This window comes from Rhineura floridana, chromosome 2, assembly GCF_030035675.1.
Source record: "Rhineura floridana isolate rRhiFlo1 chromosome 2, rRhiFlo1.hap2, whole genome shotgun sequence".
NCBI classification, from domain to species: Eukaryota; Metazoa; Chordata; class Lepidosauria; order Squamata; family Rhineuridae; genus Rhineura; species Rhineura floridana.
Window position 1 is genome coordinate 111,380,090 of NC_084481.1, and position 144,179 is coordinate 111,524,268.

General features: G+C 41.8%; 1 long non-coding RNA gene across 1 annotated transcript; it reads left to right on the forward strand.

Annotated features, from left to right (window-relative positions):
* Positions 1–21,528: 21,528 nt before the first annotated feature.
* On the forward strand, positions 21,529–67,847 carry LOC133378275 (uncharacterized). Its single transcript, XR_009760926.1, has 3 exons — positions 21,529–21,617; positions 42,467–42,491; positions 65,189–67,847. It is a non-coding gene; the product is annotated as an uncharacterized LOC133378275 (long non-coding RNA).
* Positions 67,848–144,179: the final 76,332 nt, after the last annotated feature.

The following is a 144,179-nucleotide window of genomic DNA, read 5'->3' on the forward strand; positions in this document are numbered from 1 at the left end:
TGTCCCGCCTGCAGCTTTGAGAGCTCAGTAAATATGTCAGTTGTTCAAGCTGTTGCTCCAAAATCATGTGGCCCCCTAAATTGTTTCCTTGATCTGTTCTGAGGGATATTACCAAGGCAAGTGGTGGTATCATGCTCACATTTCCTCCTTGTAATGGAGAGACAAACCACAGTAAGACATGTTTTTAATAACCAATTGTTATTCAACATGCAATAATAATTTGAGTCAGAACACCTAATAAGACTGGGCTTGTAGTATTTTTTGCTGTTGTAAAAAAACCCTGTTAAAGTAACAACTGAGAATTCAGTAAAAATGCATTATCTATGTATGTGTGAAATGTTCAAATGTATATTACAAAACTTAGGGAACATACAGTCTGCACTGGATGTAAGCAAACACAGAATTATACTATAGCCAGCGTGGATTTTTCACATTCTGCAATGTTAAATTGAAAATACCCCCCATGCCATTCTACTGCTTCCCATAAGCTCATTTCAAAACAAAAGCACAAAATGTATAGTCCAGAACTCAGAAATGCTTGCTTAATAACCCTGTAAATTTTCATGGCGATACACAAAACAGTCAGAGAGAAAAGAGAGTTCAAAGTCTAAAAAGAGAGACAAAAACCCGAGCCCTTTTGGACTTTTTTCTCTGAGTTCTCATAATCTGTTGAAATTCATTAAAAACCAGCCATATTCACAGAGTACCTGGAATCTTTTTACTGATCTTGCCCCACACTCTGACCTTCATCTTCTGCAGTTTAAAAGTTAAAAAAATGCCTGGCTGATTTTTAATTAATTTTAGACATTTTAGCTGAAACTCAATGATAACGCGGGGCATGCTCAGTAAGAACCAACTGTCAGTGTTCTAAAAGCCTCATAGTTTCCCCTGCTTTTTAAAGTTGGATAGAAATATCTGTGGGCTATAGGTATGTTTTTAAACTGCAAGGTTTTTTGCCTATTAGGTCTTAAACTTGAAATGTAAAATCCATGATAGTTTTGCCATTGACATCAATGGGACGTAGACTGAGCACCCAGTCCTGAACACACTTGTCTTCTTGCTTTTATTGTATATTCTGCATTTAATTTTGATAATGTGTAAACTGCTATAAATAACAGTGCATTTATGGGCCAGGAAGCAGGGTAGAAATTGTAGAATAAATAAAATATATGTGAACTCCATTGATTTCAATAGAATGTCGTTCTGAGTGAGCTCGTGATCATAGCATATGATCACTGCAAAGAGCCAAATTCAAAAGACTTTAGTTCCCCTCTGTTCGGCACTGGTTGATCTCATCTTGAGTTATGGACACCACACTTTAAGAAGGATGCAGACAAAATGGAATGGGTTCAGAGGAGGGCAACGAGGTTGATCAGGGGACTGGAAACAAAGCCTTATGAGGAGACAGAGACTGAAAGAACTGGGCATGTTTAACCATAAGAAGAGAAGACTGAGGGGAGGCATGATAGCACTCTTCAAGTACTTGAAAGCCTGTCACACAGAGGAGGGCCAGGATCTCTTCTTGATCATCCCAGAGTGCAGGACACAGAATAATGGGCTCAAGTTACAGGAAGCCAGATTTTGACTAAACATCAGGAAAAACTTTCTAACTGTTAGAGTGATACAACAATGGAACCATTTACCTAGGCAGGTGGTGGGCTCTCCAGTACTGGAGGTATTAAAGAGGCAGCTGGACAGGCACCTGTCAGGTATGCTTTAATTTGGATTTCTGCATTGAGTAGGGGTTGGACTTGATGGCGTTATAGGCCCCTTCCAACTCTACTATTCTATGACTACATTAATGTAAATGCATCTTTCATTTTCATTTCTCAGCGATTACTAAGGTGATCCCATGGTTGTTGTTCCCTTACATGGCCTTACACTGTTGCGTTAGGCATGCAGCTTTTCCTGATATTATGTTCTTAACAACATGCATGTAAGTTTTAGATGCCTGTCACTATAACTTCTGAGTGTTTAGTTTAGGACTGTGCTGAATGTTTGCTCTTTTTGATTTTCAGGCTTAAAGTCTTGGAGCAAGAGTTAAATGTTCCCTGAAAACTCTTTAATTTTCTGTCTTGTTCTGCTGCCATTGGTTTTCTCTTTATGCTATTGCCTTAGCTCTTTTTTTCTTTGCTAGGGATTTTTTCTTATAACAACCCAGCCAATCAGAGATTATATAGTGAATGTGATGCTGTTATGCCAGTCCAGCTCTGCCATGCAGCTGGGTGAAGCAACTTGATGAGGTGGCCAGGGTGGTGTGTGTGTGCATGTGTAGAATAGATGAAGGCAGGAACTGATGGCTGGTTGGTGCAGCAAGACTGTTTATAGTGTTCACCCTGGTGAGGGGGACACCATTTGGGCAGCAAAATATCTTAGTCTGGCTCTGCTGTTATGATGAGACTATGGGGCCAATTAGATTTGGTGGTGTGCTGGTATCACTCTAAAGCCAATTTAGAGTGAAGGTAATACTCCATTGATTAGTTACATGGGTGAAACTACCAACCTGGGATCACATAATGCACATGAGGAGAACCCTGAGGGAATACTAATCCTATTCAGAACATTGGTTCTTGAAAAGGTAAATGTTCCCATCCCAAAAAGTCACAAAAGAGGGAGAGGCATTTTTTGATGTGAATTAATATGCACATGAAAATCACTCTCCTTTCTGCCTGGCTGTTATTGTGTAAGTTCTGTGTACATTTCATGGGCCCATTGAGAAGGGATAAGAATGACTGAGGATATGTCCCAACCAGTTGTTTGCTATTGATCACTGTGCAAGAAGGTTTATCAGTCACACCACATCCTGTGATCTGTCACTACAGCCTTATTAAGGCATAAATTCAGATTGCATTCTTATGGCACTATCCCCTCTTTGTGCCTGGGATATCATTTCCTTCCCTCTTCCAGCTTCATCTAACCAAGCTAAGTATGTGGAGTAGCCAGACAACAGAGGGCCTCCCTTTGTGGCTAAATCTGGCAATGGAAAAGGATTCCTGAACATTATTGAATAAATGTCCCTGTGAGCTTCACAAATTCTGATCATTTTTCTTGCATTTAGCAGTGGTATTTTTTTCTCCATTCTCCAGCCACCTTTGTGATCACTGAGAACCACAGTGTTATGAAAACTGAGCAAGTGGTGGAATTGAAGGCTTGCTCGCCTGGCAGACCAAGGACAACTCTGAATCATTATTTTTTCCTACTCACACAAAATAGGGAAGGGAGAAAATGAAAAATCCCTCTGCATCCATGGGAATGTTGATTAAGTCTGAAGGATCACTTGCAAATCTGATATCCAGATCTTGCAGGGTTAATTCAAGAGGTCTAAATTAAACGTTAAATAGAAGAGAGTCAAAGGAAGGAATCCATATGCTCTTTAGACAGAATGGTGATGAACGGGCACAACCTATGCAAAGAGCAGAAATTGGAGGCTCAAGTAATTCTCCCTCCCTCCCTCCCTCCCTCCCTCCTTCCCTCTCTCTCTCTCTCTCTCTCTCTCTCACACACACACACACACACATACAACCCAGCCCAGCCCAGCCCATTTTGGTGTACAAGGCAGAAAATGGTGTCATCCAGTGTAAACATTTATAAATACACTAAATGTAAATGTACTGCCTTCAAGTCGATTCTGACTTATGGTGACCCTATGAATACGGTTTTCATGAGTCTGAGAGGCAGTGACTGGCCCAAGGTCACCCAGTGAGCTTCATGGCTATGTGGAGATTCGAACCATGGTCTCCCAGGTCCTAGTCCAACACCTTAACCACTACACCACAAATACACTACATATTGATAAAACCTGCTTCCTGAGATGGGGCATTTCTAATGGTGGAAGCTGGCACTGCTAGGCAGTGACCTGGAGTTCCTTGGGTGGAAAAGAAAAAATAATTGGAGTCTTTAAATTTTAAAATGAATTATAGAGCCCTGTTGGATCAGACCAAAGGCCCATCTAGTCCAGGATCCTATTCTCACAGTGGCTGACCAGATGCCTATGGAATACCCACAATTAATAGATAATAAAGGATAGATCTTCCCATTATTTTACTGGCTTTTTCCATGTTATGGCTCATCCTGTCTGTGAACCCTTGACCTTGGTGGCCTTCTATTTCTCTTCCCTGCCCCCCACCCTTTTCCCAGCTAGGAAAGTCTCATGTTTCTTGAAATTTGGCAGTGTGAGACTTTTTAAAATTGTTTGGTATAAACAATCTGAAAGGTCGTGTTTTCCCCCCTGCAATTGGGAAGGGGGAATACAAGGCTTCTCTCAAATTAACGACCGCAGTAATGTAAATATAGAAGCCACTGGCCAGGCAATTCTAAATCTGCCCAAGAGGATATGAAGAGTCCTGCTGGATCAGACTTAATGCCATGCAGTACAGCATGCTTTGTACCATTGTGGCCAACCAGGTGCCTCTGGAAGGCCCACAGGCAGGACATGAGGACAATAGCCCTCTCCCACTGTTTTCCCCCAGTGACTAGTATTCAGAAGCATAGTGCCTCTCATCCTAGAAGTGGTATATAGTGCAAGTGTGCACAGGCCCCATGATTCTTTTTGCATCCATATCTGCGCATTTTGAAAAATTCCGTTCCGTTTGAGTCACTGTGTGCTCTCTCTGTTTGTTCTGTGGTCTGCATTTCAAGCCTGTCTGTATAAAATAAAGCACTGTGTTTTCCCATTCACTATAATGGGGAATATAAACATGTATATAACTTCCCCCCCTTTGGGCTGAAGTGGTCTTCCAAACTGCAGACAAAAATGTCCAGGAGCTTTCGTAGGGGAAGTAACAGGGATTCACTTTCCTCCATAATCCCTTGGAGGGGGCAGTGGGTGTTGACGCTTTCTTACCTTAAAATAATTAAGAGGTGGTCAAATAGTAATAGTGGTCATTTTTAAAAAAAAAAACCTGCAGCTTCACACTGGCCTTTCTTCCTGGTAGTTGTTTGTGTCCTCTGACAGGTTTTACAGGCAGAGTCTCAACAGGCCTTTACAGGTCTCCGATACGTTTTACAATGTGAGGGTGTCCAGAATGCTGCCTGCAGAGCTCTGAAATTTTCTCTGTGTTAAAGCAGAACAAGGTAGGATTTTTTAAAAAAAACTTAAATGAAGCTTTTAACTTTTTTAAAAAAATCCTCCACAGCTGCACTTTAACAAAAAGATCATCAGTGCTCCACAGGCAGAAATTTGCATATGTATTCATGCAGACACACAAAAATATATATTACTGAAATATGGCACAGAAAATGAGGGAGCACTTATTATCTTTGTGGAAGCCACTCTGATTTTGTTTAGCAACACTTGTTCTTCTATAAGCTTGGCAATTTTATCTTTGGTGATGCTTTCCAACAATTTATCAGGAACAGACATTAAGCTAACTAGCCTGTAATTTCATTCCCCTCCCAAGAAACCTAGTGTTACATTGCTACACTGACCCTTTCCCAGTCTTCTGGTACGGAGGCTGATCTTAGGGACAAGTTACATCATTGTTGTGGAAGGGCGGCAATTTCAAATCTGAGTTATTTAAGAACTCTTGAGGGGACACCATCTAGATCTGGTTAATGTTTAATTTTTCAGTAAGACCTAGAGCTTCATCTTTTGTCACCACTATTTGCCTCAGTTCCTTAGACTCCCTTCCTGAAAATGTCAGTTCAGGCATGGGCATCTGCCCTTCAACTTCTCCAGTGTAGACAGTCATAAAGAATTAATTCACCCTCTGTGAAATCTCTGTATCCTTCTCTAGCACACTTTCAACTCTCATGTCATCCAGTGATCTGACTGCCTCCTATCATCATAATGCAACTGGTGGTGTGTAAGTTGTCCATGCAATGGTAACCTTGAGGCTTGATTACTGTGATATGCTCTATGTGGGGCTGCCCTTGAGGTTGTTCCGGAAGCTGCAGCTGGTACAAAATGCAGCAGTGTGACTTCTCACTGGGGCAGGGTATCGCTAATATGTTGCCCCACTGCTGAAAGAATTGCACTGGCTACCTATTAGCTACTGGCCCAAGTTCAAGGTCCTAGTTTTGGTGTACAAAAGCCCTATGCAGTTTGGGACCAGGATACTTAAAACATTGTCTTACCCCTTTTATACCCAGTTGATCACTGCACTCTACAGGTGAGGGCCTCCTGCAGATACCTTCTTATCAGGAGGTCCATTTTGCACAACATAGAAAGTGGACCTTTAGTGTTATAGCAGAGACACTTTGGAAATTCCTCCCTTTAAATATGAGACAGGCACCATCTCTGTAATCTTTTTGGTGCCTACCGAAGACCTTCCTCTTTCAACAAGCCTTTTAAGAAGAGACCGTATCCCAGTCTGCATCTGTGTTGGAATTGCTTTTTAAAATGTTTTTAAAGTTGTTTTTTAAAAGATGTTTTAAGATGTTTTGTTTTAATAAGTTTTTAAAGCTGTTTTGTCTTAAAATGTTTTTAAAGCTGTTTTGTTTTAAATGTTTTAAAGGCTCTTGTTTTTAAGACATTTTAGATTGCTTTTAGTGTTTTTGTTTGCCACCCTGGGCTTCTTCTGGGAGGAAGGACAGGATATAAATTAATTAAATAAATAATATTAAGTCCACATCATAGGATTCCATGGCAGGTAGTCTACCAATAAAAGCAAGCATGTGGGGAAAGGTGAAACGACATATTTATTGACATTTAGCACCCGAAAGGCATCCTGCTTCCTGGACACATCCTGTTGCCTGGTCATAGGGTGGAAAACCAGTGGTCCTTGAGAGCGCTCCTTGGCCTTCAGCTTCTTTTAGTGTCCGCAGTCTGCCAGTTCTTGGAGGGATTGCCAGTTGTAGAAACACAGCCTTGCAGGGTAGGCCTTGACTTTGACACCTTTTCTTCCTCTCCTTTCCCTCTCTCTGACGCAAGTCCTTGGTGCTAAGACTTCCTGGTTCTTCATCACTTTCACCCTAGCCCCTCTCCCTTTCCTCTCCCCCATCCCGAAGAAAAACTAGGGCTTTGTTCCTATGGCTGAGCCCTGCCCTGTTAGGTCCCATTGGCCCAGTTAACCCCTGAGCTTCCTGTCCATCACTGTCCTCATTAGCTGTTCCTTTACTTTATAATTACAATGAACACTGAAAGACAGAATAGGGAGTAGCTTAAAATTTAAACTGCTTAGCAATTTAGTTGCTAAATGCATTTCAACCATGCAGTCTTCTGCATACTGAAAAGTAAATTCACGGCTTCAGAGCAGATCCATAATACACAGTTTCAGGCTTGTTTTTACTAGTGCATGTGCTCTTCAGAAATAGTTATGAAGTTATGCTACATTTGCACCCTGTTTGCATCTCCCCCTTTAAAAAGATATATCAGTCATACTGCAGATGGAACTCACTATATAATTAAGTTTTGTATATCTGCAATACGCTCTTAAGTTACTCTCTCTTCTATCAATCATTTCAAGTGGAAAGCTGGAGTCCTCCATCCTAGTGATCTACAGAGCCAGTGTGTGAGTGGAAAGAACCTTGTTATATCAACCTGGGACACACAACTGGATAGAAATCAACCTAATAATGGTACTTGCAAAGAAGACTGATGAATGGTTTCTGCCTCATGCATGCAAAGTTTTCACAAAGTTCACATATTGTTGTCAGCATCAAAATACCAGCTTGTATCTCCTGTCAGCTTCAGGGCTGGGGGCTGGGCAGTAACGAAGCAGCCGGCAGTTAGCTGGGCAATAAATCAGTCAAGGCCAGGCAGATAACGGAAGCTGGCCGGCAGAAGAAAGGCTTGACAAACTAACCAGTAGCAGTGTCCAAAAGCGTTGTCCAGGTAGGGAAGCAGAGTTCAGAAAGCCAGGGGTCCAGTCCAAAGGTCTAGAGCAGCCTTTCCCAACCAGTGTGCCTCCAGATGTTGTTGGACCACAACTCCCATCAGCCTCAGCCAGCATGGCCAATGGTCAGGAAAGATGGGAATTGTGGTCCAACAACATCTGGAGGCACACTGGTTGGGAAAGGCTGGTCTAGAGGCTAGCAACGGCATTACATGTGAGGGGTCACAACTGACGTTGTAGTCAGCAGTCTGCTGCAGCCATGAACTGCCTTTTATAACAGACTCCCTAAGCCAGGTTCCCCTTGATTAGTCTCCCAGCTGCTCAGAGCTGCTTGTTCTTAAACGACCCGACCTCTTCCTTCGTTGCTGTGCTACTCGCTGGCGTCTCCTTTCTGCAGGGGGGAGGGGAGCCTCCTGTTCATGCCCAGAATCCGATTGAGGGGCTTCAGCCAGGTCCTGGACATTCTTCAGCTGGGGAAGAGTCAGAATGGTGTCCTCAGGGGTTCCACTAGTTCCTTCTCCTGGGTCTGCCAACTCTGCTGCTTCCTCTTCCTCCAAGTCCTCTGAAGGGGCCATGACACTCCCCACCCCCATTAAATCTGGATCTAAACTTTCTAGGAAAAATCTGATAAATTAAAAAACATACAGACCCTGCTACCAGCAACAAATTTCTGATATCTAAATGACCCATTTGCCCACTAAGCCTCTGTCTAGAAGCACCCTAGATTCTAGAAAGCAATTCCTGTGCAGCTTTCTCTTGTCTAGAGCTGTGTACACACTATCCCATTTGTAGCACAAAAAATGTAGCTTTTCTTCATCTGGAATCATTCATGCTCATCCTCAACATACAGCTTTCAATCTAGATTGATTCTACATCCTGTCGTCTACAAGGCTGGGTACAGTTACCTGATAGGTGTTTGAAAAACCTCCCCTTGACTAGGTTATCCACATCTTTTCCACCCTGCACATACTCCAGTTAAATGAAGAAGGAAGGGGTGATTGTGTTCTTGGTATAAGCCCACCCACAACATCACTGGGCAGGTGTGGAGACACCCCCCCCCACTGTTAGAGCCACCTAACATCTGTTTTCATCTGTTTTCAAATGGACACACTATGGGGTAATGCAGAATCAATTTGCAATGCACTTTTATTTGGGGAATGAAAGTAGTTTCTCAATAAGCTCTTTTCAGGGGCAAAAAATATGCAGTAGCTCTAGACTGTGGGTGGACTATGTAGAAAAAAAGTACTCAGTTTCCATTGTTTCTAGAATAAAAACCTATGGGTATGCAGCTAGATCACAAGGAGCAGTAGTGGAATCTACCAGGAGAAAAAGGGAGAGCATTTGCCTCTCTTTACCTTTGAAATCATTTCAAGAGGACGAGGCGATGTGGACACAGCCTCAATGAAGCACATGCACTTGTTCTTGTTTGTCTGATGCTGCAAGGTATGAGATTGTCTGCCATTACGAGTAATGTGGCTTTCAGTTATTTGATTTGTTATTGTATTAGGAACATGCCTTATACCAAGTCATACCATTGGTCCATCTAATTCCATATTGGCAGTGGTTTCAGACAGATGTCTGAAAGAGGTTCATCCCAGCATAGAGGCTCAGTCTGAGGAAAACAAGTACTTCTCATTTTAAGAGGAAGCTTTCCAAATATTTGAAAAAAACTGCTTTTTACCAAACCGAGACCATCAACATTGCTAATTAAATCCATGCCCAAGAGACCAGGAGACCAAAGATCCATTCCATTCTTACTCAAAGAATGCACAATTGGCAACTGGTTTGTACACTAATGTTTTATGCCTTTTTCTTCTTCTATAAATGCCAAAGAGCCTTGATCCTCTGTTCTTTGAAACATTTATTTAATTTTTTAAAATTGACACAGGGTTTATTCAGGGGCAATACAAGCACAGGTAAACTTATTTTGTGTTCTCTTTCTTTCGAAATGCTGCTTCATGCTTTTAACTTTCTGGCCGGAAAGTAGCTGGAGAAGCCTGCATTCATGAACGTGTATGTCAGTCAGAGGCATCTCACTCAGGGAAAAGTGCAAATCCACAGGATGCAAACTTGAACCTGCCCACTTCCCCATTCCACAGATTCTCTTCCACAAACCATACCTCCCCCGTGTCCCAACAGGACTTGGTTAGGCTCTGAATTCCATCCTGTCCCTCTGCTTCCTGTCCTTTCACCCGCAATCAAAATGATAAAATAACATCAACCCTAAGGCTACTTATCAAAATAAAAAAATATTGTTCTGGATGTTGTTACTTTGTTTTTTGAGTTTTCTGTTTTCTGTCAATAAGCCAGTCTTTTCTGATCTGTCATTGTAAGGAAAGATAGCCCTGACTTTATAAAGTTCAGGTCAAGAAGCCATTCTGAATTTTCACAAAGGGAGGGAGGGTGTTGGGTTCTGAATGACAGGGTGGTTTAAAGAACCCAAGGGGGATGTAATGGGATTTTAGTGTATACAAATTTAGGGCACTTTAATTACTGGGGATTAGAAAGCGATAGCAGTGCTGTCTAGATAAACAAAAAGACCCCTAAAAATCCTTGAAGAAGCAGGGAAGCATGTAGGAAGAAAAGCCCGGATAGATTTCAGTATATCTGCAGGAGCTACGTGTGATAAAAAATATTTTGAGAAAGAGGCATAACTAAATCAGTAACGGACAATCTTTTTGACAAGTGTGTCACAGGTCAAATCCTGAACATGAGACAGTGTCATTCCAGTGTGCAATATAATACGCAACCTCCAGTGCTTTCCCTGTAGTCTCCTAAGGAAGGAATATAGGCCTGAGTCAAATCCAGGCTAATGGCTCCTCCTTTTCCTGTCTAAGAAACTCTTGTGCCACTTATGTCACCTGTGCCACAGGTTGGCTACCCATAACTAACCCCACCCCCAGCAAATCATGTTTGTGCTGCAAAATATTCCAGGTGGGATTTTGTGCAACACTTTTTGGCTTGCACATACGTAGCACATTTCTGCAAACAGTGGGACATCTGCTCCTCCTTCATATTATGGCAGAGTTCCAGAGGCTATTGTGGAACTTCTATCCACATGCAATTTATTTCTTGCACTCTAAATTGAAGCAGAGTAGCTTGACTCATTGTAGCCTTGGGAAAGTTTGTAAGTGTGAAAGTTTGGAGGTAACACCAAACTGCTGCTGTGCCACATATAAGCACTGCAGTTAAGATGTCCAATCCCAAAATGTTGTGGTCACTTCCACCCAAGGTTCTCATATTTTTGCCTTATCAACCAGTTTCCTCTATTGGTAAGGAGCAGGTGTAGCATAACTGAGCCTCTTGTTTCTCCTTCCACTTTCTGGAAGATGAAATGTTCAGCAGGCTTCATTAATGCATCAGATCTTTCATTCGTAGCTACATTTGACTTGTAACAGAAGAAAGTTACTTTTTCTTACTCTGTCTCTCTTTGAAAGTTTGGTAATCTGATATAGGAAGGCATCATCCATCTTCTGCTAGGCTTGGCTGTCTGCAGCAACCTCCCACAATGATTTAACTATTACTCCATACCAATCGGGTTTCAGGACTGGTCACGGAACTGAAACAGCCTTGGTCGCTCTGGTAGATGATATGAGGAGGGCATTAGATAGGGGAGAATTCACCTTTCTTGTCCTCCTCGATCTCTCAGCGGCTTTTGATACTGTCGACCACAGTATCCTTTTACAGCGCCTGGAGCGATTGGGAATTGGAGGCACTGTATTACAGTGGTTCCGTTCCTTTCTCTCCGATAGGTACCAACAGGTAGCACTGGGGGAGGAGGTTTCAGACCCTTGGCCTCTCAATTGTGGTGTGCCACAGGGCTCTATCCTCTCTCCCATGCTATTTAACATTTATATGAAGCCGCTGGGGACAATCATTAGGAGATTTGGGCTGCAGTGCCACCAATATGCGGATGACACTCAGCTCTATCTCTCGTTTAAATCTTCACCAGAGTTGGCTGTGGAGACCTTGTCCAAGTGCCTGGAATCCGTGAGTGGATGGATGGGAAGGAACAAGCTGAAGTTGAACCCCGATAAGACTGAGGTGCTACTCGGGGGGACAAGAGAAGGTTGGGAGATGTTGACCTGAAGTTCAATGGGGTGAGTCTACCCCTGAAGGACCAGGTCTGCAGCCTTGGGGTTGTGCTTGATTCCAGGCTGTCCATGGAGGCTCAGATTTCGGCAGTGAGCCGGGCAGCCTGGTATCAACTACACCTCATACGAAGGCTGCAACCCTACCTTCCTGTTCATCAGCTCCCACTGGTAGTACACGCCCTGGTCACCTCTCAATTGGATTACTGTAATGCGCTCTACGTGGGGTTACCCTTGAAAACGGTCTGGAAACTACAACTTATACAAAACACGGCGGCTCGACTACTTACGAACAGTCGCCGCCGGGATCACATCACACCAGTGTTGTTCGATCTACACTGGCTTCCAGTTGTCTTCCGGGCCCAATTCAAGGTGTTGGTATTAACCTTTAAATCCCTATACGGTCTCGGCCCAGTTTATCTAAAGGAGCGCCTTCAACGCCACCAATTATGCCGCCCGACAAGATCAGCCGCACAGGGCCTTCTCTCAATCCCGTTTATAAAAACAGCTAGATTGGCGGGAACTAGAGAGAGGGCATTCTCAGTGGCGGCCCCCACCCTTTGGAACTCCCTCCCACAAGATCTACGGCACGCCTCTTCCCTAAATGTATTTCGTAAAGCCTTAAAGACCTGGCTCTTTCAACAGGACTTTGGGATTTCCGGGGAGGGTTAACTTTTATGACTGAAATGCCTCTTACCCTGCACTAATATTGTTGTTGCTGCTGTATTGTTTATATATTGTATTAATGTATTTTATCACATTGTGTTTTAACTGTTTACATGTAAGTTGCCTAGAGTGGCCATCAGCCAGATAGGCGACACATAAATTAAATTTTATTATTATTATTATTATTACTTCCTTCTCTTTTTATTTTTACCCAAATGCTCAACCAACATTCCATGCTCATTTTCATGGATTTCTTCACAAGTTTATGCATCCATTACTTTATGCATCCGTAGCTTCGGTTTTGGGGCAGTATAAAAATGCAATAAATAAATAAATAAATAAATAAAATGCTACTCCTCTTTCCTTATTATTTTATCTATTCCCTTTGAATAAATTACATCTTTCAATTTTATACATTCCAGTCATGAGTCTCATCCCATCAAGTTTCCCTAGTGTCTATTGCAAGTGCTGAACCAGTGTCTAGAGGCAGTGATGGGTTGGATGAGGACCAATGAATTGAGACTGAATGTGTGAACAAGATGGAGGTGCTTCATCACTGTTCTTGTGTCCAGGAATTTGTAGGCAATTCTCGTGCCTGGCAACTGGGCATTCCCACGTCCAGGTAGAATGTGTCTGTGTCTAGTAACTGGGAAGACAAATTGTTCTGGATGGGGTTGGAACCCCCTAAAGGAGCAAGTAGCTTGGGGGTACTCCTGGATCTACCAATCCAGGAGCAGTCATGGGGGCCCAGGTGGCCTCAGTGGCTAGGAGTGCTTCTTTCCAGCTATGGCTTGTTCAGTAGCTATGACTGTTTCTGGACTAGGATAGCTGCAGTAACCTGTGCTGTACTGACATGACAATTGACTATCACAATTTGCTCTATCTAGGGCTATGTTTGAAGACACTCTGAAAGCTACAGCTGGTACAGTATGTGGCTGCCAAGCTTTTAAGTAGGGCAACAAAATGGGGTAATGTGTCACCACTCCTTAAAGAGCTGCACTGTGTGCCTGTTACCAGACCTAATTCAACATGTACTTAAAGGAGTACTACTATTATCTGCTGACCTGTGACTTGAGATCTGTGGGTGAGGTCCTGTTTGTAGTCCCGTTAATGGGCTTAGCTCATTGAGCAGTGACTGTTAGGGCCTTCTCAGTTGTTGAGGTGCAACAGTCAGTTTTCTAGCATCAGTTGAAGACACATCTCTTTCTTTGGGATTCTGGAAGATAAACATGTGGAGCCTAACAGTTATTTTGTCTGCTGCTATACAGAAATTGTTTATGATTATAATGTGCTTGGATAAGAAGATTTTGAATTGTTTTAAATATTGTCCTGTGATGTTATTTTTTATCTGACTATGTTGTAAACCTACAGGATGAAGGGTGAAATGAAACAATAATACTGAGGAGCTGATTGAGGAACACCTTTGGTGACTTTAGAGTCACATTGGAGGAAATCAATTGTGAAACAGTGTGAGAGGAAACAACTGCTTTGTTTTTTGTGAATGTGAGTTAAATAACATTTTCTTATTTGCCCGGAGAAATGTGAACTTGACTGATAATGTCTTTTTAACATAGATGATCAAAGCCATGAGGGCAAATGCATAAGTAAGTAGCCTGAAAAAAGATGATTTGGTAGAGCAATGGGAGCAACTTTCCATCTGGCTGAGATTTAGAAAGATAATGGCCACTGAAGCAAAGGTGATGAACAAGTTAGGAGGAGATGTCCCATCTGGGGAGAGCTGCTTCTCAAGGCAGAAAATGGTCAGAAGGCACACTGGTGAACCTAAGCAGATTTGGCCCTATAGGCTTCCTGGATGGGACACTGCTTGGAAACTATATGTATAGTTTTGAGCTCCTCAGAGGAAGAGCATGGAAGTATAATAAATAAAAACATGTGGCAGGCTCAGGAATTGTAAAATGATATACTCTTTGGAGTTTAGGAGGAGTTGTAGCCAAGCCCATACAAGTTTGTACACATTTACCATTTATTTTTTCTGGAGATTTAGACTTAACACTGGATAAAAGCTCCTGTGAAACTGTCCACAGTCCAGAAATAGTCCTACTCCCTGTGAAATTTATACAACAACTGGTTCATACATGCACATACATCATTTAATATATCACTCTTAAGAATTTTACCCTGTGGATTTCAGCTTAATGTGTGAACTGATTTCATTTAAAAGTTGTGTGTTTGCTTGTCTGATGATAACTGATATGACACTTATCTGAAGTGTTTGATCTGTTGGGACAGTTTCATAATACAGTACATATGATTACTTAATGAATATGTTAAAGTGAACTCACTCTCATTCCAATTAGTATCAGGTAATATACCAATTTTCTGGTTTCTGCTGAAACTGAATTTCAAAGCTTATGAAATGTGGGAACTATTAGGAAGGATTCTTGAGAAAGATCCTAGCTTGGACTATAAGTTCCCAGTCTTGTCATAATGCAGGGGTGGGGAACTTTTTTGGTGCTGTGGACCAGATCCTTATCAGGAAATAGCCTCATAGGCCAAATGTGACAGGTCAGTGGGTCTCCCACCTGTCAGTTGATGTTATTCACTTATAGGCAAAAAAACCTTGCAGTGTAAGAACATACTTATAGCCAACAGATATTTCTCGCAAACTTTAAAAAGCAGGGAAATTGGGCAGCTATAGTGAATGCACCAGAGGAGCAGGAGACCTGATCTCTCTGAGAGATTGTACTGCCCTACAAGGTTGTCAAAATGCAAACACAATTTGGGTTGGTCTTTCACAGTCCAATCCACTTCCTGTATAACTTAGAAGAATGTGGTAACATATGCCTCTGAGCATCTCCACCTGCCATCTCCAAAGATGGAGAATTACATTTTTGTATGTTTGTTGGTGTTCTTACTTGGTTTCTTTTCTGTGTTACTACTGTTTCTACAGAGAATCTAACCTAGAAAATTATATTTCTCTCATTATTCATCCTAGAAATCTGTGTCAAATTCATTTTTATTAATTTCAAAGCCTTTTCATTGGCAAATGTCATATGATGGTGAAGACAGCCTTTTGTATTTCAAACTGGAGGTTATGCTCTGTTTCTCTTTTAGGTGCATTAACAGTTGAATCTGAAACTGCAGTCTGATGTAAAATCAGACTTATAATATGTTGCTACTTAAGCAATGACTCTAGCTGTTGGAAAAAAACAAACTTGGCCTGACCAAGATGCATGTTTTCAGCCTGTTATGCTTAAACTACTCCACTTAAGGAAAGATGGGCATGGTCAATTAAAAACATAGAGCACACCTAGAATTTTGCTAGAATATATTTCACCTCCCACAGTTTTATCTTGTGCAAACTGAGACACTCCTCATGTCCACTGGAGACTATTCTGCAGAATAGTCAGTGCCGTTATTCCACAATTGTTTTTGGAGTATTTTTAGCATAAATCTTGCAAAGTGTTACTGTACTTCACGTATTTACAGAAACAGAAGCAAAAGAAAATGATTTACTACAGGAAACTTCACTAAAATGGCAAAGTAAATCAAACATATGTAAAGTGACTATCTAAACTATATCAACTGTTTTAATATTGTTGCTTCCTCCCTGCTAAACAAGATCAGCACAGCACACATCTTGTTTCTATTATTTGGGCTGACTGCAGGTGTTGCCACCACTCACCATATGCTCAGAGGCACATGTTACCAAATTCTTCCAAGCTACACAGGAGGTGGATCGGACTGTAAAAGACCAACCCAAATTGTGTTTGCATTTTGACAAATTTGTAGGGCAGTCCAATCTCTCAGAGAGGAGGTCAGGTCTCCTGCTCCCCTGGTGCATTCACTATAGCTGCCCAATTTCCCTGATTTTCAAAGTTTGATAAAAATATCTGTTGGCTGTAGATACATTCTTAAACCTCAAGGCTTTTTGCCTGTTAGTGAATTTCTCTGCTTTTTAATCCAGCAGGTAAGAAATGGGTTCCTGTGCAAGTTTGCTGAGAATGGATTGGTCATTTGCATGCTTATTGAGTTCAGTGGGATTTACTTCCGTGCAATCATGCAGGATAGGTAAAGTTGACCATGGGGGGGAGGAGGAGGGGAAGGGAGGAGGGGAGGGAGGAGGGGGGGAAGGGGGATGGAAGGGGATGGGAGGGGGGAAGGGAGGGGTGTAGGAAGGGGGAGAGAAGGGCAAGAGGGAGGGGATAAGGGGAAGGAGGGGAGAGGGCAGGTTTGATCATTTGCATGCTTTTTGAGTTCAGTGGGATTTACCCCTGTGCAATCATGCTTAGGATAGGTGAAACTGACCCAGGGGAGGGGCAGGGAGGATAGGAGGAGGGCAGGAAGGGGAGGGGATAGGGAGGGAGAAAAGGGGAGGGGATGGGGAAGGGAGGTGATTGGGTGGGTGGGTGCTGGACAGAGGGGAAGCTCCTTTCCTTTCCAAAAGGAAAACATTGTGAACAGTATCATTCTCTTTCAGGGTTTTCCTCACCTTTTTATTCTACAGCAGGCACATGTAGCCTCCCACCCAAATTTAAACCAAAGCTGTCCCTGGCCACATCCACACCAGGCCTTTATTTCACTTTAGACGGCCATGGCTTCCCCCAAAGAATCCTGGGAAGTGTAGTTATTGAAGGGTGCTGAGAGTTGCTAGGAGATGCCCTGTTCCCCTCATAGAGGTTCAATCAGAGTGGCTGACTGTTAAATCACTCTGGCCACTGGAGTTCTGTCAGGGAAATAGGAGTTTCCTCTCAGCACCCTTCACAAACTACACTGCCCAGGATTCTTTGGGGGAAGCCATGACTGCCTAAAGTGAAATCAAGGTCTGGTGTGGGTGTGGCCTCCTGATTAGGCAAGCCCAACAGCTGAGAGTCTGGCTTTTAGCACACTGACAGTTGGTTCTTACTGAGCATGCCTGGCCTTATCATTGAGTTCAATGGTAAATTTCTTAAATTAATTAAAAATCAGCCAGGCATTTTTTAAACCTTTAAACTGCAGAAGATGAAGGCGAAAGTGTGGGGCAAGGTCAGTAACAGGATTACAGCTACTCTGTGAACATGGCTAATTTTTAATTAATTTCAACATATTATGAGAACTCTGAGAGAAAAAAGTCCAAAAGGGGTCTGGTTTCTTTCTTTTTTTACAATTTGAATTCTCAATTCTCTCTGACTGTTTTGTGTATTGCCATGAAATTTTAGAGGGTTGTTAAGCAAGCATTTCTGATTTCAGGACTATACATTTTGTAAGGTTTTGTTTTGAAATGAGCTTATGGGAAACATCAGAATGGCATGGGGGTTATTTTCAATTTAACATTGTGGAATTCAAAAAATCCATGCTGACTGTAGTACATTAGGGCCCCACTCATACAGCAGGTTATGTTCTGGACCCCCACTGAAAAGCGAAAACTGCTGAAAAGCAGAACTCATTGAATAGAATGGCACACAACCCCCCAAAAAGCCATAAAAGTGGAACAAGTGCTGTATGAGTGAGGCTTTTGTCTAATTGCATCTAATTGAGACCGCCACATTAGCGAAGCGCCATAAAGCGAAGCGCCATAAAGCGAAGATACTGTTAACAATGTTTTCCTTTTGGAAGCGCCATAAAGCGAAGAGCTTGTGGCTGTATAATAATAATGTCAGGGGATTATGCACTTTAAAGTCCTGAAGTGAGGACTTCAAAGCACAACATGCAGCCAATCCAGCAGGCTTTGGCTCTACCACTGATTGGGTGATGGGCAGTAGAGCCAAAGTCTGCTTTCTGCAGGCAATGGGTATGTGAGGGAGTTCTCCACAGGAAACTCCCTCATACACCTGATCCAGCAGACTTTGACTGTTCCATCCATCAGCTGACATAATGAGGCTTTTCAAATCAGGAAACAAACATGTTTGCCTCCTTATGTATGATAAGGTATGTGAAGCAGTTTGAACTGAGCTCTGAATTGTGCTGTCTGAATGTGTATTATGAGTGACAAATCAAGGCAACAACAGAACTCACTCTTGTTGCGCACATGGAGACAGGTGGGCTCATGTATAAAGAGGAAGCAAGTCACACATACCAACGCTGTACTTCCAGGTTCCCAGGTGAAGAAATTGCTTCACTGAGTTTCAGTCACATCAAATTAGAAGTCACACAATTTCTCATGCAAATAGGTTCTAGGGATAATAGATTGACATGCTACCTCTTGGTTAAATTAAAACACACAAATTGGTTTTTGAGTTCAACTCACCTGTCTTGGTAGAAGGGCAGGCAGAACTGTTTAGTTGTAATAGATCAATTACTCTTCCTGGCCTAGGAGCCACAGAGAGTTCTCATTAGCTCATATTTCCTGCCTTAAATGCAACTCTAGTGCTGTTCCAAAATCTCTCATCCATTTCCCCAAAAGTTTTGTTCCCTTACAAAAGAGGTTTCACTTTTTCTGTCTCATTACAAAATCTACAGGACAGACCAGTTTGCTCACTCTTTCCTAATAGAGGCCTGTGTATCTTTAATGAGGCTTCCTCACAACTTGACAACCTTGGCCCATGACTAATGAGCCTTCTCATGGAAATCCAAGAAAGACGCCATCCATCTTTGTACCAAGCTGTTCTTTCATATCCACACAACTTCTCTCTTCACCCACACAGCAAAACCCCAAACCATCTCATTATGGCTAGCACTTGTCATGTATGTGGGAAAATTACAATAACAGCTTAGTCCTGCAGAACTCTTTTGAAGTTGTTATGGCAGCCGCTAGTTTTTTAAAAAAAATTACAATCCATAATGTATCTCTCATGATTCAGGAGCCTTTTAATTTTGATCTCTTAATGTACAAGTATGGAAATGACAGGGTTTCATTTATATGTATGACTAGATAGAGAACTTCTGGACAAGAAGCTGAACCAGATGATTTGTCGGCTTTCCAGAAAGCTAAAACTATTTACATTTGATTTTATTATAACCCAAGTTACTAGTAATGTTAAGCTTTTCTTCTTCTTTTTTGTCAAGAAATGACTAAGTCTGAAAGATTTGTTATTGTCATAGTCATGTTTGCAGTTGGCCAGACTATACATCCTGCCTATTTCATGACATACATCCAACAAAATAAATATTAATTGATTAATGTTGACATTTAGAGCCTGATCTAACTTTTGTTAAAAGTCAACGGAAATATTCGAATTGTCTTCAATGGGAAGTTAGATAATGACCATAAAAAAGAAAGGAAAAGTATATCATAAGGGAGTCAGTGCTATTATGAGAAGCACATCTTATTCACATCCTGACTTCTTACAATTTTTGTTTGAAAACTTGATGCTTTCTTGTAAAAACTGGGCAGAAATTATAGTGACATTAGACTGAGGTGATTATAAAAGCCATTAGTTGCTCTGATGGTATTTGGCAACTCAGTGGGTGGAAGTGGCTTCTAAAACATATGTTATTACAATGTAAGGAACAATTATGTAAACAGAAAATGCCCATCTGAAGGGCTGCTGCTGGTTTAAATGTCACCGTTATTTATTTACATGTGTAGTTACACAATTAATGGGCCACCCTATTACCGAAATACTCTGGCATGCTTTCAGGGATTAAGACAAACAAAATTAAAATAGAACAAAATACAACAACATTCTAAAATTACAAATCACTTTAAAATAGAAAACAGAGGAAAAACAGCAAAACAATTTAAAACTGACGGCAGCAGAATAAAACATACAGTCAAAACAGTATAAGACCATAACATAATTTAAAAGACCTGGGGGAGAGGAAAGGACCTTGTCTGGTGTAGGAAGATATTAAACAACGTGCCTGGGGGGCCTCCCCAGAGGGAGTATTCTTCAGCCAAGGAACCATTATTGAAAAGGTCCTTTTCATGTCAGGTGTACTAGGAGCTGTACAACATTGTCTCTTGACACTCACTATACTATTTATCTGTATTCCAGTTTCCTTTATCTTTTCCTCATCAAGTTCACAGTAGTGGTACCCACCATGTAGAACAGCCTCCCCTCAGGAATAAGACATATACTGATGGTATTATATTTCCAGTGGATGCTGAAAGCCTACCTGTTTAGCCAAGTGTTTCCTGGATGCTAATATTGGTTGGCGCATACAGCTAGCTTCTGTGGTTACTGCATTATTGTGAATTTTATATTATCGTGAATTATCAAATGTAATTCTCCCAAAAAACATATGTCCTATCTAGTGGGAGTTTAGGAACAGGTCTGAGTCTGGCAGACTGAAGTGAAGGCCATGATGGTCCTGTCCCCCCACCTCCATTCCACACAGCACTTGAATCTTACTTCGACACTAGTGGCTTCTAAAAGACACGCCATTATGATGTAAGGCTAGCTGTGGAACAATTATGTAAACTTGTTTCTTCCACTGCACTTGAGGGCCTCAGGCTGGTTTAGGCAGGGCAGGGCAGGATATGTGGCACACATAGCTCTGTCCTCTAACACCTCACTACCATGCCTCACCTTCCAGCATCTGCTCCCTAAGATAGCTGCCTCACTCTGCCTAATGACAGGGCTGGCCCTGTTTGGGAAGCTTTGCCATAGTTTGAGAAAATACACCACTAGGAATGGGTGGAAGCAGTCAAAAGAAATAAGATATGACTTGCAGGTTCTGGAAAGTTAGAGGCTTTCTTTGACATCACATACGTGTTTGTGAGCTCCACCCTTTGGAAAGTACTAGCTATAGCTTCCAGTCATCCAGTGCTTCAAGGACTAATATTTCCTGCAATACAATGGACTGCAAAGAGAACTCAGTGGATTGGGGTGGAGGGTGTTAGGATGGAAAGAAAGAGCATGCCTGTGCTTCTCACTCCCATGGAAAGATTGCTATACCACAGATGCCTCAAAAAAGAAAGGCTTGCAAATATTTCCTGTAGCCACACCATGGGTCTGCAGATGGCAGCCAACAATTTCAGCCTGCAATGATAATAAAATATTTCAAACAACAGTTGCAGGGTAATCCATGTAACTGGCTTTCCATGGTTGGCTCCCCTTTAAGTTCAGTAGCCACAAGAACAATAAAAAGAACTCCCCCTTCATAAAGCCAGAAGCAGCTGTTTATGATGAGTGCTTGCTTGGAGCCTTGAATGTTGTAAAACTAAAGCCACAGTAACCTGGAGATTTTACAGAACTAAAAGGTATATTTTTGTGTGTTTCCCTGATCTCTAATTGTTAGGGATGGCAGAGCAGAGCTCTCCTTATCAGTAGGTTAATGCGGTCTTTCCTCCCCATCTCGATATACATTAGTGCTGCCAGACTTAGTGGCCTGACCTCCTACTTAGCAAACTTTAGTCTTGTCACCTTGCTCTAGACTCATCTCTTCTTCTCTCAGTGAATTTGCAAGATCTGGTAATATTTATGGCATGTCTTGCTCTCTTGGAGGTCTTTATGTCAAAGTGCTGTAGCCATGGTCATTGCACTTTGATCATATGATTTGTCAGAAGCTCTCATAAAAGCAACAGGTGTGAGGGGAAACAAAGTAGTATTGGCCTTTGTGAGTAGTGTTCTGTTCTTGGGTTCATTTCATTTTCATGTCATTGCGGCATTTTAAAAATTGTTTCTACAGAGACAAAATATATAAAATAGTAGTTTTTATAATATACCACTCGTTCAACACATCTCAAATAAATGCAAATAATAATGACCCTGTTTGCAGTCCTAACCCCACCTGCCTGTAAGCCTCATTGAACTGTGTATTGTTGTACCATAAAGTCTTGCAATAGCTAAATCTGCTAACCAAATTGTAACAAAATTATTTCAAGACAAAATATTAAATATCAACCAATTTATTTTAAAATAAGGCATCTTAAAAGAACTTAAACCAATCTTGTAATGGAGAAAGATTGAATGGCATCATAAAATGTAATTCCAATATGGACTAAAAAGGCTCTATTTTCAATACATGTATCACTTTGATGTTTCCGTTCTGACTTTTATCAAGTTTGTGAGTTTAGTTGAGTAAGGCTGCAATCCAATACATGTTTACAATCCAATGCATGTCTCTACCCGTGCTATTATTTGTTAACCCATTTATCAATAATTTCCTGTGCTCTTTTAAGCTATGCTCTTCTCATACCTGCATATTTCTTAACCTGCTTTTCCCTTCCAGTTTTTCATTAAAATAAATTGCTTTAAACAGTGATAGGCTTGAATTTAGTTTGGTTTTAGACATATGCCAGATTCTGAATAGGTCATTTATACTTTGCTTTAATAACTTCCAAATCCTTTTTACTCCAATGCCAGAGAATGTTTTTCAATTGTGTTGTTAATTTTCATTGTTCTAACTTTGTTGCCATCAATTATAAAGCATGATTTTAAATGAAGTAGTGTGGCTGCATAATACTACTATATAAAACATGGGATGCCTTGCCCTCCCCCCCCCATTTTAAAATGGCTTGTATAATGTTTTGGCTCTAATCCTAACTTTCTTCCAAGCCCATAAAAAGTCAAATGCCAGTTTTTGGCACTTAGTTATAATTCCATGACTCATTTGTAATGGAATGTTTAAAAATAAAAAGTGTAGGAATCATGTTCATTTTAATAATGGGTATCCTTCCCATCCAGGAAAGCTTAATTTGTGACTACCTATCCAGGTCTGTTTTAAGTTTCTGGTACAGTTTCTTATGATTAAAATTTCAAGATCATGCATGTTTGAAATTATCCATAGTCCCAGATATCAAAGTGTCCTAGCAAGGAATTGAACAAACCTTAGTAGTTATATTCTTCCCTTTTCCCTAGGTTGAACCCCATCCATTTCAATTTAGTTAAATTAGTCTTATAACCAGACATTGCTCCAAAGTCTTTTAACAAATCAACTAGCATCCTAAATGCATTTTTGAGATCTTGTCATTACTATATCATCTGCCTATAAATTGATTTTACTTTACTTACCAACCCTTTTATTTGCAATCTTGCTCAGATTGCTTCCACTAAAGCAACGTTTCCCAACTAGTGGGCTACCAGATGTTGTTGGACCACAGTTTCCATCTTTCCTGACCATTGGCAATGCTGGCTGAGGCTGATGGGAGTTCTGGTCCAACAACAACTGGTGGTCCACTAGTTGGGAAAGGCTGCACTAGAGGCTCTATTGATAAGCCAAAGAGTAAAGCCCTGACAAGTATCTCTATAAAGACAAAAACATCAGAGCTTGCTCTGTTTGTTGAAACAAATGCTTTCATTAATTTACATCATTAAGATCCATTCAGCAAACTTTCCTCCTAAAACAAATTTGTGAAACACCTGATACAGATACTGCCACTCAATGACATCAAATACCTTTTCTGCATTCAGAAATAAAGTTACATATGGTCCGTTTGAACTTCTTTTTAATAGACGCAATGGGTGATATTCAGTGTTAGCCTGGAGTAGACCAGTGGTTCCCAACCTTTGTGAGTATGGGACCCCCTTTGTAAGCACAAAAAAGTTTGTGACCCCCCCATGCTAATTGTAATTTTAGTCTCTGTTAATTGAAAAAATGGTGCTTAGCAAAATCATATCTCTAAATATCCCTTTCCATTAAAAGATACCTGCAGACAGGGAGGTGTTGCTCTTTTCTTAATGCAAACATCCAATCAAATTGGTATCCCCCCAATCTGAAGATGTACAGTCCTGTCTCCTAACACCAGTGGTTTACAGTGATGGACTAAGATCCAGGTTCAAATCCCCACCCAGCCATGAAGCCCACTGGGTGACCTTGGACCAAACACAGTCTCTCTGCCTGATCTATCTCACAGGGTTGGTGTAAGGATAAAATGGAAAGGGGGGGGAACCATGTGCACCACCTTGAGCAACTTGGAGGAAAGGTGGGATATAAATGCAATAATAATTAAATAAATAAATACCTTTCTGCTGCGATACAGGATCCCAGCCTCAGCCAACCTACTGAGTTTTTTTTTCTTTTTTCTTTTTAATAATAATCAAGAAGTAGTAATGTGTTAGTGATGGGGATGCTAGAATGTGCACTGCAGACAACAAGGGGGGATAGTACTTTTAGGCACTTGGGATTATCATCAGAACTGATGATTTGTTTAGTGTGCACTTGGAGAATGAAAGTGGAGCAGAAGACAGATCAGCACACACACACCTGCCCTTCCTGCAAGCATCTGCAGGCGTGCATGCATTTGGGCACGTGGGAGGGGGGAAGCCCTCAACTGCTGCAGCATCTTGGAGAGAGAGTTTGGGGGGTGGAGTGTAGGTGGAAGAAAGGAGGGATGCTGGCACACTCACTTAGCTTCAGAAATGCAGGGTGAGCAAGTCTTGAACTTCCTCACTGCTTCTTGGCTCTGTCTGGGCTGAAGGCAAGATCTGGGCAGCCTCGCAAATAAGAATATTTTTTAAAAGAAGGTGGCAGCAAAGCAGGAGCCAAGAAAGGCAGGCAGGCTGGCTGCCAGGAGGAAGGAGGAAACAGCTTTTTCTTGCAGCCTTGCTTCTTTTTGCTTCACAAAAAGCCATCTCTCTTCTGAGCAAGGGCAGCGTCAGTGCGAAGAGACGGGAGTCAGCAATAGTAATTCCTTCTTCCTGGTACCTCCACCCTCAGCTTCCTTCAGCATCTGCCATGAAGGTCACAGCCCCCAGGTTGGGAACCGCTGGAAAAGACCCACTACAATACTTAGGTTACTGACTAATCTAGCTTACTCTCCAACGTATTAGTTTTCTATATTTTTCTAATTTTGCATTTAAACCTGAGGTATAGCAGCATTCCTTTTTATAAATTAAACTGATTGCTAATTGCATACTCATATACATGTCTCCTCAGAAGTAACTGAGTTACTTTCAGGCATGAGGGTATAGGATTGTAATTGAGTTATTTGAATGAGAAGTGCTCAAATAGTGTTTTCATCATATCCAGTTTTAGTAATCATGTCAAACCTTAACTCTTTGTGGATATGCATCCCAAGTAAAACAACAGGTTTTTGAATAGTTATCACAGATCAACACACAAAAAGAAAGAAAAAAGAAAACTGAAAATTGTTGCACATGGTGTACAATTAAGCCAAATAGATGGAATGAGGAAGAAAATACACTATAACTAGTGCTTGGATATATAATAGGTAAAAAGGTAAAGGTAAAGGTGTCCCCGCACTTATAGTACGAGTCGTTTCCGACTCTTAGGGTGACGTTTACTAGGCAGACCGTATATATGGGGTGGGATTGCCAATAGCTGGGCTTTAATTTAAATGGGGACCATTATGCACACTTGTTCGACTTGGCCCATGAACTTTAGCTTTGCCTAATTGTGGAACAATGTGCAGTGATTCAAGGAACAAAACATGTGAATTTGCATGTGGCATGGGGTGCACATGGGGGGAGGAAAGGAGGGAAAGTCCCATTGTGCAGCAGAAGTCATTCTGCTCGTGCAGTTATTTAGTTGAATACCACCCTATGATATTGAAATACATCGGTAGATTTATGAAGTGCATCAAAAGAAAGAGGCTCTTTTCCATTCATAGCACCATCAGAAAGTCCTTATGGCTAAAACAATTGTTACTTGAATTAAATAGCTTGTTTGGTGAAATACTCATACATCAGTTGAGGATGCTAAAAAATCAGTCTCTATATAAATTGCTAGTAATTTCGTGGAGTGAGGGAGAAAGTTTTACACCTTGGTAGAAAACAACACTTTTTGGGATGCAGTCAAACTAGTTTACCCCATATGAAAATGCAGTATTTTTCAAAACAGCACCTCAAAAAGATGCTTAGAAACCCCCTCCAGGTGAATGGATCAATTACTGTACATTGCATTTTTACTGTATTCCTTAACATAGCATTACAATGTGAACCTTGTATTAAGCTTTTAAAAACCTTCTCAGTTCCTCCCCAACCCACATCCTATTTCAAAATGTCTCCTTCAAAAACTTACATAGAAAATAGTTTCCAGATTTATAAGATACTAAGGGTACAATCCAACTTACCTTTCTGTCGGGCTGGGGCGAGTTGGATGCCATGGAGTCTGGGCTGCACTGGCAGACTCCCAGCTACACCGGTCTCTGCCAGCCTCTGCCAGCAGCAGCCGTCCACCACAGTGGATCCATGGGGCCCCCAGGAGCCTGCAGGCACTGCTGGGAGTCTGCTGGGGATGGCCAGCCCGATGGGTGGAGGGCTGGTGGAAGCTGGCAGAAACCCTGAAAATGGGGCATTCCAAGGGCATGGTGGGGGCCGAGCCATGGGGGGACTTATGCAAGATCCTCCTTGCATTCAGACCCCTCCCCCAGGTCCCAATCCCCCTGCAAACTCTGCGGACCACAAGGCTGGTACAGTAAAATAATTTTAAATAGTCCCCATTGTGGCCTATGGGGAGTGCTTACTTCCTGGGAGGCCTGTTTGTGGGAGCTGGCACTTCCCAGACAGCTTGTGTGTGCGGCTCCCTCTGGAGCCGGTGTTCAGCCAGGCCAGTGGCTCCCAAGGAGCTTTCTGCGGCCTCCTCCTGTGCCAGCCCCCCTTTTGCCAGCTCCCGGGCATTTGGATTGCTCTGTAAGGGTCCTCCAACAACTCTAGCAGGATAGGTAAAGTTGAAAAGTTATTTGAGGTCAAGGTCTTTCAGTGCAAATGTTTTATGTGTGTTTCTGAAACTCTTCGGATGCTCTCTAAATAATTCCAAATTTAAAGTAGCATAAAATGCTCCATCAAACATGTTTTATGTGTTTCAAATTATTTATTATAAGCCTATTAAATGTACTCCCAGTGGCTATTTCTGAGAGACTTTGAGCAATCCTTCTGAAAACTTTTCTTAGCACATAGCAAAATCTACTCAAAAAGTGAATCCTGGGGCTATTATTTTCTACTGACAGCAGGATTATGAGTGATAAGCCTTATGATATTATGATGATCACAAAAAAACCCAAAGATGGTGAACTCAACTACCATTTACTAGTTTAATCCCAGTTCCATTTGTGCAAGGATGACGACTATGATATTTCTGGAGCATTGCAACTTAGATTGGGTAGGTCCTGAAACCCTAAACAAATCTGGTTGCTACGTGGTGTCTCCCCCACTATGCATTGGCTGTAAATCTGCAACTATCGTGACAGTTTCCTCCCTATTATCATGTTATATATAATAGGCATATATGCTCTGTAAGTTTTAAAAAATTACATCTTGATCCTATTGCCTGTGCTTTTCAAAATCTCCATGAAAACATTTGAGAAAGGTTGTTTGAAGATTTGGGATGAAGTGTCATCAATATATACAGTTTGAAAAATGAATCTATATGTTTATGTTCCAGCAAAAGTTCAGAGTGTGAAGCACACCATTGTTTTTCAGTGAGTTGGGGATTATGGTATCTACTGCTCTGTTTTTGTGTTATAGTTATTAAGTGGGTTTTAATTATTAGCTTCATAGATTTATTATCATTTTTTTTGCCTTTAACCATTTTTTCTAATGATGGTATAAACCAGTTAGGGCTTAGTAAGTAGGATATAAATGAAATAAATAGTGAGTACTAAAATGGGAAGCACTCAGCCTCAAAGGAAACAAGAAAAATAGCAAGAAATAAACACAACTATAACATTTTTTAACAGTTTATAAAAAACATATGGGCATGAAGTGGGGGAGGGAGTTGCATTGCCCACCACTAGTGATAGCACCAGCAGTGAGCAACAGAAGCTCACAAGCAGCCACATTCCACACTAGATGTATAATTCTAATGCAGGGGGAGTCAGGTGATGACATTCTCCAGCTCCCAAAGTTTGCAGGTTGAATATCACTAAAATGTTATCTCTCCACAACAGAAGCACAATCTTCTAGATCCCCTGCAATAAAATATTAAGAACTGCATATTTATTGTGTGTTGGAGGGCAGGAGCCTTTCCTAAATAAAGGCCCTTGCTTGGATAAGTTATCTGTGGTTGCAAAATCATAACTTTGTATCAGAGAAATATGAAGCCTTCTCTGTTAACCATACAGTCAAAAGCTCCATGTGAACATTAGAGGAAATACAGGAGAACCTGGCAGGACAGCACTGGCTTCCTGGCAGCAGAATATCTGCCACTTACTGAGATGGAGCAGGGGGGGAGCAGGGAGGGCAGTAGGGATGGGTGCATTTGTTAATTTTGGTTTCTCTCAGTTTCTCATTTTTCCAATCTTAAGTTTGGTTCTCCACATTTCCATATCAGTTGGTGATTTTTTTTAAAAAAAAACCATCATGAAAATTCATCAGCATTTTAATGCAAAATTCTCCTAAAATACAAATTTTTGTATCCAATTTTTCCTAATATAGACATTTTTGGAAAGCAGTTTTCCCAATATAAGGCATTTTTATGCTATTTTCACTAATATGTGTATGTTATTTTCATTTATGTGCACACTTTACCTTAGTAAATGTATTTTTGTGCACAGTACTTGACTGGAGAACTTCATTACAAAATTCAGAGCTGTGCAAATTTCAAAGGATGGCTGTGTTTTGATTTGTGCATTGTGTATTGTTTCAGAATGTGTGGATTCTATAAGTTTGCCTTTAAATGCGAACTGAATCAAATGTCTCCCCCATGCTCAGATGGCAGTGAGGTTGGGTTGGCAAGGGCACACCAATGGTGACCAGTGTGGCTCTCCCACTGATGCTCCCATGCTGTCTCAGACTCACTACCTCTTAACTGCATTCCACATTCATGGACTGAGACAGGCCCTTTAGCCTGATCTATCTGGCTGTCGTTTAGAGTTTGTGTGAGATTCTGTATAACCCCCAATGCCTAGTGTACATATAGTGAACCTTTTTCAGCCTGAGAGCTGCATATCCTAAGCAACTTTCTGAGGGCCACATGCCACTGGAGGTGGACGGGCCAGCTGCAAAAGTGGGCAGAGCAATGGATATAAATTTTATCTTTGTAGAGTAGGCTAGTTTCTACACATTCTCTTGTACCCATCTCTATCCTCTATCCAGGGAAACAAGAAACATTTTCAGAGTTCACGGACATATTCCAGCCATGCAAAAAACACTCAAAAACGGTGTGAAGCACGGCCAGTATGGAGTGTGTCTGGGGAGGGACTGTAGCATGTGGAGAGTCCCAAGGGCTAGACAGAGAGGCTTGGATGCTGTGTTCAGCCTCCATCTTAAGGTTCCCACAGTTTTCCTTCCTTCCTTTCTTTCTGCTAATTGCCATTTCAACCAAAGCACTCCAGGTGATGCACAAAATGATTAGGTTTGTCTTCATGGGGTGGAGTTCACATATTTGTTTGTTTATTTATTTATTTATTGTATTTGTATACCGCCCCATAGTTGAAGCTCTCTGGGTGGTTTACAGTAACTAAAAACATTAAAACTAAAACTAAAAAAATTGAAAACACATCTTTTAAAAACAATTGAAAACACAATTGAAATTTTTTAAAACAATTTAAAAAACACGGGAGAGGAGTTCCATCAGGTATTGTGGTCCCAAGCCGTGTAAGGCTTTATAGGTTAAAACCAGCACCTTGAATCGAGCTCGGAAACATACAGGCAGCCAATGCAAGCGGGCCAGAATTGGCTTTATATGTTCAGACCGTCTGGTCCCTGTTACCAATCTGGCCGCTGCATTTTGCACAAGCTGCAGTTTCCGAACCGTCTTCAAAGGCAGCCCCATGTAGAGTGCATTGCAGTAATCTAACTTGGCGGTTACCAGAGCATGGACAACTGAAGCCAGGTTATCCCTGTCCAGATAGGGGCACAGCTGGACCACCAATCAAAGTTGGTAGAAGGCACTCCGTGCCACCGAGGCTACCTGAGCCTCAAGTGACAGAGATAGTTCTAGGAGAACCCCCAAGCTACGAACCTGCTCCTTCAGGGGGAGTGCAACCCCATCCAGGACAGGTTGGACATCCACCATCTGGTCAGAAGAACCATCCACTAGCAGCATCTCAGTCTTGTCTGGATTGACAATACATAAATCCCTCCACATGTTGAAAGGATATGTGGAGAGAGCCATGGGGCCATGGAGTCTAGCCCTGCCCATCACTTCACTCCTCTGATGTCTGCATGTTCAATGGACACTGGAATGAGTTGTATGCAAGGTGTATGCAAGTAGAGCTCCTATATATATGGAGGTACACTGCCCAATAAGCATTTCTTGTCATGTGGAGGAGCTCTACCTGCATACATCTGTATATGAGTAGGTCTCATTCTGACAATCATTGAACAGGCAGATGGTGTAGGAGCACGGTGGTTCAAGAAGGCCCAATCTCTGCAATGGTTGGTGGGGCTAGACTATATGGCCATGTGCCCCCCTCTGTATAAAGCATGGAGGGGACCAGGTGAACTACCCTACTGTTGCTGTGGATTCCCCCTTTGGCTCCTAGATCTAGGATGGGTCAGTTTCAATATTTGGCATAATTCTGGATTGTGATTTCGTGTAGTTATTCAGACTTGCAACCTGTTCACTGACACGCATTTGACTAAGCAAAGGATGGAAAATGTAGTGTGCATGCTATATCGCATGACTTCTAAAATCCATACATTTTATATATCCTATGTATGTTTCGTAGGTAAATATTGTTCTATACTATTTTAAAAACTTAGCTTCAGGCTTATCTGGAAAAAAAAGTTTATGATTGGTAAGAATGCCTGTAAATGAAATGGTACTGTGTTTAAGAGAAAACAGTTTGTTTTTAAAAAAAATCTGATTAGCACTAATCAGGCAGCACACTAACTCCTCAAGACATGCTGGCTGAGGGGATGAAAACAATCCAGAAGAGTTTGTGGACAAGCTTCTTTGTGCTAAAATAAACATGAGCTGAAATAAACAGTGGCACACAAATTTGCCCAAGTAGAATAAAGACACACAAACACATGCATATATACGTTTACTGCATATCAGAGATACATATTGCTGATATCTAGTTTCTCTCTAGTGTGGCTACAGAAACTCTCCCCCGCACACACACAGAGTTTTGGAACCGGTTCTCCCAATCAAGTTATTGCATTCATCGCTCCCCTCTCATCTCAACTGGATGAGACAGAAAGTGTGAATGGAAAGCCAAGGCAGAGCATAACCAAGGGACTGGCTTGGCTCTGGGAGCCAAAATGCAAGCTGAGCCATTGGAGCTGGTTGCACACAGAAGAGAAGGAAAATGCACAGTGATGATAAATAACTTCACTATGACCTCCAGGACAGGCTGCCAGAACATTCTCCTTTGGCTGTGCTCCTTAATGGATTGCTCTCCTCTCTCACACACCCCTGACCAGTAGACAAAGAGGCGTTACCATTTTCCACAAATAAGTATATATTTAGAGGCATTCTAAACTCCTGATCAATATTCAGATAGGTAGATGGCTGGGTTTAGATGTGCATTATATGAGCATATCAAGAAAGCTTGCATGTGGAAGTACCTTCAGATCAGCTGATTATCACATAAATGAAACAATCACGAGCACAATGTCATTGTGAAACTACAGGCCATAGGAATTAGATTATGAATCCATTTTTATATGCCACACATAGTACTATGGACTTATGCATATGTTGCCAGATGGCAGCTGGTTGCTGCAGGGTATGTAAATATAGTAACAATGAAAGTTGCTGCTGATTCCAACCACTGCTTAGAAAGGGCACTTTCAGTTGCCTCAATGTGTCAGCTATATCATGTTGTGTTATTGGTAAGTAATGTTCTATCTTACTATAAACTGTAAGTGTAATTAACAAAAAGTGGTACTGAGAATGGAAACAAGCTTCTATAGTAGTATGTAATTCCACATATAAATCATAATCTTTTCTGTGTTTTGATGTGAGAAATACTACTTCATTCACTTTAGTGAGTCCAATGGAGAAGGTCAAGAACTAAAAGAAATAACTTTTAGGCAGTTTTTGATGTCCATTGACCTACCCTTAAAACGGCATGTTTCCTTTTTTTTTTATCATTAATTTTTATTCAAATTTTCAAAGACAAAAAACAAAACAAAACAAAAATAATTAAACAATAAAATAAAATGTTGACTTCCGATTTGTCGCAGATCAGTTATAGGTCTACAATATATAACAATCCTGTCTCTTAAATTATATTATAAAATCACTTTCCTCCGGTAGTTATCTTAATTAATCATCAAATGTCATAAACATTACTTTATTCTTTCCACAAAAAGTCAAAGAGAGGTTTCAATTCCTTGAGAGATATATCTTTCAATTTTTCTCCAAATAAACATGTCGATTAATCCATCTCGTTCAAATCTATTAGGTCCAATAATTTCAATAGCCATTCTTCCATTATCAATGTTAATTCCATCTTCCATCTTCAATCATCCTGTTAAGTCCAGTAATTTCAGTAGCCATTCTTCCATTATCAGTATCCCATAATAATCTTGTTGTCATAGCCATAGTCCAAATAAACATATCGATTAATCCATCTCATCAAATCTGTTAGGTCCAATAATTTCAATAGCCATTCTTCCATTATCAATATTAATTCCATCTTCCATCTTCAATAGTCCTGTTCAGTCCAGTAATTTCAGTATCCATTCTTCCATTATCAGTATCCCATATTAATCTTGCTGTCATAGCCATAGTCATATAATAAGAGTCTGATGGGAATTTCCTTTATCACAAATATTTCCTTGCCATCAATTCTGAATATGTTGCTGAAATATTGTTGTAAAGTCATATCTCTGTTCTTCTTTTTTACAAAATGCACTGGCTCATCTCTTGAGAATTTTTCCATTGTCACATATCTGTAGTTAATTCCATAGATTTTTTCTATGTCAAGCTCCATCACATCATTCCAGTCCAGAAAATTATCCAAGACCTTGATAACTTTATTTCTAATATCTTCATTAATTTCTTCAGAGACAACGTTGAATTCCAAACAATAAACTTTGTTTCTAATATCCATAAACTCCAAATCTTTTTCCAATTCCACATTTATTTCAATCTCCAGGGCTTGTATCTTCCCTTTAATTTTTCTTTTCTCATCTCTAATCTCATCAATCTCCTCTCTCACAAGATCCCCTATTTCTTTAAACTCCTGCGTCATTTTGCCAAATTCAATTTTCATCTCCTGTCTACCCTGTCTCAGGGTTTGTTTCGTTATCTCATTCTCATCCATTATTTTCTGAAACATAATTTCTTCCATGGTCTCAGCCACTTTCCTGATTGCCATTCTTAAAACCACGAAAACAAAAATTATTTCAGCCACAATTGGGTTAATATTCCAGGCTTGATGACATCACAGTGTAGACAGTACAGCCTGCCTTATCTCTTATATGTTCAGGAATACAAAACAAATTTAGTTCCCAGCTTCAAAACAGTTAGTGGCGTCGTGAACAAGTAGATTCGTCAAAATGAAATAGACCAAAAAGAAAATAGTCCCGGACATATAATACTCCAAAGTTCATAAATCAAATTTATTTATTTTTTTTTCTCCTCGAAATAGAAATCTCTCTTCCGTTTGTATCTTTAGAATGCACTTCCAGGCCAGCTTTTTGCAATAGAAACAAAGATAAGCTTTTTCAATTTCTTTCCTCCTTAATTTCGTGAATAAAAGAGAAGAGTTATAACTCACCCAGAAATTCTTTATAGCTGATTCATTGACAAATCTCTTTTTGCTGCAATGATTTAAACCAAGTGAAAAAAAATAGAAAGAAGGATGCTTGCCTGTTAAAGTCCATTTTTCTTTGAAGAAAAGATAAACGTGTCACTTAATCAGTTAGAGCTTGTTGGAAGTCCGTCCGTCCGCTGCTGGCTGAACCTTCTCTCATAAATTAATGAAATCCAGTCCTCCCAACAAAAACAGGCTTTTGTGGTTAATCTCTACGTTTCTCCCTGCCTGGGAGAAAATCTTTACCAGTCAAAAAGAACGTTCTGACTGATTTTAAAACTGAAAAAGCTTCTTCTGAGACGAGAGCTCGTCTCAAAAAGCAGGCACAAGCGAAGTCACCCTTCCCGGAAGTAAAACGGCATGTTTCCATTATTATTGGTAATACTGGAATACTTAGCAAACATATTTAGGTAATTGTGTATTAGCTTTTTTCTGAGACAGTTTCTGTCAATGTAGGATATCGAAATATTTTAAAACACCACGTTCATCTTGATATTTAAAACTTAGAAATGTTTAACTATGGGTACATACAGACTTATCTACCTATAGAAGCCACTGTGGTCCCCCCCCCCACTAATGGCTCTCCAACACTGGAGGCAGCTGGACAGCCACCTGTTGGGTATGCTTTAAGATTCCTGCATTGAGCAGAGGGTTGGACTCGATGGTGTTGAAGGCTCCTTCCAACTCTACTGTTGTATGATTATATGATAATGGGGTAGCTCTGCTCCCCCCTGTTTTGCTCCTCTAATGACTCATTTATCTGGCCCCAAATCCAACAATGATTTCCCCTTTCTCTTTGTCCATCTCCCCAGGCAGACATTCATATTCAAAATAATACTTAACCTGACTTGTTCATCCAGTTAAACATTTTTAACACCTTTTTTTTAAAAGGAAAGAAAAGTTTTTGTTTTTGTTTTTGAAAAAGGAAAAAAATGCTTAAAACACTTCGGGCTAGGAGGCATAGCTTTATGATAGTCATAAGGGTTATCCAATCAGCACTCTGCACAACCAGATTCTGCTGAGGAACAGAAGAAATGGTTGCTCCTGAGTTCAGTTCAGTTCAGTGAGGAAGGTTGCAAATATGGCCAAAAGGGATGAGTGTGAGGTTTCAGTGTAGGAACTTTCAAAATAAACATTTTTTAAAGACTATCAATAGAACTGAAATATTTTGGAGGGCATTGGCAAGATACTTTCAGCTGTCTGGCCTTTCATATGTCCTCTCAACTCTTGTCCATGGTTCGAACATGCCGGGGAGGGGGGTTGACTGGGTGGGTCCAGGATGTGGGTAACACATCTTCACATGAGCAAGTGGTGCCTGTTTTTCTTAAAGAGGTGGCAGAGCAGTCATTCCTAAAAACCCCCCCTACTCTGGACCCTAAGATTTTTGACAACTACCACTTGATCACAAACATCTACTTTTAGTGATATATTCTTTCTGGTCTGAAATTGTTATCTATTTTAATTTTGTACTGGCAAAATCCTTGATGTTCATGAATTTTTAAATTATATTGCTGTAGTATGGGGAGCAACAGCAGGACAACAAAAGTGGGCTTTGCGAGCCCTTATGGTTGCTAAGAGACTTATACTTTGAGCCTGGAAAGATATATGCCCACTGTCCATTATGCAATGGACTGAAGACCTCACTGTCCTGGCAACATTTGAACATATTTCATATAGATGTCATTTTTGAGTGGATACCTATTTGGACAACTGAAAAGCTTTTATCAACTTATGTGCTTAACTCAAGATAGATGTACAGATGGGTACTGTATCCATAATGTAAGTGGATGGTGGCTTATTATTATTCGCAGCATTCATATTTTTTCTATAATGTATTCTATTTTGGTGCCTTTTTATTTTATTCCATTATTTTTCCTTTGTTTTCTTTTTATTTATTTTCATTCTTAAATTTGCAGATAAAAAATAAAGAACACCCCCTTTTGCAGGAAGGTGCTTGAGAGGTAGTGGTGGCACAGCTCCAGGCACTCTTGGAGAAAACCAGTTATCTACATCCATTCCAGTCTGGGTTCATTATGAGACTGAATTGGTTGTGGTCACCCTGATGGATGCCTTTTATCAGAAGCAGCAATGTAGTGGCGAATTCAGAAGTGCGGGGTCCCTTCATGACAGTCATACCACACCCCCTTCTCCACTTTCTCTTGTTTCCCTTGCTCTCCCTGTTGTCTCACGTGTCCACACTCCAGTACAACAAACGTCCCTAAAAAGCCAATCAGCATGAAAGAGCAGGCTGTGTGTTAGCTACTGAGAAGAGCGCTCTCAGTGGCTGACTCAGCTCCTTTCACTCTGATTGGCTCCAATCAGCATGAAAGGACAAGGACTCTTCCCAGTTGCTAACATGCTCCCTTTTCATGCTGATTGGCTCATACATAGGGACGTGGCTCGAATTCTGATCCCAAAAAAGTAAAGGGTCTGCAGCCTCCTGCAACCCTGGATGACAATACCTCTGATCAGGAGAGGGGCAGAGAGAGTGTGATCCTATTGCTCTTGCTCAATCTCTCAGCAGGTTTTGACACCATTGGCCATGGTATCTTACTGGATCAGCTTGATGGGTTGGGAATGGGGTCACTGTGATACAGTGCTTCCGCTCCTACCTATAGGCCAAAGCTGGCTCCAGAGAGTGGCACTAGGAGATTTCAGTCCTCTAGCACTTACACTGTAGGGTGCCACAGGGAATCATCTTGTCGCCAGTGCTGTTTAACATCTATATCAGGAGTGGGGAACCTTCAGCCTGCAGGCCAATCCTGATCTGCCAGAGGTCCAAGTTGACTCGCGTGGCCATTTTCCCCAAACCATGCCCAACTGCCCATCAGCTGACATCATTGGGTGACATCCGGGGTTCAATCCTGCTTGCTGTAGACCCCTGCAGGATTGAACCCTGCCCTCCTGCCCATCACCCAGTGATGTCAGCTGGTGCACCACCTATGACTGTTCCTGAACAAGGATAGCCTGGCTGCAGTTAGTCATGTGCTGGTAACCTCAAAACTAGATTCCTGTAATTTATTTCATTGCTAAGTTGCTGGTGTTTTTTTTTGGTAAGTTTACATTTTGTATTATTATTTTCTTTTTCCTGTGTTTTATGTATGTAAGCCACTTTGGGCAGGCATTGCCCTCAAAAGTGGCTTAACAATATTTTTAAATAAATAAATAACCTCCTTTATGTGGGCTGCTCTTTAGGCTGGCCCAGAAGCTGTAGCTAGCGGAGAATGCAGCAACTATGTTGTTAAGTGAAGCTACAAACCACTTATAACTCCACTCCTTAAAAAATCTGCACTGGCTGCCAATTTGCTATTGGACCAGTTTAAGTTTTGTTGATGATGCCTAAAGTCCTAAACAACAATACTAAGCTATCTGAGAGAGCGCTTTCATCCATACAGGCCTGCCCAGTCACTGAGATCAGACAGTGAGGCCCTCCTCCTGTTTATGCTGCAGTCTGCAGATGTCCATCTTGCAGTGACCAGGGGAAGGACCTTTTCTGTTGTGGCACCAACCCTTCCCCTCAGAAATTAGACACCCACCAACAGTGATACATCTCCAAAACTTGTTGAAAATTTACTTATTTACTCAAGCCTTTGTGACCCATTAGTTTACTTGCTGCATTTTAGCCAGTTTGAATTCTGCTGTATTCCTTGACAGTTGTTCAACATACTGATTTTAATGAACTTGCAAATGGCTTTAAAAATTGTAAATGAATGATAGGAGGTATATAAATAATTTATAGGAGGTATATAAATAGCCAGTGGTGGTGTAGGGAGGTGTTGGACTACAACCTGGGAGACCAGGATTCGAATCCCCACATAGCCATGAAGCTCACTGGGTGACCTTGGGCCAGTCACTGCCCCTCAGCTTCAGAGGAAGGCAATGGTAAACCACCTCTGAATACCGCTTACCACGAAAACCCTATTCATAGGGTTGCCATAAGTCGGAACTGACTTGAAGGCAGTACATTAAATATATATATATATAAATTAAAGTAACAAAAGTAAATATATACCATATTTTTAGGGGCATAGCAGAGCAGCATATGATCGGAGAGAAGCATCTCAAGATCCTTTGCAATGTCACCATGAATGGATGCCGGGTTGCAAACCTCAGATTGTGCAGAGTGACACATAGCCTAAGAATGGACCTTGGTCAACCTCTATAAGAATGGAAAGAATCTCAGGATATTTCCATATCGGGCATCCATATGGAGAGTTTAAAACCCTTTGTCTGGTTGTAGCTATCAGAAGTTGAGAAGCATGCTGGAAGTCTGCTAAGGAGAAAAAGAACTTTGGTATAGACTTGGTTTTGTTTGACTCTTAAAGTAAATTCAATCAAACTGAAGCAGTATGCCAGGTTTTTCCCTTCCCTTTCCTCCCAATCTTTTCCTAATGTCTTTAATACAACAATATAAAGATTTCTCTACACAAGTTTCAAAAAGTGGGAGGCATTTCCCCCCTCCGTGTTCCAAAAATAGTTCCAAAGCAGAACCACTATTCTCAGATGCTTTTTTTTTAAGTCCCAGGTTCCAGTCATGGACATCTAGTTATGTTTTTCAAAAGGTGGCAGCCCTAAGCATGAGTCTGGCCTGGTCCAACAGTCAAGAGTTGCCTGCTGGCTGACTCTTGCTTTCTCCAGGGAGGCAGCAAGCTCTACTCAGTGGTCTTTCTTGTCCTTCATCTGACAGTTCTTGGCAGCGCTGGCGCAGTGTGTTGTTAGCAGTGGTTTCTTCCTAATTAATGGAGAACATGTGTGCAAGTGTTCAGAAACCTTTTTTGTGTGCTGGAAATACCATAAAATGCTTTATATCCTCTGTAAAAAAGTATTTTTTTAAAAAAAACTTCCTATCCTAAAGGTTTCTGTTACATCAGATCTATTCACTTTGCACACATCAGGAGCACTCTCCAAAATAATTTTACTAATCAGCACACTAAGTAAACAGTTTTGATGGTTTGGTGGTCCCTCCATCTTGCTTCTCTTTCAAATCAATAGCTAATATTGATGGCTTGCATCCAGATGTAGTCATGCTTAGGGGAGACCCACTGAAATCTATGGTATGTAAGTTAGTTGTGAATCAAATTTATTTCAGTGGGCCTACTCTAAGTATGGCTACATGTGGATGTCACCCTATATCCATGTCTACATGCTTTAAACCAACATCATAACTAATTTTCTTCCACAACATTTATTTCTCCAGTAATAGGTGGAAAAGCAGAAGGATCTCCTATCAGTTGCTCTTTATTCAACTAGAATTCACATCCACTGCACTTCATCCATCATTGATAGTGTAGGGAAAACAAATTTGTGTGACTCTTTCAATGATGGTCCACAGATGAGGGCCAAATCTTGCCCTTGAAGCCATTTTATCAAACCCTGAGTGGTCCTTCTAAATTTTAATCAACATGTAATAAGCATGCCCAGTTTCACTTGTGTATGAAAGGCTTTGGAGACTATTTATTTTTCTAATTTCATAGAATCACAGAATCACAGAGTTGGAAGTGGGCTATAAGCCCATTGGGGCCAACCCCCTGCTCAATACAGGAATCCAAATTAAAGCATACCCGACAGGTGGCTGTCCAGCTGCCTCTTACCTCCATTGTTGGAGAGTCCACCACCTCCCTAGGTAGTTGGTTCCATTGTTGTACTGCTCTGTTAGGAGGTTTTTTCTGATATTCAGTTGAAATCTGGCTTCTTGCAACTTGAGCCTGTTATTCCATGCCCTGAACTATGGGATGATCAAGAACAGATCCTGGTCCTGCTCTGTGTGACAACCTTTCGAGTACTTGAAGAGTACGATCATATCTCCCCTCAGTCTTCTCAAGGTTAAACATGCCCAGTTCTTTCAGTCTCTCCTCAAAGTGCTTTGTTTCCAGTCCCCTGATCAGCCTTGTTGCCTTCCTCTGAACCGGTTCCATTTTGTCTGCATCCTTCTTAAAGAGAGGGGTCCAAAACTGGATGCAGTACTCAAGATGAGGCCTAATTAGTGCCAAATAGAGGGGAACTAATACTTCACGTGGTTTGGAAACTATACTTCTGTGAATGCAGCCTAAAATAGCATTTGCCTTTTTTGCAGTCACATTGCACCGTTTGTTCATATTCAGCTTGTGAACCACAACAATTCCAAGAACACAAGGGGGTTAATTTGTATGGCAACATGCATTTCCACCCCCTGGACCACTGTCTGTATAATAGAGAGCATGCAAGAATTGGCCGTCCCTGCTCTAAATATATATCCCAATTTAAGATTCTTCCCAAGAGACACTAGGCTAGTTGTCAAAAATCTTGTAGGCCAAGAAAGTTTCAGAAAGCAATGATATATAAGGTTCCAGTAAGTCTCACTCTTTGGGAACACAGATGACTATTTTCATCACCACAGCTCTTTAATCTGTCAATAAAGGGTTTCATAAAATGAAAGTGCCAACAACAAAATATCATAATAGGAACTAGCTCTGCAACTGCAAGCATTGCCTTGGATATCCTGATTATTGCATCAGCATTTTGGTAGGAATTCATGTGGGGTGACACCAGCTTGAAGCATGAACTGAATAGGAAAATAACAACAAAGGGCAGTAAGGATGAAATCAAAATTGCTTTTGGATTCTCAGAATATACACACCACCTGTATAACCAGAGAAAAACCTGTGCGTGCAATTGATATATGTGGCAGGCAATCTACAAGTTAGCTTGATATTAACTACCACACAGAAGTTCCTTTCATGTCAGAAGTTTGTAATTCTGTTTTGAAGTAGCACATGTGGTGCTCCAGGGCATATCATGTCTCTAATGCTGTTTTTTTATGTATAATATTTATTGATTTTGCAAACAACAGATTCCGTTACAAATATATCTGTTGAAATTTGGAAAAAAAGTAAGTAAAATATATCTCAAATTAAAAGGCGTATCCAACCCATTTCCTTTCAACTAAAGGAAACTACTACAAAAAACAAACTATAATAAGTTTGAAAATAAAAATAATATCATCAACACCCCCCCGTCCCACCCAACATGGCATTTTCCAAACATTAAATTTTAAGACAACCTTTGTCACTAACAATTATTTGCAATCATTAAAGTGTCTCTGACTGGAAGAATCCTTCACAAAATGAGAAAAAGGCAAAGTAAGAACCAAATATTAATAATAAAACAATAAATGTCAAAAGTGATCAAGAATACCATTGCAACTCTCAGATGTTCCAAATTTTAGCATAATGTGTGGGTGGTTTACTCCCATGTTCATTTTAATTAATATATGCTACAAATGGGTACCATGTATTTAAGAAGTTATCTGTTTTTGGAAGCCCTTGAACCAGTTGGAGTTTAGCTCTTAATTTTTCCATAAAGACTAGGTACCAGACCTTTTGATACCAATAATCCATCGTAGCTCCAACTAAATCTTTCCAGTGAGTCATGATTGTGATCCTGGCTGCCATCAGCACATAGCCTATAAGAGATTTATTTTTTAGATCTTTATTAGCCCCCTCGAAGAGATTCAGGATTGCAAGTTGAGGGGACCTTACTGGAGCCGAGGCTGTGATGCGTTGTATTTTCTCAAAGACTCGGGTCCAGAAAGGTTTCACCCGGGCACATTCCCACCATGTGTGGTGATAAGTCCCTAGTGAAGCACACCCCCTCCAACATATAGGAGTGTGCACTGGATTGATTCTGAAAAGGTGAACAGTAGTTAGATACCATCTATTGTATGTACCACTTTTAACATAGCCTCCCAAATTTTTGGAGATGTGCCCGTCAGTGGTTTATTCCATAACAATCTCCACTCCTGTTCATCAATTTCACCTCCCCAATCTCCCATGTCTTTCTAAAGCCGCTAACGACATCCCTGCCTAGTGAGAGCAGTACTCCATATGTTTGGAAAACTATCCCCTTGTCCCTATCTTTGGCTGCCAGAATAGTGTGTTCAAATGGGGAGAAGGCTGAAGTAGCTTGGGCTTTGATTTCAGGATGAGTTAGAAAGTCTAAAATCTCCAATGTAACCACTGAATACCTGGACCACCTACAGCTTTGTTGAACGCCTGCTGCATAATCAAAACCTTATTTATATAGAAATCTTCCCTCCAGCCTTGCCACAGTATCTGTTCCTGTTAAAAAAAATTTGATGAAAAAATATTGGTGCTAATGCTGACAGATTGGACAATAATTTCTTTCCCCAGCAGTGCCAGCTCTGAATCAGCATCCTGGTAAATGGATTTTTTTCTAATTCTTTCCATGTAGGTTTCAACATGTTCTGGAAAAATACCATTCCAAGAGGGACTCCCTGCAAGGATATATTCTCTAGTGCCACCCATCCCTTAATTTTACAGTCTAACATTAAATAAATTAAATTATACAATTGACTAGCATCATAATAATAATTTCAGGTGTGGGATACCCCCCCCTTTTGTAGAACAATACAACAGCGACTTTCTGATTTGGGCCTTTTTCTCATTGAATATAAATTTTTCTTCTTCTTTCTGCCATATCTTTAACTGCTTATCCAGGACGTGCACTGGAAGGGCGTAGAAGGTAAGTTTGTCATCTTAATTACTGCAATTCTGGCTGATGAAGATAATTTTAATTTTTTCAATCTGTTTAATTCAGCTCTAATTTTATACCAGATTGGTCTATAGTTAGCTAAAAATAATTTACAGTAGGGCCCCGCTTTTCAGTGGCCCGCTTTGCAGCATTCCGCTAATACGACGGCTTTCAATTAGAGTAAGGTCCCACTCAAATGCTGCTTGTTCCGCTTTTACAGCATTTTTCAGGTGTCGGGCGCCATTCTCTTGAATGATTTCCTCTTTTCGGTGGGTTTCGCTTTTAGGCAGGGGTCTGGAACGTAACTCGTCGTATGAGTGGGGCCCTACTGTATTAAAATTCCTATGCACTTGAATTCCTAGGTATCTCACCTGCCTTGGACACAAACATGTCCAAAGCAACTGAGAATTGTTTCTGTAGGTTAGGCAGCAAATGCACATAGCTTCAGATTTTTTCAAATTTACTTTTAATCCAGAAACATTGCTAAATTGCTGCAACTCATGTTTTATGTGCAAAACAGCCTCTGAAGGGTTAGTCACCAGAAGGACCATATCATCTGCATAAATACTAGAATATGAGATTCTTGTCCTATCTTGACTCCCTTTATATTGTTATTGCTGCGAAAAGAGATAGCCAGTGGTTCTATAGCTAGAAGGAAAAGAAGGGGAGAAAGGGGACACCCCATTTTGTGCCTCTAAAAATATTAAATTGTGGAGATTCCATGCCAATTACGTGTATTGTTGCTGTAGTTGGGAAATATATTTTGTGCAAAAGTTCAATAAATTGATTGCCAAAATTAATTTTATGTATCACTTCAATCAGAAAAAGCCAATGAATGCAATAAAATGCTTTATAAATATCTAAACTTAAAAGTACCAGTGGGGAGTTATTATTTTTGCTATAATAAATTAAATTCAAAATGCGTCTAATTGGGTCTGCAATTTGTCTTCGGGGAACAAAACCTGTTTGATCTGGATGAACTAATTTCTTTATCACCAATTTTAATCTACATGCAATAATTGAATTGAACATTTTATAATAATTATAATTATACAGCCACGAGAGTGGCTGTATACTATAGTCAGCAGGGATTTTTCGCATTCTACCATGTTAAATGAAAATACCCCCCACCCCTTTCTGGTGCTTTCTATAGTCCCAATTCAAAACAAAACGTACAAGTCTTATACTGTTGGATTCAGAATCGCTTGCTCTACAACTCTGGAAGTTTTCTTGGTGATACACAACCCCCCCACGGAGAATCCACAGGTTAAAGTGAAAAACGGGAGAGAGAAAAACTAGAAGACGTTTCGACTTTTTTCTTGAGAAATTGTCATAATCTGTTGTCACTGATTACAACTCAGAGATGACTGTAAGATATCCCTAATCAATTCCCTGAGCTTGCCCCATACACAGTACTTCATCTGAAGTAGGTTTAAATTAAAAAGAACGGCATGGTTTATTTTTAATTAATTTATTAAAAATGCATTGGAGTGGATTGTAACGTACCGCATGCACAGAAGAAAGACTTCTTTCAGTTTCACTCTCCCTCCCCCTCCCCTTCCAGTTACTTTGAGGAAGCAGGGGAAGTCTGCTCCTGTGATTGGTGGGCAACAGACATGTGACTCACACTGGCCTTCTGCTGAGCTTGCTCTGTGTGAGGAAGCAAAAGAGAGAGAGGAAGTCTGCTCCTGTGATTGGTGGGCAAGAGACATGTGACTCACACTGGCCTTCTGCTGAGCTTGCTCTGTGTAAGAAAGCAAGTGAGTGAGAGAGAGAAAATGGCAGATGGAGGGAGAAAGCAGCAGCAGAATGGAGGTGAGTGGGAAAGAGTCAAAAATGGGGGGGGACGTTGAAGGACTCTGCATTTTTTAAAAACTCTACTCGGAAGTAAGTCCCATTGAGTTCAGTGGGGCTTACTCCCAGGTAAGTGGAGCGGTGCTTTTGTGTGCTAGCAGTGAGCTTGAGGGAAGGCAGGTGGTAAAATGTCTACTCAGAAGTAAATCCCATTGAGTTCAGTGGGGCTTACTCCCAGGTAAGTGGAGCAGAGCATGTGTGTGCTAGCAATGAGCTTCAGGGAAGGAAGGAGGAAAATTGTCTACTCAGAAGTTAATCCCATTGAGTTCAGTGGGGCTTACTCACAGGTAAGTGGAGCAGAGCTTCTGAACAGACTTTTAAAAAATTGCCAAGGTCCTTCAAAGCTCAGAGGCACATGTTACCAAATTCTTCCAAGCTACACAGGAAGTGGATTGGACTGTGAAAGACCAACCCAAATGGTGTTTGCATTTTGACCAATTTGTAGGGCAGTACAATATCTCAGAGAGGAGTTCAGGTCTCCTGCTCCCCTGGTGCTTTCACTATAGCTGCCCAATTTCCCTGCTTTTTAAAATTTGATGGAAATATCTGTTGGCTATAGGTACATTCTTAAACCGCAAGGTTTTTTGCCTATTAGTGAATATAATTATTAAATGCTATAGGTCTACATTAAAGAGGAAAGCACAAAAGCAGGACTACAGCTGAACTAAGACTAAAGTAATGACAACAGAACATAAGAACATAAGAAGAGCCTGCTGGATCAGGCCAGTGGCCCATCTAGTCCAGCATCCTGTTCTCACACTGGCCAACCAGGTGCCTGGGGGAAGCCCGCAAGCAGGACCCGAGTGCAAGAACACTCTCCCCTCCTGAGGCTTCCAGCAACTGGTTTTCAGAAGCATGCTGCCTCTGACTAGAGTGGCAGAGCACAGCCATCACAGCTAGTAGCCATTGATAGCCCTGTCCTCCATGAATTTGTCTAATCTTTTAAAGCCATCCAAGCTGGTGGCCATTACTGCATCTTGTGGGAGCAAATTCCATAGTTTAACTATGTGCTGAGTAAAGAAGTACTTCCTTTTGTCTGTCCTGAATCTTCCAACATTCAGCTTCTTTGAATGTCCACGAGTTCTAGTATTATGAGATCCACTTTCTCAATGCCATGCATAATTTTATACACTTCTATCATGTCTCCTCTGACCCGCCTTTTCTCTAAACTAAAAAGCCCCAAATGCTGCAACCTTTCCTCGTAAGGGAGTCGCTCCATCCCCTTGATCATTCTGGTTGCCCTCTTCTGAACCTTTTCCAACTCTATAATATCCTTTTTGAGATGAGGCGACCAGAACTGTACATAGTATTCCAAATGCGGCCGCACCATAGATTTATACAACGGCATTATGATATCGGCTGTTTTATTTTCAATACCTTTCCTAATTATCGCTAGCATGGAATTTGCCTTTTTCACAGCTGCCGCACACTGGGTCGACATTTTCATCGTGCTGTCCACTACAACCCCGAGGTCTCTCTCCTGGTCGGTCACTGCCAGTTCAGACCCCATGAGCGTATATGTGAAATTAAGATTTTTTGCTCCAATATGCATAATTTTACACTTGTTTATATTGAATTGCATTTGGCCTTTTTCCGCCCATTCACTCAGTTTGGAGAGGTCTTTTTGGAGCTCTTCGCAATCCCTTTTTGTTTTAACAACCCTGAACAATTTAGTATCATCAGCAAACTTGGCCACTTCACTGCTCACTCCTAATTCTAGGTCATTAATGAACAAGTTGAAAAGTACAGGTCCCAATACCGATCCTTGAGGGACTCCACTTTCTACAGCCCTCCATTGGGAGAACTGTCCATTTATTCCTACTCTCTGCTTTCTGCTTCTTAACCAATTCCTTATCCACAAGAGGACCTCTCCTCTTATTCCATGACTGCTAAGCTTCCTCAGAAGCCTTTGGTGAGGTACCTTGTCAAATGCTTTTTGAAAGTCTAAGTACACTATGTCCACTGGATCACCTCTATCTATATGCTTGTTGACACTCTCAAAGAATTCTAATAGGTTACTGAGACAGGACTTTCCCTTGCAGAAGCCATGCTGGCTCTGCTTCAGCAAGGCTTGTTCTTCTATGTGCTTAGTTAATCTAGCTTTAATAATACTTTCTACCAGTTTTCCAGGGACAGAAGTTAAACTAACTGGCCTGTAATTTCCGGGATCCCCTCTGGATCCCTTTTTGAAGATTGGCGTTACATTTGCCACTTTCCAGTCCTCAGGCACGGAGGAGGACCCGAGGGACAAGTTACATATTTTAGTTAGCAGATCAGCAATTTCACCTTTGAGTTCTTTGAGAACTCTCGGGTGGATGCCATCCGTGCCCGGTGATTTGTCAGTTTTTATATTTTCCATTAAGCTTAGAACTTCCTCTCTCGTTACCACTATTTGTCTCAGTTCCTCAGAATCCCTTCCTGCAATTGTTAGTTCAGGTTCAGGGATCTGCCCTATATCTTCCACTGTGAAGACAGATGCAAAGAATTCATTTAGCTTCTCTGCAATCTCCTTATCGTTCTTTAGTACACCTTTGACTCCCTTATCATCCAAGGGTCCAATCGCCTCCCTAGATGGTCTCCTGCTTTGAATGTATTTATAGAATTTTTTGTTGTTGGTTTTTATGTTCTTAGCGATGTGCTCCTCAAATTCTTTTTTAGCATCCCTTATTGTCTTCTTGCATTTCTTTTGCCAGAGTTTGTGTTCTTTTTTATTTTCTTCATTCGGACAAGACTTCCATTTTTTGAAGGAAGACTTTTTGCCTCTAAGAGCTTCCTTGACTTTGCTCATTAACCATGCTGGCATCTTCTTGGCCCTGGCGGTACCTTTTCTGATCTGCGGTATGCACTCCAGTTGAGCTTCTAATATAGTTTTTTTAAACAACTTCCAAGCATTTTTGAGTGATGTGACCCTCTGGACTTTGTTTTTCAGCTTTCTTTTTACCAATCCCCTCATTTTTGTGAAGTTTCCTCTTTTGAAGTCAAATGTGACCGTGTTGGATTTTCTTGGCAATTGGCCAGTTACATGTATGTTTAATTTAATAGCACTGTGGTCACTGCTCCCAATCGGTTCAACAACACTTACATCTCGCACCAGGTGCCGGTCCCCACTGAGGATTAAGTCCAGGGTTGCCGTCCCTCTGGTCGGTTCCATGACCAACTGGTCTAGGGAATAGTCATTTAGAATATCTAGAAACTTTGCTTCTTTGTCATGACTGGAACACATATGCGGCCAGTCTATGTCCGGGTAGTTGAAGTCACCCATTACTACCACATTTCCTAGTTTGGATGCTTCCTCAATTTCATATCTCATCTCAAGGTCTCCCTGAGCATTTTGATCAGGGGGACGATAGATCGTTCCCAGTATTAAGTCCCTCCTGGGGCATGGTATCACCACCCACAATGATTCTGTGGAGGAGTCTGCCTCTTTTGGGGTTTCCAGCTTGCTGGATTCAATGCCTTCTTTCACGTATAGAGCGACTCCGCCACCAATACGTCCTTCCCTGTCCTTCTGATATAGTTTATATCCAGGGATAACCGTATCCCACTGGTTTTCTCCATTCCACCAGGTCTCCGTTATGCTCACTATATCAATGCTCTCCTCTAAGACCAAGCACTCCAGTCCTCCCATCTTGGTTCGCAGGCTCCTAGCATTATTGTACAGGCACTTGTAAGCAGTGTCTCTCTTCAAGTGTCTTTGGCACTTGTGGTTAGGCCTGTGGTAATTTTGCTCTTCTGAATTTATATCCTGTGCCCCTGCTCTCACAATGCCTACTTCTAGGCCTACCCCTTTTAAAATTTCATCATTTCTTTGGTTTTTATCCCAGGGGGGAGGTTTATTCCGAACCGGACCTTTCTCAGCTCCTGTCGGGTTTCCCCCCTCAGTCAGTTTAAAAGCTGCTCTGCCACCTTTTTAATTTTAAGTGCCAGCAGTCTGGTTCCATTCTGGTTCAAGTGGAGCCCGTCCCTTTTGTACAGGCCCGGCTTGTCCCAAAATGTTCCCCAGTGCCTAACAAATCCAAACCCTTCCACCCGACACCATCGTCTCATCCACGCATTGAGACTGCGAAGCTGGGCCTGTCTGGCTGGTCCTGCGCGTAGAACCGGTAGCATTTCAGAGAAAGCCACCTTGGAGGTCCTGGCTTTCAGCATCCTACCTAGCAACCTAAATTTTGCTTCCAGGACCTCACGGCTGCATTTCCCCATGTCGTTGGTGCCAACGTGCACCACGACCACTGACTCCTTCCCAGCACTGTCTACCAAACTATCTAAACGAAGATTTGTGCAACTTTACAGTTGACAATGAGAACATTGAACTTGTCAAGGATTATCAATACCTTGGCACAGTCATTAACCAAAATGGAGACAATAGTCAAGAAATCAGAAGAAGGCTAGGACTGGGGAGGGCAGCTGTGAGAGAACTAGAAAAGGTCCTCAAATGTAAAGATGTATCACTGAACACTAAAGTCAGGATAATTCAGATCATGGTATTTCACCCCCTCGCTGGATCGTTACCTTGCAGTGTTCCAATGAACTCTGTGAGCGATGCCGTTGGGAGTCATGTACTCCCAGCAGGGTCACCCATGGCGGTAAGGTCAAGGGAGAGGAACCAGACAAAGAATGATCCAAGAAAGTCCTCAACGGCAGAACAGGCGGAGGATAACAATGTGTATGTTACAACGGCTGTGAAGGCGGATGAAGGCTGCAGCAGATAAAAGACTTCCAATCATCATGGTATCCATGCCATTGGATCAAAGCCTTTTTCTGTCAAGATTCTGTGTTGATCGTCATGCACCGATCTCCCCACATAAAACTAATTCACACACAGGCGTCTTCCAACCAAACCAAACCAAAAAGTCCCATGGCGATTGGTGAACGGCAATGCGGGCAGGACTGTGAAATCCGGAAGCCCCTAGTCATGGACTGGCACATGGGCGGTGGATACAGACTCAGTCGTCCTGGCTCAAGGACCAAGGCAGTAGAGTTGTTTGGCAGCTGTATCCACGACTGAGCAGTCCTATTCAGGATCCACTCTGCTCACCCTGTATGGGGAAGGGGCTAGAAAAGGCGCCCTAAACATAATCTCCCTGACTGGATCACCGCGTCCAGTGGGGTCACCACTTAGCGGTTGCAAAAGACAAATGAACTTTGGAACATGGAATATACGGACATTGCTGGACAATACAGATAGTGAATGTCCTGAACGCAGGACTGCCATCATTGCAAGAGAGTTGAGACATTTTTATATTGATGTAGCAGCACTCCAAGAAACTCGAAGAGCAGGAGAGGGACAATTGAAGGAAGAAAAAGGAGGTTACACCTTCTTCTGGAAAGGACTGCCTGAACAAGAACGACAAATACATGGAGTAGGCTTTGCTATTAAAAATGATCTTGTGAAGCTCTTGTCAGAAGTTCCTACTGGCATTAATAAACGACTCTCAACTCTCCGATTAAAACTCACCAAAAACCAGCAGGCAACTATTGTAAGTGCTTATGCACCAACATTAGATGCTGATGAAGACATCAAGGAAAACATGTATACCCAGCTGGACACCATGTTATCAGAGATACCTAAGGAGGACAAAATTATCCTCCTGGGTGATTTCTTTTTTTTTTTAATAATTTTTTATTCAAATTTTTCAAAAGACAAACAAAACAAAATCAAACAACAAAAACATAAACATAACAATACAACAAAAGAAAATAAAATAAAATAGTTGACTTCCGATTTGTCGCAGATCAGCTATAAGTATATAATATATATCAAACCTGTCCCTTAATATATACATACAGGATCACTTTTCTCCATAGGCTATCTTAGTTAATCGTCAAATCCCAATATCATCATTTTATTTTGATCTTTCAACAAAAAGTCTAAGAGAGGCTTCCATTCCTTAAGAAATGTGTCTGTCGATTTTTCTCTAAGTAAGCATGTCAATTTATCCATCTCTACTAAGTCCATTAATTTCAATAGCCATTCTTCCGTTGTTGGTGTTGATTCCATTTTCCACTTTTGTGCATATAATAATCTTGCTGCCGTAATCATATATAATATTATTCTTCCATATTTCTTTTCTATTTGTTTATCCATAAAACCCAATAAAAAAAATTCTGGTTTTGACTGAATATTTATCTTTAGAATTTTTTGCATCATCCTACCTATCTGTGCCCAAAATGATTTTGCCTTTTTACACAGCCACCACATATGATAAAATGATCCTTCTTGTTGTTTACATTTCCAACAAACATTAGAAACATTACTATACATTTTTGACAACTTTTCTGGAGTCATGTACCAACGATACATCATTTTATAAAAATTTTCTTTAAGATTATAGCATAATGTAAATCTCAAGCCTTTTTTCCACATATTTTCCCATTGATCCATTTGTATGTTATAACCAAAATTTTTTGCCCACTTTACCATACACTCTTTTACTTGTTCTTCTTCCATATCCATTTTCAGCAAGAGTTTATACATTTTCGCAATTGTATTTTCATCATTTGTACACAAACCTATTTCAAAATCAGATTTACTTATTTCAAACCCGTACATTTTCTTGTCCATTTTATATCTTTCTAACAATTGTAAATAGGCAAACCATTGAGAACTATATCCTTCCTTTATCAGTTGTTCTATTTCTTTCATTATATATTCTCCATGTACATTTTCTAATAGTTCTTGATAAGTTAACCATTTCTCTTTTCCAGCCATTTCTCTTCTGTAGAACGCTTCTTGACTTGAAACACATAATGGTATTTTCGAATAGAACCTTGGTTTATATCTATTCCATATTTTCAACAGAGGACGTCTTATAAAATGATTATTAAAGTCTACATTTACTTTGTCATACCATAGATATCCATGCCATCCCCACTTCAGGTTATGGCCCTCCAAATCCAATAGTCTTTTATTCCTCAATAAAATCCATTCCTTTATCCAGACTAAACAGCAGGCAGCAAAATAAAGTCTCAGATTTGGTAATCCCAGTCCTCCTCTTTCTTTGGCGTCTTGTAGTAATGTAAATTTAACTCTTGGTTTTTTTCCTTGCCATACAAATTTAGAGATATCTTTTTGCCATTGTTTAAAAGGTAAATCAGAGGATATTACAGGTATTGTTTGAAACAAAAACATCATTCTCGGTAATACATTCATTTTTATCACAGATATTCTACCCATTAATGACAATTGTAGTTTATCCCATTTTAGCAGATCTTTCTTAATCTCTGTCCATAATTTTTCATAATTATTATGAAACAACTTTGAATTTTTATTTGTCATAATAATACCTAAATATTTCAACTTTTTCTCTATTGTAAAATCTGTCTTGTCCATTAACTCTTTCTGTTCCCTTAAAGTTAAATTTTTCACCAACATCTTTGTTTTTTGATTGTTGATCTTAAATCCTGCTAACGGTCCAAATTCTTTTAATTTGTCCATCAATACATTAATTCCTTCCAAAGGGTTTTCTAATACAATTATCAAATCATCAGCAAATGCTCTCAGTTTATATTCTTCTTTTTTTATCTTTAGTCCCGAAATCCTTTTATCTTGCCTTATATCTCTAAGCAGGACTTCCAAGACCAGAATAAATAGAAGGGGAGATAATGGACATTCCTGTCTTGTACCCTTTTGTATTTCACATGAATCCGTTAAATCTCCATTAACAATTATCTGAGCCTTCTGAGATGTATAAATCAATCTAATCCATTTTATAAAATTGTCTCCAAAATCCATTTGCTCCAAAACCTGAAACATAAATTTCCAATTCAAATTATCAAATGCTTTCTCAGCATCTAAGAAAATCAAAGCTGCTTGTTTATCATTTCGTTGTTCTAAATATTCCAACACATTCAAGACATTCCTAACGTTGTCACGTAATTGTCTTTTAGGTAAAAGCCCCGATTGATCTTCCTGGATAAATTGTTGCAATATTATTTTCATTCTTTCTGCCAAAATCATTGTAAAAATGTTATAGTCATTATTCAATAGAGATATCAGCCGATAATTTTTTGTTTTAGTTAAATCTTGCTCCTCTTTGGGTATTAATGTTATGTTAGCATTTTTCCAACTATCCGGTATTTTCCCCTCTTGCAAAATAGAATTCATTGTATACTGTAAAGGTAACAAAAGTTCTTCCTCCAAACATTTATAGTACACTGCAGATAACCCATCTGGTCCTGGCGCCTTTCCTGATTTAATTTTCCTTATAGCTTCAGATATCTCTCTTGACGTGATAGGGCCATTAATAGCTTGTCTCTGAAAGTCTGTAATTTTAGGCAAATTCTGTTTAGATATATACTCTTCTATTTTTTCAGATGGGATTTCCTGACACTTGTACAATGTTGAATAATATTGATGAAAAATCTTTTTGATTTTAACATTATCTGTCAGCATCTCATCTCCTTCTTGTATCTTTAAAATAATATTTTTTTTGGCGTTCTTTTCTTAATTTATATGCTAACCATTTCCCCGGTTTATTTGCAAATTCAAAAGTCCTTTGTTTAGCAAAATTTAGTTTCCTTTCAATTTCTCTAACTGTCAGCATTGATACTTGATTCTGTAACATTTTAATTTGATTTACAATAGAAACTTTAGTTGGATTCTTTTTCAATTCTTCCTCTTTTTGTTTTATTTCTTCCAAAATTAATTGCATTTTCTGTTGTTTCTTTTTTTTTAATTCAGAGTTACATTTAATAAAATATCCCCTCATAAATGCCTTACTTGTATCCCAGACAATATTTTCATTTGTTCCTTTATGTAAATTATGTTCAAAAAACTCTTTTAATTTCTTCTTACATTCTTGTACTATTTTATCATTCTGTAATAAGGATTCATTTAGTCTCCATCTAAATCCAAGATTTTTTTTTTTTAAAGTTAATATCACAGGATTGTGGTCCGAAAAAGTTTTTGGTAATATATCCATTTTAAAAATGTCTTTCACTAGATTTTTAGACATCCAAATCATATTAATCCTCGAGAATGTTTTATGTCTTTCTGAAAAATAAGTAAATTCCTTTGCGTTATCATTTATATATCTCCAGGTATCCACCAATTCTAAATTTTCCATCAATTCAAAGCAAATCTTCGGTAGTTTACCCTGTGTCTCTTTAATATTTTTTTTCAGAAAGTCTATCAATTTTTGGTGAGATTACCCCATTCCAATCACCCATGACACACCAATGATCATATGAAAACTCTGACAATTTTTCCATAAGTCCTGTGTAAAACCTTGTTTTATCTTCATTGGGGGCATAAATACCCACTATCAAAAATTTTATGTCCTGTAAAGTAATTTCAACCCCCACAAATCTACCACTATCATCCAGTAATATCAGTTTGGGAAGCAATTGTGGGTTAATGTAAAGAACAACTCGATTTTTTTTTTAATCCAGCCGAAATAAATTCTTCACCCAAATTTTTACAAATCAAATATTTGGAATCTTTCTTCTTAATATGAGTTTCTTGTAAACAAATTATATCCAATTTTAATTTTTTCAAATAATGAAACACTTTCTTTCTCTTCTGCGCCGTGTTGGCTCCATTTATATTCCAAGTTAGATATTTGTAATCCATCTTTAAGCGTGTATTTTAAAATGTACCTGATGCTCCCTTTAATCCATCATCTTCCTTCCCCTCCTCTGCATGTTCCTGTTGACTTTGTTTCCCAGGAATTATATCCATATCTTTGAGTTTATCTTCTTCCATGTCTTTTGAAGCTTTTCTCAAGAAATCCCTTGCTTTTTGAACAGTATTCAATCGATATTTCTGTTGTCTGAATGTAAAAATCACTCCTTCTGGAACATCCCATCTAAATTGAATTTTGCATTGCTTAAGTTTTTCTGTAAAGAAAGCATATTCTTTTCTCTTACGTAAAAGTCTAATAGGAATTTCTTTCATCACCAGTATTTCCTTACCATCAATTTTAAAGGTATTATTGAAGTGTTGTTGCAATACCATATCTCTGGTCGTCTTTTTTATAAAGTGAACAAGCACATCTCTTGGAATTTTTTTCATTGTTGCATATCTGGAATTAATTCTATAAACTTTATCTATTTCAAATTTCATCCGATCTTCATTCCAATCCAAACATTTTACTAAGGCATTAACAATTTTATCTCTGATATCTTCCCCTGTTTCCTCAGGGATTGCACGGAATCTCAAACAATGTTCTTTATTTCTCAATTCAATCACAGCCATGTAGTCCAAATTTTTTTCTAATTCCAGATTTAATATATCTGTTCTATTCTCCAAGATTTGTACCTTTTCTTTTGTATTTTTACATCCTCTATTATTTGCCCAATTGTCCCTTTAATCTCCTCCACTTGTGTTTTAATATGGTCTTTTATATCTTTCAATTCAATTTTCATTTCTTGTTTTAGATCACTAAACCCTTCCATTATTTTTTGAAACCTATCTGAGGGTATAACCCCTTCCTGTGGATCAATTGAACCACTTCACTCCTGAGCCTTAGCTGCTTTTCTGGTTGTCATTCTCAAAAGAAGCCTTTAATTTCTGATATTAACCACTGTTCCAAAACCTAGAGGCAGTCTATTTCTTTTTTTTTCCTCCACCAACAAAAGAGTTAATATTCCAGGCCTGTTATTATAGTCCGGCCAGCACAGCTCTTCTCTACGTCCAGGAATGCAAAACAATTCTGGTTCACAACACCAAGCAATCAGTAACATGTACGAACAGCAGATTCGTCCAAAAAGGAATAATCCAAGGAGAAAAATAGTCCCAAATATATTTCCATCAAATAATAATCAAGTTGCCTCTCATCTGTTTTTAAACTTTAAAACTCCAAATTCAGGCCAGCTTTTTGTCGTAAAAAAATATATAAGTTGTTTACATTTTCTTTCTTCCTTAATTATATTTAAAAGAGAGAAAGTATGACTCACCCAGATTTCTCAATTGCTGATTCGTAAACAAATCCCTTTTACTGTAGTAATTTAAGCCAAATGATAAGATTTAGACAGAAGGAGGCTCGCTGGTTAAGAACGTTTTTAAGAAGAAAAAAAAATGCCTCGCTTTTTTTCAGTACAGCTTGTTGGAAGTCCTGACCCTGTCTTCAGCCGATCGGTATGCCTTCTTATCTCAGGGAATTCCTGATCAATTCCAGCCACCGACAGCTCAACGAAGTCCTGTGAAAAATCTGATCGGTTCACCTTTACCTTGGAGAACATTTAAGCCAGTCAAAGTTTCCTCTTGACTGGTTTTTTAAACTGAAAAAAGCTTCCTCTGAGGCAGAGATCTCTCAGAGACAAGCACCAGCTGAGCACTCACTTCCGGGAAGTCCTCCTGGGTGATTTCAATGCAAGAGTTGGGCGTGATTTTGATTTATGGCCAGAAACCATTGGGAAAGAAGGAGTTGGCAATAGCAACCTGAACGGAATTCTACTTCTGACTAAATGTGCAGAGCATAATCTTGTTATTACAAACACACTCTTTCACCAGAAAGATAAATTTAAAACATCATGGAAGCACCCTCGGTCGAAGCACAGGCATCTCCTGGATTACGTCATTGTCCGTGCCAGAGATCGTGATGTACTCCTCACCAGGACCATGACGAGTGCCGATGACTGCCGGACAGATCACCGATTAATTCGATCTACTATGGCCATTAATATTGTTCCTCAACGTAGGCTCCAAGGAAGAAAACCAAGGTGTAAAATGAACATCCATGCCCTTCAAGATCCTATTAAGCGAGCTTGCTTTCAAACAACTCTCAAGAAACATCTACCTACGGAACTCCCTGAAAACGTTGAGGAACACGGGATTAAACTGAAGACATTGTTGCAGCATGTGAACAAGCTATTGGATACCAAACTAAGAAACATCAGGACTGGTTTGATGAGAATGATAGTGAGATTGAACATATCATTGTTAAGGAAAGTCTTCCAGATATGGCAAAAAGACATTAACTGTGCTGCTAAGAAAAAAAATCTATGCCAGTGCAAAGGCTGAGGTCCAAAGAAGAACTAGAGAACTTAAGAACGCCTGGTGGATAAAGAAAGCTCAAGAAATCCAGCATTTTGCAGATGCTCATGATGCATGGGGCTTTTTTAATGCCACAAAGGCCATCGATGGACCAACAAATTATGGTACAAATCCCTTACGTTCAATAGATGGTACCAAAATTCTAAAGGACAAAGAGTCTATTGCACTGTGTTGGAAAGACCATTACCATGACCTCGTTAATCATAACTCTATTGTGGCTGATGAGGTCTTCTCGCAAATCCCACAACAACAAATTAGAGATGAGTTTGCAGTATCCCCTAATTTGGATGAAGTCAGTAAAGCCATTAATCAAATGAAGAAAAACAATGGTAGTGGACCTGATGGGATTCCTGCTGAAGTCTTTAAAGAAGGTGGGCCTGAACTTACACAACAACTTCATAAGCTCATCGAAAAAATCTGGATGAGGAAGGAGATCCCGGAAGACTTTAGGGATGCCATAATTATCACTCTGTTCTATTGTGGGAACTACCGAGGCATCTCTCTTCTTGCTACTGCAGGTAAAATCCTTGCAAGGATCTTCGCAAATCGCCTCCTACCTATCTCAGAAGACATCCTCCCTGAATCCCAAAATGGTTTCCGCCCTTCCAGGGCGACAGTGGACATGATCTTCACTGCACGACAGCTTCAAGAAAAATGCAGGGAGAAAAACCGACCTCTGTATATGGCGTTTATTAATCTGACTAAGGCTTTTGATATTGTAAATCAAACTGCTCTCTGGACCATCCTTCTGAAAATTGGATGCCCTGATAAATTTGTGAACGTTTTGCGACTCCTCCCTGACAACATGACGGCAACAATTCTGGATAACAATGGCTCTCAGAGTGATCCATTCAAAGTGGGATCAGGCGTCAAAACAGGGATGTGTCATTGCTCCGACCTTATTTGCTATTTTTATCGCCATGATTCTACACCTTGTTGAGGGGAAACTTCCCACTGGTGTGGAAATCACATATCGAACAGATGGAAAGCTTTTTAATCTCAGTAGGCTGAAAGCAAAAAATAAGGTAATTACAACCTCTGTCATAGAACTTCAATATGCCGATGATAATGTAGTCTCCGCACATTCAGAGGAAGATCTTCAAACTATCCTAAATGTCTTTGCAGAAGCATATGAAAAGCTTGGCCTCTCGCTTAACATCAAAAAAACCAAAGTGCTTCATCAGCAAGTGCGAACCAATTCCTCTGTAGCACCATCAATCCAGCTTAATGGTGCGATGCTGGAGAATGTCAGTCACTTTTCTTATCTTGGCAGTCATCTCTCTGTAAAAGCTGACATCGACGCTGAAATTCAGCATCGTCTGAGCTCTGCAAGTGCCGCATTCTCCCGAATGAATCGTGGAGTGTTCGAGGATCGGGCTATTTGCAGGGAGACCAAAATGCTTATTTACAAAGCCATTGTACTACCAACCTTACTTTCTGAAACATGGACCATCTATAAACGCCACTCCCAACGTCTTGAAAGATTCCACCAACGCTGCCTCCAGAAAATTCTGCAAATTACTTTGGAAGATAAGCAGACTAATGTTAGCATATTGGAAGAAGCAAAGACCACCAGTGTTGAAACAATGATCCTCCAACATCAACTTCGCTGGACCGGCCATGTTGTTCGAATGCCTGATCACCGTCTTCCAAAGCATCTACTTTACTCCCAACTTAAGGATGGAAAACGGAATATCGGTGGACAGCAAAAGAGGTTTAAACATGTTCTCAAAGCTAATCTAAAAATATGTAACATAAGCATCGAGAACTGGGAAGCCTTGTACCATGAGCATCCCAATTGGAGGTCAGACGTTATCAAAGGTGCAATGGACTTTGAAGAAGCACGAGTACAGGGCAAAAAGGACAAACGAGCTAAGCAGAAGGTACGTCAAGCAAATCCTCATCGTGACCATCTTCAATCTGGAAACCTATGTCCTCACTGTGGAATGCTGTGTGGATCCAGAATTGGCCTCCACAGTCACTTACGGACCCACCATTAAAGACCTTATCTTGGAAGACAATCTTACTCAGCCACAAGTGATTGCCAATGGAAAATGAATGATTTCCGATCTCTATGTATGGATGTGAAAGTTGGACAGTGAAAAAAGCAGATAAGAGAAAAATCAACTCATTTGAAATGTCGTGTTGGAGGAGAGCTTTGCGGATACCATGCTATTTCAGTCTCTAAGGTTTCCATTTGTGTATTGTTATGCCCCCTGAAATTGTGAAGTTCCTTAATGCAGATTCTCCTAACCACCGCCTTCATTGCCTCCCACTGGATATCTATTGGCATTCCTTGGGTGTCGTTCTCCTGAAAATAATTGACCAGAGCTTCCTTAAATATGTCCTTACAGGGTAATGAAGTGAGCAGCAAAGAATGCAACCATCAAATAGGGAAAGCATTCAAACACTGCCCTACCCCAATCACTGTCTGTTATTCTAATTGACCCTAAATAATCTGTTATTCTAATTGACCCTATTAAAGTATTTACAGTTGAAGAGAGAAGCATATCTGACAGAAGGATCCCATCCAGCCATGAAAGTGTATGATAGACCAAAGAAAACTAGGTGAAACTGTGATTATTAGGATGTATTTCTGACCACACCTCTTTTAAATTATGATAACACAATAAATTAAAAAATGCCTTTTAACCACATTAGACAAAGAATATTTTTTATCACCCCGGGACATTTGTGCAATTTTAGAATTCTGATTCAATTTAGCTGCATCCACCCCCTTCATGTTAATGTTGAAATCACCTCCCATGACTAATTGACCAAGCTGAAACTTAGGAAGTTTTTTAAAAAAAAAATTGAAAATTTTTATCTGCCCTTTTTGGGGGGCATGCACGGTACCAAAAGTAAAATGTTCTTTCCTCCAAACAATCCTGCTACAAAAAGAAAAATGTCCCTCTGGATCTCTTCACATCTTCTGTACCGTAATAGGAAAATTTCGCCTAAAAATTATGGCAACTCCCCATGCTTTTGATGTGCCAGCAGCCAGGAACTGTTCACCAAAGTATCCATGTTTTAACAATGCCTCCTTTGGTTTTGGACTGTAAATTTCTTGTTAATTTGGTCCTCAGAACGCAATAATACCATCAATAGCCCGCTGTAATGAGTTTGCGAGACACTTCCAAGATAAGATCACAAACATCCGCCGGGACCTTGACTCCAATATTGTAGCAGTTGAGCCTAATGAGGTGTCCGGAGCACAGTCCTGTCCTGTTTTATTGGATGAATTTCAGTTGGTTCAGCTCGAGGACGTGGACAAGGTGCTTGGACAGGTGCGGGCGACCACTTCTGCTCTGGATCCTTGCCCCTCATGGCTAATAAAAGCTAGCAGGAACGGAACAGCCGGATGGGCCAAGGAGGTGATCAATGCCTCTTTACGAGAGGGAGTGGTACCACCCTGCCTGAAACAGGCGGTGGTGAGACCGCTCCTAAAGAAACCCTCCTTGGACCCTGAAAATCTTGACAACTATAGACCGGTAGCAAATGTTCCGTTCCTGGGCAAGGTTTTAGAGCGTGTGGTCGCTCACCAGCTCCAGGCTCTCTTGGATGAAACTGATTATCTGGATCCATGTCAATCGGGCTTTCGGCCGGGGTTTGGTACAGAAACAGCCTTGGTCGCCCTGTATGATGACCTCTGTCGGGAGAAAGACAGAGGGAGTGTAACTCTGTTGGTTCTCCTTGATCTCTCAGCGGCTTTTGATACCATCGACCATGGTATCCTTGTGGGACGTCTTGCGGACTTAGGAGTTGGAGGCACTGCTTGGCGGTGGCTGTGCTCCTACCTCAAGAATCGTCTCCAGAAGTTGGTGCTTGGGGAGCATTACTCGAGTCCCTGGATACTCCAATATGGGGTCCCACAGGGTTCAGTTCTGTCCCCCATGCTCTTTAATATCTATATGAAGCTGCTGGGTGAGGTCATAAGGAGATTTGGAGTGCGTTTCCAGCAATATGCTGATGATACGCAGCTCTACTTCTCCTTTTCATCTTCTTCAGGTGAGGCTGTTAATGTACTAAACCACTGCCTGGCCACGATAATGGACTGGATGAGAGCTAATAAACTGAGACTCAATCCTGACAAGACTGAGATGCTGTTGGTGGGGGGGCTCTCTGCCCAGATGGTTGATGTCCGACCTGCCCTAGATGGGGTTACACTCCCTCTAAAGGAGCAGGTCCGTAGTTTGGGGGTCTTATTAGATCCGCTCCTGTCACTGGAGGCTCAAGTAGCCTCGGTGGCACGGAATGCGTTCTACCAGCTTCGGCTGGTAGCCCAACTACGACCCTATCTGGATAGGGAGAACCTTGCCACAGTTATCCATGCTCTGGTAACCTCTAGATTGGACTACTGTAATGCACTCTACGTAGGGTTACCTCTGAAGACGGTTCGGAAACTTCAGCTGGTGCAGAATGCTGCGGCCAGAGTTCTTACTGGGACAAAAAAATTTGATCATATAACACCTGTCCTGGCCCAGCTGCACTGGCTACCAATATGTTTCCGGGCCAGATTCAAAGTGTTGGTTCTTACCTATAAAGCCCTTAACGGCATCGGACCGCAATACCTGGCGGAACGCCTCTCCCGCTATGTACCTACCCGGTCGCTGCGCTCGACGTCGAAGGCCCTTCTCCGTGTCCCAACGCATAGGGAGGCACGGAGAACGATAACTAGAGCTAGGGCCTTCTCAGTGGTGGCCCCCGAACTATGGAACGCCCTCCCTGATGAGATACGCCTGGCGCCTTCTTTGTTATCTTTTCGGCGCCAGGTAAAGACCTACCTCTTTGCCCAGGCATTTTAAAAATTTTAAAATTTGAATTTAAAATTGGAAATTTTTAATTATGTTTTATTGTGTATTGTATTTACATCCACTTGTATTTTAACCTGTTTTATTATGCTGTACACCGCCCTGGGAGCTTATTGCTATAGGGCGGTCTAAAAATAAATAAAATAAATAAATAAATTAAAAAAGTACTGAAGGGAGCATTAGTTTTACATAGTTCCTCTTGAAATCATGGCCTAGACCCTTAACATTAAGAGTTACAATTTTTAACATGTCTAAATCATCCGTATATTTATAAAAAGTAAAAGATTACCTTCGGATCCTTCTCTACTCAGAGAAAATAGGCTTAATACAAACAATTGCCTTTGAACTGCCCACCTCTTCTCTAATCCTCCCTCCCAACCTATCCCAAACACACCTAACAAACCCCACAGAAACAATAAACAGAAAAACATTAACCACCACCCTAAACCTAAAACATCTGATCTAACATAACTGACACTAGGTCTGAAATCCAGCCAGTGCCTGTGCCTCATGGCACACACCCTAAAGTTAAACCTCTCACACACCTTTGTGTGTGATTGTAGAGGAAAGGCTCGAGACAAACATCTAATAAGAAACAATATAAGTACAATGATCCCTTAAACCTCCCCATCTCCAGGTAAATTATAGTAAATGAACATTACAAATTAAAAAGATTAGTATGTGAAGAAAAGGCCCTCTGCACTGTTTCTCCTTGTTCCCTTTTCAAAAATTTGAAGTCTAAAACAGATTATAAAACATTCATCACCACTGTTTGTGATTCCAAAACCAGCCACCTTTATCTGATAACAAATTAAAGAAGATCTGTGCTCTTCTGTAAAAGAAAGAAAGAAAAAAGAGTCAAATAATTGATGATGATGATGGGCATTAGCATCACATCGAATTGGCAACTGTGAAGAATCTTTTGCTGGGGTGTTGTGTTTTCTAAGCATGACCTTGGAGTGTCTCGTCTCCCATCTCTGACCTTTGCTTTGCCTAGAGTTCTCCATATCTGCTTCCTCCTCACCCTCCATTGCTAGATCTTCTGGCCATTCCAAATTACAAGCAGTGAGCAGGGGTAGAGCATCTTTAAGGGATGTTGCCGTGAGTTGTTGACTGTTGTGAGTGACTACCAATCTGAAAGGGAATCCCCTATAATATTTTATACTGGCCTTTTGTAGTGCAGCTGAAAAGGGACAAAGATCTTTTTGTCACTTCAACGTGTCAGGGCAAAAATCTTCTAATGCCAGCATGACATGTTCACTATATGTTAATTCTTTCATCTTCCTCACTCGTGACATAAGCTTTTCATTTTTAGTGTATCACTTGAAGCATACTATAATGTCACTCAGAAGGGCTCCATCCTTAGGTTTGTCTGCCAACGCCTGATGCGCCCATTCTAAATCTGAGGCGCAGAGTTCAAAATCAGGGACCGCAGTTGCAAACCATGCCGTGATAAGGGGGGGCCATAGATATTGAGTGCTCCTCAGATCCTTCTTTACTGCCACGAAAACATACATTTGAATGAACATAAGTTCGAATGAGGGGACCTATTCTCCAATTCTTCAAGTTTGTTTTTTTAATAATTTTATTCTCATGTTTGAGTAAAAGTTCCTCTTCCGCGTTTGCCAATCCCAAATCCAAGGCTTCTGATGCCAAGGTTGCTATTTTCCCCAACCTGTTGCCGAACATCTCCATTTTGTCCTCTAGTGGTTTCAGTTTTGCTTCCCAGCAGCATTCCATTTCTTCCTTAAAAGATCTAAATTGTGTGGCCAATTCCTCCCGGAAATTAGGAAGTGAAGCCCCAGATTCCTGGGTTGCCACGTGCGAGTTCTTTGCTTGGCCACATGCCATATTGTTGAATGCTGGTCTCTTTGTTGCAGTTGGGCTGTCTGTGTCTAAGGGCCGAATATTACCCGTTAAACCCCTTCCTTAGTTTTAGAAAAATTTGGTAGTATACCCCAAAGGGTCTAAAATATGATGAAAACCAGGATTTTAAAGATAACTATGGTTAATCTGGGAACATAACCCAGAGGAGAATGGAGCTGGGAAACTAGGAAGCCATCTTGCAGCCCCGTTGGCCACAGTCCCATCTCCAATGCTATTTAACCTCTATATGAAGTCATTGGGAGCAGCCATCAGGAGACTTGGAGTGAGGTGCCATCACTATGCTGATGATTGTCAGCTCTACACTGCGTCAGCAGTGCCGGTGGGGGGCTGGAAATTCCTGGGTGGTTGGCAGGGAAGCAAAGTCCTTAGCCAGCAGTCTGGCCATAAATCTGCCAGGTCTAGGAGGAGGGGAGCTGATAAGGGCCAGGCTTGTCCGAAGCATACTTGCCGAGTCAGGAGTCCAGAAGCGAGGTCAGTAGAGGTCCGGGATCAAGTGCCAAGGGGTCAGTCCAAAAGAGGTTGCAAGGAAACTAGGAACACACAAGCCACGCCTGACGTTGCAGTCAGCAACAAGCTGCAGCCAAGGTGTGCCTTATAAAGAGCAGGTTGGACAGCAGGAGCATTTGGGCCTTAAGGAGACAGGCCTGCCTCTCTTCTGCCTGACCTTCTGCTGTCTACGTTCTGCAGGTGAGGGGGGAGTATCCTGTTCACTGTCTGCATCTGGCTGCAGGGCCTCTGCTGTCCCTGGGGTGCTCTGCAGCTGAGGGGGAGAAGGAGCTGGATTCTCAGGAGTTTCCTCTGTGTCTCCTTCTGAGTCTGCTGCACCTGGGTCTGCTGCTGTTACTCCTGAGTCGTCCTCATCTGAGGAGTCCTCTGACGGGGCCATGACAATGATACTCAATTCTGTTCTCTGTAACATCTGAATCAAGAACGACTGTGCAGGCCCTGGATGAGAGCTAATACACTGAGGCCTCATTCACACCATGCATTTATTCCACTATTATTCCACTTGAGTCATGGTTTCCCACAAATAATCATGGGAAGTGTAGTTTGCGAAGGGTGCTGAGAGTCATTCAAAGACCCCTATTCTCCTCAGAGAGCCACAATTTCCTGAGTGTTTTAACAATCAATCCCTCTTCCCAGGGAACTCTGGGAATTGCAGGTTTGTGAGGTGAACAGGGGTCTCCTAACAACTCTCAGCACCCTCACAAACTACACTTCCCAGGATTCTTTGGAGGAAGCTATGACTGTTTCAAGTGGAATAATAGTGGAATAAATGTACAGTGTGAATGCAGCGATAGTCTGAATCAGGGCCGGCTCCAGGCATGCAGGGGCCCTTGGGCATCAGCTTGCCCTGGCCCCCCAGTGGGTGGGTGGGCGTGCGCATGTGCACGCATGCTCGCGCGTGCGGCCCCCACGCAGCCCCCCTACCTGTCTAGTCTTTACCATTGCCCTTAATGAAGATGGCGGCCGTGGTTTCCCTAAGGGGAATGAAGCCTCCACCGCCATCTTTGTTGATGGTACACGTGCGTGCTATGTGCGCACATCTCTGCCATCAACTAAGATGGCGGCAGCGGCTTCAGTACCTTAGGGAAGCTGCAGCCGCCATCTTCATTAAGGGCAATGCTAAAAAGCCTGCTGACAGGTACGTGGGGGGCATGGGGGGCACGGATTGCGGAAGGGGAGCAGAGGGTCCCTCAAGGCTCCTGTAGCTCCGGGGCCCTCGGGCCAGTGCCCAACCTGGCCACCCTTTAGAACCGGCCCTGGTCTGTATCCTGGGAAGCCAGCCTCAGTGGGCCAGTGTTTCCCAGGTTTGGGAAGCTGGTAAGTTGCCTGCCCTGAATGGAGTCACTCACTCCACACTGAATGGAGTCATGCATGTAACCCCTATGGATTGTTGGTTTGGCCCAGTGGGTGGGGAAACATTAAGGAAGTGACTGTATTTGTGAGTTTTATATCAGAAAGAGAGAGAGAGAGGCTGCCGAGGAAAGGAGCTGTTATTGCCAGGAAACAAGAATTAGGCCGTTGTCACCTTGAATTAGGTAATGGGATTTTAATTTATACGTGTAGGAGGGAATGGAAGAGTAAATTCCTTTTTATGGCTTTACATATTTGCATTTATCTTACATTTTGTTTAGGGCTTTAATTGGTGTATGGGAACCCCTGATCTTCCTATCCTGGAATTTTCTTCAAGCAACTTCAACACTGGTGGCTTGCTTGATGCATGGAACTTTGGGAATTATTATATTCTGAAGACATATGTTAAATTCTGTTGGGATGTTGCATTGTTTTTGCAATTTTTGTTACCTGTTTTAAACTATAATTGTGTTTGCATTATTCATTTACAAAGTAGCCTCATAGAACTCAAGAGGCTAGTACACATAGTCTGGGGGTGATCCTAGATCCAGCTGTGGCACTGGAAGTGAAGATGCCCTCGGTAGTTAGGAGTGCCTTCTACCAGCTTTGGCTGTAAGACAGCAGTGGCTATTCCTGAATCAGGATAACTTGACCACAGTTGTCCATGCATTGGTAACTCCAAAGTTGGATTGCTGAGGTATGGAGGCTACAGCTTGGTTGGTCAGGAGTCTGCAGCTTGGTTGCCTGTAGGGGCAAACTACCACTAGCATATTAACACATCGTTTGCAGGATTTGCATTGGCTGCCAATCTGGTACTGGATCAAGTTTAAAGTTTTGGTACTAACATATAAGGACCAGCTTACTTGAGAGATTACCTTGTGGTCTGAAAGAGAATTTTTCCTTGAAGTTCCAAAGATATCAGAAGTCCACTCCACAGCAACTCGGAGCAGGACTTTGAGTGTGGCTGCCGCTGTTCTGTGAAATAGCATTCCTGTCGAAATACAAAAGGCGACTACAACTGAAGACATTTTTGTTTCATCAAGCTTTAGGTGTTCATTTGTATTATTTTAAAACCTATTTTCAGTTTTTTTAGATACTATTTTTTAAAAAAACTTTTAACAGGTTTTTTTTGGTGTATAAATCACCTTGGGACAGACAGACAGACAGACAGATAGATAGATAGATAGATAGATAGATAGATAGATAGATAGATAGATAGATGAGTATATATGTATATGAAGGAATGAATGTTAATTTGGGACCAGAACCTCACTAGGAATGCAAATTGACTTAGAACAGAGTGGGGCCTTTTTCAGGCCAAGGTCTGCATTTCCTCATGGGCAACCTTTCGAGGGCTGCATAGCAATGGTATGGCAATTGCGAGATGTAAAAGTGAGCAGACCAACTTACCTTTGTACAGGTTACATTCCAGCCAGGCAAAAGTCAGAAGTTTCTGTGCTCTCTCTCTCTCTCTCTCTCTCTCTCTCTCTCTCTCTCTCACACACACACACACACACACACACACCCCTCCATCTTTCCAGGCAAGCATGAGGCGTTATCATAGTTCAAGGGTGCATCCTAGCCAGGCAAAAGCATTCAAGGAAGTGTGCCCTGCGGGAGGGGATGTGTTCTGGGAGAGTCCTGCGGGCCAAATAGAGAAAGCCGGATTTGGCCCCTGAGCTGGAGGTTCTCTTCATGCCTGAATTAGAAGATGAGGTGGTGTCAGAGTTTAAATCAACACTTGTTTTTATTTGGGTAGCTTCCCAGTGAAGTCTGTGGAAGCTTCCCAGATGATAAAGGAAAATCTTTAGGCGTTGCCCAATGTTTATGATAGTTTATGTTGCTGAGATTGAGGAAGGAAGGCAAGAGATTCGATACTTTCAAACAGCGTTCCCTTCAATTACTCTTTTTAAGAAATGCTGCTGTGATCCTTACATTGCTGAAACTATTTAAATGCCTAAATAGGCCACATTTTAAAGATAGTTTCTGTCAAACTGGTTTATCAAAGCATTTTCATCTTCAGCTCAGTGCCTTGGATATGATATCTTTGTTGTCTCTGTTGCCATAACACAAATAAATGTGGATATATGAAAGAAGAGAGATTATCCAAATCCTTGTATTGATAGTGTTGCACTATATACTTTTGTGGTTGAGTTCTCCCTTTGCCATAATGGTTCTGGACTTTTATTCCTATTTATGGAGACCCTGGTGAGAAATGAACTTTGCAATGAGGAAAATGTGATGGTATTAATAGAGCTGTCTGCATACTGATACATTGCATTTGGACTGGTCTCTTCTGGCAAGTGGCTTCTCTGCAAACAGTAGCAATCAGGGGGAGGACTTGAGCTCCCAGACCACATCCACCGTGCCTAAATTATTGGTGCAAGAATGTGGATGGTGTAAGAAGTACAGGATGGCTCTATGAATATATTCAGAAAGCCGTTAATAGTTATTCCCCACTTTATTAGCTGAATTGATTCATATCTGTCCATATATTTATCGAGAGAGCATATGTATCTCCCTGCTCTTTGAGAACAAGCACAAATCCCTTTTGATGATTCCACTATTCATCAGGTTGGTGGCTACTGTGGAGTCACCTTGTCTAACAAACAGCCCACAGATTATGGAATCAACCACCTGGTGCCTGCCAAGGTGTGCTAGATACAGGATCTTAGCCCTTTCAAAGGGGCTGTAAAGACTTGTCTTTTTTGACAATCCTTCTCTAGTTAATGTGGTTTCTATTTTATTGAGTTTTATTGGCTGCTGTATAGTTTCTCCAATATCATTTTATCTGCTAGGTTATTGATGTTCTTGAATTGTAGCTTGTGGTTTTGACTGATGTAACCTCTCTTGGGAATCACTGAATTGAAATGCAAGTTATAATTTTTCTAAATAAATAAAATTGTTCTAGGGGGTGGAGGGGGTTCTGTAATATTCACAGCTATTAGTGAAACCTCTGTGTCTTTTTCTAGCTGGTCACAAGTAGCTGGTCACAAGTGCAAATGTTCAAATCTGAGTAATAAGATATTACCTATTCAATCTTCCTCCTTTTTTCTTTCTTGGCTGTTCTGGAAAGTTTATCTTTTTGTGTATTTGACCTTAAATGAAACCAACATACAGTAACTCTCTTCTGCCGATTTGTCTTTTTATGCATTTATGGGGACAGAACATGGTTCTAAAGCAAAACGTTTCTCTCTTCACAATAGCAGACTCTGATTTAAGGCCAAACATGTCACTTGGGAGTTGCATGACTGACGTTCTAATTAAAAATAGCAGCTGTGAATGAGGGAAAATTTTAAGACCATGATGTATGGGGAGGGAGGATTTCCTAAGGGTGGGGAACTTCCAGCCCATGGACCTAATTAGGTCCAGCATGACTCCCCATTTGGGTTGCAAGGCCATTCCAGCCAAGCCACACCAACTTGCCCTTCATATGACAACATATATGATGACAGGTATGGGGCAGATAAAGACCTGGTTCAGCCAAAAGAAGTTTGCAGGCACAGTTGATCGGTGGTGCCTGCAAAGCCCTGTGCAAAGGGCTTCTAGGGGCCCGTCCAAACGACTGTATAATCAGCAATATGATCGCTTTATGTAGTGATTAATTCTGCGTGGTCCATACAATGTTACTCCTAGTTGCGGATTTTTGTGCTCACAAATCCATATTTGTGATTCCTTGAAAAATACGATATGCTTTCCTAAAGCGGGAAGCAATTGCATTACCTTTATGGCACTCGGATGCAATGCCGCAGAGTTTACTACAGTAGGCATTCCAGGGGCAGTCCTTGGGCGTTTTCCCATACCCCTTCTATCCTTCCCAGCCAATTGCGTATTTCCACTTTTGCACATAAGCATGAATGTCCGAGAAAGCCAGCGTCATATTTTGCAGACCAGTTGGCTCATAGGGGTGGTGTGACAGGCGGAGCTTTGGAAAAAAATGAAATGAATGTATTTCATGTCTGGGTGCGAAAACAGCAGATTTGTTTACATTGAAACAGCAAACAAACAGTCAAGGTGGGGACTCTCCGATGACAAAGCTAATATGGAAAATGTGGATTATCAGGTAAGGTTGGACGGGCCGAAAGACCCAACTATCAGCTGAATGTAGTTCAGGTGGAGTGCTTTGCAAGACCTGACAATTGGCTGATTATTAGGTTTTGTGGAGCACTTTGAATGGCTGTGTATTTGCGCACACAGATTAATTTCAAACAGCCTCATGGGCAAAAAGAGTTCACCTGATGTCAGGTGGTGGCAGCCCCACTCTCTTGTGAAATTTAGCTTGCAGGGGTTGGGTGGGATAATGATCTGGTCTGCAAGCCAGATATAGTTCCCCAGCCCCAACTTAACCCTTCCCTCCTATGCCATGGTTCCAGTGAAAATTGCCTATCCAGAAGCTGCTATTTGGCATGCGAGGGGAGTTTCTAATGGGACAGATGAATTTTCCAGCTTTGGTGCAGGGGGATTTTCATCAGGGTCACAGCATGGGAGGAATGGATTGGTTCTCCACACCCTACAGTCCTAATCCTGACACATCCTGCAGCTGCTGTTTTCAGCTAATAAATAAGTTGTGCAATTCCAAGTGGTGTGGTATGTTACATGTATTTTATCTTTCAGCTCCCAAATGCTGCTGAAGGAATGCAAAGTCACAAGCAGGATTTCTGAGCCACTTACTGGATCACATTCCACCTCTACAATCTGAATGACTCTTTCCTCAATTATCAGCCTGCATGCTTGTAAATCCTTTTTTTTTTTTTGAGCCTATTCAGCCAAAGGAAATACAGGTAACAGTATCACTATCAGCAGTACAACATCATATATAATCATGGACATATCTGTTGTCAGGTTTGTTTGTTTTTGCTCTGGTTCTATCATGCTAGAGAAGGAAGCAGGAAATTTCATTATCAGAAATTAGGCATTTTGTCCTGCGATAATCTACAAATCTTTTTTCATAGATCAGGGGTGCCAGCCTAGTACCAGCAGATGCCATGACACTTGTGAAGGCCTTAAATGGTGTCCACAGGAAGAGACCTCAGACTCTGAACTTTTATTTTTTAAAAAGTAAGTCTACTCAAAAGAAGATTATGAAGCAAAATGTGCAGGTACCCTTCTAAGCTATTTCCTTGACATGAGCCAGCCTGGTTGCTCCTGGCTGTCAGTATTTTTAGCCAATGAGTGAAGTTAGAGCTGTGATTGATAAGTGAGTTGTTTGGACACCAGGCAATAAGAATCCCTCTGGTCCTAAAGAGCTTCTGTTTTACCTTCCCCTTTAGTGCACTTGGAATCTCCACAGTTTGTCTTTCCTTTTTACCTAGTTACCAGGATGCATCTTTCCTGTGCAGGGTTCATCTGAGATCAGGTACTACCAAGAAGTTATTTTCTGTGAATACTTCTACACAATAAGTGTGGATGGATGTTAAAGAATGCATTCTCCAAATGACAAATGAAAAATGTGAAAACTTTGCAGAGGCTTAGGCATGCCTCCTGCTGTGTAGGAGCTGATGTCCAGACACTAATTAAGAATTCATTATATATTAATTTACAGTACAATGGTATACATGTCTACTTCAGAAGTAAGTCTCTTTGTGTTTAATGGGACTTACTCCCAGGTATGTGGAGATAGGATGGCAGCTTAGGCTTTGGTTTAGAATTGGCATTGTGGAAAACAGGGCTTTTGTGCCTTTAACAGCTGTATCTACACAGTAAGGACCAGCAGGACATAGTGGACTTCCCATGATAAACATGAGATTGTCGGGCTGGAGGGGAAAAGCAACAATGGCTGTACTCTCTCCCTAAGTTTGTGTGGTGTGCCATGCCCTCCATGGCAGCCATTTTTGTGTTATGCTACAAACCCCCGTGGCAGCCATTTTATGACTGAAGCCCTCAGCACACCCTCAAAATTCGAAACATGCCTCCTGGTCCGAAAACGGTGACAATTTATGTTGTCTTTATACCAGTTTAACTGATATGCCTTTCCTAAAAGAAGCCTGGGAAATACAGTTTGGTGAGGGCACTGAGCAGTGTCTGTTAAAGATCCCCAGTCCCTCATAAAACTACAATTCCCAAAGTTTTCCAGGAAGAAGGAAAGAGTATTAAATCAGTTTAAGTCTCTGGTATAGATGTCCCCAAGTAATGGGATAGATGTCCCCAAGTAATGGGATAGATGTCCCCAAGTAATGCACTTTTGAAGCCACTTATGAAATGTGTTAATTCAGAACAGGTTTAAGAAAAACAAAACTGTATGCTGTTTGCACTCAGGTCCTCCTTGCAGGTTTCCCATGGGCAACTGGTTGGCTACTGTGAGAACAGGATCCTGGATTTAAGACACAGTCAATTTATTCTCATGTTAGAACATATCTCCTGTGTCCCCCTGTCTCAAGCTTACCCCGAGATGTCTAATAGATTGTGATGGTTACTCTTTTGTCAGCAGTACTCAATATTTAAATTTTACATAGGAAGTAAAGTGTCACATGTCTCACTATGCAACAGCTCGGGGTATCCTTCCTTAGTTTTGCACTATGAAGCCAACACTTCTGTCAGTACTCTGAATGTGGTGTAAGTGGGAGTGGAATGTATGCAGTAGAAGGAAGGAAACACACTGCAGGCAAGATATCTGTGACCTTCAGGGAACTTCCCTGAAACCAGAGGAGTACCTCCGGACATATATTTTGACCTTTACTAAGGTTTTAAGAAAGTACATTGTGCCAGGCAGCCTGGTAGGTTGCTTTGGTGTGAGGAAGAAGCTGTTCAACTCCTCCACATTGTGATCCTATCATAAATGATAAGGTGTCACATTCTTGACCTTACCCTTGAGTAGTTATCCTCCCTCCCTCCTTAAAGAAACAGGCATGAGTTGTGGGAGAGGAAGACTGGAAAAGGGAGCTGGCTACCATGAGTTATTCTCTTTTGGCCTTGCCTCCTTCCTGAGTATTAGCGTTACCCTTTGCACAATGGAGTAGATACATTCCTGGTGTTATAACCTGGAGAATGAGGTGCAAAAGAGGATGTCTAGGGCTTGAAAGTATTGTTGGGACTGGCATTAAGTTCCTTCTTTGGTGTCTGTATGGCTTCACTCCCTGATCTTCATCATCAGGATTCAGGACTTACTTTGCTGGTAGGAATGCAGGAGAATGTGGCTTGGTTCACATTTTAATGTAAAACTCCTTAATTCACTCTTTCTGGAATACTATACAAGCTGAAATGCAGCTATCCTTTGAAATTAACTTCAAGTTCTGTAATGCAGTTGTCCAACCAAATGTATACAAAAATGCATATATTAGGGGAAAGTGTACATATAAATGCCTACGTTGGTGAAAATAACATAGAAAATGCATTATGTTATTATAACAACAACTTACGACTTATGGTGACCCTATGAATCAGTGACCTCCAAGAGCATCTGTCATGAACCACCCTGTTCAGATCTTGTAAGTTCAGGTCTGTGGCTTCCTTTATGGAATCAATCCATCTCTTGTTTGGCCTTCCTCTTTTTCTATTCCCTTCTGTTTTTCCCAACATTATTATCTTTTCTAATGAATCATGTCTTCTCATGATGTGTCCAAAGTATGATAACCTCAGTTTCAACATTTTAGCTTCTAGTGACAGTTTTGATTTAATTTGTTCTAACACCCAATTATTTGTCTTTTTCGCAGTCCATGGTATGCGCAAAGCTCTCCTCTACCACCACATTTCAAATGAGTTGATTTTTCTCTTACCTGCTTTTTTCACTGTCCAACTTTCACATCCATACATAGAGATTGGGAATACCATGGTCTGAATTATCCTGACTTTTGTGTTCAGTGATACATCTTTGCATTTGAGGACTCTCATAGCTGCCCTCCCCAGTCCTAACCTTCTTCTAATTTCTTGAGTATTGTCTCCATTTTGGTTAATGACTGTGCCAAGGTATTGATAATCCTTGACATGTTCAATGTCCCCATTGTCAACTTTAAAGTTACATAAATCTTCTGTTGTCATTACTTTTGTCTTTTTGACGTTCAGCTGTAGTCCCGCTTTTGTGCTTTCGTCTTTAACTTTCATCAGCATTCATTTCAAATCATTACTGGTTTCTGCTAGTAGTATGGTATCATCTGCATATCTTAAATTATTGATATTTCTCCCTCCAATTTTCACACCTCCTTCATCTTGGTCCAATCCCGCTTTCCATATAAAATTATAAACAAAAATGTGTTTTTGCCTAAAGTACACACACCTTTGCTGAAAGCACACACAACTCTGCCTTCCAATGCTTTGTTTCCACTCCCCACCCCAGCACCTGCTGCTCCATTTAGCCTATTGGTAGAGTTGGCCTTGCTAGGTCTGAGATGAGGATCCTTTGAACTTGCCCTTCAAGTGACCCCTATGGTGGTCGTGGTGGGGTTGTGAAGAGCAAACAGATGCGTCTAAATGGCAGGGGAGGGGAATACATTATTGTTGGAGATTTTTAGCGGGATGTGCCTGAACTTTGCTGCCATGAGACAGGATTTTCCTTTTGCAGTGGGGATGGTGTTTTTTGTTCTTTCTTAGCTTTTAATTGCCTGCCACAAAAACATGGCCTCTGGAAATCAACAACTGGGACAAAGAAGGCAATGTCTTTCTCCCTATTTAAAAAGATTTGGTGACAGTTATTCGGATTGATTGGGCCAATGTGGACCACAGGATATTATGGTCTTGATCTTTTTTTTTTTACCTCATAAGCTGTCACTAAGATGAGTGGAGTTCTTAGTTTGTAGTCCTGGGCCCATGAACTGGAATGTTGGTTCTGAGGAACAAAATAACATGTTTTTGTCATTTGGAAAATTGTTCAGAATTGACTACAAATCACAAAATTGCTTCTTTGGGTGCCACTAAATTAAACACGGAATTTCCAAATGGGCTATGCTGTTCTACTGCACTGATAATAATAATAATAATAATAATAATAATAATAAAATTTTATTTATTAGTCGCCCATCTGTCCGAATTAACGGACACTCTGGGCGATGTACAACAATATAAAATACAATATAATACAAATACAGTCAACAATCATCTAAAGCATCTTTCAATATAATAATAATAATAAAATTTTATTTAATTAGTCACCAATCTGTCCGCCTAAGCGGACACTCTGGGCGACGTACACAATATAAATACAATATAAAAACATATGCATATAACAAATTACAATATTAACAGCAATTCATAAACCATCCTTCAGTAATACAATATAAAAACCTAACCCACCCCAGAAATCCCATAGGCCAATTAATACACTATAACCTTAATCTGCCCCGGCAATCCCATAGGCCTGTCTGAATAGGCAGGTCTTTAAGGCCCGGCGAAAGACCATCAGGGAGGGGGCATGACGGAGGTCAAAAGGAAGCAAGTTCCAGAGGGTGGGGGCCACAACTGAAAATGCCCTCTCTCTGGTCCGCACCAGCCTAGCTGTTTTCACCGGTGGGACCGAGAGAAGGTCTTGTGAGGCTGATCTTGTTTGGCGGCATAATTCGTGATACTGGAGGCGTTCCTTCAGATAAACTGGGCCGAAACCGTATAGGGTTTTAAAGGTCAGTACCAACACCTTGAATTGGGCCCGGTAAACAACTGGTAACCAGTGTTGATCTACCAACACTGGGGTGATATGATCCCGCCGGCGGCTCTGCTTTATCACGCGGGCCGCCGCATTCTGTACCAGCTGCAATTTCCGGACCGTTTTCAAGGGTAACCCCATGTAGAGCGCATTACAGTAGTCTAAGCGAGAGGAGACCAGGGCATGTATCACTCGCGGGAGCAGATGTACAGGAAGGTAGGGTCGCAGCCTCTGTACCAGATGTAATTGATACCAAGCTGCCCGGCTCACTGCCAAAACCTGAGCCTCCATGGACAGCTGGGAGTCAAGAATGACCCCTAGGCTGCGGACCTGGTCCTTCAGGGGTAGTCTCACCCCATTAAGCACCAAGTCAAAATTTCCCAACCTTCTCTTATCAGCCACGAGCAACACCTCGGTCTTGTCAGGGTTCAGCTTCAGCCTGTTCTCTCCCATCCATCCACTTACGGACTCCAGGCACTTGGACAAGGCATTCACAGCCAACTCTGGTGAGGACTTAAATGAGAGACAGAGCTGAGTGTCATCCGCATATTGGTGGCACTGCAGCCCAAAACTCCTGATGATGGCTCCCAGCGGTTTCACATAGATGTTGAATAGCATGGGGGAGAGGATAGAACCCTGTGGCACTCCACAATTGAGAGGCCAAGGGTCTGAAACCTCATCTCCCAATGCCACCCATTGATATCTACCGGAGAGATAGGAACGGAACCACCGTAAAACAGTGAAACAGTAAAACAGAATCTTGAACATTACTTTATCTGCATGGGATATTAAGGCAATAGTTTAATAATTACTGCATTCCCTGGATCCCCTTTCTTTGGAACTGGGATATATATTGAACGCTTCCAGTCTGTGAGCCATTGTATAGTTTTCCATATTTGTTGACAATTTTTTGTGAAAATTTGGAGAGATTCAGTCTCAGTAACTTGTAGGAACTCTATTGGTATGCCATCTATTCCTGGTGATTTGTTTCTTCCAAGTATTTTAAGAGCAGCTTTCAGCTCACATTTTAAAATTTCTGGTTCTTCATCATCCTCCATGAATGAATCTGTCATCCTGTCATCTCTTTTATAGAGTTCTTCAGTGTATTGCTTCCATCTTCCTTTTATTTCATCTTGGTCAGTCAGTGTGTTCCCCTGTTGATTATTCAACATCCCTACTCTTGGTTTAAATTTCCCTCTAATTTCTTTAATCTTTTGGAATAGGGCTCTTGTTCTATCTCTTTTGTTGTCCTCTTCTATTTCTATACAATACTTCTCTTTTCCCCTATAGACTAGTCGCTGTATTATTGCATTTAGGGTTTTGACTGTGTTTCTCTCTCCTTTTGCTTTTGCTTTCCTTCTTTGTTTTCTCAGACATCCATTGAGGTCTTTCTCTCTTTTTAACTTTTTCCTATAGTAAATAATTTTCTTTCGCTTCTGTTTCTGTGAATATGTGAAGTACAGTAACAGTTTGCAAGATTTACGCTAAAAAAACCTACAAAAAATTGTGGAATAATGTCACTGACTATTCTGCAGAATAGTCTCCAATGAACATGAGGAGTGTCTCAGTTTGCACAAGATAAAGCAGTGGGAGGTGAAATATATTCTAGCAAATTTCTAGGTGTGGTCTGTATTTTTAATTGACCATGCCTACCTTTCCTTAAGTAGAGTGATTTAAGCATAGCAGGCTGAAAACATGCATCTTGGGCAGGCCACGTTTGTTTTTTCCAACAGCTAGAGTCATTGCTTAAGTAGTAACATATTGTAATCAGTCTGATTTTGCATCAAACTGCAGTTTCAGATTCAACAGTTAATGCACCGAAAACAGAAATAGAACATAACCTCCAGTTTGAAACACAAAAGGCTGTCTTCACCATCATATGACAATGACCAATAAAAAGGCTTTGAAATTAATAAAAATAAATTTGACACAGATTTCTAGGATGAATAATGAGAGAAATATAATTTTCTCGGTTAGATTCTCTAGAAATAGTAGTAACACAGAAAAGAAGCAAAGTAAGAAGAACACCAACAAACATACAAAAATGTAATTCATCTTTGGAGATGACAGGTGTTGCCACCACTCACCATATTCTCAGAGGTACATGTTATCAGATTCTTCCAAGCTACACAGGAAGTGGATTGGTCTGTGAAAGACCAATCCAAATTGGGTTTGCATTTTTACAAATTTGTAGGGCAGTACAATTATGAGTTTCTGCCGGGCTTTGAAGACCTGGCTGTTCAAACAGGCTTTTGAGGTGGGTTAGGTTCTGTAGCTATTGGTTGTGATTTTAATGTGCTAATGTTTTTATGTTTATTGTCTAATGTAATTTATGTTTTTGGCTGTATGTTGCCCAGAGTGGCTGGACAACCTCCCAGATGGGCGACTAATAAATCCAATAATAAATAAATAAATAAATAAATAAATAATCTCAGAGAGGAGGTCAGGTCTCCTGCTTCCCTGTTGCATTCACTATAGCTGCCCAGTTTCCGTGCTTTTTAAAGTTTGCTAGAAATATCTGTTGGCTATAGGTACATTCTTCAACCGCAAGGGTGTTTTGCCTATTAGGGAATATATTCACAGATCAAAGCAGGTTAATTGTGAGTCAGGCTAAAAGCTCAGTGTTGGATTGCCATTTTGGGACTATTCCCATGCACCTAAATGACTTAGGCCATAACATTATAATTATTACAGTGGCAGTGGGGTGTGTATGTGTGGATAATTACTCCAAGATGGCACTGGACATCCATGTTACACTAAGGCTTCCTAAAGAGTGCTCTTACACATCAACACAAGAACTTCTTATCAAAGTAGGAGCCTAAAATGATCTTCCCCAACCTGGTGCTCTCCAGGTGTTTTGGACTACAGCTCCCATCATACATGACCATTGGCCATGCTGGCTGGTGCTGATGGGAGTTGTAGTCCAAAACATCTGGAGGGCACCAGGTTGAGGAAGCCTGGCCTAAGCAACTGAAGCCTACTCACAGTGCACATACCTAGCTTAATTTGGGAGATATCTTCCTGCAACTGAGAAGTAGACCAAGTAAGTGCAGCTTCAGTAAGATGCCTCAAGCACCAAAAAGGCTAATAGCTGATCTACATGTTCAGAAAAATCACACAGTTCAGCCCATCTGGGACTGTACCATTTCACAATGCTCTCTCTCGCTCTCTTGTGTGTGTGTGTTTGCAAGTTTGAATCCTCTTCAATAACAACACCAAAGAACCACATACACATAGAAAATAACATATCAGAGAGGAGGCTACAACATTTCTCTATGACATGTTTGCTTTCTACAGTCAGGGAATTTTTGATTTTGCAACACACTCCTGCAGTACGCATAAATCTTTCTGTATATATTATCTGTGTTAATATGTTTTAACTGGATTTAAGTGTATGTGTATGTATGTGTCATTGCTATACTAAATTAATATGCAGAGTAATTGAGCTCTAGTAAATGATAGCAGCTCACCTCTTGCACAAGTTATCTGATTTTACTTTATAGAGCAGGCTGTAGTATAGTAGCTATGAACTTGAAAGTCACCAGTTCCAATTTTGTCTCAGCTGTTAACTTATTAGTAGGAGGCCTTTGGCAAACCATCATATTGCAGTCTCAGCCTCCCATCTACAATAAGTAATATATTATTAGTGTACAATTCTGCCTTAAGGCTTACTGGCAGGAAGTATGTGAAGCACTTTGAATTCCCTGAAGCTCTGTGCAAATGCTAATTCTAATTTATAGCTAGTTACTTTATTTTTGGAATGGAGGTTCAACAAGCACCAACTTTTTGCTGCAACAATCCAGTTGGGAAGCAAATTACCACAAGGGAGATAAGACAGCAGTAGTTTACTCGTAACGAGAGAGAAAATTGGCAACAAGGAGCCTTCTGGTCTGTGAACTGGTTCCCCTTTTAGTGAGGCACTCAAAGATGCAGGATCTAGGAAGGGGGCAGTGTAGTTCTCCTCAGCAACAGATTGGTTCATTTTGACCTGGTCTGGTGATAAATACTTCCAGGTCAGGTCTGGTTCAACAGTCAGACAATGGCTGTACAGTTACTTCCTAGTCTTGCCTCAGGTTTGCCTCATCAGCCTTCCTGTTTTATTTATTTATTTATTTATTTCATTAAACTTATAGACCGCCCCATAGCCGAAGCTCTCTGGGCAGTTCACAAGACAAGAAACATCAAAAAAATACAATAAACATGTAACAATATAAAACAGATTAAAAGTTTAAAATGTTAAAAAGTTAAAAACAATATCAACGCATACTAAACATATTAAAAAGCCTGGGTGAAGAGAAAAGTTTTAACCTGGCGCCGAAAAGATAGTAACGTTGGCGCCAGGCGTATCTCCTCTGGGAGATCGTTCCACAGTTCGGGGGCCACCACAGAAAAAGCCCTCTTCCGCGTTGCCACCCTCCGAGCCTCCCTATGAGTAGGAACTCGGAGGAGGGTCTTTGATGATGAGCGTAGTGTACGGGCAGGTTCATAACGGGGGAGGCGTTCCAACAGGTATTGTGGTCCTGTGCCGTGTAGGGCTTTTACTTGTTCCTTTTACGTGTTCCTTTTACTTCTTGTCTGTCTGTTCCCCTCCGAAACCAGCCAATTTCTCAATCTGGTTGTTGTCTGTTTCATCCTTGTTCCAGCCCTATCTTCTCCCTTGGATTCCTCCTCCCAGCCTGCAACTGGCTCTGGATTCACCCTCCTGTAGGCCAAAGCACTAGATCTTTCTCCAGTTCCAATTACAGCAAGATCACTAGGCAGAGTGAAGGGTACCATTAACTTAAGAGGTAGCAAATATATCAGTTATTTAGTTGATAATAATATTTTTGTTATCATAAAGGGGGGATATTTGAATGCTTTGCTACAGGGTGCTGAAATGATTTAGGCTGTTTCTAGTCTGTCCTGCAAAGACACCAATTTCACTTCCCTACATATTAAGCTGCCTTCAACTGAGCACTAACAAGAAATGGAATAAGTTACAATCAAAGAAGGCAGCCTTAGTGACAGGATATTTCAAAGGCTGGGACTAGGGATATGTGAATTTGCCAATTTCCCTCTTTTTCATTTTTCCCATCAAGTTCAGTTCTCCATATTTCAACATTAGTTTGCAAAAGAAAGTCTTCATAAAAATTTATCAGCATTTTAGCACAAATTTCTACGAATATACATATTTCTGCATGCAATTTTGTCTAATGTGCCTGTTTTTGTAAACAATTTCCCTTGATAAAATGTTTTTGTATGCTATTTTTGCTAATAGCTTTTATGCACACTTTCTGTAGAATATGCATTTCTGCACACATTAGTTGAGAATTGCAGTGCAAAATTTGGAGAAGTACAAATTTTTGAAGAATCACTATGTTTTGGTTCGCATTTTATTTTGGGAAATGCCAATTAGGAAGGTTTGTGTACCAGTGCAAACTGAACCAAATTTCTCCCCAATCCCTAGCTGGGACAAGTGAGTGGTGCTGGTTTTAAACCTGGATTTATTCCTCTGGTTTTATTCTGGAATTTATTTATGAATATTTAAGTTTCTTTAAAAAAAAATTTATTGCATTTTTAATATAAACTGCCCAGGGATTTTTTTGGGTTTTTGGTGGTATATAAATACTGTAAAATAAATAAATCTCTCCGATTCAGAACAGAGAGGTAAAGGAAAACAGGATGTAAATGTTAATAACATATGCCAAATCCAACACCAATTTCAGAGCAGGTTTACAAAAACATCTAAACTGTATTGTGGTGAAGCCTTTTTTTCATGTCAGTTTGCCGACCAAGACTAGAAACAAATCTTTAAAATATCAAAATAAGGATTTGTCGTAAAGCTCCAGTAGGTGGCATCAAACATCAACCCCACCCAAAATTAGTCTCACTTCCTTCTATAGGATGTCACTGAAGAAAAATATTTGAGTTGTGTTGGAAGAAAAATCTTGATATTTCCAGCATTTAAGCAACTAGCCATATTAGTAGCATTTGTGTATATATTATTAGATTAAAACTTTAAAGAAAAGGGGGCATGTGGTATTTCTTTTATGGCATTAAATGGAGGTTTTAAGAAATAAGGGGTATTCATTTTGTGCCATGGAACTGATTTGGCCGGCTGCTAACATTTATCATGTTTGAATTTTCAAGTCATACCTTTTAGGATATCAGTCAGCCAAAGTTGAAAGTCTTTTTGACTTCTTGATCTCAACTGGTGAATTAAAAGCATGTGCTTGACTATGGGAGGATCATGCCTTTCCTTTGTATAGATTAAAAATAGCTTGCTCAAATAGTTTAGATGGCCCGTGTACTAACAAACCTGCCTCTCTTTAAATTAAGAATTTAAGAAGAGCCATGTTGGATCAGACCAAATGCCTCTCTAGGTCAATGTCCTGTTTCCTGCAATAACCAACTAGATTCATATGGAAAGCCCACAGGATAAATACAATAGTCATTTCTTGTGTTATCTTCCATCAACTGGTATTCAGAGAGGCATGCTGCCTCTGATTCTAGAGGTAATCTACAGCCATCATGGCTAGTAGACTTTTTCTCCATGAATTTGTCCAGTCCCATCTTAATGCCATCTCAGTTGGTGGCCATCATCAAATAGGAACATAGGAATGTAAGAAGCTGTCTTATACTGAGTCAAACCAATAGTCCATGTAGCTCAGTATTGTCAACACTGACTGGCAGTGGCTCTTCAGGATTTTCAGGCAAGAGTCTTTCACAGCCCAACTTGGAGATGCCAGAGATTGAACCTGAGACTTTCTGCATGCAAAGCAGATGTTCTACCACTGAGCTACGGCCCTTCCCCTCTGTTAGTGAGTTATGTCCCTACCAACCTTGTGATAACATGTGGCATATGAAGAAGTACTCCTCTTGTACTTCTTACCATTAAGCTTCATTGGATGACCCTGGGTTCTAGTATTATCAATTTTCTCTACACCATGCATAATTTTATACACCTCAATCATGTTCTTCCCCCCCATACATTTTTATAAATTATACAAGTATTGAACATTGTAACCTTTCCTTGTAGGAGAGTTGCCAGCCCTTGATCACTTTTGATTTTTCCTATAACTTTTCTATACTAGTGACAGTAATATTCTTATGGTAATTGTTGCTTATATTAAGCTGCAGATGTGACCAAACAAAACTATACCTTGCCTTGTGCTAGATATATTTTTTCTAAACGATTCCAGTTGAGTGTTCTTACGGGAATGCTGTTGACAATTTGTGGCCTACCATGTTATGGCCAGCTAATCATATGCACCCATCACAACAGGATTGGGTTCTTGCACACCAGCATCCTTGGAAAATAGCATTTGTAGGCACATGTCAAAGGCCAGTCACAAGGCATGCCTACTTGCACTTTCACTGGCAGAAAATAAGAAAACTTAGAATGTAGTATTTTGTGTGTGTATGTATGTGTGTGTGTATGTGTGTGTATGTGTCTTAAACCTTACTATTTTACATAGTTGGAACATGTGGACACTTTATTTATTTACCACAGATATTAGATGCCCAGTAACTCACATTCTCTGAAAGCCATACAAAAAAGGTTTGGTTTATATCACATTTAGTTTTGTTGACCTTAACTTCACCAAGGACAAAGAACAAGTTACTTACATTGAATTTATACACATTTTTTAAAATTTCTTTTTTACTTCACTCAAAAATATCTCCCTTTTGGAGCACTTTTTGGCACCCCTCACAAAACTGTCAACCATATTTTGAATGAACCTGCTTCTGAAGATCATAGAATCATAGAATAGTAGAGTTGGAAGGAGCCTATAAGGCCATCAAGTCCAACCCCCTGCTCAATGCAGGAATACAAATCAAAGCATTCCCGACAGATGGCTGTCCAGCTGCCTCTTGAATGCCTCCAGTGTCAGAGAGCCCACTACCTCTCTAGGTAATTGATTCCATTGTCGTATGGCTCTAACAGTTAGGAAGTTTTTCCTGATGTCCAGTCGAAATCTGGCTTCCTGCAACTTGAGCTCATTATTCCGTGTTCTGCACTCTGGGACTATAGAGAAGAGATCCTTGCCCTCCCCTATGTGACAACCTTTCATGTACTTGAAGAGTGCTATCATATCTCCCCTCAGTCTTCTCTTCTCCAGGCTAAACACGCCCAGTTCTTTCAGTCTCTCCTCATAGGACTTTGTTTCCAATCCTCTGATCATCTTTGTTGCCCTCCTCTGAACCCGTTCCAGTTTGTCTGCATCCTTCTTGAAGTGCGGAGACCAGAACTGGACGCAGTACTCAAGATGAGGCCTAACCAGTGCTGAACAGAGGGGAACCAATACTTCACGCGTTTTGGAAACTATACTTCTGTTAATGCAGCCTAACATAGCATTTGTCTTTTTTGCAGCCACATCACACTGTTGGCACATATTCAGCTTGTGATCAACGACAATTCCAAGATCCTTCTCACATGTTGTATTGCTGAGCCAAGTATCCCCCATCTTATAACTGTGCATTTGGTTTTTTTCCCCTAAGTGTAGAACTTTGCATTTATCCCTATTTAATTTCACTCTGTTGTTTTCAGCCCAATGCTCCAGCCTATCAAGGTCCCTTTGAATTTTGTTTGTTTCTTCCACTGTATTAGCAATGCCCCCCAATTTTGTATCATCTGCAAATTTGATAAGCATGCTCTGTACCTCCTCATCCAAGTCGTTAATAAAAATGTTGAAGAGCACTGGGCCCAGGACCGAGCCCTGTGGTACCAGGACCGAGCCCTGTGGTACCAGGACCGAGCCCTGTGGTACCAGGACCGAGCCCTGTGGTACCCCACTCATTACTTCCACCCAGTTTGAGAAGGAAGCATTGATAAGCACTCTTTGAGTACGATTCTGGAGCCAACTGTGGATCCACCTGCTAGTTGTTCCATCCAGCCCACATTTAGCTAGCTTGCTAATCAGAATAGCATGGGGCGCTTTGTCAAAAGCTTTGCTGAAGTCGAGATATATTATGTCCACAGCATTCCCACAGTCTACAAGGGAGGTTACTTGATCAAAAAATGAGATAAGATTAGTTTGGCAGGATTTGTTCTTCATACATCCATGCTGGGTCCTAGTAATCACTGCATTGTTTTCAAGGTGCTTGCAGATTGACTGCTTTATAATCTGTTCCAGAGTTTTTCCCGGGATTGATGTTAGGCTGACTGGTCTGTAGTTCCCCGGTTCCTCCTTCTTGCCCTTTTTGAAGATAGGGACAACATTAGCTCTCCTCCAGTTATCTGGCACTTCACCAGTCCTCCATGATTTCACAAAGACAATAAACAGTGGTTCTGAGAGTTCTTCAGCCAGTTATTTCAATACTCTTGGATGCAGTTTATCGGGCCGTGGAGATTTGAACTCGTTCAAAGTGATTAGGTATTCCTTGACCATTTGTCTATCAATCTCAAGCTCCAATCCTGCCCCTTCTACTTCATGTTTCCTGGGAGGGTCATAGACCCTTTTTTGGGAGAAGACTGAGCCAAAGTAGGAATTGAGCACTTCTGCCTTTTCTTTGTCATCTGTTATCATTTTGCCATCCTCATTGAGTAGCTGTGCCACCGTTTCTTTTCTCTGTCTTGTACTATGTACGTACCTGAAGAAAGCTTTTTTGTTGCTTTTAGCATCCCTCGCTAACCTCAGCTCATTCTCAGCTTTAGCCTTCCTGATGCCATCCCTGCAATTTCATGATAGCTGCCTGTACTCTTCCTTTGTGTCCTGGCCTTCTTTCCTCTTCCTGTATGTGTCCTTTTTTGTTTTCAGGTCACCTCTAAGCTTTTTGTGAAGCCGCATTGGCTTCTTCTGTTGTTTCCCCCCTTTTTCCTTGTTGGAATTTCTTGCCATTGCGCTTTTAGAATTTCCTTTTTTAGAAATTCCCACCCATCATTTAGGTCACTGTCAATTTCATACTGTAAGGACTGCAATACTGGATCACATGTTTTTACATAGCCAATCAGATAGAATTGTCTGATAGTTGTACACAAGCTGAGCATGAGTCAAATTTGTGATGTGGCTGCAAAAAAAAGCTAATGCAATTTTAGGCTGCATTAATAGACGCTTAGTTTCCAAATCACAAGAAGTAATAATTCCACTTTGTTCTGCACCAGTCACATATAATTTGGAGTACTGTGGCCAGTACTGGGCAGTGCACTTTAAGGAGGATATTGGAACAGGCTCTGAGAAGGGCAACAAAGTTGAATGTGTGGGGGGGGAATTGAAGGAATATAGAAAATAGAAGAATGAGTGGGGACGTGATAGCACTCTTCGGATACCTAAAGGGCTATTGCAGAGAAGTCAAAAACTTGTTCTCCATTACCTCAGAGAGTAGGCTTTAGTTACAGGAGGGTAGATTTTGGATGAACATTAGAAGAAATTCCTTAATAGTACAAGCAGCTCAAGAATATAATTAATTACCTAGCTGGGGCAGGGGGCTCTTTCTGTCCCTGCATGGAGATCTTCAAAGAGAGGCTGGACAGCATCTGCTGGAAATGCTTAGCACTCGATTTCCTTTATCAGGTGGGGGGGTTGCACTAGATAGCTTGCACATTCAGAAAAAAGCTTCTTTAGTGCTGTAGATGCTCCAGGGACAAACTGGGCATCCTAATCCTATGCTGACATGCTGCTGCCAACCCAAGAAACCTCTTGTCATTGAAAAACTTATCACACTGCCCCACCATCATGTTAGCAGCTCCCAGAGGTGCTTGAAATGTGGAAACCCATGGGAGTATTCAATGGCTCTCTCTTGAGAGTACACAGTATATTTCTCCTCATCTCTATTTATTTATTTAGTACATTTCTATCCCACCTTTCTTCCAAAGAGCACAAGGTGGCACACACACTTCTCCTCATCCTTCATTTTATCCTCACAGCAACTCTGTGAGGTGGGTTAGGCTGAGGGACAGTGATTGGCCCAAGGTCACCCAGCGAGCTTCATAGCCAAGTTGGGATTTGAACCCTGGCCTCCCATGTCCTAATCACTCACTCTAACCGCTACACCACACTGGCCCACATCTTGGATGCTTGTGTATCTGATTAGACATGTAGACCCCTGTTATCTTATTTGAGGAAAGCACTGCTGAGGATGGCAGGAAAAAAGGCACTGACAAAATGGCATGATGAAATAATTGTTTTTAAAAAGTTATTTAGGTAGTGCTTACTGAATAATTGTCCCCTCTCAAAAATGTCAGTTTTGAGGCAAAAATGTAAAATGCTCAAATCAACCCAGCCCTAGTTTTGACCAAAACAAGTAGGCGTGTTTGTGTGTGCATGCATGCATGTGTATGTGTGTACACCAGTGACCAGAGACTGCTCACAATATAGGCTGCCACTCTCTGTTTTCATACTCTCCTCATCCTTCCATCATTTATTAGCTAAACCCTTCCCCCAGGCTGACCCAGGTTATAGATATCTCTGTGTTTCCCTTCCCTTTCAAGCCATAGTTTTATATACCCAACCCTTTCCACAATACCATTTCCCATGCCGTGCGAGGAGGGTGTAAACATGTTTTCCCATAGTCTTCCACCACCTACTTTGGAGCCAGCCGTGGAAAGCCTCACAGCCCTAATGTGAGCTAGAGGAGATCATAGGCTGAAAGCTGGCACAGATTTGCTGCCTCACAATACTGGCTTAAGAAGAGACGAAGAAGGAGAGAGAGAAAGAAAAGAGAGAGAGTTGCAACTTCTCTCCCCCTTGTGTTGTGGCAAATGGTAGCGTGAAGATTTCTGTGCCTTCAGCAGAAGATGCACACCCTCCTTTCTGCCCCTTTCCCATCTGCCTCCATGCATACTAAGAGGCAAACTCAAAAGCAACATAGACAAGGAGATTTTGATGGGCTCTCTGTAGGCTATGAAATGATCGGGTACTGAAAGCCTGAATAGTTGGGTGTTTTTCTTCCCCTTCACAGCTGACCTTCCTTATATGTGGTTAATCTTGGAATAAAGATTAAAGGCCCTGACCCAGGGCCCATTGAAATTGATGGGAGTCTTTTCTTTTTACTTCAATAGTCATTGGATTTGGGCCTAAAGTGGAATTGTCTCTTTCTTCCCCTCCTCCATGGCCCCTTTCAGATGAAAGTGGGAAATGAGGGGGCCCTCTATGAGGAGAAGCTGTTGAACACTGCACTCTCCTTTTCCCAAATGTAGCCAGAACGGCAATATACATTTCTGAGGTCTGGCAGCGGCATCAGAAAGCACATTTTTGCCAGAGGAAAACTGGCTGATTTGTATGGGGCTGAGGTGTGTGGGGAGAAGCAAGGGAAGAGGGAAGAAAAGGGGAGGCAAGAAAGCAAAGCGTTTTCTACCTGCTCTGGTTCCCCTTTCCAATGGCAATTTTATCATTTGTCTTCTCATTTTTCATTTTGGAGGCAAATAATATATATTCTTATATTCCAGACATTTGGCACGACAATGTTCAGCTGACAAAAAATGAAAGAGGTCCTTAGCTTTTCCACAAAAAACATACCTGATTTTGTTTTGTTGTGTGTGGTCTAATTTTCATTTCAAAAATTGGGTCATTTTATGACCCAAAATGATATTCTAGCTGAAGATTTTATTACACTCAAAACAGTCTCTTAAAGTTATTCCATAAATAAATTTATTTAATGTTTGTAATTCGATTGTGGTCACCTCTACTAATGAACATCATGGTTTTCATTTTAACATTGATTCCTGCCAACTTGGAGCTCAAAGGATTTCAGATTTGAAGCTGCACGTTGGCTGAAGCCCAGCAGACCTAACCTGGTCATCTTCACCAAGTTCTAGTTAAAACACTTATGATGGGTTAGTGACTGAGTCATTTCTGCTTCCCCTTCAGGTATTTGAGAGTTCAAGCTCAAATGCAACAAACCCACAAGGCTCTGCCACATGGATAAGGGGAATGAAGAAAGAGATGAACCCATAAAGCTTTTTTTTTTTTGCATATCTGTTCCAGTTTGACCAGTGGTTCAGTTTAAAGTTTGAAAGAGAGAATGTGGGTTTCTGAGAGGTAAGAAAAATGACTATAATTCTGGATTAGAGTGCCTAGTGTTTTATCATGTCAAGAAGTTTGGTAAAAAGATGAGCTGTTCCAGTCCTTTATGTACATATGAATTCTTGCACATGCATCTTTCCGTGTTCTTGGGAAAGGGGCATTTTATTTTTGAGTCATATGAACCTAGGCTCAGACATACATATTCTAACATTCTGGCAGAATTTAGCAAGCATTCAATCAGGGCCAAATAATTTTCTCAGAAAGCTCTTGGTACATGCTACTTGAGGAGGGAGGGAAATAATGACACAGAAACATGAGTAAGTTTGAGGCAAAAGAAAAGAAAGGTGGAGAGAAAGGTCTCAGCTGCAGTCATGACAATAATATCCCAAACTGAGATTGAAGGAGCTATTGCAGCGACATTCAAGATCCCCAAGTCTTGCCTCAACTTACGTCCCCAGTAGCTAGCCTTCCAGGATGGAATGTTCCACAGCCCCTAACTTTCCAGGGCAGCCCAGGGTCTTCAAAAATGTTCATGCAGAAGAACCGAGAGAGAAATATGCCTCACTAATTCAGTAGCTAGTTATTTCAAATTTAATGAAAGGTTGAGCTCTTGTGTATAGGTGAATTCCTTCCTACCCAAACATTTCATATGCAGCCCTCATTTCTCCTTTCCTATATCTTCCTTTTCACCTTAACACTGCCTCCATTGCTGAAGCTCTTATTCTATTTTTCCTTATATCTTCATTTGTCCTGCTGCCCTGAGGTGTGTGGATTGACTCACTTACTTAAGCCATCTGGATTGTTTTGCAGAAACATTTCTCAAGACACCTTTGCTTGTTTCAGCACCAACTTAAAACTTACCTATTTGTTCAGATATTTCAGGATATTAGTTTAGTCTGCCTTAAGACAGGAAGGGTGAACCCCACTCTTCCATTTTAAGGATTGTTGCTTTAATTATGATATTTTACCTGCTCTCATTGTGTTGTGAACTGGATTTGACTTATATGTAGTTTTTCATCTGTCAGTTTTATGGTTGTATCCAGCCCTGAGATCTGCCACAGTGAAGGGTGGACTAGAAATATAAATAAGTATGATATATGGAGATGTTTCTGTTTGGGAAGATATAGTGTGTAAAACAAAGGATGCTAACATAGTGCCCCTGGGCACCAGTGTGCCCGCCAATGCCTTCTATGGCACCCATGAAAGGTCTCAGTAAATATTCCCTCAGAAATCCACAAGGCAGGAGAGAGTGTTTGCTCCTTCTGCTCAGTTCCTGTTTGCACTGTCTCAGCTTCTCCTGCATTGAACACATCATCTTAAATATGCCCACATTTCGCTGGATGCTAAGGCTGGACACCCCCCTTCCATTCTGAACAAAGGAGAGGTGCAAAACTTATATTTGTGAGTGAGTGTGGCCGTGGCTGATGTAGGGTGCCTTTTCTGTCATTGCTGGGGGGAGGGTCCTGTATCTTTTTCTGTTCTTTTAGGTGTGGCAGGCATTTTGTGTTAATGCCACATCCCTGTGGCAGCCCTTTTGCGACTGAAGCCCACAGCACTGTCTCAAACCTCAAAATGTGTCCGCAGACCCCCCCCCCAAAAAAAGGCTGACAACCCCGGTATAAAATGAAGATTCTTCCCTCAAAATCTTCTCTCCCTTCCACTCCCATAAATGTTTCTCAAGCTGCCATTGCATACATCCATAGCATGGATCCATATTTTAAAAAGGTTTATTAACATTATTTTATGTAGGTGCGCACAACCTGTGACCTATGATGATGAACACTGCCAATCAGCCATGCATTGTGACCTGATAGGTGCTTGACAGTCCCCTTGTTTCCCCGGTCCCAGACAGGCAGCAAAATCAGGTTATTGAGCGTCTGGCGAGCTGCCATGTGCTGCAGATAGACTGTATTTGGCTTGGCGAATCACAAATTATGTAGGCTTGATCTATGCAGCATTGCTTCTTCACAGAAGAGCCATTTTCATGCATTTTTTGAAAATAACTGTCAACTGCTAGATTCTGCAATTTTGTGATGCTTCCCCACTTCTTTCCACATCACAGTTTGAGACGTGTCTTCATCATCACATTGCTACACATTCTGCAGTCTGAATCATAGTGGAACCTCTCTGATGTTGATAGATCCAGATTTTGATTGTAACCTATCATCAGGTACTATGAAGAAAACATGAGTTGATATATATAAATTTGGACTTTAAATAAACATTTCCATCGTCTTAATTAAAGTGTAAAATAAGTCCCAATTACTTATGAGACAAGCTATTAAATATTACAGAATTGAACAAATAAACTAATGTACATAAATAAATAAATAAAATTATGTAATCATTCAAATCCCAATTTGGAAAAGAATAAGGTAATATTGGATTTAAAAATAAAAAAATGGGTGGGAATGTGATTGCAATGCTTTGCATACATTCCTGGGAGTAAGTTTCCTTGAGCTCAAGGGGGCTTTCTTCTGAATAGACATGTATACTATTGCTCTGCGTGTCAGGGGGCTAGGGACGGACAATTCTGTTAATTTTGTTACATTTCCCATTTTTCCAATCTTAAATTCAGTTCACCCCATTTCTGTATCTGTTTGTGATTTTTTAAAAAATAAAATACACAAGCAAATTCATATGCATTTTTGAGCTTATTTCTTCTAATGTACAGTTTTGAAATGTGCTTTTGCGCAATATGCACATTTTTTGCAAGCAATTTCTCCTAATATAATGCATTTTGTACATTATTTTCACTAATATATGCATTTTTTGTGCTCACTTTCCCCTAATGGATGCTTTTTTTTTTTGAGAACTGCCATCACCAAATTTGGAGAAGTTGAATTTTGGAGATGTGTTTCAGTTCACAGCTTAGTTCAGGAAGTGTAAATTAACCTAATCCCATGTGTGTGTGTATGTAGAATCAAGCTGTTTTAGTTCAAAGAAATGCTACAACTGTGAACAAATGCAGGAAGCAATGGAGAAAATGGAGACATAGCACAGATGCTGAGTGACATACATTTTGACCATGAGGTGTTTTTTTGTTTTTTGTAGCAGGGGCAGGGAAAGGATTTGATACAGAGAGTCCTGGCATAGTTGAAGTGCAAGGGGAGATAAGGAGAGCGGGTTTATTCTGGTAATAATCCATGAGTACCTTGTGAGGAATGATGATAAAATCCATGCCTTAAAATTGAAACATTCTCAGAACCCACATTCTTTCCTGACGTCTTGTTCTTGCAGAAATGTATGAGCTGGCGGGGGTGGGAAGATGGCATAATGTAAATATTTGTATAGAAAATGATTGACTAAATAAGATTGTATAAAATTGTTTATATAAGAGGAGAGTGCTCTTGTGCTCAGGTCCTGCTTGCAGGCTTCCCATGGGCACCTGGTTGGCCACTATAAGAACAGTATGCTGGACTAGATGGGCCATTGGCCTGATCCAACAGGCTCTTCTTATGTCTTAAGAGACAAAACACATGTGATGAGATAGAATGATAATTAGAATGTGCCTCATACAATTCTTATTCATGACATCTATAATTAAATTAATAACACTGGATGGTATTTATGCTAGTGCTACTCAGAGTAGACCCACTGAAGTTAATAGACATGACTAACTTAGGCTCATTAATTTCAGTGGTTCTTCTCTGAGCAGGACTTGCTTGAATATAACCCATATTCCTTTCATCTTTTGCTCCCTTCAAATACTTTGCTCCTTATACACATGCTGACCTGTGCTGCATACCAGTTGTCCAATATTGTCAAATACTGGATGTTACATGGCATTAATTTTCCTTCCTGGAAAAAAATCTTTAGGTTTCAATGTTGTGGTTTTGTTGTTACAGTGTTATAGGATGGAGGAGAATCAAGTTCAAATCCGCATTCAGCCACAAATCTCACTGGATGATCTTGGGCCAATCACTGTCAGTGTAGCCTATCTTCTTATAGTGTTGTTGTGAGGATAAAAGGGAGAGAACCAGGTATGCTTCCTTGAGCTTGTTGAAAGAAAGGCTGGGTATAAATCCAATAAAATTCATAGAGAATTGGAAAGAGTAGGGTTCATTTAAAGTCAATACCACAATTATATTAATTTTACATACCTTGTTTTGCAAAACCAAAGTCCATATCATTAGCATACACCTGTATTTTTGCTGCCAGAAAGCAATGGCAGAATTTTGGATAGTCACTGAAGCTGTATGCAGACATGGGATTTATTGTGTTAGTTTTACTGATTATTATGGTAGAGCATCTGTCCCAACATTCATTTCACATTGTAGCACCTGTTGCATTATGGAACTGTGGCTTTTTGACTGCTATACCGCAGTGTTGCGCTAAATTTCATTCACACCAATGGGTATGATGTGACACAACAATGAACATCATTGGACATCTTGCTACTCCGCATTTTGACACATGTACACTTCTGTTTTCCCATGAAAACTGTGGGAAAGAACTGTATGCCAGTATACTACACCAAATTTTATTATGTTGTTATGTGCCTCCAAGTCATTTACGACTTACGGTGACCATATGAATTAGTGACCTCCAAGAGCATCTGTCATGAGCCACCCTGTTCAGATCTTGTAAGTTTAGGTCTGTGGCTTCCTTTATGGAATCAATCCATCTCTTGTTTGGCCTTCCTCTTTTTTTACTCCCTTCTGTTTTTCCCAGCATTATTATCTTTTCTAATGAGTCATGACTTCTCATGATGTGTCCAAAGTATGATAACCTCAGTTTCATTATTTTAGCTTCTAGTGATAGTTCTGGTTTAATTTGTTCTAACACCCAAGTATTTGTCTTTTTTGCAGTCCATGGTATCCACAAAGCTCTCCTCCAACACCACATTTCAAATGAGTTTTTTCTCTTATCTGCTTTTTTCACTCTCCAACTTTCACATCCATACATAGAGATCGGAAATACCATGGTCTGAATGATCCTGACTTTCGTGTTCAGTGATACATCTTTACATTTGAGTACCTTTTCTAGTTCTCTCACATCTGCCCTCCCTAGTCCTAGGCTTCTTCTGATTTCTGGACTATTGTCTCCATTTGGGTTAATGACCGTGCTGAGGTATTGATAATCCTTGACAAGTTCAATGTCCTCATTGTCAACTGTAAAGTTATATAAATCATCTGTTGTCATTATTTTAGTCTTTTTGACATTCAACTGTGGTCCTGCTTTTGTGCTTTCCTCTTGAACTTTCATCAGCATTTGTTTCAAATCATAACTGGTTTCTGCTAGTAGTATGGTATCGTCTGCATATCTTAAGTTATTGATATTTCTCCCTCCAATTTTCACACCTCCTTCATCTTGGTCCAATCCTGCTTTCCATATGATATGTTCTGCGTATAGATTAAATAAATAGGATGATAAAATACACCCCTGTCTTGCACCCTTTCCGATGGGGAACCAATCAGTTTCTCCATATTCTGTCCTTACAGTAGCCTCTTGTCCAGATTATAGGTTGCGCAGCAGGACAATCAGATGGTGTGGCACTTCCATTTCTTTTAAAGCATTCTATAGTTTTTCATGATCTACACAGTCAAAGGCTTTGCTGTAATCTATAAAGCACAGGGTGATTTTCTTCTGAAATTCCTTGCTCCGTTCCATTATCCAACATATGTTTGCAATATGATCTCTGGTGCCTCTTCCCTTTCTAAATCCAGCTTGGACCTCTGGCATTTCTCGCTCCATATATGGTAAGAGCCTTTGTTGTAGAATCTTGAGCATTACTTTACTTGCATGGGATATTAAGGCAATAGTTCAATAATTACTGCATTCCCTGGGATCTCCGTTCTTTGGAATAAGGATGTATATGGAACGCTTCCAGCCTGTGGGCCATTGTTTAGTTTTCCATATTTCTTGACAGATTTTTGTCAAAATTTGGACAGATTCAGTCTCAGTAACTTGTAGCAACTCTATTGGTATGCCGTCTATTCCTGGTGATTTGTTTCTTCCAAGTATTTTAAGAGCAGTTTTCACCTCGCATTCTAAAATTTCTGGTTCTTCATCATACAGTTCCTCCGTGAATTAATCTGTCATCCTGATATCTCATTTATAGAGTTCTTTAGTGTACTGCTTCCATCTTCCTTTTATTTCATCTTGGTCAGTCAGTGTGTTCCCCTGTTGATTATTCAACATCCCTACTCTTGGTTTAAATTTCCCTTTCATTTCTCTAATCTTTTGGAACAGAGTTCTTGTTCTTCCCTTTTTGTTGTCCTCTTCTATTTCTATACAGTAACTATTGTAATAGTTCTCTTTGTCCCTACGTACTAGTCGCTGTATTGTTGTATTTAGGGTTCTGACTGTGTTTCTATCTCCTTTTGCTTTTGCTTTCCTTCTCTCTTTAACCATTTTAAGAGTTTGTTCAGTCATCCATTGAGATCTTTCTCTCTTTTTAACTAGAGGTATTGTCTTTTTGCATTCTTCCCTGATGACGTCTCTGACTTCATTCCATAGTTCTTCTGGTTCTCTGTCAACTAAGTTTAAAGCCTCAAACCTGTTCCTTATTTGATCTTTATATGCTTCTGGGATGTTATTTAAATTGTATTTTGGCATTATGATTGCTTTGTTTCCTTCTTTAGCTTTACTCTGATTTTTGATACAACCAGTTCATGATCTGTACCGCAGTCTGCTCCTACTCTTGTTTTCGCAGAAAGTATGGAACTTCTCCATCTTCTGCTACCAATTATATAATCAATTTGATTCCTATATTGACCATTTGGTGACGTCCATGTGTCCAGTCGTCTTTCCGGTTGTTCAAAAAATGTGTTGGCAAGAAACAAATTATTGGCTTCGCAGAATTAAAGTCTCCTGCTTTATTTCTGTCTCCTGGGCCCCATTTCCCCACAATTCCTAATTCTTCTCTGTTCCCTACTTTTGCATTCCAATCCCCCATGATTATCATCACATCTTGTTTTGGTGTGATCAGTTTCTTCCTGTACTTCTGTGTAAAATCTCTCCAATTCCTCTTCTTCTGTGTTTGCCGTCGGAGCATAGACTTGGATGATGGTTATGTTGATAGGTTTCCCATTTAATCTCATTGATATAACTCGCTCAGACCTTGCGTTGTAGCTCCTAATTGCTCTTGCTACATCACTTCTCACTATTAAAGCCACCCCATTTCTTCTTAATTTCTCATTTCCTGCATAAAATATTTTGTAGTTGCCTGATTGAAAATGTCCCATTCCTGTCCATTTTAGTTCACTCACGCCAAGTATTGTAATGTTGATGTGTTCCATTTCTTACTTGACAATTTCTAACTTTCCCTGGTTCATGCTTTTCACATTCCATGTTACTATTGTGTGCGTTGTACAACTCCAGACTCTCCTTTCGCATCTGTGTGCATCAGCATCTGGGCTTCCTTTTGGCTTTGACCCTGCTGCGTCATTAGTCACAGTGCTACTTGTCCTTTGTTCTTCCCCAGTAGCTTGGTGAGTACCTTCTGACCTGTGGGTCTCATCTTCCAGCACTATCTCGTGTTGCATTTTGGATACTCTGTTCATAGGGTTTTCATGGTAAGAGATATTCAGAGATGGTTTAACATTGCCTTCCTCTGAGTTTGGATGCATGTTAGTCTGGTGTTTCAGCTTTGACCATTCCACCTTGGGTGCCCCTGCTAGGAGTCTAGCCTCTTGGTCTAGACTCCTGATGGCATTGCTCTTCAACACTCTCAAACCCCCTCACCACGTTAAGGTGTGCCATTTTCTGGGGAAATGGGATGGATTGCAAATGGATTTTTTCTGGAAGCGATTAACATGGAAATGAGTGCTAAACTATATTTTGCTAGATTTCCAGAAGTGGCTTTTGCATCGAGTGAAAAATCAAATAAAATGTGGAAATTATCAGATAAGGAAACACTGAGAAAATGGAATAAACTGCTGTCTGAAAGGAGCTGACAGTAAAATGTCCTTTGGAGAAAAGCTGCTAATTTTCTCAATAACCATTTAGCTTGCCTATCCTACAGCCCCACCAACAGAGAAGATCTAATTGATGAGGTGAAATAGTGAGAACTTCAGGTGGTATAATGAGGATTTGGGGAATCATGAGCCTGAGGAAAGGGAAAGTTTAGTGCAGTCAGATGTGCACCTTGGGCTTTAAGAAAGCTGTTTTCAACAAGTTTAATGCTGGGTGGGATCATAAGAAACCAGAGTGGCTGCATAAGGAGCTCTCTAATGAACTCATATGTGAAAGGGACATGTATAGGAAATAGGAGAAGAAAAACACGAAGGCCACATACAACTGAGTAGCAACAGCTTGCAGGAAATGTGTGATGTGCACACGTTAAAGTTCAAAATAAGCATAGCCTTATGAGAGATGTTAAAAATAACAAAAAGGAAATTTTTGGCTATGTTCAGAGCAAAAGGAAAAACAAGATATTGGCAGATCTGCTGGATGGAGAAGATGGAGATCCAGGCTAGTGCAGTTGTTACAGTGTCAGACATGGATTGGAGGGGGGACTCAGGACCCAGGTTCAGATCCACGCTCAGTTATGAAGCTCACAGTGTAACATTGGGCCAGTCATATCCTACAGTCTAACCTACTTAATAGGATTGTTGTGAGGATAAAATGGGGATGGAGAACCATGTATTCTACACTGAGCTCATTGGAGCAAAGGTGGAATATGTATCTATCTACTATATAATATTATTTTTGTAAGCTGTCATGCATGGGGGCAGGGCGTGGCAGCAGGACAGCATGCAATTGAGGCGAGGGAGTGAGGGAAGCAAGGATGGTGGATGACTGAGTGGGCAGAGTGAGTGAGCAAGCGAGGGGGAGAAAGCGAGTGAGGGGATGAGTGGATGTGCATGGGGGTCGAGTGGACAAGCATGGGGGCGAGTTAGTGAGTAGCAGCAATGATGCAGGAGGCCAGTAAGCAGCCTACACAGGGTAGCAGTGAGTGCCTGGGGACTGTTTGGGGAGTTGCCTGGGGGTGTGGAGCATTTTGGCAATTGCCAGGAGTAGCGGTGGGCATTTGGGGAGTTGCCTGAGAATAGGGTTGCCATATTGCCCAGTTAGCTGGATTTTACCCATATTCTTTGCATGCCACCCGGCACCCGTTTAGCCCCTTAGGTGGCCCAGATTCTCAGCTTTAATTTTTTAAAAAATTAAGTTTCTAAGTGGTCCGGTTCTCGAGATACACATAAAAACGTCAGCCGCCTCCCTGACTGTTAAATCTTTGTTTAAACAGTACTGTATAGCACTTCGTAGCTTTAACCCCACCCGTTCAGGATTGCAGCCAATCAGTGAAGCCAGGGTTGCATTTGGTTGACCTGAGGCAGTGTCTAGAAAACCTCATTGCAATGCCAGAAAATGGTGGTTTCCCCCCGTTTATCTGAAAATCTCATAAATTGGGTAAGTATATACATTTCAGTTTTTTTTTCTTCTTGTGTGCAGGAGTCAGATCCTGGGCAGTGTTTTGCAAACCTTCCCAATACTTGCTTTTGTAAAAGCAATGCTAATCCCATATGCCCAGAGTAAATCCTATTTAATTCAATAGGACTTACTTTTGAGTAGACGTGGTTATGAATGTGCTGAAAATCAATGGGACTTTGGAGTGAATGTAAAAAAGAATTCTGTTTGTGTTCTAACTCTTTCTGTCCCTCTCTCCAGCCCTATTTTAAAGCAAGTAGGCAAGGCTTACTTAGGTATTACAGTTTTTATTCTGTAGGAAACTAATACTGATTTTTCTGCAATGACCAACTGGTTTGACAATAAACTATTATATGGGCTGTATGTATTTATACATCTGCAGTGTGTGTGCATGTGCGTGTATGGAGTGTTTCCAACAACCCTGTGAGGTAGGGTTGGAAACCAAGGCAGCTCACAACAAGAAATAAAGCCATTTAAAATCCAATAACCATAAAAACAAGTATAAACAGTTGCAAAACAGCGTAAAGTGGCATGATTCGGAATTTTGGGTTGTGTGAATGAAGTTGCTTATCACTTGAGGTTGCATTTCTGTCCCTGTTCGAGTAAGCCCCACTGAATACACTGGGACTTGCTTCTGAATAAATAAACCTAGGATTGCACTATAAATATCTTTACAGTTTGTGTAAATAATAAATATATTTGATAGTCATGCTTATATAAATATTTCTTCATTTATCATATTTTTGGTTTTTGGTTAGGAATCCTGACTGCTTGTGAGATGCTTAGTTTTCTGCCTTACTCATAGGAATCTTGTTGTGGTTGGTATGGTGTTGCATTTAAGAAATCATGGTACGAAATGGCCTGAATCAGTATAAGGCAGATTCCTTGGTTCCTAAAAGTGGGAAGAGACTCAAGGGCCACAGTGACTCCAACATTTATTTATGTTTTTTTATTTACAACATTATATACCGCTTTATTGTAAAAAATCTCAAAGTGGTTTACAGAAAGAATTAAAACAATAAAATTACTGGCAAAAGCATTAAGGACAGATACTTAAAAACATTCAAAATAATAAAACCAACAATGAGTTAAAAACAGATTTTAAAACACAATAGCTTCCACATGCCTGGAGAGGCTTGCCTCAAGAAAACTGATTTTAGCAGGTGCTGCAAAGAGGCATCTGCCTAATGTCAATAGGCAAGGAGTTCCAAAGTGTAGGTGCTGCCACTTTACAGGACTGATTTCTTACGAGAGCAGAACAAGTACTGTACTATGTGGCACCCATAACATGGAAAGCACAGCTTGAACTTGGCCTGGTAGTAAATCAGCAACCAATGCATATTTCAGAGCAGAGGTATTATGTGCTGATAGGATCTCCCTCATGTCAGCAATTGTGCTGCAGTATTCTGCATTAACTGCAGTCCCCAGGTCAGGTTGTGCTGCATGGGGATTTCTGTGACCTTGGCTGACTGGCTGCTAGGATTTTTTTAGTTTGGGTTTTTGGTTATGAATCTTGACTGGTTTTGGGATGCTTAGTTTTCTGCCTTACTCATAGGAATCTTGTTGTGGTTGGTATGGTATTACATTGAGGAAAGTGTTACTGCCTTTTGTGTTGTTGTTTTCCTATTTGCATTTCACTTATCTTTAACCTCACTCTGTTACAGCCATAGAAGCAACAGCAGCATATGCAAGGTAATTAACTCCCATTAGTGATAAGAGCAAGAATTTATAATTATTATTTTAATTTAAAAAAAGACGCTTATGAGTACTTTGAAGAGGACCAGATATTTATTTTCTTTCTGAGCCGAGGACTGGGTCTTTCATGATGCCCGGGAGGAGGGGGAGCAGGAGAGTAGTCGATAAGACAGACATCCTGGCATTGGTAATCTAATTAGCAAGGTATATGTGGGGTTGTTGCACACTTCCAGGCCCAGTTTCATTTTGAGTATGGAGGTGGAACCTGTGTAGATGTGGTTGATCAAAGGGAGAAGAAATTTTGAGTTAAGCAAAGCTCTGCTTTTATAAAACCTAAGAAACATACAGATACTTTGAATGTCTGAGTGCCTGCACCAGTGGAATACTGAAGGAACTTGTAAAACTTGCTGCAACTGTATTTAGAACTGAGCATGTGGTGTGAAAGACTCCTTTTCCTAACATTTTGGCTTCTTGTTTTTCTCCACCCACCACATCTCTGAAATATATCGTATATGTAATGGTTAACCATACTAAAAAATGTAAATAAGTTTATTTCGGTCAATGACAAGCAAAGGTTAACCATATTGCTGCCCTGACTTACTTTATGTTTGTTGCTATTTTGTGTTTTTATTATGTTTTTATATTGATTGTGTATTTTTATTGTTTTCATTATACTTGTAAGCTCTGCTGAGCTCTGTTTTTAACAGCAGAAGGGCAGGATATAAATCCTCTTAATTAATCAATAAATATTCCATAGTGTTGGAAACTAGAGTCTAGGCATTTAAGGCTGAAAATGTTGCTTTTTAAAAAAAGATTTCTCACATCTTTCCCCAGTTTTTGGTGGTAATTCCTAGGCACAAAAACAAAACAACTGAACAATCCAAATATTAACATGTAAATAATATGCAAATAATTTGCATAATATGCATATTAGCCTGCCCGGATTTGTGGAACTGGAATATGGCAACTCCATCTGAGAAGGTGGGGGGAGGTTTTGGGACTTGCCTCTATCTATGTGTGTGTGAGTGAGTGAGTGCCTGGTGCAGAGCTTGGAAGTAACTTGTTATTTTTAATGAGTTACTTGTAATTAGTTACAATTTTAAATAACGAATGGGTAATTCCATTACATTTGGCAAGTAAAGGAATGACTAGTAATTTCCCTACTTTTCAGCTGCAACTTTAACGTTTCCACGTTAGGTTGGACATTACTTGGGGGTGGGAACAAGGGGAAGTCAGCTCCTGGCTGTGATTGGTTAACACAATACATGTGCCTCACACTGATTGGACCTCTGCGCAGACTCTCTCTTCCCTCGTGATCTGTGTTAGGAGGCACAAGGGAAGAGGTGAATAGGCAGGGCCTGCTGCTAGCGTCTGAGAGGACAAAATGGACGCCGGAGGAAAAAGCCAGTTGAAGGACAACGGAGAAGGCAGCAGCAGAATGGCGAAGAGCTGTGGAGGTGAGTGATGATGATTTGTGTGTGTGTGTGTGCCCCGGTGTGTGTGTTTTCAGCTGGAGTCTCTGGTTTTGGGGGGGCCCTCTGGCTCTCTGGCTACCACCCCTTACTCTCCGGACTCTCAGCTTCAATTTAAAAAAAAGAGTAAGTTTCTAGATGGTCTAATTCCCGAGATATACACCAAAACGTAAACCCCCCCACACAACTTTTTTTTAAACAGATCCATGCTCTAGCAGTGGCCATGCTGGCTGGGGCTGATGGGAGTTGTAGTTTAAAAAAGTAACTTTTCAAAGCTCTGGCTGTAACCCCGCCCTTTCATGATTGTAGCCAATGACGCCAGAGTTGTAACTTGTTGATCCAGGCATGCCTAGGCTGAACGTCAGAATATGGTGGCTTTGAGTTTTTTGCAGTTTGCGTAAGTAATATGGCTTAATGTTTTTTTTCCTCTTCTGTCCAAGAGTCAGATCCTGGGCTATGAAATATGAAAGTATTTAATCCAATATCTGCTTTTCTGGGAGTAAAGCCATTTCTGGGAGTAAAGCATGTACCTGGAGTAAACCCCATTGAACTCCATTAGGACTTGCTTTTGAGTAGACATGGTTAGGATTGTGCTGTAAATTAATGGGACTTGTGAGTAAACATAGTGCAGACTTGTGTTTGTGTTGTAAATCTCTCTCCCTCCAACCCTATTTTTAAAGAAATTAGGCAGGGTTTATCACAGTTTTTATTATGTAGGAAACTAATACTCATTTTTTAAAAAAATGAATGAAGTTTATTTATTTATTTATTTTTATTATTTGATTTATATCCCACCCTTCCTCCCAGTAGGAGCCCAGGGCAGCAAACAAAAGCACTACAAACACTTTAAAAATCATAAAAACAGACTTTAAAATATATTAAAACAAAACATCTTTAAAAACATTTTTAAAAGCTTTAAAAACATTTTTTTTAAGAAAAAGTTTAAAAACATATTAAAAAGCAATTTCAACACAGACGCAGACTGGGATAAGCTCTCAACTTAAAGGACTTGTTAAAAGTACAAGTTCCTTATCACTTGAGGCTGCAGTTTTCCCTGGTTGAGTAAGCCCCATTGAATACATTGGGACTTACTTCTGAGTAAACAAATATAGGATTGCACTATAAATATCTTTACAGGTTATATAAATAAATATATTTGATAGTCATGTTTATATAAATATTTTCATAGAATCATAGAATAGTAGAGTTGGAAGGGGCCTATAAGGCCATCAAGTCCAACCCCCTGCTCAATGCAGGAAGACAAATCAAAGCATTCCCGACAGATGGCTGTCCAGCTGCCTCTTGAATGCCTCCAGTGTCAGAGAGCCCACTACCTCTCTAGTAATTAGTTCCATTGTTGTATGGCTCTAACAGTTAGGAAGCTTTTCCTGATGTCCAGTCGAAATCTGGCTTCTTGCAACTTGAGCCCATTATTCTGTGTCCTGCACTCTGGGATCATCGAGAAGAGATCCCGGCCCTCCTCTGTGTGGCAACCTTTCAAGTACTTGAAGAGTGCTATCATATCTCCCCTCAGTCTTCTCTTCTCCAGGTTAAATATGCCCAGTTCCTTCAGTCTCTCCTCATAGGGCGTTGTTTCCAGTCCCCTGATCATCCTTGTTGCCCTCTTTTGAACCTGTTCCAGTTTGTCTGTGTCCTTCTTGAAGTGCAGAGACCAGAACTGGACACAGCACTCAAGATGAGGCCTAACCAGTGCTGAATAGAGGGGAACTAATACTTCACATGATTTGGAAACTATACTTCTGTTAATGCAGCCTGATATAGCATTTGCCTTTTTTGCAGCCACATCACACTGTTGGCTCATATTCAGCTTGTGATCAACAACAATTCCAAGATCCTTCTTGCATGTCGTACTGCTGAGCCAAGTATCCCCCATCTTATAACTGTGCATTTGGTTTCTTTTTCCTAAGTGTAGAACTTTGCATTTATCCCTGTTGAATTTCATTCTGTTGTTTTCAGCCCAATGCTCGAGCCTATCAAGGTCCCTTTGAATTTTCTTTCTGTCTTCCATGGTATTAGCTATGTCCCCCAATTTTGTATCATCTGCAAATTTGATAAGCATGCTCTGTACCTCCTCATCCAAGTAGTTAATAAAAATGTTGAAGAGCACTGGGCCCAGGACCGAGCCCTGTGGTACCCCACTCATTACTTCCACCCAGTTTTGTCATACTGTGTCCCTATAAGTATCCAGTTGCATACTATGGTTGTACAATACTTCCTTTACATTTTAAGTATGCCTTGGGGTAGTCATGGTTCTCCATTGTTTTCATCCTGAGGGGCAGATAGGCTGAGAAATTGTGAGTAGCCCATGGTCACCCACTACACTTTATAGCTTATTTCTATTTTGAAAAATTAATTAAAACAATTTACATGCAGGCAAAATTTATTAAGCGGATTCACACAATATGTGTAAAGCACATCCAACTCGCATTTAAAACACATGACTTCCCCTAAAGAATTCTGGGAAGTGTCATTTCCCCCTCACAGTTATTTATTTTATTTATTTATTTCATTTCATTTTTAAACCGCCCATAGCTAGTAGCTCTCTGGGCGGTGTACAAAACAGAGTTAAAATACCATGTCACAATAAAATCCGATTCAAATAACAGAAAAATTTAAAACATTAAGATGAACAATTAACATTAAACATTAAAACATTAAAATGCCTGGGAGTATAGCCAGGTCTTAACCTGGCGCCTAAAAGAAAATACCGTAGGCGCCAGGCGTATTTCCTCTGGTAAGCTGTTCCACAATTTGGGGGCCACCACAGAAAAGGCCCTAGATCTAGTAGTAATCCTCCGGGCATCTTGATGAGTTGGTACCCGGAGGAGGGCCTTAGATACTGAACGAAGTGGACGGGTAGGTTCATAGCAGGAGAGGCGTTCCACAAGGTACTGCGGTCCCACACCGTGTAAGGCTTTATAGGTCAAAACCAGCACCTTGAATCTGGCTCGGAAACAAATAGGGAGCCAGCGCAAACGGGCCAGGACAGGTGTTATATGAGTGGACCAATTGGTCCTTGTCAACAGCCTGGCTGCCGCGCTTTGCACTAGCTGTAGTTTCTGAACTGTCTTCAAGGGCAGCCCTACGTAGAGCGCATTACAGTAATCCAGTCTAGAGGTTACCAGAGCGTGAACAACTGAGGCGAAATCGTCACTGTCCAGATAGGGGCGTAGTTGGGCGACTAAGCGAAGATGGTAAAACGCATTCCGTGCCACCTAGGCCACTTGAGCCTCCAGTGACAAGGAAGGGTCAAAAAGGACACCCAAACTACGAACCTGTTCCTTCAAGGGGAGTGTAACCCCATCTAGAACAGGACAAACATCCACCATCTGGGCAGAGAAGGAGTTCACCAACAGTGTCTCGGTCTTGTCTGGATTGAGTTTCAGTTTATTAGCTCTCATCCAGTCCATTATCGCGGTCAGGCAACGGTTTAGCACATCAACAACCTCACCTGAAGAAGGTGAAAAGGAGAAGTAGAGCTGCGTGTCATCAGCGTACTGATGGCAGCGCACTCCAAAACTCCTGATGACTGCACCCAGAGGCTGCATGTAGATGTTAAAAAGCATGGGGGACAGAACCGATCCCTGAGGGACTCCACAATGGAGAGTCCAGGGTATCGAGCAATGTTCCCCAAGCACTACCTTCTGGCGACGATCCGCTAAGTAGGAGCAGAGCCACTGCCAAGCAGTGCCCCCAACTCCGCGAACCTCCCCAGAAGGATACCATGGTCGATGGTATCAAACGCCGCTGAGAGATCAAGGAGAATCAACAGGGTCACACTCCCCCTGTCCCTCTCCCGACAGAGGTCATCATACAGGGCGACCAAGGCTGTTTCAGTGCCAAAACCAGACCTAAAACCGGATTGAAACGGATCCAGATAATCGGTTTCATCCAAAAGCGCCTGGAGCTGGGTGGCAACGATCCGCTCCAAAACCTTGCCCAAAAAAGGGACATTCACCACCGGTCTATAGTTGTTCAAAACATCTGGGTCCAAAGAAGGTTTCTTTAAAAGAGGTCTCACTACTGCCTCCTTGAGACTGCCAGGGACTACTCCCTCTCTCAAGGAAGCATTTATCACCTCTTTGGCCCAGCCGGTGGTTACAGCCCTGCCAGCTTTCACTAGCCAAGATGGGCAAGGGTCCAGAGCAGATGTAGTCACCCACACCATTCCAAGTACCTTGTCCACTTCCTCGAGCTGCACCAACTGAAACTCATCCAATAATAAAGGACAAGGCCGCGCTCTGGACACTTCAATGGATTCAACTGTCATAACATCAGAGTCCAAGTCCCGACGGATGCATTCAATCTTATCTTGGAAGTGCTCCGCAAATTCGTTGCAGCGGGCTTCCGATGTTTCCTTAGTATCAGGAGGGCCAGAATGTAAACGCCCTCGTACCACCTTAAATAGCTTCGCAGGGCGGCAAAGAGATGATCTAATAGTGGCAGAAAAATAAGACTTTTTCGCCGCCCTGACCACTTTTACGTACAACTTAGTGGAAGCACTTACCAAAGAATGATTACATCCATCAGGAGTTCGCCTCCACCTGCACTCTAGCCTCCTTCTCTCTTGCTTCATCACTCTCAGCTCCGGGGTATACCACGGTGCTGCATGAGTTCTGCACTGAAGGGGGCGCGCGGGAGCGATCATGTCAATGGCCCGAGTCATCTCCGTATTCCACAGATCGACCAGGGCCTCGACAGGCGCGCCAGTACTATCAGCCGGAAAACCCCCCAGAGCCCTCTGGAAAACTACAGGATCCATAAGCCTCCAGGAGCGGACCAACTTAATAGGTCCCCCACCTCTGCGGAGGGAAAGGGCTGTTGTGAGTCTAAAACTCAACAAGCGGTGATCTGTCCATGACAATGGAGTAGATGAAAAATACCCCACCCTCAGATCGCCATCCCCGTGACCAGTGGCGAAGATCAAATCAAGAGTATGTCCTGATACATGCATCGGGCCAGTAACAATTTGAGACAGCCCCATGGTTGTCATGGAGGCCATGAAGTCCTGAGCCGCCCCAAACAAGACAGTCTCAGCATGAATGTTGAAATCCCCCAGTACCACAAGTCTAGGGGACCTCAACAATACCTCCGAGACTATCTCTGTCAGCTCAGCTAGGGAAGCCGTTGGGTAGCAAGGTGGGCGGTACACCAACAGTATTCCCAGTCTGTCTCCTTGGCCCAGCACAATATGAAGACATTCCAGACCAGTCGCCATCTGGACTGGGTGCTTGGTGAGAGAGAAAGAACTCCTATAGACCACAGCAACCCCACCTCGCCGGCCCTCAGATCTACCACAGTGCTGCACCGAATACCCAGGTGGGCACAGCTGGGAAAGAGCAACTCCTCCCTGCTCACCCACCCAGGTCTCGGTAATACACGCAAGATCGGCGCCCCTCTCCACAATCAAATCATGGAGAAGGGGTTTTTTATTAGCAATCGACTTGGCATTTAAAAGCAGCACCTGGAGATCCGAGAGCTGGCTGACAGTACAACCAACAGTCCTGTGGATATGAGGAGAACCGGAACAAGGCACAAACACAACTGGTCTGGGACGAGTTCCCCTTACCTGGCACGTTCTCCTCCCAACACCATACCTCCCATTACCCATCACTACGTTAATTGGGGCCCCTGAAAATCCCCATACCAGGTATGAAGTATGTTCTCCCAGGCACATCTCAACGCTAACATAACAAACTTAACAACACAAAAAACACAAGATACACACATACATCCACTCAATCTCATTCAAGCAACAACAGACAAAAAAAAGACAAACAACAGACAAACAACAATTTAAAATGCAATCAAACAACAACAATAACAATAACAACCAACATTAAAAACCCTCCTCCATAGCAAGCCTCATCTGCAGGAGGTGCTGTCTGTGACGCCCTTCCCTGGCTCTCCCTGTCAGGTTCCTACCTGCTCGTGGTTACTGCCTGTCACTAGGCACCACCAGGGACTCCACCAGTCCGGACCGCTCTCTCTTATGGTTTCTCTCCCCGCTCTAGCACAGATCTCAACAGATCCCCCTGCTAGGCAACCACCAGTAACATCCCAATACTAGTATTCCCAGAGACTCTGAATACTGGTATTGTTATTCTCTTCACCGCTGCCACCATTTGTTACAGTTCCCCTTCAGCCTTGGTCATTACCTTACCCTCCCTTCTGGTCTGTGAAACCCCAGCCAAGGATCAGGCCTTTGGTAAACCAAATTAAGTATTTATTACAGATAACAAAGCTAACAAGATTAACAAGATTTCTTCTTAAGGCACATAAGCATATGGTTTTACTCAATACTAATCCGAACTCCACCTCCCTCCTGGCAAACAACTCTCTAAACCCCACCAAGCAACCCACTCAGTTCTCTTCTCCCCCCCAGATTCCACTCTCACTCTTCCTTTTATACGTTCAGCCATTTTAAACACTCAGCCAATCATCTCGCATTCTACTGCCCATTCACTCCCCCTCTTTCACTCCACTTACCATATATACATTAATATAGGAACATCACATTTCCCCCCCCTTAAACAACAGCAGAGTATTATTCCTGTTCCAGGATTTATACGTCACGTTAACAAATAAAAGTCTCTATGGGGAAAATGTCTTTCTTTGTTCCTCTGTCTGGTCACGTCACTGCAGTCCCAGCCATTTGCCTGGAAAGTCCATCGGCCAGTACATTGTCCTTGCCTTTTATGAACTGGAAGTCCACCTGATAGTCCTGTAGGGCCCAGGACCACCTCTGCAGCATAGTGTTATGGTTTTTCATAGTCTGCAACCATAACAAGGCCCGATGATCCGTAGTCACTGTGAATCTTCGTCCCCACACGTATGGGCGCAACTTGTTCAGTCCCCACACGACCGCTAGGCACTCCTTCTGGATCGACGAATAGTTTTTCTCCCTCGGCGTCAGCTTGCGACTCAGGTATGCCACTGGATGTCTGGTGCCTTCTCTCTCCTGTAGCAAGACGACTCCCAGCGCCAGGTCCGACGCATCTGTAGCCACGATGAATGGTTTCTCATAGTCTGGTGCTATTAATATGGGTCCTTGGCACAAGGCTTGCTTCAGTAGATCAAAAGCCTTCTGACATTCATCCGTCCATACCACACGCTCAGAACACTTCTTCTTTGTTAATTCATGCAAGGGGGTTGCTATTTCCCCAAAATTTCTCACAAACGTCCTATAAAATCCAGCCACACCCAGAAATGCCCTTACTTGTTTTTTGGTTAAGGGGATCGGCCACGCTTGTATTGCCTCCACCTTGCTCCATAAGGGGGTGATTTTCCCACTCCCCACCTTATGTCCTAAATAGATTACTTCCTTTAGTCCAAACTGGCATTTCTTAGCTTTTATTGTGAGGCCTGCTTTTCTTAAGGCCTCCAATACTGTTGTCAGGTGTTGGACATGCTCAGGCACCGACTTGCTAAAATTGGCCACGTCATCGATATAGGCCACTGCAAAATCTGACATGCCTCGCAACACAGTATTGATTAGCCTCTGAAATGAACTTGGTGAGTTCCTTAGTCCCATGGGTAAGGTCACAAACTCATATAACCCATCTGGTGTACTGAAGGCAGTTTTGGCTCTGGATTGGTCGTCTAGTTCCATTTGCCAAAATCCTTTACAGAGATCTAGTGTAGATATAATGGTTGCTGCCCCCAATAACTCTAACATTGCGTCTACCCTAGGCATAGGATACGCATCTGGGACCGTGATTTTATTGATTAGCCGATAATCAATGCAAAACCTTGTCGTTCCATCTTTTTTCGGAACCAGGACAATACTTGAGGCCCAGGGACTGATGGATTCCCTGATCCCTCCTAATTCCAGCATATCTTCCACCTCCTTTTTGATCTCATTCAGAACTTTCCCATTCACACGGTACGGAACAGTTCTGATTGGGGCATGATCTCCAGTATCAATGGAATGTATAACTATACTGGTTCGGCCAGGTTTGTTGCTAAAGAGATTCCTATAGGTTTTCAAAACTCTCAGAATCTCCTCTTTTACTTCCTCCTTCACCTCCTCTGACCATTCCACTTGATCTACCCCTCCTTTGTCTTTGCTTTCCTGTACCAAATCTGGAAGTTCAGGCCCATTTCCCTCAGGGAATATGGTAACTTGCAACACCTCTGCATCCCTGGTATGGTAAGGCTTCAACATATTTACATGAACCACTTTGCTTTTGTTTAATTGGTCTGTGGTAATTACATAGGTCACTGTGTCAAGCCTTTCTCTGATGGTATATGGTCCTTCCCAGTTAGCCTGTAATTTGTCATGTTTCCTGGGTATGAACGCCATAACCATATCTCCCACATCATACACACGTTCCCTGGCTGTTCTGTCATACCAGTAACGTTACTTCTGCTGTGCTTGACTCAAATTATTTTCCACCACCTCCATCATTGATGTTAATTTATTGCGGAATTCCAATACAAAATCTACTACAGATGTTTTGTACTCTCCCAGGGTTCCTTCCCATGAATTTTTTAATAGTTCCAAAGGTCCCCTCACTTTGCTAGTGAACATGAGTTCAAAGGGTGAGAAGCCTGTTGACTCCTGAGGGACTTCTCTGTATGCAAATAAGAAGCATCCCAACCGTTCATCCCAGTCTTGTGGGTGATCTTGAACATAGCTTCTGATCATGCCCTTCGAAACGCCATTGAATCTCTCTGTTAACCCATTAGTGGCGGGATGGTAAGTAGTGGTCTTTAGATGTTTTAGACCACAACATTTCCACATACATTGCATCACTTCTCCCATGAATACACTGCCTTGATCCGTCAGCACTTCATGAGGGAAACCCAGCCTCATAAAGATTTTTAATAAAGCCTCTGCCACTACAGGGGCTTCCACGGATCTTAGTGCTTCTGCGTCTGGGTACCTGGTGGCAAAATCCACCACCACCACTAGATATTTCTTGCCATGCCTTGTGGGTTTGGAAAAAGGGCCCACCAAATCTATTCCCACTCTATAAAAGGGTTGTCCAATTTTAGGAAGGGGCTTTAAGGGTGCCTTAGTCTTTACTCCACTTTTTCCCACCTTTTGGCATATTCCACAAGATAGACAATGTTGTTTTACATCTTTGGAGATGTTTGGCCAATAATAGTGTGCAGCCAATCTCCTCTTGGTCTTTTTTATTCCCAGATGTCCTGGACATGGGACATCGTGGGCTACCTCTAGCAATCTGGTTCTGTATTTGCTAGGTACTATTAATTGCTTCACTGGTTCACATTCATCCTTTCTCTCAGCAGGCATCCACAGTCTATATAAAATCCCATTCTCACACAGAACTTGATTCCTCAGTTTGTCAGTGAAAGGAATCTGTTGGGTCAGAGCTTGTTCCTTTATCTGCTTCAAACTTATATTTTTTGCAGCTCTTCCCTGAATTGATCTGCCTCATCATTATCAGAGACCACTTGATACAGTTTGTCTCCTTCAGCAGGCCTGCTAGTGGTTGCTATGGTGACCTGAGGCTGGTTAACAGACTCCACCCTGTTTGTTTCAGCCCCCCTTAATATGGCTTCTTTTTCTCTGCCAATTTGCTGTCTGGTCACTACATAGATCTTTCCTTGGGCGCCCATTACATCCCTTCCCAGTATTACTGGTTCTTGTTGCTGGGCATTAATGCCTACTTTATATCGGCCCTCTCGGCCTCTCCAAGTCATATCCACCAGGGCCACAGGCAAACTTTCTGGTTGACCCCTCACTCCTTGGATAGTCACAGTTTCCTGAGGTAATATTACCTCAGATTTTATTAAATCTGGCCTCAGTAATGTCTGAGCGGCACCAGTATCAAGCAATGCCCAATAATTTGCCCCTTGTACACTCACTTCCTCTCTCAGACTTGAATCAGGGTCTGTTACTTCTGTCCAGTTTATCTGGTAGAACTGAACCTTTTTCGCTGTTTCTAAAGCCTTGGGCTCTGTTTTCACTGTCCTTGTCTGAGCAGGATTACTAATGGGGTTGGCAACCTCACATTGAAAACGTAGGTGCCCCGGTCTACCACATTTGTAGCATAATTTCTCCTCCCTTTTAGGGTACACAGATCCACTCTGGGGTGTCCTGTGCCCTTCAGATTTTACTGGAGGACTCACTCTCTGTGGTACCACATCCCTTCTGCCAGCATTATATGGTCTGGGTTTAAAATCTCTTGATGTTTTCCCCACCCAGCCAGTTCTGTTTGAGGCGAAGTGATCCGCCATCTCTGCGGCCTCCTGCACCGATGTAGGGGAACGGTCTTTGACCAGGAGCCTTATTTCTGGTGGTAACTGATGGTATAATTGATCCGATATCATGAGGTTTTTCACCTCCTCCACAGACTGAGCTTTTGCACTTGTCAGCCATTTCCCAAATATGTCCATCAGTTTTGCCCCCAGCTCCACGAAAGACCTCCCTGTCTGTATCTGGCAGTTTCTGAAAAGCTTTTTAAAATAATCAGGCCCCAGTCTGAATCTTTTAAACACTGCTTCTTTGAATTCAGCATAGGTGACGGGCCTGTCTGAGAGGAAATATTGGTATACCTCTGCCAATTCCCCTTTAATCAGGTTTGATAAATACTGCATGTATTTATCTTCAGGTAGCCCCCACAACTGAGCTGCTTTTTCAAAGGGTGCTGAGGTAAATTTGAGGATCTTGACCAGGCTCATAGACAGCAAAGTCCTTTGGAGTAATTTTTATTTTTGCTCCATCTCTGTCCTTTCTTGTTTCATCAGAATGAAACTTCTCTCTTTCCAATTTTAATCTTTCCCCTTGTATCTCCGCATCCACTCTCATTCTCTCAGTTTCCATCCTCAATCTCTCAGTTTCCAACTCCCTCTGTTTGTCTTTTTCCTCAGCCTCCATCCTCAATCTCTCAGCTTCCAACTCTCTCTGTTTGTCTTTTTCCTCAGCCTCCATCCTCAATCTCTCAGCTTCCAACTCTCTCTGTTTTTCCTTCTCTGCACCTTCCATCATCAATCTCTCAGTTTCCATCTTCAACTTCTCTCTCAAGTACTCTATATAAGCGGGATTGCTTAAATATCCTTCTGGGGTCTCTTCCCTGACCGGTTGTTTTTGCTGGGCAGTAGCAAATCCTATAAGTGCTACCCTCAATTCATCTACCCCTTTACCCTCGTGAGGTAAATTGAATGTTATGCACTTCTCCACCAGCTCCTCTCTTTTCATTTTTATGTATTCAGCCATGGTGTTTGAGTTCACTCACTCTTTGCCACACACTCTTTGCCAGTCACTCTCACAAGTAATCTTGTTTTGTTATTTCTGTTTGCCACACAACTATTAGGGATTGTCTAGTATTCGTATCTCACTGCTACAGCCAACACCTGTGACGTAGTCTCCTTTGTCACCACGTGTCTTTGGGACTCTCTTTGGTTCGTATCTGGATTCTCTGTTGTTCGTATCCCACCGCTACTGCCACCACATGTGACGCCCTTCCCTGGCTCTCCCTGTCAGGTTCCTACCTGCTCGTGGTTACTGCCTGTCACTAGGCACCACCAGGGACTCCACCAGTCCGGACCGCTCTCTCTTACGGTTTCTCTCCCTGCTCTAGCACAGATCTCAACAGATCCCCCTGCTAGGCAACCACCAGTAACGTCCCAATACTAGTATTCCCAGAGACTCTGAGTACTGGTATTGTTATTCTCTTCACCGCTGCCACCATTTGTTACAGTTCCCCTTCAGCCTTGGTCATTACCTTACCCTCCCTTCTGGTCTGTGAAACCCCAGCCAAGGATCAGGCCTTTGGTAAACCAAATTAAGTATTTATTACAGATAACAAAGCTAACAAGATTAACAAGATTTCTTCTTAAGGCACATAAGCATATGGTTTTACTCAATACTAATCCGAACTCCACCTCCCTCCTGGCAAACAACTCTCTAAACCCCACCAAGCAACCCACTCAGTTCTCTTCTCCCCCCCAGATTCCACTCTCACTCTTCCTTTTATACGTTCAGCCATTTTAAACACTCAGCCAATCATCTCGCATTCTACTGCCCATTCACTCCCCCTCTTTCACTCCACTTACCATATATACATTAATATAGGAACATCACACTGTCCTTCACAACATTCTCCTGCCGCCGCCGTTGCCGCCAGCCGGGCCGTAATGACAGCCTGGTCTCCTCCAGCGATGCTCTCACCACCGCCAGGCCAGGATGCCTCCTCCAGCGGTGCTCTCACCACCACCAGGCCAGGATGTTTCGTCCAGCGGTGCTCTCACCACCGCCGGGCCAGGATGTCTCCTCCAGCGATGCTCTCACCACCGCCAGGCCAGGATGTCTCCGGCAGGACCCCACACTCAGCCGCTCCGTGCGGCGCTCTCTCGCCGCCGCCACTCCACGCCAGCCACCCAGAGCCGCGCCCAGAGCCTAACCAGCCTATCAGCTCTCCTGTTGGGCTATATTCAATCAGCGTCCTCCTCCACTCAAGACTGCTGAATCATAGATAACAAAGCATGGCCTACAGAGGCCTCTCACAAACATTCATCAGCAGTATTCACCCAACAGGGTGGAACCAGCTCAACAGTCAAAGTAGATGATAAACTTAAAATATCTTTTTGTCTTTTTCTTCTTAGTTCCACAGTGATTTAGTTATAGTGTGGGTTAACTCCTATGATGTTCCTTTCTGAGTTGTTTTCGGTTGCTCTCAATAGCAACCCCGGCTCTGAGCTGCTCTAAGCTGCTGTAGACGACCAACAGATAGTACGCCACTCCCCGGCTGCAATCTCATCTTCAAGGCCGCCCAGTGGCGTTTTATAATCTCATCCAAGACAGAGTGTAATTAAATAAAAACTCTTAACTTACACTCTCCTCGGGCAATGTTCCTTTATAGGCCCCTTCCCAGCTGCAAGCAAGTGCTGTTTTGGAGTTGGAAGACAATGTTATAGTTCTCACCACTCTTAACAAACTGCAGTTCCCATGATTCTGTGGTGGGATTCATGTACTTCAAATGGGTGTTGAATGTGCTTTAAAGGAATGGTGTGGATCTGCCCTAGGTATGATGTTCATTCAAGAGTGAATTGAAAAGAACAATTTTAAAAGATACTTCTTACTCTTACTCATTTTTCAGACCTCTTTCTGAAGTAAAGGGTCAAATCTGTAAAAACATTTGGAGCAGCCACATTAAAAGATAAGGGCAGGGTATTCCAGGCAGGGGGTTGCCAACCCTGCTTGGATATGGATGTCTTTGCAGAAGAACCCTAGTCAAGGTTTACCAACAGCACAGTCCAAACTATATCTACTTAGAAGTCAGTCCTGTTGAGTTCTATGGGGCTTAATCCCTTAGTAAGTGTGTTTAGAATTGCAGCCTTCAGGAGCCTCCATCTTTACTCCCCAAAGCTCCCATCTAACATCTCCACAACACTAGGCTCCTTTGTCTCTTCTGTGGCCTTCTGGTGACTGCCCTAGCCTGAAGGCACTTAACCCTTCTTGCTGAAAGCAAGTAGGCTAGATTAAATGTTCCCTACCCAGGCTCATATATATAAAAGATAAAAGATAAACAGCATTTTGTCAAAAGTATTTTTGCCCCCACACAAGGAAGACTCGTGACACCAGACTGGTATAATGTTATATTTATTAAAATATAACATCGTAAATCAAATGCAATACAGCCAATTATTCAATATCCAACTCTTCGGGCAGGTGAGGCTAAACCTAACAACGAGGGATTACACCCTCACCTTCTAAAGGCATCCATTCACGTCATTACATAACCCAAGAGTCAAGGACATGTGTGAATTCCTCCCTCCTTGCTCTTGGAGCCAGCTGTGTGGTTCCCACCTCCACACCATGGCCCCGCCGTACAGGCATTCACCCTGATGCGCAAGCAGGTCCCACAAGGACACAACCCAGATCGCCACCAGACACCAAGCCCTGATGGTTCCCTGTGGAGTGCCCCTTTTTCAGGATGCCTTAACCGCCTAATTTTAACCCCCATATACCTCACCTGCCCGAATTCTATGCCAGCCAAAGCAGACGCATCCCAACCCAACTGAAAAGCCAATTGAATTAAACCTGAGCAGTATGGAGTAGGCAAAATGAAAGGGATTCTGAAATCAGGATCCCCCCCAAAAAATTCCTACTCGGCCCCATTCAGGCGACCAGCAAAGCCCATGCTGAAAAGGGAGGGAGGGTGGGTGCCGCAAGGCGAAAAAGGCAAGCGCGGGAAGGACGGAGCAGCCTTATGTCTGCTGCTCCGCGCCTTCATCTATTGGTTGATTGATCTCACGTGGCTCCTAACTCTTGATTCTAGAATGTTCACAAGCCTTCCCTGTAATTATGGTGAGGGCAAATACGCCCCTTAAAAGGAACGCCATTGCCCCCACACAAGGAAGACTCGTGACACCAGACTGGTATAATGTTATATTTATTAAAATATAACATCGTAAATCAAATGCAATACAGCCAGTTATTCAAATATCCAACTCTTCGGGCAGGTGAGGCTAAACCTAACAACGAGGGATTACACCCTCACCTTCTAAAGGCATCTATTCATGTCATTACGTAACCCAAGAGTCAAGGACGTGTGTGAATTCCTCCCTCCTTGCTCTTGGAGCCAGCTGCGTGGTTCCCACCTCCACACCATGGCCCCGCCATACAGGCGTTCACCCTGATGCGCAAGCAGGTCCCACAAGGACACAACCCAGATCGCCACCAGACACCAAGCCCTGATGGTTCCCTGTGGAGTGTCCCTTTTTCAGGATGCCTTAACCGCCTAATTTTAACCCCCATATACCTCACCTGCCCGAATTCTATGCCACAAGAGGGGATCAGCTTAAGCTTGGTCCCCTCCACCCAATGAAGATAACAAACCCCTTAATCCCCCCATAAGATCCTCCAAAAAAATCTCACACCCTTGCTCAGAAAGATGAACACCGTCATCACGAAACAGATGTGGGGCATGGAACTTAATCCTTTCATGAGGAATAACTGCCCCACCCAAGGACAAAACTAGCTCCCTTACCTTCCTATTAACCCATTTCCTAGATCTATCTATCTTATTGGGGTGCAATGCACCCCACCAGATCCTTCTAACAAGCATTTCGGGCCATATAATTATAAGATTGGGATATACGCGGATAAGCCATGTGAGATCACGCGTAACTTTCAGCAGCAAATCCAACGCAGGACGCTGCACCAAATCATTTTCTCCCAAATGAATCAACACGATGTGTGGCCTATTAGCAGAGGACATGATTCGGCACATGGCAGGCAACAACGCATCCCATAACATGCCCCTCCATTCATCCCACTGAACCGTAGCTGAGGCCGACAGCTGCAGCTGTGTGCCCGGAACAGAGAAGGATGCCCTCCGGTGAGCCGAAAACAAAATTGAGTGGCCACACAAGACGATCCTCACAGGAATTGGGATGTTTGTCAAACCTATGGGAAACAAAAACAAATTCCTCTGTTAAAACATGACGTAAGACTTGAATGCATCGGAACGCCACCTGCCAATTGCCTGTATATCGCTTATACTCGTGCCCATGAGGGCCGCGGCCATAGCCGCACCAATCCGGAATGAATGCAGCCCATAGACTCCAACAGCGCAACTGGACTTCCGGGACGGGTGACTTCGCTTGTGCCTGCTTTTGGGACGGGCTCCCGCCTCAAAAGAAGCTTATTCAGATATAAATCAGTCAGAACATTTTTTTTTTTGACTGATGAAATTTCTCCCGGGCAGGGAGAAACGTAGAGATCAACCTCAAAGCCTGTTTTTGTTGGGAGGACTGGATTTCATTAATTTATGAGATAAGGTCCAGCCAACAATGCCGGACGGACTTTCTAACAAGCTCTATCTGCTTAAGCGATACGTTTATCTTTTCTTCAAAGAGAGAACGGACTAACAGGCAAGCACCCTTCTTTCTATTATTTTTTTTACTTGGTTTAAATTGTTGCAGCAAAAGGAGATTTGTCAGATTGATCGGCTTTGGACAACTTCTGGGTGAGATATAGCTCTTCTCTGTTATTCACGAAATTAACAGCTTATCTCTGTTTCTGTCGCAAAAAGCTGTCCTGGAAGTGCATTCTAAAGATAATAAACAGAAGAGGGATTTCTATTCCTGATTTCTATTCCGAGGAATATTATATTGTCTGGGACTATTCTCTTTTTGGTCTATTTTATTTTGACGAATCTGCTTCTTCACGACGCCACTAACTGTTTTGATGCTGGGAACTAAATTTGTTTTGCATTCTTGCACAAGAGAGATAAGGCAGGTTGCTCTGTTTATACTGTGATGTCATCAAGCCTGGAATATTAACCCAATTGTTGCTGAAATAAGAAGTGGTTCTTCTTTATTTTTGTTTTGCTTTGTTTTCGTGGTTTTAAAAATGGCAATCAAGAAAGTGGCTGAGAATCTGGAAGTAATTATGTTTCAGAAAATAATGGATGAGATTGAGATAACGAAACAAACCCTGCGACAGGGTAGTAAGGAGCTGAAAATTGAACTGAGCAAAATGACGCAGGAGCTTAAAGAAATAGGGGACCCTGTGAGAGAGGAGAATGAGATCAGAGATGAGAAAAGAAAAAATAAAGGGAAGATACAAGCCCTGGAGATTGGAACAAATGTGGAATTGGAAAAAGATCTGGAGTTTATGGATTTTAGAAATAAAATCTACTGTTTGGAATTTAACGTTATCTCTGAAGAAATTAATGAAGATATTAGAGATAAAGTTATCAATGGCTTGGATAATCTTCTGGACTGGAATGATGTGATGGAGCTTGATATAGAGAAAATCTATGGAATTAACTGCAGCCATGTGACAATGGAAAAACTCTTAAGAGATGAGCCAGTGCATTTTGTAAAAAAGAAGAACACAGATATGACTTTACAACAGTATTTCAGCAACTTATTCAGAATGGATGGCAAGAAAATATTTGGGATAGAGGAAATTCCCATCAGACTCTTATTATATGACTATGGCTACAACAGCAAGATTATTATGGAATACTGATAATGGAAGATTGGACACTGAAATTACTGGACTTAACAGGACTATTGAAGATGGAAGATGGAACTAATAGGGATAATGGAATAATGGCTATTGAAATTATTGGACCTAACAGATTCTGATGAGATGGATTAATCGAAATGTTTATTTGGACTATGGTTATGACAATAAGATTATTATAATTATTAACGAGATGGATTAATTGACATGTTTATTTGGAGAAAAATTGATAGATATATTTCTTAAAGAATTGAAACCTCTTTTGACTTTTTGTGGAAAGAATAAAGTAATGTTTATGAGATTTGATGATTAATTAAGATAACTACTGGAGGAAAGTGATTTTATAATATGATTTAAGAGACAGGATTGTTATATATTGTAGACCTATAACTGATTTGATATGTGACAAATGGGAAGTCAACATTTTATTTTATTTTATTTTATTGTTTAATCATTTTTGTTTTGTTTTGTTTTTTGTCTTTGAATGTTTTATGATTTTGTTTTCTATGTTTTATGAAAATTTGAATAAAAATTATTGTAAAAAAAAAAAAAAGACTTCAACAGCGCAACCACTGGCCAACAAGGCCCGCCGAACAACGGCCCAAAATTGAAACTGAGTCAGGGCAGTTCCATCTGCATGTAGAAACAAATAACGCTGGCCCGCTGGCCGAATGGATAAGAATTGCCGCATTGCAGACACAGGGCACAATACTGGGACCTGGCATCGCTGTAACCACAATACTGCCACGGCCCTTTTGCCGCATTGCAGACACAGGGCACAATACTGGGACCTGGCATCGTTGTAACCACAATACTGCCACGGCCCTTTTTCCGCATTGCAGACACAGGGCACAATACTGGGACCTGGCATTGTTGTAACCACAATATTGCCATGGCCCTTTTGATCGGTCTTAGAGACACGCAGGGAGAACCTCACTATAACCGCACCTAATGTGCAATCGCCAAAGCATAAGGCTCGATTAGTCACATCACGCTTAGAAGGGGCAAGTATTTCACTAGGGCGAAAAGCACCATAAAACATCGTCAGAGTTACTGCGGCGAACAGGTGCGACTCATACTGAGATGAGCATAAAGAATTAAATAGTGCCAGGATCTGGAGGAGGACATCGGGCGTGATTGGCCTCCTCCAGCCAGTGGACCTGGGAGCGGAACGCGACCAACCCACAAGGACCTTTCTGACCCTAAAATCTACAGAATGATCCGGCAGCCCCCTTGCCTTGGAGTTAAAGGCTAGCACCGAGAGGTGGCCGGCGATAGTGGAAACAGAATTATTGTGCCCTTTTAAATATATCATAAACTGCAATAAAGGAGCCACAGGAATAGGCCAGTCAAATGGCAGCTTCAAACCGATGAGGAAAGCCTGGAACTTCGCAAAAGATCGCTTATACGCATTTTGAGTACTGGGAGCAAGAGCAGCTGCGATAGCAACCCCAACTTCTAGTTGCCAAGGTTCCACAGGAAAGGAGGGATTGGTACTGGATCCGGAGCCGCGCCAGGTGCAAGCTCCCGAAAGCGCGCCATATGTAATCGGGAAAGTGCATCAGCAACTGTATTCTGCAAACCTGGAACATGTCTGGCCAGGAATAAAACATTAAATCGCAAGCATTGCAATACAAAAGCATGCACCAAGCGCATCACACGAGGAGACTTAGAAGTTTGGGCATTAATAACGCTAACTGTGGCAAAATTATCACACCAGAAACGCACTGTGCGATTTTGAAATGCCAGTGGCCAGATATGAACCGCTACCACTATTGGAAAAAAATCCATAAATGTCAATTTGAAGTAATTCCAGTAGCCTGCCAACTTTCAGGCCATCGCTCAGCGCACCACTGGGATCTAAATATTACTCCGAAGCCAATGCTTCCGGCAGCATCGTAATGCACCTGTAATTCGGCTTCTAAGAGCAATTCCTCCCGCCAAAAGGAAAGGCCATTGAAATCCGTCAGGAATTCCAGCCACATATGCAAATCCTCCCTCATCCCTGACGTCATCCTTATGAAATGGAAGCGAGAGCGAGCTCCCTTCATGGCGTCACATAAAGGCCTGAGGAACGCACGACCTGGTGAAATAATTTTGGAAGCAAAAACTAGATGGCCCACAAGTTCCTGTAACTGGGCCAATGGTATCTTCTTCAGCCCTATGACTGAATGAAGCAGTTGACGCAGTACCACCAACTTCTCTAGCGGCAAACGGGAAGACTGAGCTACAGTATCTAACCGGATCCCTAAGAAAATAAGGGAAGTAGTAGGGCCCTCTGACTTTTCAGGTGCTAGCGGGACTCCCAATTCCTCAGTTAAATTATCAAAGGCTTGCATGAGATGTAAGCAATGAGAAGACCCAGCAGGCCCCACAAATAATTAAAAAAATCATCAAGATAATGAGCAAAGGAGGATAATGCTTTCCTCCTCAATGCCCATTCAAGAAATGTGCTAAATGCTTCAAAAGCAGCACAAGACACCGAACAACCCATTGGCATAGCTCTGTCTACATAAAACTGGTCCTGAACTTTAAGACCAAGCAAATCACATCTGCAGGGTGTACTGGCAAAAGGCAAAAAGCGGATTTTATATCACATTTTGCCAGTAAAGCACCCTTTCCAGCCTTGACTGAGGCTCCCTTCGGGAAAGACAAATTATGAATAAGGCGAGATTCCCCAGCCTGCTTCTTAGGGATAATACCTAAAGGGGAAATCCTCAAATTTTCCAAAGGAGGAAAACTGAAGGGGCCTGATATACAATCGGCAAGTATCTCCTTATTAAGCTTGGCCAGCACTACAGACGCTAAATTACTGAGAGTGGGCTGATGGACTAATGATGTAGCAATCCTAGGGCCCTCAAAAGGGATACAAAAACCATCCATAAAACCCTGAAGTAGAAAAGTAGCAGCCTGCTTATTGGAATAGAGCTCTAACAGCTTTGCTAAAGGAGCCAGCTTGATCGGGCTACCGGCCTTGCGACGTACTGCCGCTATTGCCAGACCCACGTTTTGGCTGTTGATGCTCCCCTGTACCTTGTCGAGCAGTACGTGCCCTCTGGCAAGAGGAACTAGAGTGGTTTCCTCCACACAATGCACAGACATGTCTGAATCTACAGGGACGCCTAGAGCATCGTCCATTGCTATTAAATGTCCAGCAGACTTGCTGGGATTGAACCCAATGCCCGCCTTGGCTGGAGCCTGTGATGTTCCTATATTAATGTATATATGGTAAGTGTTGGTTGTTTAGAAGATACATGGTAAGTGGAGTGAAAGAGGAGGGGGAGTGAATGGGCAGTAGAATGCTAGATGATTGGCTGAGTGTTTAAAATGGCTGAACGTATAAAAGGAAGAGTGAGAGTGGAATCTAGGTGGTGGATGAGGTGAAACTGAGTGGGTTGCTTGGTGGGGTTTAGAGAGTTGTTTGCCAGGAGAGAGCGGTGAAGAGAATAACAATACCAGTATTCAGAGTCTCTGGGAATACTAGTATTAGGACGTGACTGGTGGTTGCCTAGCAGGGGGATCTGTTGAGATCTGTGCTAGAGCGGGGAGAGAAACAATAAAAAAGGACAGTCCGGACTGGTGGAGTCCCTGGTGGTGCCTAGTGACAGGCAGTAGCCACGCGCAGGTAGGAACCTGACAGGGAGAGCCAGGGAAGGACGCCTCACATGTGGTGGCAGTAGCGGTGGGATACGAACAACAGAGAATCCAGATACGAACACAGGAGAATACATCACAGGTGTTGGCTGTAGCAGTGAGATACGAATACTAGAGAATCCCTACCAGTGGTGTGGCAAACAGAAATAACAAAACAAGATTACTTGTGAGAGTGACTGGCAAAGAGTGTGTGGCAAAGAGTGAGTGACCATGGCTGAATATATAAAAATGAAAAGAGAGGAGCTGGTGGAGAAGTGCATAACATTCAATTTACCTCACGAGGGTAAAGGGGTAGATGAATTGAGGGTAGCACTTATAGGATTTGCAACTGCCCAGCAAAAACAATCTGTCAGGGAAGAGACTCCAGAAGGATATTTAAGCAATCCCGCTTATATAGAGTACTTGAGAGAGAGGTTAAGATGGGAGGCTGAGGAAAAAGACAAGCAGAGGGAGTTGGAAGCTGAGAGATTGAGGAGGGAGGCTGATGAGAAAGAAAAGCAGCGGGTCTTTGAGGCTGAGGAAAAAGATAAACAGCGGGAGTTGGAAGCTGAGAGATTGAGGATGGAAGGTGCAGAGAAGGAAAAACAGAGGGAGTTGGAAATTGAGAGAATGAGATTGGGGTTTGAGGAGAGGGAGAAGCAACGAGCATTGGATGCTGAATTACAAGTAGAAAAGTTAAAATTTGATAGAGAGAAATTTCACTCTGAGGAGACAAGGAAAGACAGAGATGGAGCAAAAATAAAAATTACTCCAAAGGACTTTGCTGTCTATGAGCCTGGTCAAGATCCTCAAATTTACCTCAGCACCTTTGAAAAAGCAGCTCAGTTGTGGGGGCTACCTGAAGATAAATACATGCAGTATTTATCAAACCTGATTAAAGGGGAATTGGCTGAGGTATACCAATATTTCCCCTCAGACAGGCCTGTCACCTATGCTGAATTCAAAGAAGCAGTGTTTAAAAGATTCAGACTGGGGCCTGATTATTTTAGAAAGCTTTTCAGAAACTGCCAGATACAGACAGGGAGGTCTTTCGTGGAGCTGGGGGCAAAACTGATGGACATATTTGGGAAATGGCTGACAAGTGCAAAAGCTCAGTCTGTGGAGGAGGTGAAAAACCTCATGATATGGGATCAATTATACCATCAGTTACCACCAGAAATAAGGCTCCTGGTCAAAGACCGTTCCCCTACATCTGTGCAGGAGGCCGCAGAGATGGCGGATCACTTCGCCTCCAACAGAACTGGCTGGGTGGGGAAAACATCAAGAGATTTTAAACCCAGACCATATAATGCTGGCAGAAGGGATGTGGTACCACAGCGAGTGAGTCCTCCAGTAAAATCTGAAGGGCACAGGACACCCCAGAGTGGATCTGTGTACCCTAAAAGTGAGGAGAAATTATGCTACAAATGTGGTAGACCGGGGCACCTACGTTTTCAGTGTGAGGTTGCCAACCCCATTAGTAATCCTGCTCAGACAAGGGCAGTGAAAACAGAGCCCAAGGCTTTAGAAACAGCGAAAAAGGTTCAGTTCTGCCAGATAAACTGGACAGAAGTAACAGACCTTAATTCAAGTCTGAGAGAGGAAGTGAGTGTACAAGGGGCAAATTATTGGGCATTGCTTGATACTGGTGCCGCTCAGACATTACTGAGGCCAGATTTAATAAAATCTGAGGTAATATTACCTCAGGAAACTGTGACTATCCAAGGAGTGAGGGGTCAACCAGAAAGTTTGCCTGTGGCCCTGGTGGAAATGACTTGGAGAGGCTGAGAGGGCCGATATAAAGTAGGCATTAATACCCAGCAACAAGAACCAGTAATACTGGGAAGGGATGTAATGGGAGCCCAAGGAAAGATCTATGTAGTGACCAGACAGCAAATTGGCAGAGAAAAAGAAGCCATATTAAGGGGGGCTGAAACAAACAGGGTGGAGTCTGTTAACCAGCCTCAGGTCACCATAGCAACCACTAGCAGGCCTGCTGAAGGAGACAAACTGTATCAAGTGGTCTCTGATAAGAAAGAAGCAGAGCAATTCAGGGAAGAGCTGCATAAAGATATAAGTTTGAAGCAGATAAAGGAACAAGCTCTGACCCGACAGATTCCTTTCACTGACAAACTGAGGAATCAAGTTGTGTGTGAGAATGGGATTTTATATAGACTGTGGATGCCTGCTGAGAGAAAGGGTGAATGTGAACCAGTGAAACAAATGATGGAGATGGTGAAAAAGAATTTGAGTCAAGCACAGGAGAAGCAACGTTACTGGTATGACAGAACAGCCAGGGAACGTGTGTATGATGTGGGAGATATGGTTATGGCGTTCATACCCAGGAAACATGACAAATTACAGGCTATCTGGGAAGGACCATATACCATCAGAGAAAGGCTTGACACAGTGACGTATGTAATCACCACAGACCAATTAAACAAAAGCAAAGTGGTTCATGTAAATATGTTAAAGCCTTACCATACCAGGGATGCAAAGGTGTTGCAAGTTACCTTATTCCCTGAGGGAAGTGGGTCTGAACTTCCAGATTTGGTACAGGAAAGCAAAGACAAAGGAGGGGTAGATCAAGTGGAATGGTCAGAGGAGGTGAAGGAGGAAGTAAAAGAAGAGATTCTGAGAGTTTTGAAAACCTATAGGAATCTCTTTAGCAACAAACCTGGCCAAACCAGTATAGTTATACATTCCATTGATACTGGAGATCATGCCCCAATCAGATCCGTTCCGTACCGTGTGAATGGGAAAGTTTTGAATGAGATCAAAAGGGAGGTGGAAGATATGCTGGAATTAGGAGTGATCAGGGAATCCATCAGTCCCTGGGCCTCAAGTATTGTCCTGGTTCCGAAAAAAGATGGAACGACAAGGTTTTGCATTAATTATCGGCTAATCAATAAAATTACTGTCCCAGATGCGTATCCTATGCCCAGGGTAGACGCAATGTTAGAGTTATTGGGGGCAGCAACCATTATCTCTACATTAGACCTCTGTAAAGGATTTTGGCAAATGGAACTAGACGACCAATCCAGAGCCAAAACTGCCTTCAGTACACCAGATGGGTTATATGAGTTTGTGACCTTACCCATGGGACTAAGGAACTCACCAAGTTCATTTCAGAGGCTAATCAATACTGTGTTGCGAGGCATGTCAGATTTTGCAGTGGCCTATATCGATGACGTGGCCATTTTTAGCAAGTCGGTGCCTGAGCATGTCCAACACCTGACAACAGTATTGGAGGCCTTAAGAAAAGCAGGCCTCACAATAAAAGCTAAGAAATGCCAGTTTGGACTAAAGGAAGTAATCTATTTAGGACATAAGGTGGGGAGTGGGAAAATCACCCCCTTATGGAGCAAGGTGGAGGCAATACAAGCGTGGCCGATCCCCTTAACCAAAAAACAAGTAAGGGCATTTCTGGGTTTGGCTGGATTTTATAGGAAGTTTGTGAGAAATTTTGGGGAAATAGCAACCCCCTTGCATGAATTAACAAAGAAGAAGTGTTCTGAGCGTGTGGTATGGACGAATGAATGTCAGAAGGCTTTTGATCTACTGAAGCAAGCCTTGTGTCAAGGACCCATATTAATAGCACCAGACTATGAGAAACCATTCATCGTGGCTACAGATGCGTCGGACCTGGCGCTGGGAGTCGTCTTGCTACAGGAGAGAGAAGGCACCAGACATCCAGTGGCATACCTGAGTTGCAAGCTGACGCCGAGGGAGAAAAACTATTCGTCGATCCAGAAGGAGTGCCTAGCGGTCGTGTGGGGACTGAACAAGTTGCGCCCATACGTGTGGGGACGAAGATTCACAGTGACTACCCATCATCAGGCCTTGTTATGGTTGCAGACTATGAAAAACCATAACACTATGCTGCAGAGGTGGTCCTGGGCCCTACAGGACTATCAGGTGGACTTCCAGTTCATAAAAGGCAAGGACAATGTACTGGCCGATGGACTTTCCAGGCAAATGGCTGGGACTGCAGTGACGTGACCAGACGGAGGAACAAAGAAAGACATTTTCCCCATAGAGACTTTTATTTGTTAACGCGACGTATAAATCCTGCAACAGGAATAATACTCTGCCATTGTTTTAAGGGGGGGGGAATGTGATGTTCCTATATTAATGTATATATGGTAAGTGTTGGTTGTTTAGAAGATACATGGTAAGTGGAGTGAAAGAGGAGGGGGAGTGAATGGGCAGTAGAATGCTTGATGATTGGTTGAGTGTTTAAAATGGCTGAACGTATAAAAGGAAGAGTGAGAGTGGAATCTAGGTGGTGGATGAGGTGAAACTGAGTGGGTTGCTTGGTGGGGTTTAGAGAGTTGTTTGCCAGGAGAGAGCGGTGAAGAGAATAACAATACCAGTATTCAGAGTCTCTGGGAATACTAGTATTAGGACGTGACTGGTGGTTGCCTAGCAGGGGGATCTGTTGAGATCTGTGCTAGAGCGGGGAGAGAAACAATAAAAAAGGACAGTCCGGACTGGTGGAGTCCCTGGTGGTGCCTAGTGACAGGCAGTAGCCACGCGCAGGTAAGAACCTGACAGGGAGAGCCAGGGAAGGACGCCTCACAGAGCCATAGGCGGAAGTCTGTGCACGTGCCAATAAATGCCCACTATTGGCTCTCTCTCCTGTAGTGGGCCTGGCGGAAGTCATAGATCTCAGCCACAGACCAGCATGTTCAATATCCCAACGACGGGTGGGATCCAATGCTGCTCCTTGCCTGAAATTCGTATCATATGTCAACCAAGCGGTTCCAGAGAATTCTCAGAAGGCCCTATGCACAATATCCTGATATTTTATCATGGACAAAGCCCTAGACGGATAAGCCTATGTCATAACGCCCATATAAATCGTATAGGCGTTCAACCAATTAGGCCATACACGATCAATCTTTCGTTTTATCGCTGCCTCACGCTCTTTAACTTCCTGACCATCCTTAATCTTAGCCTCATTCTCACGAAACAGGAGAGTAAACAGTTCGATATACTCTCCCCTCCATATTTTTTCTTTCGTTGCTAACAATAAATGATCACCTAACAGAAGGGAAATATCGGCCTGCAGATAAACCCCATGTGGAAGGGGCAAATAAGCAGGTGATGGAGAAGAGGTAGTCGAAGGCAGCTGCCAAGGACTCATGGCAGCCGCCGGCCACGGAAGCTGTGGGTACTGGGGGACCAAAACATCTCCCATAAAAACTACTGGGTGCGTAGCATCTCCCGACAAAGGAGAGCCAGTCGTTTGTACCTCCCTGTTAAGGGCATTGGAATCTTGTACATGTGTATTGTGAGCTCGTGAGTGCAAAAGTTGCTCACCTGTATCCACAGCATGAGAGGAACAGTTGGCAAACAAGCGGAAGGCGTCTGGGTAGCTGGCTCCTCACAGTGCGCTGCCGCTTCCAGAACTCTGATCCTAGAAACTAAATCAGCAAGAAGACGATTTGTAGGCATTCTGGAAGCCAACCTTGCAGATTTCTTACCTGCAGGAGCGGAATTTGTGCCAGCTTCAGCATCAAGCGGCTGCTTGCGTTCCTTTTCCAGCGCCTCCACCCTAGCCACCAAGGCACGGATGGTCTCCAAATCTTCCTCTTCATCAGAAGACAAGTTCTGCTGGGGTGGAGGACGCTTTGTCGTTTGCTTCACAACCCGCACCCCTTTTTTCTGTTGAGCCTTCCTGGGTGGCATATTTGTAAAAACCAATCCACACAATTATGCAATGTACCAAAATGCAATCTCTACTAGATTATAAAGTTGACAAATTTAATAGTAAATGGCACACATAAGTGCTAATTACACTAACAATAAATTTGACTTTTATTATTATTATTATTTCTAATATATTAACTTATTCTTTATTTATGTATATATGACTATGATATGGGGGGGAATTTTTAAGGTAAAGGGAAGTGGGAGGTGGGGGTGGGGTAATGTATTACACTGTAATAAACTGAACAATAAACCACTATGAAATGTAATTTAAAACTAATGCAATACCTTAATAATGAAATTAACTTAAGCAATAATTATGAATATATTTAAAAGTTTACTCAAAGTAAGATGAGGCAACTGCCAACTAAACCACAGGATCACCAAGCAAACTAAAGGAACTCAACAAGAACGTATGGGGGGGTCAATATTATAACGTTAACGATAGATAGGGCACAATTACTTAAATGCACGCAAACTGTAACAAGAACAAAGAATCAACCAACTCCAACCCTTCTTACTGAAACTGAAAAGGCAATAACTGTAACGGTAGCACGACAAGGAAATAATAAAGCCTGCCTGTCGCCCGCGCCGCGGGGCGCGTGGACAGAGCCCGCTGCCCAGCTGATTGTCGGAGATCAGATAAAGCAACTGAAGAGGCTTAAACAAGGAAACAATTGGCAAACGAAGCTCTAGCGATGAAAATACTTAGCAGGAACGCCCAAACCGCAAACGGAGCAACGTGTAAGGAGAACAAATGCAGCTGCCGCAAGGCGAAAAAGGCAAGCACGGGAAGGACGGAGCAGCCTTATATCTGCTGCTCCGCGCCTTCATCTATTGGTTGATTGATCTCACGTGGCTCCTAACTCTTGATTCTAGAATGTTCACAAGCCTTCCCTGTAATTATGGTGAGGGCAAATACGCCCCTAAAAGGAACGCCATTGTCTACATTTTATACCTCATCCTTGGTTTTCCAAGCTTGGCATGGAATGCTTCTCATACAGAATTAATTTGAAATGCTGCATATTTATTATCATAATCATCATATTCAAAATAAGAAATATATGTACCGCCTTCAAGTTGATTCCAACTTATGGTGACCCTATGAATAGGGTTTTCATGAGGCTGAGAGGCAGTGACTGTCCCAAGGCCACTCAGTGAGCTTCATGGCTATGTGGGGATTTGAACCCTAGTCTCATTTTGTTCTCACAACAACCCTGTGAGATAGTAGGTTAGACTGGCCCAGGCAGGGTTATTTAGCGAGCAAAAATGATGCAAATAGGATCTCTTTTAATTGTGCTATCGATCTGCTTACTTCCACTCTGACTGGGGGATCTTGCAGCATGGGGAAGAGATGGGGGCACATCACAGCTGAAGTTCACCCATATAGGAGCATTATCTCTTGTTTATTACAGAGACGCCTGTTTCAGGTTTTGCTGCTGAGAGCAGCAGTCAGTTAGTGCGGCCACTTGAGTCACAGCTTGTTGATCCTGAGGGGGCAAAACTAGAAAGTGAGGTTCAGAAAGGAGGCCCTGTGCACGAGGAGGAGGAGGGCATGAAGCAGTGCCAGTTGCCCACAGCCACATCTGCAGAACAGCAAGTACCATGGTTTGGCTTTGAGAAAGCTTGTACATTTGTAAGCCAGAGTGGGGAAAATGTTGTTGTACGATGCAATTACTGCCTTCCAAGGATCAAAAATCTGAGATCAGCTGTTTCCTCCTCATCCAATGTGAAGAAACATTTTGAGGTAAGCCTTTGTCATGCTGGTCCTCAAAGAGTGTCCATTGTCTTCCATTTTTCTTGGATTCATGCTTTGTTCTTCTTCCTCAGAGGGCACACCCTGAGAAGCTGACAGCAATTGAAGAAGCAATAAAGGCAAGGAGACGTGGCCTTCCTGAACCAATGCATGACACCCCTCCTCCCAAAATGCTGAAGCAGCAGCAGACAACCCTTGAGAGGTGGGGATCTGGCAGGGAGCCTGTCACCCAGAGCAATCTCGACAGGAGAATCATTGATTTCATTGTAGAGGAGACATTACCACTTCAGACTGTGGACAAACCATCATTCATTAATCTGGTTCGCATTGGACTCCCCAAAGATCTCACCATCATATGTGCCAAGACTCTGAGAGACAGAATTGAGAAGAGAGCATGCCACATGAGAGAAACTCTTGCAAACCGAATGGGTGCTGTGGCATATATAGCAACCACTGCAGATTGTTGGACCAATGGCAAGAAGAGTTCCTTTGGGGTAACAGCCCACTGGATCAACCCAACTACCCTGAAACGTGAGGTCGGGGCCTTGGCTTGTAAGCGTCTGAAGGGGCGCCATACATACAATGTCCTTTCAAAAGCACTGCATGATGTACATGTGCGGTACAGGATCCACAACAAAGTTATGTGCACTGCTACAGACAATGGCTCCAACTTTGTGAAAGTGTTCAGAGTTTTCATGGCCAAAGAACCAGTGGAAGTTGCAGGCACCAGTGATGATGATGGTGATAACCAGGAGGAGGAGGAGGCTGAGGTGGAGTTTGTGCCTATCTGTGAGATCCTGGACACAGGACCTGAGGCAGAGGAAGAAGCTGCAGACTCAGGAGAGGATTTTGTTTTACCACCACACCAGAGATGTGCTAGCCACACCCTCAACCTTGTGGCAACACAAGACATAGAGGCCATGCTTTCTGACTTCTCCAAAAGTAGTCATCTTGGTCCTTTCAAGAAACAGTTTCGTTCCTTGATGGGAAAGTGCAGCAAGTTGTGGTCCAAGCAGAACCAGTCAGCCCAGATTGCTGAGTATATCCATGCGCAATGTGGTGTGTATCTGAAGGTACCGAATAAGACCAGGTGGAATTCCACCTTTGATGCGTTGAAGCAACTACATGAGCTCCTGTCAACTGTGCCACTAAAAATGCATGCCATAATGGACCGCTGCTCCTTGTCCAGGATCACAGCTGCTGAGATTGAAGTGGTACAGGAATACACAGAGATTATGGAGCCACTAGCCCAGTCCCTAGATATCCTGCAACGGGAGAACGGCATGTTCATGGGGTATTTGCTACCAACGCTCTGCAATCTGGACCGCAAGTTAGAAGGACTGGAAAACAAACCTGAGAGGTACACATACTGTTTTCAGCTGCTGAGAGGTGTGCGCGAAGCCCTAAGAAAGCGGTTTGCAGCTATCTGGGAGGACAAGAGGCTTCTTCTGGCAGCCTGCCTACACCCTCGCTTCAAACTAGATTGGCTGGAATCATGTCAGGCCACCACCCATACCAACAAGTAAGAACATTAGGGAAGCCCGTTGGGTGGATTACTCCAAGGGAAATGTTGTCTCAAGGGAGGCATCAGAGGGCTTAAGGTGGTAGGCAGGGGCTGGTCCTTTTCTTCCTGGGGCTCCTCATCACAACCTTGGGTTGCTGCAGGTAATCCTTAAGGGTCTGCTGTGCTGCCCCATGAGTGTGGTGACTTGGTCACCTTCCTACCTTCCATGTCATCATCCACAGGCTCAGGCTGGACCCTGAACCAGGGGACATGACAAGCATCAGGAAATGAAGAGCAGATGATGGTTTCCTAACATATATGTGTTAACATATCCTCTCTCTTTCTTAGATACACAATGGAAGCCTTGCTGAAAGCTGAAATAAAGATGGGTGTACTTAATGAGGACAGTGATCAGTCTTCAGATAAAGACCAGGAAGGAGATGACTTAGAAGATGACTTCTTTAACTTTCTGCCCCAGGGCAAGAAGTCAGCAGTGGACACTGCTGAGGAGGAACTGGTGAGATACCTGAGGTCTCCCAGCAGGGAAGTGTCATCATTCCATGGCTTTCCACGTGTGCTGCGGTGTTTTTTGCAGCACAACACAGGCATGCCTTCAAGCGCCACAGTAGAACGCCTGTTCAGTACTGGTGGCAACGTAATGACTGTAAAAAGACATTCCTTGTCTGACATGCTCTTTGAGCATCTTGCTCTTTTGAGACATAACAGAAACATATTATAAAAGCATTTCAAGTGTAAAATTTGATTTCAAGAGTTGGGGTATCTTCATTGCTTGGGGGGATGTGAGATTCTGTTATGCCATTATGTTAATCTTATGGATAAAATTTTTTATTCTACTACCCCGTCTGTGTGTGTGTGTTTATTTTTAATATTGTTTTAGGCTTCTTAGATGTGCAGCAGCCAAGGCCAGCACCTTGTAGGAGTTTTTTTTAAAAAAGTAACTGAAATGTCATTGTAGTGATTACTTTTGAGAAAAAGTAAAGTAATCAGTTACTTTCAGAGCAATTGTAATTGTAACGGTAATTACTACTTTTTGGGGCCAAGTAATTGTAACTGTAATTTATTACTTTTTAAAAGTAATCTTCCAAGCTCTGGCCTGGTGTGTGTGAGTGCCTGGTGTGAGTGTGAGTGTGTGTGTATGCCTGGGAGTGTGTGTGTGTGTGTTTGGGAGTCTGAGGGGGAGTCTCTCTCTGTGTGTGTACACATGTGTTGGGTTGGCATGCGACACATGCAGGGGCAAAGCCCTTAGTGCTTCAGAATTCTCAGGATGAAGCAAACTGGACTTGAAATGATAGAGGGAAGCAGTTGCAGTCCAAAAGAGGTAAAGAGGCCCTACCCAATTCAAGTCTTTAGGGCCAGATGAATTGCATCCTTGGGCACTAATGAAACTTGCAGATGTAATCTCAGAGCCCGTCTATAATTTTTGAATAATCCTGAAGTATAAGTGAAATGCTGCAAAACTGGAAACCAGCAAATGCCAGCATATCAAAAGCACAGGTAGGGTGAGGATCCAGGCAACTGCTAACTGGTCAGGTTGACATCAATACCTCACAAAGTTATAGATCATAGAATAATAGAATAAAGTGTCAGAAGGGGCCTATAAGGCTATTGACCCCCTGCTCAATGCAGGAAATTAAAGCATACGCAAAAAGTGGCTGTCCAGCTACCTCTTGAAGGCCTCCAGTGTTAGAGAGCCCACCACCTCCCTAGGTAATTGGTTCCATTGTCATACTAGTCTAACAGGAAGTTTTTCCTAATGTTCAGTGGAAATCTGGCTTCCTGTAACTCAAGACCTTTATTTATTTATTTATTTATTCACCCTTTGTCCCAGAAGAAGCCCAGGACGACAAACAAAATGCTAAAAACAGTCTAAAACATCTTAAAAACAAACTTTAAAATATATTAAAACAAAACATTTAAAAACATATTTAAACAAAACATATTTAAACACATCTTCAAAAAAAAACGCTTAAAAAATATCTTAAAAAACAATTCTAACACAGACACAGACTATTCTGTGTCCTGTACTCCGGAGTGATCAAGAAGCGATCCTTGCCCTCCTTGTGTGACAACTTTTCAAGTACTTGATGAGTGCTATCATATCTTCCCTCAGTCTACTCTTCTCAAGGCTAAACATGTCCAGTTCTTTCAGTCTCTCCTCATAAGGCTTTGTTTCCAGTTCCTTGATCATCCTTTCTGCCCCTCTCTGAACCTGTTCCAGTTTGTATGCATCCTTCTTGAAGTGCGGTGTCCAGAACTGGATGCAGTACTCAAGAGGAGGCCTAACCAGTGCCTAATAGAGGGGAATCAATACTTCATGCGATTTGGAAACTATACGTCTGTTAATGCAGCCTGAAATAGCATTTGCCTTTTTTGCAGCCACATCGCACTGGCTCATGTTCAGCTTGTGATTAACAACAATTCCAAGATCCTTCTTGCATGTAGTATTGCTGAACCAAGTATCCCCCATCTTATAATTGTCCATTTGGCTTCTTTTTCCTAGGTGTAAAAGTTTGCACTTATCCCTGTTAAATTTATTTCTGTTGTTTTCAGTCCAATACTCCAGCCTATCGAGACCCCTTTGAATTTTGTTTCTGTACCCCAGGGTATTAGCTATCCCTCCCAATTTTGTATCATCTACAAATTTGATAAGCATTTCCTGCATCTCCTCATCCAAGTCATTAGTAGAAAAGTTCAGCACTGGGCCCAGGACCAAGCCCTGCAGTACCCAGCTCATTACCTCCCCCCAGTTTGAGAAGGAAGCATTGATAAGCACTCTTTGAGTACGATTCTGGAGCCAACTGTGGATCCACCTGATAGTTGTTCCATCCAGCCCACGTTTAGCTAGCTTGCTAACAGAATATCATGGGGCACTTTGTCAAAAGCTTTGCTGAAGTCAAGATATATTATGTCCACAGCATTCCCACAATCTACCAGGGAGATTACCCAATCAAAAAATGAGATAAGTCTGACAGGATTTGTTCTTGATGAATCCACGTTGGCTTCTAGTAATCACGGCATTGTTTTCAAGGTGCTTAGAGATTGACCGCTTTATAATCTGCTCCAGAATTTTCCCAGGGATCGATGTGAGGCTGACTGGTCTGTAGTTCGCAGGTTCCTCCTTTTTGCCCTTTTTGAAGATAGGGACAACATTAGCCCTCCTCCAGTTATCAGATCATTAAGCAGTCGGTCTGAATATATAGACAAGAGTCACCACACTTTTTGGACCAGAGGCATATGTTGAGAGAGTGCAGGGGCCACCAGCCACAAAATGGCTGCCATGGGAGGCATGACATAACACACAATTAGAGAGTAGTCATGGTGAACCTTTTCCCACAATTGTATTACCATACTAGAGAAGGCTGGCCCTGTTGAATTTATGCCTGCCATACAGATGTTAAAGGCATAGGAACCCTGTTTTTCTCCAATGCTGACCCTAAACCAAAGCCTAGGCTGCCATCCTATATCCATGTACCTGGAAGTAAGCCCCATTAAACACAAAGCAACTTCTGAGTTGACATGTATAGCATTGTATTGTAAGTTAACTATAGAGTGAATTCTTAATGAGTCCTGATCTATCACTCTGGAGAAGCAGGACACTTGCCTAAGCCTCCTTGCAGAGTTTTCACATTTGCTTTTTGGAGGGAGGGATATTTTTCAACATTCACCCACACTTATTGTGTAGCAGTATTTGTATAAAGTAACTTCTAGGCACAACCTGATCTCACGCGAACCCTGCAAAGGAAAGATACATTTTGGTTGCTAGGGGAAAAGGGCAAACTGTAGAGATTCCAAGAACTAAAAAAAAAGAAAAGAAAAAGACTGAAGCAGGAAAAGTACACCAAAAGAGAGGGGGAAACAGCACCTCTTTAGGACCCCAGGAATGCCTATTGCCTGGTGTTCATACAACTCATTTATCAATCACAGCTCTGACTTCACTGTGGCTAAAACGACTGACAGGCAGGAGCAGGCAGGCTGCTTCATTTCATAAAAAACTCTTGCTCCATAACTTTTCTTCTAGGAAGGCTAGATATTTACTTTTTCTTAAAATTAAATATCGGATTCTGGGCTACCTGCTGGGGGCACCATTGAAGGCTTGTGTGGGTACCATAGCACCATAGGTGATGGGTTGGCGATCCCTAATTTAGAGAAACTCTTTTTGATTACAAAGAGCCAGCAGATTTCTCAAGAACCAGTCATTCCTTTTTTGGCAGGGTTTTAGCTTAGTTAATCAAGGGAATGCTATGGATGTAATATATCTTGATATGAGCAAAGCTTTTGATAAAAGTACCCAGGATATTATTGTTGGCAAGCTGATATAGTATCCTTTCCCAACCTTTGAGTCCCCAGATATTGTTGGACTACAACTCCCATCAGCCCCAGCCAGCATGGCTAATGGTCAGGAATGATGGGAACTGTAGTTCAGCAACATCTGGGGACCCAAAGGTTGGGAAAGGCTAAGCTAGATGATGCTACTCTTAAGTGGATTTGTAGCTGTTGTGGACCATTCCCAAAAACTGCCCATCAGTGACTCCTTGTCAGTCTGGCAAAAAGTGATGTGGTGTGCCACAGGATTCTGATCTAGGCCCATTTTTGTTCACCATTTTACAAATGATTTGGATAAAGGAGTAGAGGGGATGCTCATCAAACTGCGGATGGCTCTATTCTGGAAGGGGTAGCTAATAGCTTAGAAGACAGAAACAGGATTTAAGATGAATTGATAGGAGGACTGAGCTAAAACTAACAAAATTTAATTGCCACAGAGATAAATGTAACGTTCTGCATTTAGGTAGGAGAAATCAGATGCACTGACAACAGCACATCTGAAAAGGATCTAGGGATTATAGTAGACCAAAAGCTAAATATGAGTTACCAGAGTGATGCAATGGCTAAAAAGTCTTATGTAATTCTAGATTGCCTCAAAAGAAGACTAGTTTTCAGATCATGAGAAGTAATGTTACCATTCTATTCTGCTGTTGTCAGACCTCATCTCGACAATGCAGTTTATCAAGGACAGTGGCAAAGATAGAGACCTGGAGACCAGGTTCTATGAGAAGAGGTTGAAGAAATTGGGTTTGTTTAGCCTAGAGAAAAGATGATTTAAGAGATTAAATGATAGCCATCGTAAAATATTTGAAAGACTGACCATTTCTTTTCGGTCACTCCAGAGGATAGGATCTGAACCATTGGGTTCATATTTCAAGGGATTTTGACTAGATAGTAGGAGGAGCTTCCTGATTGTATATGTTGTTTGACAGCGAAACAGACTGCCTTGAAAAGTACTGAATTTTCCTTCATTAGACTGGCTATAATAGCCACCTGCTAGGGATGCTATAGTAGTGGATTTTCTGTATTGGCTGGGAATTAGACTAGATGATATTTCAAGCTCCTTCCAGCTTTATGCATCTATGAAAATTCCGGCAGCTATTTCACCTGAACAGGATCCTACAATTTCAACTTGAATTTCTCATTAAGTATACTAGTGTTGTATAAACTCCTTCTAGGAAGTTTGCACATCTTATTGAAATTTGCACACATCCTTGACTGGTCAGAATCCTCCTTTGCTTTAGTCAAATTCAGTGGCAGTTCTACTGAAAAGGCTAACTAAACTAAGGACTAATTATCCACTCAGCTTTTTTTCTTTGTTTCTTTCCAACTTGCTAGAACTTAATGTAAGTTATTCCAAAGGCATCCAAAATGGCAGTTAAATGCTAGCAATCAAAAATGACACCCATTACTATTAAAGCTAAAGTGAAAACATTGTTTTTTCCCAAGCCCTACATTCCAGCCACCGAAACTGAAAACTCTTGTGGAGGAAGTTAATGGATATTGCTTGCTTTTGGCTCAAATATATAGAAAGGTGGGAGATGTTCGCCAGAAGGGCAAGAGATAACCTTCCCCTTGAAGAATGAATTTGTGTTTCCCCCCCCCATAATGATATCAGAATATTGCATCTTAACCTAGTTTACAAGTTTCAGAATTTGCTACTTGTCACTTGTTGAAAATATTGATGAATATAATGCTATCTCTGTGTTTCCAAGTAGAATATCCAGAGGTGTCACCAATGTTTTTGCCTAAAATAAAATGCTGAACAAATGAGGGAGTTTTTACTCAGGTGAAACATCTGACGAATTTCAAGGGAAGCCAAGAAGAATTGCAATAAGATTAGCAAAATTTCTTTGGGTTTTTTTTTTGGGGGGGGCACATACTTAGGTTGTTGTCATTGAATTTCAACTGCAATAAAATTCAAAGTTAATTTCATGGTTCACACTAAATTAAAACCTTTGAGGAATTTCAAGAAGAATTAAAGAGTTTTGAAAAGAGTATTTACATCTCACAGGGCACTTTTGTACAACTTTAATCCACTTTTCTTTTTATCTATTGATATTTGTACATAATTTGGTGGCATGATCCATAGCAATCTCCTTATTGCCAGAGGCTTGCCAAGGGGAAGAAAACAGGAAAGTAGAGAAGTTATTTCATGTCCCAAATTCTTGGAAAGGTTATGATGTCACTGTGGGGCTGTAGTGGATTAGATGAAAGAGGCGAATGAATTACTGTATTGCACCTGAGTATCAGATGTGATTGAGGTCTCTTGTGTTTGTCTATTTATGTATCTTTGCTGTAATACTAGCCTGAGCAATGGAATAAAGACTTTCCCTAATCTTGCCTCATTGCCTTCCATGTGTGAATTGTTCTCTGAGTGCTAGTAGAAACCTTGTCTGTTCCCCCCATTGCATAACCCCCAAACATGACCTCTTCAGAGACCACACATGGATGTTTCTAGATGAGAGGGAATGTATGGAATGTTTTGCAATTGACAGTTTATGAAATTCCTTTCCTATATGTATTTGAAACTTCTTTAAGTTAGAGAGAGAGCACAAGAGCTTCTCAGGAGAAGTCAGAGTTCAGGGGATCACTTGCTTTCACAAACATTCTTTACTGGAAGGGGAGGGAATGGAATTAAAGAAAAACAGAGATGTAGACGATGGATTTAATTTCCAGTTGAGCCCTGGAAAAGAGGAAAGAGTAATTCACTGGGATAGAATAGTTCATGGGGCTAGTAACACAATATAGAGCCTTTGGCTGCTAAAGAACCAATTCAAATGCCCATCAAAGTGTTCAGGATAAGAAAAGCACTGGAACAGTCTCTGAATCACTAGTTCAAAACCAGTACAACACGAAGAACACAAACTTCTTAGGGCGCAATCCAACTCACCTTTCCCCTGGGCTGGGGTGAGTTAGATGCTGCAGATCCCCGGCTGCACTGGAAGGCTCCCTGCTCTGTCAGGCTCCACTGACAGCAGCCCTCCACTGCAGCTGAGCCATGGCTCTGTGAGGGGCCTGCCAGCACTGCCGGGGACCCGCAAGGGACAGACAGCCCAGTGGATGAAGGGCTGGCAGAAGCCAGGAGAAGTCCTGAAAACGGCATTCCGGGGGCATGGTGGGGAGGAGCCATGGTGGGAGGGACTTATGTGAGATCCTTCCCCGGGTCCCACTCCACCCAGAAACTCTGTCATAAGGCTGGCTCAGTAAAATAATTTCCATTACGGCCTACAGGGAACTCTTACTCCCTGGGAGGCCTGTTCGTGGGAGCAAGTGCTTCCCAGCCTGCTCATGTGCGCGGCTCCCAACAGGCCAGCGTTCAGCCAGGCCAGCGGCTTCCAAGCAGGAGGAGGATCCTGTAGAGCTTTCTGCCGGCTCCTCCTCCACCAGCCCCCCTTTCCACTGGCTCCCTGGCATTTGGATTGCTCTAACCGCCAATAATTGTTTAGCTCCTACAGGTTAGATTATAAAAGAGAACCAAACATCACGTACTTGGTTCCACTTGATGGGTTTCAGCTAAGGATGGACCAAGTTGTAAATTTCAGTTCCTCCCAGTTTCTCATTTTTCTGATCTTAAGTTCAGTTTGCCCAGTTTCTGCGTCATTTTACATTTGTTTAAAGTGCACATGACAATTTATATTCATATTCATTTTGTGTATATTTTGTCTAATATATGCATATCGAAAGCATTTCCCCCTAAAAAAATCATTTAATCTTATTTTCACTAACATTTTACATACTTTCCCCTAATATGCACAGTTTTGTTCACATCTTTGGTTGGATAATTGCATCACAACATTCAGAGAAGTGTGAATTTTGAAGAGTAGCTCTGTAATGAGAAAGCAGTCACTGAGTCGACTCCCCTTTCTTATTCAAGCCTCAGTTCTCCGTATCTCACTTTTGCCCAAACAGAATCATACTGAGATTTTATCCAAATATGATACCTTGCCCTAATGAAGTGGCATCCTGAACTCACCCTAATTCAGGGTAGCATATCAGGCTTGATTCTTCCAGTTGGCTTCTCAACTTTCTCTCACGTCATGCCTAGTTAGGCAAAATTCACCCAGATATCTGTGAGTGTATTTTGGACTTGGAGCATTCATCCAGAAAGAGTTACATTTTCTATATGTACTCTGCAATAATAGAGCAGGGAAGGGTAATAGCTCAGTGGCAGAGCACATGCTTTGTATGTGGAAATCCATCCCTCCTGCCTTCTCCAGGTAAGACTGAATAAGTCCTCTGTCAGAAACTCTGGAAAACTGAAAACTGGCAGACAACATATGGACCACCTAACAGACTTATATTCCTAGCAGAGTTCTTCTGCTGACTTCAGTGAGGGCAGATTAGACGACTGAAGCCAGCTTATAGTGTTTCGTTTTTATTAAACCCATCTGCCAAGCAGCTGACAACAGAAGACGGTTTCTTATGCATGCAAGACAATGCAGAGACCCAGTTGGGTATGTCTTTCATCTAGCTAGGATTAAATATGTTGTTTCTTTTCTCCCCTTCCCATGCCCATTTTTTAAAATAATAATAAAAAAAAGTGTGGTTAACTGGTTGTGGACTAAGTACCACCTTGGGATAATAATATTATTACATGTACGGACAAGAAAGAAATTTCCAGTGCAGCAACAGAAGGCATTAGCAACCACAGTGTGCTCTAGAAGGGTGATGACCTTCTTACCCAGCTTCCAGTCAGCAAATGAAATCATTCAACTGTCTCTTTAAGGGGGGGGAATGCAAAACTGCAGATCATTCCAGTGGGTGGGAGGATGAATTCATAGAAGCATTAGGAGATGTGGCTGAGAAATGTCATGATTTAATTTAATGAATAAGTTTTGTTTATTAGAGAATAAACAAGTGGTTCTCCTTGTAAATTTACAAAGCACTAAGTGCACACTTAGAATCTCTTAACAGTTAAGGCATGACTAACCTATGTTAAGCGATCTTCCTGAATATTAACTCTTGTTCAAGAACACAAATGCCTTGCTAGTGCAGATAAAGGTCCACCTTTATCCAGCAACCTGGCGTTAGGAGTGGTGCTCCACAAATTGGCTAGTCTCCACCAGTGGATCACTGTCTACCTTCTGCCTATCCCTGAATTAGGTCTGCCCTTGTATCACCTTGAGTCCTGTGAAGCTGAATGGGGCCAACCAGTCACATATTATGGCCTGGCAGGTACACACACCTTTTTTTGCTATCTCAGGCAAGGAATACCAACAGGAGGTCAATTGAGCTCCTTGATGAGCCACCATGGCTTGTGAACTGTGTTTGAGCAGGTAGGTCACAAGTTTTGCAGGTCTGCAATTGTCTATGTTTACCTTACCAGCTAACAGCCCTTAAAATACTTCTCTGCTGGAAATTTACAGTACATGGATGCTTTCTACTCTAGGGCTTTCCTCAGCCCTGCAGATTTATAAGCAGGAATATGAAAACTGACTCCTTGGAATAGAAATTTCATGCTGGCATGATGATCCTGCTGTCATGCATCTGTGGCCACCTTTCTAATCATACAATTAGCCCCATATCATATGCAGGCAACACAAACTACAAATCTTGTAACCTCAGTGAAGTAGATCCAATGTGGTTCCAAGTCCTGAACAACAGTCAGTAAAAGCATACATTAAAAATTGTAGGTGTATGTTTAATATGTTTAAGTCTACACCTAATAATGCAAAGACTGAATATGCCAAACAAGTGTTTGACAACTCATATATCATAAATGTATACTTAGAGAATCAGGATTAGCTGTGGCTTCCTGTTGAGTGTATACTTGATGGCAAACTCAGGATCATTGCTTTGTAATATGCTGTGTTTAATGATCCAACATCATTGGCTGCTGTTTGTGGGGACTAGGAAATGCAGAATATACACACTACATTTAAAGCACATTGTTTCCCCACAAGAATCCTAGAAATTATAGTTTGCTAAGGATACCTGGACTTGTAGCTCTGTGAGGGGTAAACTACAGAGTTCTTTGTGGAAATTAATGTGCTTTAAGTGTGCTTGAAATGTATGATGTGTACGCAGCCACAACACAGGTAAGTGTGCCTAAATGTTACAGTGGAGAGATCTGAGAACTCAATACAGCACCCCATCTCATGCATAATATGTAGTTCTACTTTAGGAAATAGATAGCCTTTACAGTCTATATGCAGAAAACAGCACCACCTACAAAAAAATTATGTGGATAGCAGTGTTTAAATGTCATTCTACAAAACTGCATTTTGGTTTGATTTGAGTGGACAGCCAGTCAAGCTTCCACTGATGTCATATCTTTTTGTTTGAATCCCTCTAAGATATTTTAAAAAGGAAAATGGTCACCCAAGAAATATTCAGCAAATGTCATTCTTCTGGATAAGCATCCTAATGAAATTAAATCCATAATCAAATGATCAGGCTGCTGAAACCTGAAGGAAGATGACTCATTCATTATTCCTAGGCTTATATATTGGCTTAGAAAAATATGGAAATTACCACATTATGACATTTCTTAATTTTCAGTCATCTTATATTTGGGTAATTCACATGTAATGCCGAACTATGACTTGGTGCTGCATGAGCAAGCCTCTAAGGACCCACAAACTTTCATACTCCTTCCTTCCTTACCTCCCTTCCCCCCCATATCACCTCATATATAACAATACCCTCCATCCTTTCCTCTTTAGCTGCAAAGCATGGTTGGCTCTTTTGTTTAAACTGGCAAATTCTGGTTTGCACTTGTCCTGCAAAGGGGTTTGAACCAGGATCAAATCACAGTTTCCAATCCTGGAATGGCAAACTATGGTTTGTCTCATGCCAGGAGAAAGAGGGACGGAGTTGTCACATATGAAAGGTAGAGAGAGGGGAAGGAGGGAGTGCTGTGGATCAGTGGTAGAGTCCTTGCTCTGCATGCAAAAGGTCTCAGGTTCAATCCCAGGCATTTCCTGGTAGGTCTGTGAAAGAGCCAATATACAATTCTGAGCTAGATGGTCTGACTTGGTAAAAGACAACTTTCTATGTTTTCTATATAATCCAGAGGTTTCTTAAAGGCTCACTATTGTAATTCTAAACCCCATGGTTACTGTAACTCCAGCCTCCATATAACTCCAAATTCCATGGTTCACATAGGGTACATCTTGTTATCAGCAAAACCTTACCTGGCATATTTTACCTTTTTGTACAAAGTGCTCAAGGGCTACATGGATTCCCTGCTAATCAACCAACTTTTCCTTCACTGCTTCCAACTCACTGGTATCACTAGATGGCAATATATCCCTATAGTGGTTACATATTCCCAGGCCGGTAGCAGACAATCTAAATTCTAGTTCATTTGTTGCTAATAATTGTGTTTGAGTTTCACGGCAGGTGGGCACAACAGTGTGAGCCAGGTTCAAAATAGGCATAAACAACCACTTCCTCATGTTGATACGAAAATCTGTGTCCAGAGAGCAGATAAGATTCCTGCCAATCTGAAAGATAAAAGCAAAGTCCATTCTTCATTAGACTTAAGTATACACAGCAAAACTAAGCTATTCCATTGGCCATGTTGAACAAGCAATGGCAAATCCCTGTACTGTGGTTTATTTGGCATCAGTCACTTGCTGTAATCATTTGCTATATTTGCAGCACCCACCTCTATGGAGATTTATTAATTTCAAGCATTATAGATACATTCTAGAGCCAAGTACTATTTCTAAGTATGAGAAACTCTTCAGATCTTGCTACTGGATAGCAGAGCCACCAATGAGCAGAAATATGTCTAGCTATTATTCCCAGGTAATTTTACACTCAAGCTAGAATATAGGAGAAAGCTTCCTGATCTATACGTCAAATATGCCAGTTGCTGGCATGCTTATCAGAATCTGTGCTCTCTTCCCGAACTTGTCAGAATGGGTGTGTGGATGTAATATTAAGATACAGGAGTTGGTTGAAAGCTTAAATTAAACTGCATGCTCCACTGACGTGGTAAAAAAAAGTTCACCGAAGTCCCAGTTTCTCCCTTAAGAGCAAATAAATAATTGTCACCACTCTCATTTCAGTTTATTGAACTCACCCGGTATGATTTCTGAGCATGCCCAGTTTAAGCCAATCTGGTGAGTGACTAGAGATGGGGGAGAAATTCTATTCATTTCATGTTTAAAGGTGCACTTACCTAATTTCTGGGAACGATCTATCGTCCCCCTGATCAAAATGCTCAGGGAGACCTGGAGATGAGATATGAAATTGAAGAAGCATCCAAACTAGGAAATGTGGTAGTAATGGGTGACTTCAACTACCCGGACATAGACTGGCTGCATATGTGTTCCAGTCATGACAAAGAAACAAAGTTTCTAGATATTCTAAATGACTATTCCCTAGACCAGTTGGTCATGGAACCGACCAGAGGGACGGCAACCCTGGACTTAATCCTCAGTGGGGACCGGGACCTGGTGCGAGATGTAAGTGTTGTTGAACCAATTCGGAGCAGTGACCACAGTGCTATTAAATTAAACATACATGTAACTGGCCAATTGCCAAGAAAATCCAACATGGTCACATTTGACTTCAAAAGAGGAAACTTCACAAAAATGAGGGGATTGGTAAAAAGAAAGCTGAAAAACAAAGTCCAGAGGGTCACATCACTCGAAAATGCTTGGAAGTTGTTTAAAAACACTATATTAGAAGCTCAACTGGAGTGCATACCGCAGATCAGAAAAGGTACCGCCAGGGCCAAGAAGATGCCAGCATGGTTAACGAGCAAAGTCAAGGAAGCTCTTAGAGGCAAAAAGTCTTCCTTCAGAAAATCAAGTCTTGTCCGAATGAAGAAAATAAAAAAGAACACAAACTCTGGCAAAAGAAATGCAAGAAGACAATAAGGGATGCTAAAAAAGAATTTGAGGAGCACATTGCTAAGAACATAAAAACCAACAACAACAAATTCTATAAATACATTCAAAGCAGGAGACCATCTAGGGAGACAATTGGACCCTTGGATGATAAGGGAGTCAAAGGTGTACTAAAGAACGATAAGGAGATTGCAGAGAAGCTAAATGAATTCTTTGCATCTGTCTTCACAGTGGAAGATATAGGGCAGATCCCTGAACCTGAACTAACATTTGCAGGAAGGGATTCTGAGGAACTGAGACAAATAGTGGTAACGAGAGAGGAAGTTCTAAGCTTAATGGAAAATATAAAAACTGACAAATCACCGGGCCCGGATGGCATCCACCCGAGAGTTCTCAAAGAACTCAAATGTGAAATTGCTGATCTGCTAACTAAAATATGTAACTTGTCCCTTGGGTCCTCCTCTGTGCCTGAGGACTGGAAAGTGGCAAATGTAACGCCAATCTTCAAAAAGGGATCCAGAGGGGATCCCGGAAATTACAGGCCAGTTAGCTTAACTTCTGTCCCTGGAAAACTGGTAGAAAGTATGATTAAAGCTAGATTAACTAAGCACATAGAAGAACAAGCCTTGCTGAAGCAGAGCCAGCATGGCTTCTTCAAGGGAAAGTCCTGTCTCAGTAACCTATTAGAATTCTTTGAGAGTGTCAACAAGCATATAGATCGAGGTGATCCAGTGGACATAGTGTACTTAGACTTTCAAAAAGCGTTTGACAAGGTACCTCACCAAAGACTTCTGAGGAAGCTTAGCAGTCATGGAATAAGAGGAGAGGTCCTCTTGTGGATAAGAAATTGGTTAAGAAGCAGAAAGCAGAGAGTAGGAATAAACGGACAGTTCTCCCAATGGAGGGCTGTAGAAAGTGAAGTCCCTCAAGGATCGGTATTGGGACCTGTACTTTTCAACTTGTTCATTAATGACCTAGAATTAGGACTGAGCAGTGAAGTGGCCAAGTTTGCTGATGACACTAAATTGTTCAGGGTTGTTAAAACAAAAAGGGATTGCGAAGAGCTCCAAAAAGTCCTCTCCAAACTGAGTGAATGGGCAGAAAAATGGCAAATGCAATTCAATATAAACAAGTGTAAAATTATGCATATTGGAGCAAAAAATCTTAATTTCACATATACGCTCATGGGGTCCGACCAGGAGAGAGACCTCGGGGTTGTAGTGGACAGCACAATGAAAATGTCGACCCAGTGTGCGGCAGTTGTGAAAAAGGCAAATTCCATGCTAGCGATAATTAGGAAAGGTATTGAAAATAAAACAGCCGATATCATAATGCCGTTGTATAAATCTATGGTGCGGCCACATTTGGAATACTGTGTACAGTTCTGGTCGCCTCATCTCAAAAAGGATATTATAGAGTTGGAAAAGGTTCAGAAGAGGGCAACCAGAATGATCAAGGGGATGGAGCGACTCCCTTACGAGCAAAGG